This window comes from Psittacula echo, assembly GCF_963264785.1.
Source record: "Psittacula echo genome assembly, chromosome: 6".
NCBI classification, from domain to species: domain Eukaryota; kingdom Metazoa; phylum Chordata; class Aves; order Psittaciformes; family Psittacidae; genus Psittacula; species Psittacula echo.
The window spans coordinates 19,219,814-19,363,992 of record NC_137743.1 but is presented as its reverse complement, the minus strand read 5'-3'; the positions used below and the strand labels follow the sequence as shown (position 1 = coordinate 19,363,992).

General features: G+C 39.4%; 3 protein-coding genes across 8 annotated transcripts in view; 1 reads left to right on the top strand and 2 right to left on the bottom strand.

Moving 5' to 3' along the window:
- The window catches only part of SLC16A12 (solute carrier family 16 member 12), a gene marked incomplete at its 3' end in the record, with an annotated part of 9,869 nt that extends 6,320 nt beyond the window's left edge, over positions 1-3,549 (bottom strand). The window contains exons 1-2 of the mRNA XM_080621522.1: positions 3,025-3,549; positions 836-939 (exon numbers count right to left, since the gene is read on the bottom strand). Of these exons, the coding sequence (XP_080477648.1) occupies positions 836-939; positions 3,025-3,134 (214 nt within the window). The 5' untranslated portion in view covers positions 3,135-3,549. The remainder of the gene's footprint in view (positions 1-835; positions 940-3,024) is intronic.
- Positions 3,550-37,617: 34,068 nt separating this feature from the next.
- PANK1 (pantothenate kinase 1) lies at positions 37,618-84,714 on the bottom strand. 6 transcript variants are annotated; one of them, XM_080620466.1, is made up of 11 exons: positions 84,445-84,714; positions 83,368-83,464; positions 82,407-82,554; positions 75,852-75,947; positions 70,781-70,893; positions 56,327-56,679; positions 47,543-47,796; positions 45,203-45,379; positions 44,672-44,795; positions 39,623-39,748; positions 37,618-38,299 (listed from the first exon to the last, which is right to left on the bottom strand). In XM_080620466.1, exons 6-11 carry the CDS (start codon positions 56,660-56,662, stop codon positions 38,240-38,242), a joined length of 1,077 nt encoding a protein of 358 aa, XP_080476592.1. In that variant the 5' UTR covers positions 56,663-56,679; positions 70,781-70,893; positions 75,852-75,947; positions 82,407-82,554; positions 83,368-83,464; positions 84,445-84,714; the 3' UTR covers positions 37,618-38,239. The 6 variants fall into 6 exon arrangements, with proteins under 6 accessions (XP_080476592.1, XP_080476593.1, XP_080476590.1 ...); XM_080620467.1 differs by having other exon boundaries at positions 82,407-82,546; XM_080620464.1 differs by lacking the exon at positions 82,407-82,554.
- Positions 84,715-87,190: 2,476 nt separating this feature from the next.
- KIF20B (kinesin family member 20B) lies at positions 87,191-125,672 on the top strand (the record flags this gene model as incomplete). The annotated part of the gene is made up of 32 exons (XM_080620321.1): positions 87,191-87,346; positions 87,860-87,946; positions 88,062-88,178; positions 88,373-88,511; positions 89,958-90,142; positions 92,212-92,260; positions 92,820-93,014; positions 93,131-93,242; positions 93,679-93,750; positions 94,186-94,332; positions 95,604-95,766; positions 96,582-96,821; positions 97,558-97,697; positions 98,264-98,408; positions 99,642-99,909; positions 100,627-100,688; positions 100,831-100,950; positions 102,555-102,717; positions 106,577-107,777; positions 109,112-109,250; positions 110,121-110,243; positions 110,653-110,713; positions 111,541-111,666; positions 111,931-112,067; positions 113,092-113,247; positions 114,190-114,369; positions 114,936-115,100; positions 117,662-117,865; positions 120,138-120,215; positions 120,945-121,089; positions 122,647-122,789; positions 123,826-125,672. The coding sequence occupies 32 exons, from the start codon at positions 87,191-87,193 to the stop codon at positions 123,901-123,903; spliced, it is 5,496 nt and encodes a 1,831-aa protein (XP_080476447.1). The 3' UTR covers positions 123,904-125,672.
- Between the last annotated feature and the right edge of the window lie 18,507 nt (positions 125,673-144,179).

Here is a 144,179-nt window from a genome sequence, read left to right as displayed (position 1 = left end):
CAGGTGTCCTTACTTGCTCCTCCCTGGCCTTGTGGGCTCTGCACCAGACCCAAACAAGAGAGGTCTCACACATTTTGGATCATCTCCAAGGCTTCTACCTGTCTTTTGCACTTCTTCAATGTTGATGGCTCCCAGATCACCATGCCCGTACCATGGGGTATCATCACTGGCCCTCTCCCTCTCTCCTACCTGTAATGCCAGGGTGAGGCATTTATTTCTCTAACTAAAGATATAACCTGGCTGACACAGGAGAGTTGCTATGTCTCATTTCAGCTGTGTCCTTGTGCCTTTGTAGCAATTCTCATGGATTAACCCTCTTACACAGGATGAGAAATTGGGTATAACTATTGTGTTGATACGTGTCATTTTTAGTAACACTGAATTTTCTTTTAAGGGAAAAGACTGCTTGTAAACATACAAGTTTGCTAAAAAGAGGAAGACTGTGACTTGATCTGAAGGCAAGATGTATATCCTGTACTAAGTCTCAAGTATGGTTCCAATCAGAAGGTAAGAGAAACAACTGCTCAGTTAGTAGATCTCGAACATGACTTGTCCCACTAGACCTCAACAAAAGTACATTTCTGAAAACTTAGATCATTTGGCAAAACAAAGTTCTACTTCTTTTCTGTAGCATTTTTCTGCAGCATTTTCCTGCAATATGAAGACACTCCCTTCCTGCAAAGCTATGCTGGAGGAAGCAGCTTGGATATACCAGACCCCAGAGAGCCCACAGTATCTATGTCTCCCAGCTGACTCCACCAACTTGTGAACATGCTAAAACCAGATGGAGCTGAAGAAAAAGCAGCCATACTAGTCTTAAAAGTGTAATACACACCACAGAGCATCGTAGCACAGTCTACAATGGAGTGGATCCAAGCTGTTCTGGCATAGTCTTGCCCAAAGTATGTCTGGAACTCCACAAAAAAAATGGAGATGCACCTGGGAAAGAAAACATGAACTTGTTGAACATAGGATATTTGCCTCACAGAAAACACCAGTCTCACTCTTCAGGTGTAAAGAGTACCCACTAGAAGGTCCTCTCCAGCTCCCAGGAAAATCAAAACTATGGTTTGTCTAAATCTCAAAGAGATGGAGACATTTTTAAACAGTTTCTAAGGGATATTGTAAATGAAGGGCTACAGTGAAGGGCTACCTTAATGCATAAGAGGCAAGACGTGAGTTGATGTGTGCAAGCTGAATAATTCCAACAGTACTCTGTGTAAGGCACCTAGACTAGGGTGATTCAACTTGAGAAGAATTCTTACTTTGCACTGGCAACAACTGAGTCACAAATTGCTGTCCAATTATTACCCCAATCCAGTGAGATTAGACAATAAGGCCAAATTACAACCTAATTCAGACAGATAACTACTCCAGAGAGATTCTGAACATTATAATACCACGTTTCTTACTGTGGTATCTGATGTTAGATTTTTTTATGACTCGTATTATTTTTTTAATTAAAATGAGATTGAAGTTGCAATTATCACCAGCAATTTGCAGCCCACATCATGATGTTGTTTCCCTTGTACACAAAGCCCCAGCTCCCCACTGTTTCACTGACCTGGTTGCTTGCTAGTGGTGGCATTCACATCTGCACCAACTGGCAGGGCAGGGCCAGCATAGTAGGCCTATAGAGCCAACATCCCTATAGCTATGTGTTCATGGATGCACAAGTGCAAAGTAAAAGCAACTCCTCATGAACAGAGAATCAAAACACAGCTGGAGCCCACGGACCTTCCAACAGTTTATTAATGCTTCCAGGAGAGATTACTTTGCTTTGCCTAATGAGTCTTACTTTCTACCTGTCTCTGCAGGGGAACAGATTAAAAAGCTGTATAGTTTTATTCTGGTTTCTGGGTCAGCAAGAGATCCCTTTTCCCCCGGCAATGAATGGCCACTCTCTTCAGCCTTTTTCTTTCACATTCTTCATTCTTGTAGATATTCTAGACATGTGCCAGCCATTAGATGACTTCTTGGATGTAAAACATTTCACACATGAAAAAGGAATTAAATCTGCTAGGAAATCTCTAGTGTTATTATGGTATTAGTACCTTTGCATACATAAACTAACACTGTGAACGTTTCCATTTTCCTTTTATGCTGTTGACTCCGAGACCCCAGACCTTAGATCCCTAAACATGGCAGCTTTATTTTAAGAGGAATTTAAAATGTAGGCAGAAAACACTGTATTTACATTATACTGACTGTCCAACAAGACACTGTCTCAGTGTTTCTCACTTACCAGGGTGCTTCTCTCTCTGCTCAATATAGCTTAAATGTCCATGTTCACACACACCAGGCTTCTCTGTCTCCAGCCGACATCAAAGTCACTGTGGAAGCCATCTCACCCCAGATGTATACATTCTGTTTATGCAGGGCAGCAGTCTATTCCTGTTCTTTCTATTTTTAAGAAGTATTTTCGAGAAAATGTTTTCCTGCATATTTCAGATACCAGAGGGGTACAGAAAGGGGCCCCCTCTCTAGGGCATGGACCTTCTCAGGCAGGACAGTAGCTGAAATGCTTGCAGTAGAAGTGGGTATTTACAGGCTTCTCGGACTCAGGAGCCAAGGAAATACACTGAGACTAGTAAAAATGAGCATGGCTTTGGGGTCAGAGGGATGCAGCGGACTCAAAGAGACCCTACATGATTTCTCCCTCCCTGACCAAACCACCAGAGCCTGAAATAACGCTGCCTGCCCCAGGCTTTGATTCTGTAAGAAGTCAAGGAGATGGTGCTGAGCAGCTGTCAGAGGAGATGAGACTAAAACCAGAAGGCTCATAATCTCTCAGCCTCCCCCACAACCTTGGGGATTTCAGGAAGCTTTTGAAAACGTAGCAAGAGAGAGGTTTGTACCTAGCCAGAATAACATTAACCCCTGCAGCTGTGGGACATCAGGAGAGATCCCAAATCCTCCTCCTAAACAAAAACCACCAAAAATAAATGAAAAAAAAAGAAAAAAGGAAAAAAGAAAAATGCAATGCTACAAACAGATCAGAAAGACAAGAAGCAGCCCCTTTACCTCGTCACAGCCCTGGTACAGATAGTGACAAGGAAGCAGCCGGCAACGATCATCCATCCCCAGCCTCCATCGGGGGGGCCGGCGTGCTGGGCTGACCGCGGCGAGGCCATGGCACAGGATGGGGTGATTCCTCCCTCCTCCCTGCCTTAGTGGCAGGGACTGATTAGGGCCTGCACGCCGAGCACAGGCCCTGGCTGTCCGGCATATGGATTACTGGCCATCTGATGAGAGAAAACAAAGAGCGCATCAGGGTAACCTGCACAGCTGGGCTAGGACATACTGCTTTAGTGCATAAAGGTGAGGGCTTTCTTTCAAACGAAGCTTACAAAATTTGTTGGAAGCAAAAGTGCTGTTAGAATTTGGTCCTCTGTCCGGTATCATTTATTTCAGGGTAATTTGCCCAGCAGTTACATCCTAATAAATGGCAAAGAGAACCTTTCACAACCTCACAACAAAATGTGTGCTTGTCAAAGCTTTTGAGCAGTGATTTAAGGTAACCAGGGTTGAAACAATGTCCTTGAAAAATATCAGCGAATAAAAATATCCACGAAAGATGGCAAAACTATATTATACTGCTGTCCAGTTACAGAAGCTAAAAAAAGCTACCATTAACTATCTGTTCCAGGTCTTTACGTATTCCTCAAGTATCATTTATTTTTGCCTCTGTGCTAGTCAACACATTTTACTTTAGGCCAAAAATGCTGTATACTCTTTGGAAATAAAATTTACTGTTCTATTTTCTCTCTTATTTTAATAGGCTTTGCTATGATTTATATGTAAGTAAATATTTGTATAAAGCTCTCTAATAAATCAGAGCCCAAAGCAATGCCCACGACAAGCATTAGAACATGTACTAATGCTGTCTTTATTATTCTTTTTCCACCCTTGTCATAAACCTCTGTTTCACTGTAAGTTGAATTGCATCATAAAGCCTTCCAAAGTCTGTGTTATTCTCTGTGTTCATATGGAGTCTAGCACAATAAGGATCTTCGCTGCAGCATGAAGTGTTATTACAATATAACCTGCACTAATGAACTAGAACAGAGCTCAGGTATGATAAAAATCTCTACCTGTGGCTCTTTGGAGAGATACACAGTGCACTGCTCTGCCTGATAATGTAAATGCTTCACTCTCTGTATAAAGGATAGGTCACATCTTAAATGGGACAGCTGATACAGCTCCAGTTTATATTGAGTAGCAATGGTCAAAGCAGCTCATAAAGATCAAACATGAATTCACAGCTGGGATTACAAGAGGTTTTGTAAGCAGTCACCAAATCTGGCGCAGCAGCTCCTTAAGTGAGTTTAAAGGGTCCCAGCTGGATGCAGTTGTTACAAGTCCATTCCTATAGCTGATTGGAAAAACCACACAAAGCAAATGAGGTCCAAATGAGTTTATAATTTCAAACCTCATCTTTGAAGTACTCAATTGCTAGGATGTACATACATAAAAGATCAATGAAAGCTCTAGAATGGAGACCAGGACAGTTTGCCTTTTCTGACACAACTTTCTAATACACAGCAAAAAATGCCTCTGCAGCTGAGAGAGCTTTCTGAGCAGCCTCTGTAGGTACTCACATGACCCTGAAGACATCCCTGGCCTCTTCACAAGCCTTGTGATGTTTTGCTTGAAGCGTAAAGTCCATTTTCTGACCTTACCCATTTGCTTCAGGACAGATACACAGCAGTGCCAGTGTATACCCAAACCCTCTTTGTCTCCCTTCTGTGGTCTGAAACAAACTCCCTGACACAAACACAGACAAACTGAGGTAAAAAGGAACAACAGCCTGGCTGATGCAGTAAAAGAAGAAAGCACATGTTGTGTAGGCAAGCATAACAAAATCTGTGAGGGAGGCTGAAAATGTTTGCATTCAAGTTAGTTAGAAGGTGACAGGAACGTGATACAGAAGATACATCCATGAACTTGCCATTTGACATGCACATTCTGTATTTTCATTCCAGCATGTGCTGCTAATTTGTGAGCAGACCATGTATCTCATGTATTGATGTCACCCAGGCAACTAATAATTTTGTGGGGTTTATGTTACATTTTGAGTCAGCTGACATGAACTAATGACTTAATTTTTATTTTTAAGTAATAGGATCAATTATATCTCCCTTTCTGCATAGCTTCAAGCAACAACTGTCTTATTAGATATGTGCAAATATTGGATCAACAAGTTATCTGATGGTTAAGGCAGCGATCACATGATTCTTCATGTTGGATCAGTGAGTGTCCACATTATCAAGCAATACAATTTGATACAAACCACCACCACATCCCTGTCTACTTACATGGAAAATAAAATTCAATACTTTTTTGGGTGTCTGCGTTTGACCTAGCCACAAAAAAGCTGATATCCAGTCTAGCATGGAGCCAGAGAGGCTCAAATAGGTTAAATCCTGATTTGGCAATCAAGTCTTGCATTATATTATCCTGCCAAATTCACTTGAACAAGTAGAGCAAGTACCAGTGCTTTGCATCATGTGGCCACTACATTTTGCATCTAACACTAAGGACCTCAGAAGTGGATTTATTGTATTATTGCAAGTTAAATATGTTATATTCAAATGCCTGAATGATTGAATAGCCCATAAGAATCCAGCACAGCCACATGAATTTACAGGACCCTGAAAAAGTACAAATTACTTTGCTGAAGGTTTCCTAGCAATCACAAATAAAGCAGTTAGTTAGGTGGAGTTTGCATAAGCAGATGATATATAAGAGGGATCCTGAGCAATTCAGACATATATCTGCAGCACATTTGTGTAGTCTTGGCAAGGCAGGGTTTCTTATTTTAGATCTGAGCAGTACCTTTCGCTGCCCCTTCTGGAGGGATGAAGAATTCATTTTAAATTCTGATTATTAAGGTTGGAGGAGGAAGTTCCAAGAATGCCAGAAGGAATAACAATAACCCTTCCATAAGCAGAAAGGTACACAAAATTTTTCAGAGGAGTCAACAACCTCCACATACAGAGCCCTAACTAATTTTAATGCAGAAACAGCAATAGCTGGGTGCCATGACCTCAGCGTAGATCTCTGGCCCCGCTTTGAGGCAAGCTTCAGATTGGCCCTGAGGGCCTAGTTCACATTTAACTGTACGTTAACGTACTTGGGAAATATTTGATGACATACCAGGCTAAGCAAACATAGATTAGGTATTTGGTTACATGATTACTTGCTGTTATTTTCTCAGAACCCTGCCTGCCAACATACACATGAACAGGAGATGTTTAATGAGGCTACAAGCAACTGAAAAAAACCATATTATAAGAAATGTCCAACCAACACAGAAATAGGCCACTCAGCCTCTCCTTAGCAGGACCAGTACAAACCTCATCTTGACTTCACACTCACTTCAAGGAGTACTGTGCCTGTCATAGTCACTGAAGTGATAGGCAAGTTAAATAATTACCTTTCTTGTTGCTGCACGTATCTAATAAACACTTATTACATCAATCTGGCAATTTTATTCTGAGGTTAGAAAACTTGATTTACTTAAACCCTGGTGCTGTTTTCTAATTAAGCGTATAATGGATAGCTCAGATTGTAGACTCTGCAAATGAAGTCAAAGAGACAGAAAGCGCATACTTTGAGCAACTGTGACCTCCCCTTCCCAACGCTACCTTGGCTTACTCTCACGCTGTATCTTTTTCTTAACCTTTCTGGTGCAGGATAAGCCTCTAACTGCGTATCTGTTCCACTTTTAGCACTGTATGGTCTGATGCCCACTGGCAGCACTAGTGGTTATTATAACACACCTCAGATGTGCACATAAGTTCCTGCTGCTTGAGATGACTAAAGGAAAGCAAGGCTAAAAGAAAAGCTCATAAAAGAGCTCTTACACTTTGCAACCTCTGCTAGATAATTTTAACTCAAGCATTAAGTAAATGTGCTTTGCCACGAGTTTAAAGAAGATGTAAGTGGGCTGAAGGTGGCAACAAATTCTGCTGATCCCCAAGAAAGCCTTAGTTACCCAACATGCCCTGACAGCTCACTAAAGAGTGACTCTGTTCCCCAAGTTAATACATTAGGTTTAATCTAGTAGGATAAATAACCTGTCAGTTAGGTTATCTAAAGAAAAAACAGCATCTCCCTTACTCAGTCTGTTCAGCCAGCAGAAAGGAGTGGGTGAGGTTACTAAAAAGGCACTACTATAACCTTGCACCACATCACGAGGTCCTTTTTGCTGGGGAAAGGAGCACAGAAATCCATGGCAGCCTAGCAACTGGTCAGCACAGCGACAAGAGCCACTGACCTTTTAGAACATGGCATGCAGCCAGCAAAGCACTCCATGCCCCCTCCACCTGCCCCTCCTTCTACTGTAAAGATTTTCTTCTTTAAACAAATTGATTTAATAATGATATCATAACAGTGTGAAGATGTAAAACATCTGTGTGACGAAGGACAGAGGAACAGCAGGGACAGTCATGCTGGCCTGCCTGGAAGGTTGCTTTTGTCCTCCCTTGTTCAGCTGCTTCATTTGCAGCATTGATGTATCTGGGCAGCTCAAGATATGCCACCTCACCTGCCAAACCGTTTGGATGCTCAATTTGTAGAAGGATATGGCTTCAGATAGAAGGTGAGACATTTGAACAGGTTGCCCAGAGAAGTTGTGGATACCCCGTTCCTGACAGTGTTTAAGGCAGGGTTGGATGAGGCTCTGAGCAACCTGATCTAGTGAAAGGTGTCCCTGCCCATGGCAAGGGGATCGGAACTGGATGATCTTTAAGGTTCCTTCCAATCCAAACTATTCTATGATTCCATGATAGAACCACCAGCACAAGGTCACGTTTGTACCACAGCTGCCTCATGGCAGGAGCACTCATCCCTCAGACCATACTGTGAGTTTCACTCTGCTGCTTTCTGCTTCTTTGTACTATCCTGGCTACACAAAATTAAAATGCCTTTGTAATTTCTGTCAGAACTACGAGGAAGTATTTTATGCAGTTTATCCCAAAGAAGTTGGCCTAAATATGTATACCAGCATAAATAAGCACAGAATCCAGTACTTACTTTTTACTTGTTTGATAATACAGAGATGCACGAGAAAAGAATGGCGAGCCTTGCCGACAATTTTCTTTCAGTGCAAGATACATACATAAACATAAACTGTACGTACCATTTGCTACCTTCACAGAGGTGTTGGGTTGGGAGAGGCCTGAGAAATCTGTGACAGTCTCTATGTCCAAAATATCAGAACACACTCCCAAGAATGGGTTCATCCTCACCATCTATCAACTGGCACTTTTTCAGCCTTCTTTTGCTTCTCCCTGCTTCCACCACATCAATTGCATACCATCTAGGTACTGCGGTGAGCATTCTGGCAAGACAGCTAAACTCCAAGCTGTTCTTAAATACACAGAAACTAGACTCTCTAATTCTGTACAGCTCTTGTGGTTCAAAGGCTATTTCTAATCTATTTTCTTCAATGCAGAGCTGTCTCATTCTGCGAACTGTGTTAGCTATTTAACTGAAAATGGACAGCTTGGTTTGATTTCAGCAGAAGCTATTTATCAAGAATTGTATCATCATGACTTTAACTTGCTTAAAAACAACCCAAGAGATCCTTTCCAATCCTTTGTTCCTAAATAAAAACAACTCTACTGAGCATCTTAAAGCTGCTACTGTATACTCTCAGCTCTCTTCTCCGCTTAAAGATGTCTCTGTCTAGCCTCTAGATAAAACCAAAGCTTTTCTAAAAAGACTGGCAGATGGGTCCACACAAATTTCCCTTGTGCAAACCAATAATCTTGAGGATTATGTGTACCTATATAAGAAGGGTACACATTCAGCTTCTCAAACATCTACAAATTCAGTAGCTCTCCAGCCCTATTACAAATGGTTAGCAACAAGAACCACTTCCGTGGAAGTCCGTTTAGGAAATTGTACCAGAACCAAAGTAAAAAACAATTTAAAATCCCAAACAAACAACCCCCCCCTTGGCTTTCAATTGCTGTCACAGCACTAACACAGGAATCACATTACAACAGATTGCAATAACTTTTTCCATTTTTTAATCTATAATATACCTGCATAAATCTGGATGGCTTACTCAGCAAATCATTAACCTCTTTTATACTTTTAAGGAGGGGCTTAACCTATGATACCAAACAAAAGAAACATTAATGACCTATTTGTATTTTTGCAGTATTTTGGGGCTTCTAATCAAAGAGTGGATGTCACAGTGCTAGGCATCATATAAATATCTAATAAAACTTGCCTGTCAGCCAAAACATATCAAGATAGGGAAGATGAATCATATAAGAACCCATCTTATTGACTTTCATCGCTATGCTGAGCAGAAAATGTTCATTTGCTTCAGTTTATGTGTATGAGGGAAGGACATGGCTGCCGAAGAGAATGGACTGAACAGAGCACAGACGTGGAGAAGCAGCATGGAAACCAAGGGATCTTAAACAGCTAGTAGAGAAGAGAACTGCCAGAGAGGGGCACAGGTGAGTGGGGTGGTGCAAAAGAGGGGCAGGAGTTGAGGAAACTCCTTTTAATTCAAGAGAGAAAATACTCAGAGAAGACACATGAAAAAGATGGTAAAAAGTAAAGGCCATAGAACAGCACAACATCCATTAGTCACTCCCCTATCAAGAAGCACGTTACTAGGAAAGGAAGAGCAGCAGTGGCCTTCCATAATGATCACTTTGCAACGCTGGCTCCTTAATTTGTCAAATTTGTCAGAAATTGCTAAAGCAAATAGCATGGGCAGAGCCCTAGTAGAAATAGTTACTGTCTGCTGAGTCAGTACCACTCAGGTAAGAAATGTAATGTGAACTTTCTTTTTCTCTGGAAACCACTGTATGGGGCTAACAGAAAAACAATGGCCTGGCAGAAGGAGTCTACAAGATACAACGTAAACTCTTTGACCCTTTAACATAGTTTCTGGCTAGGTTAGTCCTTGAATAATCCAGGTTAATTATAGCAGGTAAATAAAACAATGCAAAGGAATAATTTTGTAGGAAAACCCCTTTGTGCAGAAAGCTTGACTTCAGCCTACCTAAGGCCACCTGGAAACATGCCTTTCTGATCCACATTGTGAAAAGTTTTTAAACTAACAAGTGCAGTGCTCACCGTTTCGCTTTTCACTGTGATGAAAACAACAGAGGCTCAACTGCTTTCCTTGAGTCCACAGCTATTACTGAAATCCGAGCTGAGCCCATCAGAGTGCACAGCCTCAGCAAGGTTATGGTCCAGCATATCCCATCAAACATGTACTTTCTCCCTGAAAGAAAAACACTAAGTATTACCTAACGGACAGCCAATAGCAGTGCTGCTGTGAGTGGGACATGGTACTGTCTCTGTCTCCATTTTAACATGTTTCTTCTGCCTTCTTGCAAGTAGGTGAGAATAGCCAAAAACTGTTACAAAAAGTATCAGGAAACCTTTGGTGAGGAAAGGATCTGACTCTGCTGTCCAATAACTGCAATCATACACAAGACTTCTAAAACAATGTTTGGGAATTGCTGGTGTTAAGAGATTGCTGATGACATATCAGTGTGTATTCAGAGCATAAGATAGTTTCACAACTGCCTGATGCTTATTGTTTTTCTAATATCTCTACATTTTTAAGTATTTCTACATTTTCCTAATATCTCTAATATTTATTTCTAATAATTGTTTTTTTCACATGATAGCATAGCTATACACATAATTATTTTTATCATGCTGTAAGCAACAGTTGTGGAAGGCTTTTTTTTTATTTGTTTACAGAGATACCTATACGCTTATTGACTCATAATTACATTTATCTGTTACTTTTGAGATATATGACAGATCACTAATGATGACTAAACAATTTGAAAAGCAATTCTCATTTATGGCTAAACGTAAGTATGCGATAGTCCAATCATTTTCTGAATCATCAAGCACTTATTAATATCCCATCATATCCTTAAAGAAATGCTAACATACCACCATAATTGTTTGGAAATGCTGAAAGAGGATTTTATTCAAAGTGCTCTTCAGCCAACACTTTTCCTACATCTGGTATATTAATTTTCCATCTTCAGGAAAACCTTGCCCTGAGAAAGAATACCACTGCAAAGCTACTGTGGAACATGTAGGAATAGGACATTTTTTCTCAGACCACTAGGCAGTCAGCCTGTGGAAATCACTGTTATTCCCTTCTTTTACAGATTCTGCACCCCAGATTCTTCTTTGGTGATAAGGATCCAAAAATCAACCTCTCATAGGTTGGCTGGAGATGACCTGGCAAAGGAGTTACCAAGAAGATGCTTTCCTGATCCCTCCAGAGAAAATCAGGATGTTATCAGGCACCCCAGGAGGTCTCAGGCACCAACAGTTCAGCTGTATCTAGATAAAATTCAGGGGCTGAAGACTATGGAGACATATCTTCCTGCATACACCTGGAAGTACCAAAGGCCACCCAAAAGCTGTGGTTGCTGCCAGCTTTTATACCCTGTCTCTGATAAGAAATCAGTGCAGATGAATACCAGCTCCAGCGCACATCCCTGGTGTGGGTCACAGCCTGGGGAAGTGCTGACAGCTGTTCTGTGGTGTCCTGGGAGAGCTGCCACCCAGCGCTTAGACAATCCTTGGCAGAGGGGAAGCCAAGCAAGCAGGAGGGAGGACCATGGGAAACTATAGTATGCCCTCACCTAGAAATCTCAGCGATGTACTTACAGAAAACATACTTGCACTTTGAACTCTTTCACAGTTGTCATCTTTTCAGCTGTTTCATTTATGGAAGGGCTTGATTCATGTTATGCAAAACTAATTTGTTTTATAATGTTTTTTAGGTTCCTGATTGAGTTTTAGTAAAATAAGGAACTGCATTTAAACAAAGACATCTTTTCCCCCTATTCTTGAAGTGCTCAGAGCCTCAATAGCAAAGCACTGAATAGCATTGTCAGGTTTTTAACAATTCACATGGAAAAATATTTTTCACTAATAATTTTCAAGATGAGAATCTTAGACAGGGAAAGGAGATTACTCTTTTAGAAATAAATCATCTTACAGAGCAAGCTATCCAGAAGATTGTCTATTTATCAGATGTTCTAGGGCTGCTGTTACAGTCAATTCATCATCTTCACCTTCAATATGCAAGATGCGTTTGCAAAAACTAATAAGGCATGAAAAGGCAAGGCAGGTTATTTCCTTTTGTTCACACAAGCTTATGTTCTGAAACAAATCTATTAGGACACTTAATGCCAAACGTGCTCTTCTAATGGACAATTTGCACCATATGACAGCAAATTGTCACCATGACCATTATTTTTCTTGGGAGGTTTTTGTCTGAAAGCTTGAACTCTAAAATTTAGATAGCCCTGCCATAATATCAAAGCCACTATTAATTTTTCTTTTAATAATGATACCATATAATCATTGTATATACAATGGTACACTAATATAATCTCCAGCAGGAAGGGAAGCCTCTAAATACTGAAAAGACAACAGTTTCAGACAAAAAAATACATCTACTGTTTGCTGAAACAGGCTTCCACCAGCAAGTACTAATGAATGTTGTTTTACAGGGCTAGGTATTTCTGAGAAGTCATTACTCAGATGACATTTAATCCATTAAAAAAAAAGCATAATATAATATACTATATATATTTTATATGTATTATAAATAAATAATATAGTTGTAGCCACATACTAGTGAACACGTCTCAGTACAGGAAGGCTTATATGTGTGTCACTGCACACAAACTTCAGAAAATGACAGGGAAGCTACTAAGCTTCCCTGGAAAGAAACATCAAATACTAAAATGAAAGACAAGGAAATAGATGGAGGCCAAGAGGAAAGACTCATAGCATGTCATAAAAAACCCCAATAAATCTCTGACTGGGAAAAACATATTTGACAGCATGCGTATTGTGAAAACATGCATCTACTCACAAGTAACAGTTTATCTTAGTGAAATCGCACACTGAACGTTAACAACCAACCAACACGTCTTGGGCAGATCAGCACATTCTTCATGCTCAGTCTTCCATTCAGCCTCACCAAGCCACCCATATTTCAACTAGATCCTTGCTTAACAGCTTATTTTAGCTTTAAGGGAGTCTTTAAAGCTTTGAGAAAAGTGCCTCAAGTTCCCTCTGCTGAGTGAACTCTGGTGCAGCTGCTTGATTACATTGTTTGTAGGAATGATCAGCGGGAACTTTCCATGCTACTTAAGGGTGTACTTCTGCTAATTAATATTGCAGCCCAGAAATACAGTTTCTCATTTTTTGGTTAAAGAATATTTCTCTCCATAGAGAGAAATGGTGAGTGAAACATGAAAAAAATCTACCTGTGCTATTAAGTGTTTTACCTTTGATCTCCAGATTTCTGGCTATTTTAATTCTTTAAAAGTTAATTTTCTTTGATGTTCTCATACAGCTCCTCAGCTTGTATCCTCTTGGCTCCATAGACAGAACTGTCAGCAAGCCGAATACTAAAGAGTTCAAATGTGCCTATGTTCACATTTAAGGAATAGAGGTGTAGCTGGAGAGAATGCTTGAAAAAATAGCTGATCACAAGCAGCATGGGATTAGCTTAACTCATAAAAAGCACAAGACCAAGGACTCTGCAGCAAAGGACCCAAGAGCACCTCTGGCAGGAAAACTAACCTGTAAGTAAGGAGGACAGAAATTCTACAGGAGAGAGTTTGAGTTACATTAGGAGCACTAAGACAGTACATAGAAAAACAGGAAACCACTTTACCCAGATTCTATATGTTTGCCTTTTCAACAGCTACACTGAAAAGGCAGGTAGATATAAAAGACAGAGTAAAAGAGCCCATATAGGGCATCAAGAAAAGATGCTAGGGAGTCATCTCATTAAATGGTAGACAGCAATGACGAGAGGGCCCATAAAAAGTGACATTTTAAAGGACTTGAAAAGAGAAAAAAGAGAGAAAGAGACTGATGCTATCTAAGAAAAACAACCCAGAAATCTATGTCATAAAAGACTTTATAAAACTGCTCCATCTCTTCTTCCTATTAGACCCAGTCTCAACTACAGCAGCTGAGAGCAGCAGAGCATTTACAATCACAGAACCAGCCCAGCCTGCCAAACCTCCTGTAAAACATCCAAACCCTTCTATCAGCAAACTCTCAAATGGAAACACTTCAGAAGGAATCTGTGCAGGCTCTGCTGCTTCATGTGATCCTACAGACCAACTGCAGGCCGTTTATCACAGCATCTTGGACCACTGCATTAGAAAGTTTGTAACAACAAACATTGAAAGAAATTCAGGAAAAGACTGTGGAAGTAAATATAGCTTTCAACCTGATACCGTGCTCCCACAGGAGTTATGAGAAAGTTAAAAAACCAAAAAGTAGTCCTGACTCCTCTATCTCAGCTTCCTTATTGTTGTTACTGGTTAAGGAGCCAACGTGAAGAAATGCATTTGCCACCTGTTCAGATTAGACAGTCGTACAAGTATCATTTGGTCAAAGACTCACCACATGTCAACTTGGGAAACAAAGAACAAGAGACTTTAAAGGAGGACCCAACAGTCACCCTTTTATCCTGTTATTCCAGCCCACTATTCCTTAACTAGATCCCATTACCAATAATCCTTTTAGTGGGATCAGTTTCACTTTAAAGAGCTTATTACATGGATGACAAAAGAAGCTGAAACAACTCAAGAAGGACCAGACAACAAAAAATATGCTTAAACTCAATGTTTATATCTTGATACACTGAGGATGATATTCCTTAAGATCTTCTCTAGGTTAAATGAAGTTTTTTCTGTGAAAGAGAAGAGACCCTAGTGATTTTTTTTTTTTTTTTTCAAAAACATCTTCTATTTCCAATGGAATTCACTCTGTCTAAGGAATAAACTATGTCTATTATGACTGTAGTATTTAAATTTCATCTTCTGAATCACCTGAAAGAGTAACCTGGAGTATCCCAAAGAGCAGTTGCTACAGGGAGCCGCTGGTTCACCCACAAGCTCATCAAGACCCTAGTAACAAAAGGATAATCTTTTTTACACTCTTATTGATCTCACAACAAAGCTGACAAAGGAAAATTAAGGTCAAAGTAAATTCATATCTATTTCTCAGCCAAGAGGTCTCTCACTGAGCTAAGCTTCCATTTCTGGTTAAGTAACACCTGTGGATGTTGACGGCCTGAAAAACACCTGAAAGGTGTTGCTAGCAATGTCTGCCTATGAACTTTCCTGTATACAGCTCTGTTCAGTGCTTTAATCCTGCATTGTTTTTCCTCTTGAGCAGGCATTTCACATCAGGGCAGGTTGCATTTAATATACTTTAAATTATTACAGACTTCCAAATCCACCTGAAAGTAAAAAAAATCCCAACTCTCAATTAGTCCTCAAGTGTAGATGATTTCCTTTTCCTCCTCCGCAGCCACCCTAAGACACACTCCACTTGTTTCGTGCATTATCCTGCCTGTCACCACCCACCTTCACATCCTCTGAGGTTTTTTCCATTTTTCCCTCACCCAGTTCTTATTTAGTGTTTCTGTGCCAACTGCATAGTCCTTCCCTGACAGGAGGCACTGATACACTGAGAACACCATTTACATGCCTGCTATATTCTCTAGGAGCAATAAAACTAACTTGTTTAATTTTCATGGCTTTGCCCAAGGAGCAGCTTCATGTACCAGGTTTCACAACTGTCTCCCAAGATTTAATTTCTCATTTGGATAAAAGTGAAAGAGTAAAGTTGTCTGATAAAGGAGTCCTGCAAAATACCTCACCAATATGCCTCAGGTACCCATACAAGAGCTTTTACTTGAAGTAATTTGTTATCCCTTATTTTCTAGCAAACAAGCAGAACTTGGAAACTCTTGACAAATGCCATTTTACCATCAGCTATGTGGGGCTGTTTCTATGTAGCATGCACCATAAGCAAAAGGCAGAATTATGTCACAGAATCCCAAGGGTTGGAAGAGACCTCAAAAGATCATCTAGTCCAATCCCCCTGCAAGAGCAGGGTAACCTAGAGTACATCACACAGGAACTTGTCCAGCCGGGCCTTGAATATCTCCAACGTAGGAGACTCCACAACCCCCCTGGGCAACCTGTTCCAGTGCTCTGTCACTCTCACGGTAAAGAAGTTTTTCCTCATGTTCACATGGAACCTCTTATGCTCCAGTTTATACCCATTACCCCTTGTCCTATCACTGGACATCACTGAGAAAAGCCTAGCTCCATCATCCTGACACTCACCCTTTACATATTTGTAAACATTGATGAGGTCACCCCTCAGTCTCCTCTTCTCCAAGCTAAAGAGACCCAGCTCCCTCAGCCTCTCCTCATAAGGGAGATGCTCCACTCCCTTAATCATCTTTGTGGCTCTGCGCTGGACTCTTTCAAGCAATTCCCTGTCCTTCTTGAACTGAGGGGCCCAGAACTGGACACAATATTCCAGATGCGGCCTCACCAAGGCAAAGTAGACGGGGAGGAGAACCTCTCTTGACCTACTAACCACACCCTTTTTAATACACCCCAGGATGCCATTGGCCTTCTTGGCCAAAAGGGCACATTGCTGGCTCATGGTCATCCTCCTATCCACCAGGACCCCCAGGTCCCTTTCCCCTTCACTACTTTCCAGCAGGTCAACCCCCAACCTGTACTGGTACATGGGGTTGTTCCTCCCCAGATGCAAGACTCTACACTTGCCCTTGTTGAATTTCATCAAGTTTCTCCCCGCCCAACTCTCCAGCCTGTCCAGGTCTCGCTGAATGGCAACACAGCCTTCTGGTGTGTCAGCCACTCCTCCCAGTTTAGTGTCATCAGCGAACTTGCTGAGGGTACACTCAGTTCCCTCATCCAGGTCATTGATGAAAATATTGAACAGCACTGGTTCCAGCACCGACCCCTGAGGGACTCCACTAGTCACAGACCTCCAGCTTAGATTCTGCCCCATTGACCACAACTCTCTGCCTTCTTCCTTTCAACCAGTTCTTGATCCACCTCACTACCTGATCATCAAGCCCACACTTGCTTAGCTTATCTGTGAGGATGCTGTGGGAGACAGTATCAAATGCCTTACTGAAATCAAGAAAAATCACATCTACCGCTCTACCATCATCCATCCACCTAGTTACTTCCTCATAGAAGGCTATAAGGTTGGTCAAACATGACTTCCCCTTGGTAAAACCATGTTGGCTACTCTTAATGACCCCCTCATCCTTGATATGTCTAGAGATGGTGTCAAGAATAAGTTGTTCCATCCCCTTTCCAGGGATGGAGTTAAGGCTGACCGGTCTATAATTACCCGAGTCCTCCTTCTTGCCCTTCTTATAGACTGGCATGACATTTGCCATCCTCCAATCCTCAGGCACCTCTCCTGTTTCCCACGACTTACCAAAGATGATGGAGAGTGGCCTAGCAATGACCTCCGCCAGCTCCCTCAGCACCCGTGGGTGTATTCCATCCGGACCCATCGATTTATAGATGTCCAGATTGCTTAACTGATCCCTAACCCAATCCTCATCTACCAAAGCAAACTCCTCCTTTATCCTGACTCCTTCTGGGGCCCCCGGGGAGAGTCTGCAGGAGTAAAGACAGAGGCAAAGAAGGCATTCAGCACCTCTGCCTTTATATCCTCTGTCTCCAGGGCACCCACCTCGTTCAGCAGTGGGCCTATATTGCTTCTTGTGTTAGTTTTATCCGCTATGTCATGTGGGTTGTAACTCCACAGAGATTACTCTCCACTCCATGAACTTCATTAAGAATAAACTGGTTGTGTGAGATAATTTACTCTTTCCAACTTGCTACTCCATCAGGCTAAATTAAATGGACACTGATAGAATGAATTCTGTTCACAAATGAGAAGGAGATGAAACACTGGCTCATGCTGCCTTGCTCTACTGCCCTCCATACTCTGTATCATGATCCCTAAGCAAACCAAAATGGTAACTGTTCAAAGGCTGGGTACCAATGAGCTAAAGAACAGGGTGTAGAAATAAGAGTGTTTGCTTCTGTAGGAAGCCAGCTCTGGCTGGGATGCACAAAGATGTCTCTGCTACAAAGCTTTTCTTTTCTTTCCTTTTTCCCCAATTTGAATTGCAGCTACATGTCATTCTGCAAAAATGAAAATGAAATTTGACCAATTTAATTGTTCTTCAACTACATCCTGTTTTGACTGCTGAAATTTTCACATATTTAGGGTGGAAGCCAGGTCCCTCAATACATAATGACACAAATTGCTTATTTTTACTGAGAGTTTGAGGGCCCTTTGTGATCAGCTGTGCTGCTGCATTCAGTACATTCTTCACCCAATGCAAATTTCTCTGCTGTCATCAAGTTGTATTTTATAGCAGCTGCATTTCCTAAATCAAATATTTGGACCACTTTAATACAAAATATCAGCTGCAAAGAGAAATAGTCTGAACTGTTTGAGATAAGGAAACAGAAAATATTAAACAGAAAATGTTAATTCTATACTTAATATTGAAAAGCTTTTGTACAAAAAGCCACAGATGCTACTGGAGCACAGCACTAATATCACTCAAGTGGAGAAACTACCTGGTCTTTGTAGTAACTCAGTCCCTTCACAAGAGGAAGTGCTGCTCCTCTCAGCTGGCTCTTCTTGCTCTGCTGGTTTCCATTCCCATATTCTCTCTATCCACACAAAGACATTTTTCAGCCCCTTCAAAAAAGACACTTTTGCTGGCTACTGCTAGTATCATGCTATAGCTGTCCCAAGGACCATCCAGATTAATTAAATAAACTCTGTGACAGAAGTTTAGCAAAAGAGAGAAAAAAGGACTCAGCAGGCAGAGAGCACTTTATGAAGAAGCTTCCCAAATGCCTATTGCTTTTAGCCAAAACAAGTAGTATTGGCTTGTTAGATTAAGCAGGTTAGACAGATAGTATAACTTTCAAGCTTTTATAGAAGAAAGTGTAGTCTAAGGGGATATTGGCATGAAAGCAGCGTGGCCAACAGATACAGCCAATAGGGAGAGAACTCTCCAGGAACATATTGCAGCACACAACATGATCATAGTGAGAAGAGGTGGGCAGCAGTTCATTATCGAAACTGATGTGAGCTCATCTGGAAGGCTGCAGTGCTTAAAAAAAGAACGTGAAATACCAGAAATGCGAGGAGTTTTCTATAAAAACATGAAAAGCTGCTTCTAATGAGAAGTGTAGCAACATCAGCACATTCAAACGGGAATATTACATCAGATCGACTCCTTAAGTGCCAACTCAGAACACTAGGTTACAAACTCAAAAGGTAACCCATAGGATGAAAAAAGGCAGCCCCTATGCTCTCACTAAGTTCAGCGCTGCAACATGTTTTAAAACCTCCTATGGGTATTTATTGAACAGTGACGCTGAGCAGTGCCTGTATAGGCAAGGCTGAGTGTGGTGCCCCTGGCCCAGGAAATTTCAGCCTCAACAGCTGAGAAACTGGGTGCAGCATTTCAGTGACAAAGGTGAAGCTGGCACATGCCTTGAAAGTGGAACCATGTCTGGTTTTGACCCTTCGTATTTCAGCTCTTCTTTTCCCTGTTCTTTTAGTGGCTTTTATGGGGAAATAAAGGTGATGAACTTGAAGGGCTCATTATAGGCACAATCAAAGGAGAGGAACAAATACAAAGCCAAGAAATTACCAACAAAATACCCCGGTACCTTGGGGAAAGCGTATGAGTAATGCATAAGATTTCATGTGGAATCACATAGTCCATCGCAGTATCAGCAAATGAAGACAGAGCAGAGAAGGACCACAAAGAAGCAGTGCACAGTCCTGTACTACTGGCTTCTCAACTGCACACTAGCCAGCTCCAAACACTCTGTAGAAAGAGCTTGATGTTGTCAAACATGACAATTTGATGAGGTTGAGTCCTAAAATGGACAGGAGAAGAAGGTACTTGCTTAGGTCAATGGACTAAATTAACAAGTTTTGTACAGTCTTCAAGAAGCTCTCAAAGCCAACAAAGTATTAGATGTGTGAATTGCAATGAACACTCTAAGGCATGACTTACTAAGTTCTGTAACAGTGCCAAAAACACTGTGGCCAGAAGGAAAACCATTTGAATCAGGAGAGACACATTAAGAAATTCAACAGCACCACAGACTGAGAAACCCCTGGAGAGGCAGGGGAAATATTCCACTTCCCACATTCACATTTCACATCTGAGAACTGTGAGTCATCACATCCACATTGGGAGAAATCCAGAAATGCAGGAAGGAGGGAAGGAAGCTTTGAATTTAAAAAAAAGTGAAAGCCAGGAGACTGTTTCCATCCCGAACAAAGGGAGAGAAAGTGGTCAGCACTGTCCTGCTGAGGACTGAGGATGAGGAGTTAAATTCCCAACTTCAAAGTTCCTTTTAGGTCCTATTCAGAAAAAGGGATGCAGGAGTTTGGTGATTGTTAGCTAAAACATCTTGGGTTTTGTACTCAAAACTTCCCTCTAGGATCTTGTGAAACAGCTGGGAAACACCTTTTATTTTTTAAATATCTGAAGACAGTGTTTTCTTCTTCTATTTGTCTCCTGTCTGGAACTTTACAACCAGGAACTGAAGTTTCTGTTACCATCTTTTCATTTGCCCTCTTACCTAATGCTTAAAAAGAATTCAAGAGAAGCTTCCAAACATGAGGTACACTGTTATCCTGGAAAAGATTGACTATAAATGCTGTGTGTAGGCAAGAACACCGGCAAACTGAGGCAGCTGAGGAATCCCAGAGGTCTGGTCACATCTCTTGGAAAGCTGTGGATATCATTTTGGTGGTATCACCAAGTGTCAGGACCAGAAGACACATTTCTCTTGACAGGCACAGGCCAGCTCTCATCTAGAAGAAGGAATATTTACAATTCCCAGTCCCTCCCAGATTGCACAAGAAATAAAAGGGTGACAAATTACTTCTCCATAAATAACCTACCAGTCAGTTAAAAGAACAATAATGTACACTGTAACTAAATACCCACATATGGCCTAAGGTTGCACATTCCCATTATTTCTGGACACTGTTATGACAACCCTTTGGCAGCAACTAATGTACTTACCATTCAAAAAGCATTCAAGGACAATATTCCCCAGAAAGTGAATAGATTCTTGTGACAACCAGAACAGTTAAAGAAAATAATACTTTATAGAAAAAGGAGCCCAGTTTCTTTCATATATATTGTTTTCACATTAATTTTAACTCTATTCACTTAAATAGTATTACCCAGCTTACACTTTCCATCAGCTTGCAAACCTGTTTCCTGGTGCATTCAAGTATGGAGCCACATCCACAACATAGACCGGAAATATAACACATATAAAAAAGACAGTTGTTTCATTCTTCTCTGTTATTTACTTAACACCCTGAAACAACATCCCCATCAAAGCCCAGAAGATCATCTTACAATAAAACACCAGAAAAGGAGGGAAAAAAAGAGACCAACAGTCTTCAGTGGAAAGAGGTAACATTGTCTTAAAAGCAAATACTAGAGACCACTTCATTTACTGCCTTCTCACTTCATTATCCCATCAAATGAAACAAGCAGAAACCAATAAATATGACACATAAAACAAACAACAACAAAAATTGCTGCATCATTTAAGCCCCACAGGAAAACAGCAGTAAGATCCTGTTTTGTGGATAACCTGCAGTTGTCCAACACTGAACTGCAGCTGAGAAACCAACTATTCAATAACTTTTGTATCATATACAAAGTAACTGATAGAGTTTTACTAACAAAGACTAAACACATCCCAACTCACTAATGAAATACATTGCCTCATTCCTTCAAGCCAGTTCCATAATTCCTAACTGCCACAGGCTCTGGGGAAGAAGGCTGCCACAAATTGCTGGCTAATCTTACCACCGAGTAAGTTATCTTGCCACTAAAGTGATAATCTTCTGCCTCAGGGGCCTGCACAGTTTAAAATGCTGCTGAGACAGAAGTGATGGATTTTTGCCTTTACAGTGAAAGGAAAGATACTGTACATGCATCCTGGCTATACCCTGATCTGTACTACCATGGTGTCTATGCCCTCATTTGAGCAGGAGGGCACTCAGCATCAATGTGCCCACCAGTACCAAAACCAGAGAATGCTTCTTCCAAAAGCAGAAGGATGAGAGACCTTAGCTCCAAAGATTTTGTACTCAGAAGGTCATAGTTTGCCCTGCATGTCGTTATCTCCAGCATCATACAACCCTAAGAGAGACAATGAGACAATCCAGAAAAAGGCAGTCTCCATCTAGGTATTTTCATTCAGAGCAGCTGAATTCATATGTAGTCCTATTGGCAACAGCTCTTCCACTTCCCACATCATAACAAGTACAGACAGCTAACAGAGGAGAGAACAAAACTATCTTTGCAATCCAGTAGGCTGAAAAGAAAACACTTTCATTTTCAGTGAAGAAAAATTGAGTGATTAGCTTGGACATCTTGTTTATGCTTAAAGAATTTCACCTTTCCAAATTTCTCCATACCACAGATGAGGAGTCAACCTACTGCAGGGAAGTTGTAGTTTGTAGAAGCAGTTGTAGTTTTGCTGCTCGCAGACCACATCGATAGGTGTCAGACAACAATATAGCTCATGAAAGATGTACTTGGCTCTCATATGGCTGCTGGCAAGAAGTCCTTTTCCTGTTTGAAAGGATGGATAAAATGAGATTTCTTCTATTTAATCTGCTTGACACTCTAAGAAGATAATCCAAACTGCAGTTGTAGTGACCCACCAGAGGACAAACAATAAAGGTAATATTGTTCTTAAATCTAATATAGTTTATTTTTCTTCTAACCTAAAAGTCTGGGATTTTTTTTTTTTTTTTTGTTGAATAAAGACTGTAATTGCAAGTAATTACTCCTTCAAGTTCTGTGAACAAGAAAGGGTACCATCATTCTCTAAATATGCAGACATACTACACATTAATTTATGTGCTGTAAGTGTTTTCTTGCTGGCTACAAAAGGATCATGACAGAGAAATAAGGTGTCTGAAGTAAGATTAAGAACAAGTCCTAAAGCAATGCACAAAAGCATCAGTGCTTTCCAGACTGAAAGAAGTGGTAGAGATTATAGAAAGTAAACACTCCACAGATTTTCAGTTCCACTGTACCAATTAAAATGGTGCTACATGCCTGATCACTTCCACCATTCAGAATTTAACAGTAGGTCTACATTACATTCAAAAGGATATGTAACATTATGCGTACATGTAAAAGTGTAAATTGCATGCAGGTGACAATTATGTTCTCCAGGATTAGAAGCACCCTCTTAGAAGTGGTTTAATCTTCCCTTTCAGAACTTTAGGCATACACCTATCCAGCTGAACATAATCTGATTAATAAAACCCATGTGCTTACAATGTCAAAACCTACTTCTCAGGAAAATGGTCTTTTGAAATGCCCATACTGCAAGAGAGAATAGTACAGGAAATGCATCCTGAAGTTACACAAACACACAGCTATAAGTCACGAAAGTAAAATCATTAGGTGAAAAATCAGAATTACAACAGAAATACATAATCAGTTCTCTGTATATGCAGCTAACTGCACGTGCACACAATTGCAGTAAGGTATCTGAGCATTCAGCTACGTTTTTAAAGTAATGGCCATAGCCACATGCCATCTGATCACAGTCAGATAAGCAATTACTTCTTTCAGCAGCAGCAATGCCAGCAGAAACAGCCCTTACCTCCTGCTCCCTGCTACACATCCCCTCCTCCCAGGCCGCCTTTTCAGCCCTGACACAGCAGCCACAGGTCAGGCAGATCAGTTAAAAGTAATCAATAACCAAAGAAGAAAAGGCACTTTTGAACCCGTGGCTGTTCCTCGATGCAGTCCACCACCAGCCCCACAAACGGTTGTACTAGTACAGCTCAGAGGGTGGTGGGGGGCTGCTTACGCAAGCACGGTTCTCTAAGGAAACAAATGCCAAATTTCTCTCTGAGGAAGCAATTGTGTTTGCATCAAAACATCTGAAAAATCTTCCCCCCTGTGTCCAGTCCGTAGGATCTTGGCCTGGGAATACAGATCCGGAAAGGATCCCTGGGGGTCTCCTAGTCCCTGTCCTCGCTGTCATGGGCAAGAACTAACTCAGCAAAACCAATCAGTCAGGAGATCTATTGCAGCGAGCCACTTGTTAGGTAAGCAAAATACAGCTTGAAGCTGAAGTGAATGTGCAAGCTGGAGGAAAAGAAGGTTCCTGAGGTTCCCCCTTTTACATAGCAATTAAGTCAATTCTGATAAAGCTTTGTAAATCAAGTTGCACACTGTGCTAGCCTGTCCTTCACTGTCACTTTCTAGCTTGGGTTTAAGGCAAAAGTTAATGATTGAATTTTAAAGGCACTAGAGTGAAAACCCCTAAGGGTAGCCCAGAGACACCCTCTATCAAAGTTCAGCTTCTGTTACATTGTTGCAAAATATAAAAAGGTAAAAATTAAATACAATGTAACTGAAAAAAAAACAGAACACAAGAAACACATAATGAGTTACATATAACTAAGAAAATAAATGCGAAAAGACCGTAACTGCTAATGATTTGAAGTGAGTAATAGTACAGCTCTAACTGAGGCATAATAGAACCACTCTGAGCAAAATGCAATCCTGTTTCACTTCATTAAGTTTGATGTTATCCTCCAATTTCCCAGCGCTAACGGAAACGTTTCCTCTTTGCCACCGCAGGAGAGGACTTGCAACAACAGAGGGACTCGGCTACCCCAACCAGCTTGTTAACCTAATGAAATCAATTCAGTCAGAAGGCTACTACACAAACCCAAATTCATCCCAAATACCTATTTAACGACTTATCTCTAGACATGTGAAACAGAACAAGTCAATTAAAGAGTGGCAAGTTATCAGAACGTTTAAAATAAGAATACTACTCATTGTACCTTTTGGCATGTTTTTTTTCCACTGAACAATTTCCTGACCTTGCTCAGCCTGTCTGTGAGCACAGGATTTCCTGTAAGACATATGCATACAATATCACCTGGTTTAAGTATATTATTGCTCATCAGGTTAAGTCCTGCAATGGGTCCTGGAAATGAATTGTTAAATTCAGATCAATCACCGCGATTAGCCACTTTCACAGCCAGCTCTGTCTGCAGAGCACCACGGACCAGCTCTCCCAGCCCATCACTGAGCAGTCTGCACCTCAGTTTTCCGTGCAATTTTGGGGGCCACTTCCACATGCATGTGAGTGAGCCTAGGTGACGCCCAGGAGGGGCCGTATGCACATGGAGGAGGCACACACAGCAGAGCCTCGCTCTGCACCTCCGACAGCCGCCGGCCTCTGAACAGGTAATATTTCTCCTTATACAACAGAGAAAAACGTAATCAAGTTTTCTTCATACCATCTAGGAACTTGAAACGCTGTTTATTCTTTCACTGACTAGCATTCTACCTAACCAACATCTTATGTATCTGTAAGCACATATATACTGGTTTTTAATATAATGATGGGGGTTACGTTTACTTTTCATTTATTTATTAACGTTTCTGCTCCACGGTTTGTTCTATGCTCTGTGGTGCCTCAGGGCACTAAAGCTACCCATCCGAACCCCCTTCGGGTCACTGCGCACCGCCGCCAAAGAGCACCGCGGTGCCCGCCCCGCTCCGCTCCGCACCCCGGCCCCGCACAGCCCGCAGCTCCCAGCGATGCCCACACCGTTGGACGCCCCCCAGCCCCATCGCTCCCCCAGCGAGCTCGCACCCTCCGAGCTCCGCGCAGCCCCTACCTGCAGGCGGCGGCCCCCGGCCCTCCCGGAGCGGCGCGGCGGCGGGACGCGAGGATCGCGACCCCCTGCGGAGGTGGCTGCCGGGGGCGTGGGCCGGGGGCCGGGGCACAGCCCGCCCCGAGCAGGACTTCACCCCGCGGAGCCCCCCGCTCGCGGCAGGAAGGCAGCTTGGGTTCATCGCCGCCCGGGCCCCCTTCGCCGCCTGCGTCCCGCTCCCGCTGCCTCCCCGGTGGGCTCACCATGGCTCCGGCTCCGTCAGATTGTCAGCAGAGGGACCAGGTACCTTCACCAACACGAAAAGGGCGTCCTAACAGTGGCACAGGTACTTTCATCACATTGAGAGGGCTCCCCCCTCCCCGCCCCCAACAAGGCAAAGCTTGAACTGCGATTTCTGGATCAGTGCTCTCTGGCGTTTCAGAAGGTATTTTTAAACTGTTCCCAACTCAGGAAACACTGAAGAGTGGGAGTAACACCAAAACTTGTGCACACGGCTGGCCCTCTGTCACACACACCAGCCCTGCGTGCCCTATACACCATTAGAAGTCCTGCTGCCATCGCTTGCTAGTCTAAATTTTCAACCTCAATTCAAAACCCCAGAGCAGGGGAAGGACTACACAGATTTCAGCAGGCTTTGGACCCTAGACTTTTGGAACAAGTTTCAAATTCCAGCAGCCTTTTGTTTATCCAAGGAAGATAAACTAAGTGGCCTGCTGAATACTGCATGGGTTTTCAGACAAGATCTGGAAAACAGCAGGTCTTTGCTCAAAAGGGACATTAAACATCCTGTGACACTTTCCATGAGAACAAATGAAACAAATCAGACCTTTTCTTACCCTTTCCAAACACTGTCGCCAGGCAAGGACTGGTTGGTTCCTGTCTTTCACCCAGGACCTTGTTGCCTTTCAGTGCTGTTGTAAAGAGCAAGTGCAAAGCTCCCAGGAATACAAAAGCAGCGGGTGGCAGGGAGGTGTTTGCAATACTGCTGTCACAGGCGAAGTTCAAAACCCTTCAACATAAAGAAGTACGCACAATTTGGATAAGCATGGCAGCTCCAGGGTGGATTATTAATTGGAAAAGACTCTCCTGACCAGGTGACAGAGCTACTCTGTACACAACAGTGGCATGAGGTAGCTGTGAGAGACTGGCCTGAAGCGTTTTACCTTTCTTCTGCATGCTCTGGGATGAAGCTGCAGACTGGGGAGCCCACATCACCTGCATACATCTTCCCCAGAGCAAGCACTCCCCTTCCTGCAGTGGCAGCTCACAGCAGCCGTAAAGGGGGTAGGTTTTCCCCACCGTGTAGGTAACAAAAACTTGTTCATGAATGAGAAAAAAATGTAGCTCTTATTTCCGTTGAATCATAGATTTGTTTGGTTTGGAAGGGACCCTAAAAATAATCTAATTGCATGCCCCCTGCCAGACACCTTCCACTAGACCAGGCTTCTCAAAGCCCCATCCAACTTGGCCTTGAACACTGTGCCAGGGATGGGGCAGCCACAGCTTCTCTGGGCAACCTGTGCCAGCACCTCGCCACTCTTATTGTGAAGAATTTCTTCCTCATACTTTCCTGATGAGTTTTTGACTTTTTCCTCTTTTTACAGTTCTGTTATAGTTTGGAAAGGTCTTTAACCTTAGCTGGATTAAACTGTGCTTCATGTTGAAAGATTTTCCTTGCAAAAATACACTGCTAACGCAATTGCAAGAGAGTTTATTTGTACAGTTTAATGCTTCAAGGGTAATAGACAGCTCTGAATAAGATGGCCTATGCATTAAGCTACCACTTAAGAAACAGAGAGTCTCAGCATGGCAGCAGACTTCCTCTGCAAGTCTGGTTGGCAGCATTTCAATGACAACTCCCATCAGCAGTGGGACTCACAAAGGTTATCTATGCTGGCTGCTGACATTTTGGTGTCAGGTAATGCTTTCTTCTCTGTGGTGTGGAAAGGATATTGTCAGAGCACCACAGAACCACATCGTGCATTGCACATGCCAGCAATACACAGAGAGGCAGTAACATTGCTCTTATGCTGTTGATCTGGCCATTGGCACCACAATGGCTTTAAAATACTTTTGTGCTATTTGATCTTTATATAAATTCATTTTAAGCACTGAAACATCACAAAGTAGGGGTCACCAAAACAGTATCTGTGACTTCATTTGGATCTCTGGAGCAATGCTGTAACCATAATAGAAATACAAGGGTTTGGTTTACATTCATGACAGGCTTCCTCTTGTTACTGCCAAAACAGATTTTCTCATGCACGTTTCAACTACTGATACCAGATAAATGGTCGCTGCACTGCTCCGTCTAGCAGTTTGACAAGCAACATATTATTACTTACCCGTAATGATCTAATGACCTTAATCCTTCCAGGGCTGCAGGTCTATGCATGTTGCTCCTCTAGAACTGCTATAACCAAGATACAAAAGGAATACATTCACTCACCTGGAGTGCCTGACCAGGTAAAGGACAACACAGCCGGCAAGTGGATTGTTTTGGTTTGGTCCCTATGCAAACAAGAATATACCTTTGCTCTCTCTTACACTTTCCAAGCCACAGAAATAATCAGGAGCAGTAACACTACAGAACTTAACAGGTAAAATAAAGGCTTTGACAGTTTGGAGGGTGGTTAGGTGCCATGATACGTGAATAGCTTTCCTATGAATGTATGTATGTTCTTTAAAGGAACCTTTACATACTGAAAAACCCCACTATCCTCCTTCCTCTGCCCTCTTCTCTCCCCTTGCTTTTACAGCCAGCTAACTTCATTGGGATACGCTGTAACAGCATGCTCAGAGTATCATTTTCAGATTTGGTCACTACCATGTGGATCTACAACCTTTGGCATCCTATAGCCAAGGGAACACCCTGACACCTGGAAATTCAGCCAAAGGCATCACAGGCTGGAGAAACTGTAGTCGCTATGGTTCCCAGAGTTCCCCCGCACTGCAGCATATCTTGCCAACTCCAAAGCAAGAAGGTGAAGTACTCACCAATTGTGAGCAGAGGCTCCTTTCCAAAGATGAAGGAAAGCTGTTTCTTACCAACATAGAGGGCTTCAGCAGAAGATCAAAAGACTGCAGTGAATTCCTCAAAAGAAACATATGTATAAGTCCTATATGGAACCTGGGTTAGAAAAGAGAGAATACATGTTATTCCATGGCCTCCTTCTTTTTACATGGATAATAGCAGTTCTTGGAATGTAAGACTACATGCAGGTATGTCTTGCAACCTATTTTGCCTGAGTGTTTCATCTTCCAGAATCTTTGGAAATTTTGGCAGAAATATCCTCTCTTTCTTGATAGAAAGTAAGTATAGGCAGATCAATACTTACTATTAGTTGAACAAGAGAATGGTTACAAGCTTCCACATTTCAAACCTCCTGCTGTAGCAGGATGCTGTACTACTGCTGCCATTTCTCTGGGGTATCCCTTCTGGTTTGTCGTTGAAAACCTTGCTCCAAGCACACACTGTAAGCTTTTTGGACACATTTTGATGCACATGTTTTACAAAGAACAGCACTCCAGCTAGCCAATGCAACAATTCTACAGTGCAACAACTTTTCACTACAAAATACAGATAACATCAAAAAAAAGTCCTATGGTTCTAACAAACTTTTGGCTGTACAAAGGCAGGAGCTTTAAAATAAACCCTTATCTGTGAAATGATTGTTTTGGCAGCCTGCTAGACTTCTTGCTAGCAGGATTTTTGGGTGGAAAAAAGGGAAATTTCAAAATGTCAAAATTTCATTTCACATCAGAAGAAAAACTTAATTGGATGTTGGATTTTTTTCACAGCATGAGAATAATGAATTTGAATTAGTTGTACTTGGAAGCAAGCCTTTGCACAGTCATTCCAGTCTCTCTTCCATATCCCCTTGACTGTGGACAAGAGGGCTGGGCTATTTCGATCCATACAGGAATCCAGCACCAAATATAGACTGTAATGCTGCTCTAGTCTGAGGAAAGCTAACCACCTCCACAGCTTTGCAACCTTTCCTGGCACTGTGTTTTTGTTCTTCCTGCTGGATAATGAGTATGGCTTGCTGCGCTCTTCTGCAGAGATGGTGTTAGCAGTTTTTCCTGCTCATCACCAGCACCCTCACCTGTTCCACCTCTTGGGGAAAAGCACAAGCCAAAGAAGGCTGAACTGGGGTTCGAAGCCAGAAGGCAGAGCAGATCACCTTTATCCTATTCCCCCAATCATCACACAATGCCAAGTAGAAGACGGTGAGCTAACTCTGGTTCTCCACACCTCCACAGCACAGAAAACCACTCACTTGTCAAGGTTTGGCAGTACCTCCCACTAAACTCCAGCTGGCGTTTGCTGACTGATGGGGCTCTCAGGGAGAGCTCCTCACTGAACCCAGGGTTTGCTGTGCCTCTGGATGCAGTTGTGTTCCAGCTCACCTGTAAAACACACACCGTAACAGCTAGGAATACTTGCAATTCTGATTTTATACCTAATGGTTGCATTTGTTTTGTTCACTGGTTGGGGAAAGAGTTTCTTTGCTTTAAGCTTTAATACACTCTTTTAAATAAAATGTGCCCATTGATAATATCTTCAGCAAACATTTACAGAATTAAACACACAAACTATTGTCGTTCCACTCAGAGACAGTTACAAGCATCACAGATTCCTTTTGTATTTGGAGATGTACCAGATTATTTCCAGGGCACTTATGCAACACAAAACCTTACAGATAACTTTATTTTTCCTTTTACTTTGTGTGTGTGGAAGGGTTTCCCCCCCCTGCCATTTGTTTGCTTTTTTCCTTTCCAAGTTAAGCATGTGCGGACAGAGACCTAAACCAGAGCTAGCTAAAAGCACATCAGAAAGTATCAGCTCTGTGCAGCAAGATATTTTGGTAAATACCATGACATTGATTGTCCACAGCCTTGCATTTCAGCACCAGCCATGTAGCTGCAAGGCCAAACTGCTGCCATTTCAACACTGTGAGGGTTTGGTTTCCCCTGGCCCCACAGCAGTGGCTAAGCAAAGGTGCCTCATGGGTTTTCAGCAGTCTTTTTAGCATGGAAACTCAGCAGCCCCTTGAAATGAGAAATGCCTTTGTCAGACAGGCGTCCCTCAGAGCTGTGGGGTGCCCAGAGGTGGTCAGAGGGGCACAGGTGCAGGCTGACTTGTGGTGGTGCTCACCTGCATGGGTACTGCTTTCAGGTAGCTGCAGAGAGTGGTCAGGTCCCCCGAGACTCCTCCAGACTAAACAACCCCAGTTCCCTCAGCCGCTCCTTATCAGACGTGTGCTCCAGGCCCTTCACCAGCTCCACTGCCCTTCTCTGGACCTGCTGCAGCACCTCAATGTCTCTTGCAGTGAGGGGCACAGAACTGAACACAGGATTTGAGATGTGCCCTCACCAGTGCCAAGTACAGGGTGGTTATTACTTCGCTAGTCCTGCTGGCCATAGATTTCTGATTCAAGCCTGAGTAATATTTTACTAATTGAAGAGTTTTGCTGTTTGTCTTTGAAAGCAGTTCTCTGATGTTTGTGCAATCAGCCTTCTTTTTTGGGTGGCCAGACGTTCCGTCATCAAGTTGCCAGTCATGTACCATCACTTTCCTAGTATATCAGGGAAAGTGGAAAAGTCAGGGACTGAAAGGGAACTGACTCTTAAATTATCTTCTTTCCTCCAACAGGTCTGCAAGGCAAATAGACTAGAACAGGAAAAGCCAGTTCTTCTCTTATTCTTGTGAATAAAGAGATTTCAGTTGCCAAGCCTAACAATCTCCATGCATAGGAAAGACAGATTTCTACAGTGTCTTGATACCAGTAGTCAATGGACTCCACAGTAACAGATCTTTTGCTCCTATACTGACGAAGGTACTTAAAATTTCAGGGTTGGTATTCAAGAGCTTTATAGTAATGCGTGCAAAACAAAACTCAAAAATCCCATCAGGCTGTGAAGCAGATGTTCATAGAAATCTGATGAAACATTTTAGAAGCCTTACAGGTAAGAGAGCCAGAACAAGGAGAGTTGTGGGATGGCAGGTTAAAAACAAGCTCCTAATAATAGTGGAGAAAAAGATACAAGTTGAAAAAGGGAAGTGCTCCTGGCAAAAACTAAGCTGCCCTTGATGATTCTTCCCATCAATAAAAGGTGAATTCATCTGCAGGGGTTGGTGATCTTATTATTTTTTTAAATGAAATTTCTCATGTGATGAGAGCATGGAGTAGATGGGAGAGAAAACCCTTGTGAAAGTTCAGTTCCTGAATATTTTCTGCCCTACGTGTAAAAAACCAGCTGTAGTATGAGATGGGTTATGGGTCAGTTTGCAGCCATCATCAGAGAGCAGCTTTAGCTTTCCTTGCAGTGCTCTTTCCTTTCAGAGAACAGGCAGGGAGTTGCCACACTCCAGACAAATCTGCTTGACTTCAAACCTCTTCTATTTGAAGAGAAGAGAGAACTTAATTTCTAAGCTGAAAAATAAATGACTAAAACAATGGGAAATTTGGGAGTGTTTTGGCTTATCTTGTAAATATTTCTGGATATTTTCATGCACAGCCTTTTGTAGCCAAGTGCAATATGCTGGATGCTAGCTGGGTAACAGCATGCTCCATGCTCAGGACATAGGAACAGCACGTATTTGTTTACTTATTCAAATAACACTGGGGTGAGGTTGCTCAAAAAACAAAACAAGGAACTAAAATTTCTTTTAAGTACATTCAGCATTTTGCAACCCATTTAACCAGCCAGCTTTGAAAACAGAAAATTCATTTTAGTCTTTTGAATACGCATTATTTTACAGTTAAATTTTTAAAATATAAAAATAGTAAGAATAATTTTCAAGTACCAGATAGCATTCTCACTGTTCAAATCAGTTCCAATAATAATTTATTTCAAACTCCAGGTGAAGCCTATCGACCTCCTCAGGGGAGAAGGAAGCTTCTCACAGCTTCAGTTGCCTTGCCCACATTATACTACTAGATTTCACAAGACAGATGTTCACAGACCACATTTACTGTGCTGCCTCCATTGCATGCTGGGCTAATGTTATGCTTCCAATCAGAATATTGGTGGGGTAATGCCAGTGGGAGGATAGAGGGGGCAGATTCAGCAAAGTAGGTACAAAATGTGAAGATCTTAACATGGTATTACATCTGCCAGTTGGTAATGATTTACTGACTTACACAAGAATACTTCGATTGCAGTCTCAACTGATGCAATTGTTACAAAAACTGCTATGAAGCATGTAGGAAAGAACATTTTCATCAGCACATCTTTGCTATGAGCTTGAGGCATTAATTTCCTCATCCTTACTGGCACACACATATTCCCTATTCCACTCAGCCAAGCATTTGCATTAGGAACTCCTATAAGCTGAGAGCAGCTATTTTATTTTTGTGCAATTGGCTAACACATGAATGCAAACTAAAATCCCAAACAACCCCCATGGTGGAGTTAAAACATACCAATGGCTATAACATCTTGCTGCTTGAAGCACAGATGTCTCTGTTGCTATAATCTTCTGCATTATCAAACCAGTAGCTGTTCTTAAGGCTCTGTCTTGCTCTAAGCATTGTTCCTCAATGCTTTCAATGCAGCAGACAATATGTATTCCCTCAGAAAGGAAAGTTCCTCTCACAAAAGAACTTAAACCAGAAAGTATGCCAGTTGCAAAAAATAATTCTAAATATATTACGTGAGAAAGTGGCAACAAGGTTAGCCAAGGCCACATCTGCATGGATGGGTATAAACGGAGATCCCTGTGACGGGGGTAAACTCAACTCTGCACACATCACCAAAGCTTCTTTGGTATATCATAGCATTTGTTAGAGGGTACCTTCTGCTGCTTTCTAGATACGGTGTTCAGATTTGCTCAGACTTAAGTTTGCAACGAGACTGGATGGGTCATCCAGACAAAAAGCTGGAAAACAGTGAAGTTGTCAGCTTGGAAAAATACTTTTTAAGCTGGAAGTGCTTCAGTGATCATCACAACAAAATAAGCAAACCCAATTAAGAACAGGGAGTGACACACTGCTGTTTTAAGTACATGATGCTGTTTCAGGCTGCTTGCCCTCCTTCATTGCCTTAAATCATACCTTTAACTTAGCGTTTCATAGTTGCACCTCCAGTGTTTAGGAATCCAGCAGGCAGGACCAAGGTGCTGTGCTGGGGGTCTCTGCTGCCTGCACCACCCTGCCATGGGGAAGCAGCCTGGGGGGAAGCTGCAGGAGGCTGCTGACCCCTTGCTGCAACCAGCTGCACACAACAGACCGAGCTGCTGAAGGCAAGCAGAAATGAGCTGCGTCTCTGCCAATACAATAAAGATGGTTCTGATGGAAAAAAATAATTAAAATCATTTGGAGGCCAGTACATCCCTCACTGTGTGTCTCACGTACTGAGACAAGCAATGATTGAGACCAGGCTATTTCCCCACACTTGAGAACACATCTGCATCTAGAGACCTAACACTTCAGCACAAGTCTCTCGGTATTTTACACAGGATGCTCGATCCAAGTAGTAGCCATTAACTGCTGAATTAGGACAACGCCTGCTATTCTGTCAAACAACCTAGCCTTCCCATCTCTGCCACCCATCTCGTGCACCCATCTCTTGCTGGCTGCACTAACAAAGAACTAGTGCATTGTTTACCCTGCAGTGCCCTTCTCACCTTGTTCACATCACCCCCAGAAACCTCTAGAGGTGATGCTGCCATGTCCCTTTCCTAGGCACAGCAGCTTCCCCTCTTTTGTGAGCCTCGACTATTCTCACTCATTTCTCTTCCATCTCCCCAAGTACCAGTACCCCCTCTTGCCTGAGGTGAATTTCAGCTCCCAAGGCAGTTGGCAGGTTCTCCCACTTTTACAATTAGAACCACAATTTTTATTTGCTGCTTGGGATTTTTGGGGTAGATGGTAGGGGGAGGTTTGAAGAACAGACTCTTACTGCATGGCCTCTACATTTCTTTTTCTCCAATCACACCAGTAATTATGCAGCCAGTAAGTTCCCGTCAGCATCAGAATACTGAATCAGAAACTTCATTCATTTTTTAGGCTTAAACAACCACTTCTTTTTCAGGACATCCTAGAGATGAGATGTCCTCTTCCTCCCAGGTACTGGGAGGTAGCAAGACACAAGACAGACTGTGGTCTTTCTCATAGCCTGTACTTAATCCCAAATTCAAAGATACCTTGTACTTGAAAAACAGATCCCAGTAGAACTCATCCGACTGGAAACAATCATGTATGTTTATTTTGGAGTCGGTTCAACCCCATATGGTTTCCCATCTCTAAAATTCTGCTGTGTCCTGCCAAAAATCACTTACAAGTATCTTGTGATGGTCTTAAGCGCTGATAACAGCGAAACACCAGGACAGCTTTGCTGAGGTTGGAATGCACTGCAAACACCCCACTTGTCCTAGAAGTTAGATTCTCTGCATTGTCCTGATGCACCCCATGCTGGTCTTCTTTATCAAATCTGATCAAGAAAATACTTTATCTTAGTCATCTCTCACTCCTCAGCCAGCATTAGCAACTTTTCTCAAATAATTTGGTCCCCAAATTTCCTTTAAAACATAGAATTTCTTCCTACAGGATGTAATTAGGCTTTTTGTCAAAACCATTAAAAATCAGGATTTCTTGGCAGGGGTAAGAGAATGAGGAGAGCAGCATGTGTTTCAAGAAAAACAAATGTTCCAAGTCCAAAAGAAGCAAGACCTTGGCACAAGAGAGAGCAAGGAATCTCACTCATTCTGTTCCAACTTACCTTGCTTCAGAAGAGAAGCCAGATTAACATGGCCTAACTTCTTAAGATACCTCATCAATTTATACTGAAACAAGTGCTTTGAATACACAGTAAATCTGCAAACTCACTGATCTTCCTTAGGGAGGTCTACTCCTTCACCCTCACCATTCCCAAGGATCTGGATATTTCTAGATTCTCAATACAACCCTTCAATAGTGGTACCAGAGCAAGCTTTGCCTGCTCAAATGATGGTGCTGGTGGGGAAGGAGGAAAAAAAAGTCAACTGTAGATTACAAGGTAACAAAGAAATACTGTTGCAGTGGGCTTTTCTCCTTTGGGAAAGGAAGAATTTAACTTAAAATGGGTTTTGTTTGTTTGAGGGGTTTTTTTTGACTAATTTCTCCTACTTAGTGAATTCTCAAAACTCTTCATCCTGGTAGTCTGCTAATATTGTCCCCAAACACATGAAATCATTTGTGCATTTTAAAGTATTTTCCCAGCCCTTTAACTACAGCAACTTGCCTATTGAGCATTTTAAATTTCCAATCAGCATTTTGCAGTTAAAGTTTTATTTTGTGTTTCTCTTAGGGCTGCTGTCATCAACTTACCTGACAGCCCCTGGAATCTTACGGCTAATGTGAGGGCTACCAGCATTGTACTTTCCTTCTTCAACCACACTTCCTCAGTTTGTGCATCTTGCACAGTCCATATCTATTTTCCTGAATGACTTGCTAGGGTTTCCAAATTATTTTTGAGGACTAGAGGATCTTAAAAAGAAGTGCTATTTCATATTTGAGTACTTAACATTATATTTTCCCTTCATGTAACTACAAAAACTAAAAATGCAAGAACGCCTCAGTGACAAATATTCCCATATCAAATTCTCTTCAAAAATTGACCATGGAGAAAAAGATGGAATCTTTCTCTGAAACAAACCAGCCAACCCCACAGACTGCCCCGACTTCCGCTGCTTTAGCAAAGCATATTTACATTGTCGATGTTATGCTTCCCTCTACTGTTTATCTTAAGAAATGCAGTTACCTCTTAACATTCTGAAGTCTTCCTTAAAAAGCTCCAACATATAAACCAATCAGTTGCAGGCAAGACTCACCAAGTAAGCTTAATGGAAGTTTCATTTTTAACACGAGATAAAGGAGGCACTGGGCAGAACTATCTCCACTTACCTCAAGCTCAATGTTGGATGAAATATCAACTACAACGTGCTATTAGTCTCATGTTGTAGTTTACAGTCTATGAAAGAGTCAACTTCAAGCAGGCAAAAAGCTTCATAGACCAAAGCAATGTAACGAAGAGTAAAAAAAAGTCAAGAACCAAAGCAGTATTATGGAAATAACTAGTTATGTGACAAAACAGTGTTATGTATTTCACACCACTGATTTCAAGAAATGAATACCACAGAAACACTAAACCAGTCAAAACAGTAGTGGTCTTTATTTCCATCAGACATGTTAACACTTTTGTCAATATTAATTTATTTCAGCATTTGGGAGAAATTAATGACTATCAAAAAAAGCGAAATAAACTCTCTTCCAAAAATATACTGGCTAACACGTGTCTGAATTTTATACTGTTCCTCTGATGAGCCCTTTACATTATGTGATATCACATACAGTTTTTGCAAGTTTTTCAGCTTCTGATTTGTGAGCCCTCATGGTGTCCAAGAACAGCAAGTTTATACATGCTATGCAGCAACCTAATGACATAGGTTTCAAAAGGTACTCAATTTAACTGGGGGAAAAAAAAAAATAATCCAGAGAAGTCCACAAATCAAAAAGGTAGAAAATACTGTACTGGAAAACCCACTCAAGTCTTAGTGCCCTGGAGAGAAAGTTAACCTCAGCTTAAAAACAGAAAATACATTAGTCAGTATTTTGCTAATTTTAGCAACTGGGCCTTGAATAATGCAATTATCAGTTGTTTTTTATTAAGAACAAGTTTAAAATTACAGACTACAGAAAATTCTTCAAATAAATGAAAACAAACTCCTCCCTTTGTCATCTAACACCAAGTATGTACCATATAAATAACATCTGTACTATAGTACTCCTTGTATAAATCAGAGATTTTCAACAGGAACAGGATTTCATTTTAGTGTCAAGCAAATAATTGTGATTTTAGTTCACATCTTGTTTAAAGTTTTTAACATAGGAGAGAATTAGTCCTGCAAAACCAGTTAGCACTCTGTTCCTGCTGCAAGTCATGACCACTGAAAACATTATAATCTTAAACCCCCTGCCCCACCAAGTTTTCTCACAGTCTTGACAAGAAACCCATGTAGCCACAGAAAGTTTGTAAATTTATTTTTTGGGGGGGGGGGGGGGGGGGAGCAGGGAAAATGTTAAATAAGAAAGTGTCTCATCTAATAAGGAAAGGAAAGGCAAACAAAATCAATGACTAGCTTTCACAGTAAAATGCATCAGCTTTGTAGTTTCATTTGAAACCAAGAACAAATCATGAAACGTCATGAAAATAAGATAAAAAAATCTCCTAGAGTGATTACTAAATGAAGTCATAATTACCACACTAATCAGTAAACCCCAGAAGAAAAGCAGATGCCTCCTATCATAGGTTCTATATTAAACAGTATCTGCTTTTTAAAATAAATCCATAAAATCTGCATGTTTGGCCGCTTTGCACATTTTTCCCCTAAAAAATACAGTGTACAGAAAAAAATTCTCATTATTCCCAGTATGAATTCTTAAGTATAAGCTCAAAACCCAGAAGTTAAAGATCAGCTAAAAGAATTTTAAATTATTTACAAATCCAGCAGGTAGAACTACCATAATGGCTTCATTTCCATCCTTGTAGTGGCTTTCACTCTCATCCAGCAGCATCTGCAGTAGGAATCTCCTTCAGACAGCTTTCATCATTGATCATCTGTCATTTTAAGCAATTCTAGAAGAGCCCCAACAGCTCCAAAATAACCCTTTAAACAAGGCAAAGGCAAAACAAAACCAATCAAATCCCAAAATAAGACATAAGCATGAGCATGTAAAGTCTTTAGTTCTGTTAAGGCAATTTAAAGATCTTTCTTATAATACTGCTGTGCCAAGTATTTACTTTAGTATGATCTTGTCCAACAAAAGGCCTTATACCATGAAACATCTCACACAGTTGTCCAAAATGGTCAAAAAAGAAAGAACTACAGAACCCCTATAATGATGCTGGATTGAAATAGGGCAATTTCCATTATGAACATATCCATCTGATATTCATCTCAAAATTATGCTTAAAACATAGAATCATAGAATAGTTAGGGTTGGAAAGGACCTTAAGATCATCTAGTTCCAACCCCCCTGCCATGGGCAGGGACACCCCACACTAAACCATGTCACCCAAGGCCTCATCCAACCTGGCCTTGAACACCGCCAAGGATGGAGCACTCACAACCTCCCTGGGCAACCCATTCCAGTGCCTCACCACCCTTACAGTAAAGAATTTCTTCCTTAGATCCAATCTAAACTTCCCTTGTTTAAGTCTGAACCCGTTACCCCTTGTCCTGTCACTACAGTCCCTAGTGAATAGTCCCGCCCCAGCATCCTTGTAGGCCCCCTTCAGATACTGGAAGGCTGCTATGAGGTCTCCACGCAGCCTTCTCTTCTCCAGGTTGAACAGCCCCAACTTTCTCAGCCTCTCTTCATACGGGAGGTGCTCCAGTCCCCTGATCATCCTCGTGGCCCTCCTCTGCACTTGTTCCAACAGTTCCATGTCCTTTTTATGTTGAGGACACCAGAACTGCACACAAGACTCCAAGTGAGGTCCCACGAGAGCAGAGTAGAGGGGCAGGATCACCTCCTTCGACCTGCTGGTCACACTCCTTTTGATGCAGCCCAGGATATGGTTGGCTTTCTGGGCTGCAAGTGCACACTGAAGCCGGCTCATGTTCATTTTTTCATCGACCAACACCCCCAAGTCCTTCTTTGCAGGGCTGCTCTGAATCTCTTCTCTGCCCAACATTAGTTCTAGTTCAGATTTATATACCAGACCATACCAAAGAACACTGCTGGTAACTAGGGTCAGAGAGCAAAAATAAAGAGATGTGCAATGTTTAGCAACAAATACCACAAGATTAGCGATCAAGCCAGGGAGTTAAGGGATATTTTCAAATGAATTTGTAATTATATTGATGCTGAATTTAAGTTTGTGCATTCACTTCAAAGCAACAGCATTGAAACTCTCCTCCTTAACTTCACCAAGAACCACAAGATTTTTTGAGTTACAAAGGAAAGTTTGACATGTATTTCCTTACCTCATGTTCCAAAAACAGAGCTTTCAGCTGTCCCTTGGACCAATAATCCATTGCATATGCTAGCACCTTCATAGAAATCATATTAATTCTGAGAAAGTTGCCAACAAAAACCACCTTGTCGATGTTCTGTAAAATTGAAAAGTAGACCAGAAAAATCATATTCAGCTACATTATTTGACTCAGCCAACATGTACTTCTACCTTCACTATGAAGTTAAATGGGAATTTTAGGTAACATTTAAATTCTCCAGACTGAAAATTAATTACAGCTAAGTAGAGATTTTGCAAGCGAAAAAAAATAAGAGTTTTATCCAAAGAAAGTGAGAGGCTGGTATCACAGATGGTGCATATGGTGAATATTTGCTTAAAAGCTCATGGCCATCCCAACATGAACAGGGCTATGAGTGTCTTGTATTTTGGGGGGTTGAGGGGTTGTGGTTGGTTGGGGTTTTTTTGGGTATGTGTGGGGGGGTGTGTATAGGAGGGGTATTTTTAAATCATATATGACTATGACATGGCTGCACTGAAGACATCTTTCCCCCATTTGTTAAATGAGGCAACTTTTCAGTGATGACTATGATTATTAAATCCAGATGGACAACCTCTGAAGGATATCCAAGAAGGATTACATTACACATGGGAAGAAGCATCTTTCATTATCTATTATCTGGACTGTGGTTCCATTTTCAAAAAGCAAGTGAAACATGGCCAACATGATATTTGAATATATTGCATTCCTTTGTTTCAAAGCTCACTTGTACTCAGTTTTCATACACAAGCTTAAGATTTTAGAACAATCAGCACTACACTGTCAGTAAGAAAGCCACACACTATCATTACCTGTACGCACATCAGCGCATGTAAGCAACAGTTCTGGTGCTTAAACAATGCCCATAACTATCTTCTCAAGCCCACTTTTGTCTGCTATACACAAAACCATACTTGCATTCTGAATAGGTGTACCATATGATGTTCACCATACAATAAAATCTGTCTAGAAGACTCAGTAGGAGGCCATAAGGCCATCCTGGAGACCAGCTTTTACAGGAGTCCTGAAGGAGCTCTACAAATGTGTCTTCAAGAGTCCTCTGCTGAAAATTACCATCAAAAATCTGCACAGGCTAGAATTACCAACTGTTGCTTCTCTATGTTCATTCAGCTCTATAAAGCCTAACACTTGGCTCTGCAGCAATCACTTTCCCTGCAGACCACAGTTTTGTCATGTCCGGTACTGTGCATGTGACACCACAGAGAACATCCTCACTTGAATATTCAGTATTGGAGAGTGTTAATAGCCAGATGTAATCATTCATTCATCCAGTCTCTGATGACTGAGTTACATGTCTGATTGTCCTCAAACCAAACATCAACACAAACTTTAAATAATTCAGGTTTAGAGTCATCTATCCCCATAGACTCTGCAGCCACACAGAACACATTCATACTTCTTCATAGGACCTTTACGACTGAAAATAAGAACTTCTCAATTTTCAATAGGCTGCTATTAAACAGGGCCGAGAGCACTTTGCATCCTCTGACAAGGCAGTTTTGTCTCTGAAGTAATTTCTGACAAAGGAGAGACATGTAACTAATTAATTGCCTATAATGCAATGCCATCAAATTTATTAGAGTCTACATTTGGATTTCATTTTCATGAATTTGTATTTTTTGCTGAATGCACACAAGCTACTGTTACCAAAAATCCAACACTGAATACCTAACACTGCATACAGAAATCACCGAAAATTTTCAATGTAAAAATACTAGTCATACCTACTAGAATAGCAGAGTATATATCAACATGCAAATTTTGTATCAATTTTATTTTCCAACATTGCTTGACTTCACTAGGTTAAAAATTATGTTGAAAGTTTTCTAGGGTTTTGAACTGAACTAAAACCAGCTTTGGCATATTTCAGGAGTCAAAAAATGAAGAAATGCTACTTTCATCTCTTAAGGGAGTCTTGCCAATTTACTTTTAAATTGTTCACTGCTGAAACATTCAAAGCTGAAAGAAAGAAGTCTTAAACTGATGAACTGATAGTGACAGAATGACTAAGCTGACCAAATTACAACGTCATGGAAAACACTCTTTCACTTTGTAGGGTCTTGCTAACTTGTTCAACTACTCTGCAGAAGAAAGCTATAATACAGCTTCAATATAGTATACACATGTATTTCCAATATAATTGAATAGGGGAATCTGTATCAAAGATGCAATAAAAAATACCCTCCTGCACGTGTTTTTGCAAGAAGCCTCATTCAGATGCAACTTACATGTTTTGCTAGTAAGAAAAGTATAAACCAGGGAGATTGGTTTCCTTTATGCAGTTCTGCTGTGCCTAAGATAGACTGCTTCAAATGATGTGCAGCCATGGAATTTTTCTACCCCACTGCCAACTTTGTGCAAGCAAACTTTGCTTTGAAGTTCTGCAGGCGAAGTATTTCATCTATTCCCCAGCCTCATTTTTTTCTGCACATATGCAAGTAATTTTCAACACAATATTAAAGCTGCAAGCATTGAAAAGAAAAAACCCAAAACCAAAACACACACCCAAAAAACCCCCATCCAACAAAAAAAACCCAATCCCCCCCCCCAAACCAAAAACAAAATAAAAAAAATCAACCCCCAACGAACAAACTAAAACCAACTTATCAAAACTCATGCTTCAGGGCATAAATTGATTTTGACAACTTAAAAGTGAGCTTTACCATAACCCTAATCTAATACAGAAAAACTCCACAAAAGAATATATCATATTCAACTGCTTTTTTAATCTCTTATTTAGTCATTTCATTCATCAAGCTTGGTGAGAGTAAGAGCCATAGAACCCAAAAGCAATTCTGGTGTCTAGATTATTTAGAAAACAATAGCATTACTTCCCCCCGCCCCTGGGAGCAAGCTCTCTGGAAATCAGCTTACTTGCAATGATGAACCATGTCTGAATTTGTTAATAGTATGTAAAGCTACTAAATGAAGGTTTCATTTTCTAAAGCTACAAAATAACTTATAATTCATGTGTTGGAGAAATTACACTTTGACATTGTCTGCAAAATGAAGAATACTTTACATATCAATCTACATTCCTCCACAAAGTTCTGTGGATTATGTTCAGTTTTTAAGTAAGCCCGCCCACAAAACAAAGATGTTAGGAACTTTTTCACAGTGACTCAGAAGCATTAGTTTCATTAGTAGCCCATTTCCTCCTCTGAAAGCATCACATGTAGTTCCCTGCTGCAACTCTCCATGCTTTGATAGCCCTGTACAATGCTGCTTGAACTCCATGCCACAAGGCAACACTGTAAAGAAGCTGAAAGCAAAGAGAACACTGAAAGAGAATCATCCTGACTGAAAGAGTCAAATTGCCAAAAAAAATAATGTCTGTAGCCACTCTTCACGAAGAAGGGATGTTATCAGTGGCATTTGATAGAGGCAGACACTAAGATTTATCCTATTCAATATATTTTAAAATTGCTCTACAGAGGAATATCAGCAACAAACATAACAAGTATTGGCATACAAAGATATTCAGGAGAGTCAGGATAAAAAATTAACAGCACAGCAATGCTGAAGAGACACACAGTGGGCAAGGAATAAAATAACAGATGAAGTTTAAGTTAAAAAAATGTGAAATGACACAAATGGAAGGGGGAAGAGAGAGGCTTCAGGATTCAGACACAATGATGGGCTCCAAATCAGCTACCCCTAGTCAAGACTGTGGAGGGACTGTGGATGGTTTCCTGAAAGTGATATTCATGGTCACAAAAATCAACTATTAAAGAACCGTTAGTAAAGGAACTCAGAACACTGAATTTACTAGTATGTCATCACACAAATTCATTGTGCAACCACACTCCAAATACTTCGTGAAGGTCTGATCATTCGATCTCCAAATCAGAACCATAAAATATTAAAAAGACAAAACAGCAGGTGGAAAGGCTTAGAGAGAGATGTGGTAAAGGTTTATTGAAAAACAAAACCAAACCCCATCAAAAGCAACATTTGCTATTTCTCATAAAACAAAAAGCTAGATAAAGTAATTAGATGGCAGTTTGGTGAGTCTCTTGGGTTTGTTTTATTGGGGTTTTGGAGGGCTGTGTAGGTGTATTTTTGATTAAAAAAAAACAAACTAGAAGAACTTTCTTCTAAACACAGAATGCTGTGGAGCTCAAGATACTAAGTATTAAAAAAAGACTTGATAAATTAATTGAGAGCAGATAAAAATAATTACCACATAATAGTAAAGGATGCAATTTGCAGCTGAAAGCAAGTGCTTTAGGCACTTGGGGCTTTTTTTGTTTGGTTTGGTGGGGTTTTTTTGGTTGGTTGGTTGTGTTTTTTTGGGTTTGGCTTGGGTGTTTGTTTTTTTTTTGAGTTTGGTTTGGTTTGAATTTTTTCTGGGGGTGTTATTTTTCTGGTTTTTGGTTTTGGTGGGGTTTTTTTGGGGGGATAAACTGGTAGAAGCTGGAAAGGTGTATGAATGGAACAATCCATCTCTAGCTATCATTCTAAAGACAATAATGTAATAGCATTTGATAGGAGTTTGAGGCAGGATAATGAATTATATTTTTGTTCTTTCTGACCCAATACAATGGATCTCATATCTAAACATTTAAAACAATATGCAATTTAAACCCATCATGCTATGGAAAGAAGCCAAACAAAATACTATTTAAAAAAATAAGTATCTGTCATGGGTAAGACTGTTAATAACTACAAAGTAATTGGGAGTATTATTTTTGATTACAAAGGTGTTAATACACTACGTATTACATACAGCTTGAGAGCAACTGAACAGCTCAATGGTTCAAGGAAATCTTTACACTCAACCTTTCTCCTTTTCTCCCTAACTTTGAAGCTCAAAGTACCTTGCACTTTGCATCAAAGCATACACATAACACAAAGAGTTAGGACACCACGTTAAACATATGCATATTTCCCAAGGCCAGCTACACACCTGCTATATCACCAATTTGCATTTTTGTATTCTGATAATCTTACTATGTTGTTTGTAACGGTTTTAAGCTCATAGTAAATATGCTATCTTACCTCATTCAATGCGCACATGCGAGCAATAGAACCTATGTTGTTGGTGATGGTGACCAAGGTAGCTCTAGCCAAGTCCTCTTTACTGATGGAATCTCTCTTTTCTTTACTCATCATATGACCAAAGCTGTGTAAGGAAGATTATTCCTTTTAATATGAGTTATTCAGGAGTGCTAAAAGCCCTTGGAAATTTCATCATTTACTAAGCTTTGCTTGGATGTGATATCCATTGATTTGAGACAGATCTGAAATGTGAAAATGGATCTCATTGGAAAGGCACAACAATGAGGAAAGACACGTCTAAAATAACTGTAATTTAAATTGAAGCAAACTACACCAAGCACTGCTTACACCTGTTTAAAAAAAAAAAAAGAAAAAAAGAAGTAGGTGAGAGATCTAAGGGCAAACAACATGATACATTCAGAGTGACATTTCCACATGGACCTAGTACATAGTTCAGGGATTATGCACTCAGCTCAGCATGCACAGTAAGTTTCCCAAGGAACTCCTAAAACCAGGTCAATTAACACATACCTTGAGGCTACAGCAGATCCTTGAAGGCCAAACCGCTCATAGTCTCCTCCGTAAATATCCTTCACCAGCTTATCCACATTGGTGCTGTCTCCTTTCGCAGCCATTTCTAGTGCTTCTTCAAATGTTTCACAGCCAGTCAGCAGACAGCACAGGCCCAGGAACGTTCCTCCTCCAAGACTAAAAAAGCACAGTTCCTTCAGACCAGCAGCTTGAACCAACTTTTACCACAGCTCTTCAGACTCCTGTTTGCAACATGGTCTACATAGCTACCAACTGTATCTTGTAACTCCTCCTTCAGAGCAGTGAAGACAGACACCCTCAATTAAGTTTCTATTTAACACAAATGTCATCCAGCATGGTTTTAACTGAACTGCTCTTAAATCCTTAATATTTAAATCAGAGAAATGATACTAAATAAAGGGTTAGCTGAGAATAAAGTCCAATCCAACACTGCAGACGTCAGCTTGCTATTTGTAGCACTCTTAGCAAGTTGCCCTTGTGCAAGAATAATCGGCCAGCAGATCACTTAAGACAGTGATGAAAGAATAAACAGAGATCAAAGCTAAATATCTACACAGGGGTAGGCAGCCAGGACAGATCTTGTCCCCCTAGCCAGTGGCAGGAAGCAGTCTGGTTGGCTCCTGTTCAGAGTAAGGCTAGCATCAGCTGATAACATTTCAGCCCTCTGAAGAGCTCTTCTTCGAGAAGAAATCAGTCACTTTAATACCTTGCACAGGCTCAAGTACAGTATTTACTGACTACATAAATATAGCAGATTGGTAACTCATTCATAAAAATTCTACTTTGGACTCTCTAGTCTAAACAGACATGAACTTCAACTTACTATCCTCTACATCCTTCCTCATTCTTTCTTAACCCTTGAGAAAGCTAGCTTATTTGCACTGATCGCAGTCACACCAACTGTAGCCACTTCAAAAGAGAGGATCAGTGAGACACACGCTTGCACTTCACAAGAAAGTATGGGTGGTCAGATAGGAACACCATTTAGTCACAACATATCTAGCAGCACTGTAATATATTCAGTATCTGAACAGTAGCAAGCTCTGTACACCAGCCACAAGACAGTACTTATTTCATCATCTATAGTGAGTCAGCAACCTACTGCAGTCATGTTTTTCCTTTTGTAGTAGAAAGGTGGAAAGCACATCTACAGATACCAAAAGTGCTATGCTTGAAAAACAATCAGAATTGCAAGAAAACCAATGCCTCTTCCATTCAACTTGTGCTCATCTGTATCGTAAACAGAAAAACAGCTTATGGCTACCATGGCGGTAAAGATATGCCCTAGATGAGCCAAAAGAAGACACATAAGCAGTCGTGCACTGTATAGGAAAAGCTTTATTATACATACCATACACTGAAGAACAGAATGCAGTTTGGAAGGGACTACAGCAAATTCAAAAAGATTCTTTGGTGGTTGTTTTGGAATGGGATTTTTATTTTTTATTTAGGTTTCTGTTTGGGTAGTTTGCTTTTAGGATTACAAGATTACTAAAAATGAAGCGTATCAATTTAGTTTGCATGTATGAAAAAAATAGGGTTAGATTTATAGATATTTTTACTACTAGTCTGGACATATTTGTAACCAAGTGGTTTCCTATAAGTAAGCATGGTTGCCACCTCTATAGCGTGAACTTAAACATGCCTAAGGCTGGTTTTCGGCCGTGAGAACAAAATTCTGCATCTACACTACTGAAATCCTGAATTCCTAAACAGAGCAGTCACATCTAAATTTATTACTGAATATAGCCCAGAGACAATTTCAACTCAGCTGTACCTTACAAATCATTTCAGAGAGCACTAGCTAAGGCCGGCTAAAACCACGCTAAGGACAAAGTAAGAATACAGACAATCAGGTTCTAGTCTTTACATGCTGGCATTTCTTAATTTACCAGCATGGTCCAAAGACTAGTGCAATTGGTAAGAAAACAAGAGATCCAGTGAGATCACTCCACCAAAATCCAGTAGTACCGGGTAATTCTACGAAGTTTTCCTATATCCTGGATTCATCCTAACTACTAAGCAAGAGGTTATTGTTTAACCCTCGAATTTTAATTTCACTGCTCTGGCTGTTCTGAGGGATCAAAGCAGGGGAAAGATTCATTTACCGGGACAGCTTTATTTTGGTAACTCACAGCAAGAGATAGAATGTAGGTAACAACACCAAGAAGAGACTAAGACAGCTCTAAAGTTGAATGGACCAATGATTTCCCTGATGTAGACTCCCCCCACAAAGGAATCCTAGGATGTTTCCAGCATTGGTACTGGTGTTCAATTAGTAGAGAAAACAGAATTAAAAGAACATTGAATTAAATTTACCTGGATCCTGTGACTCTCTTATAGCTGTCCTTAGAGTAAACAGCTAGGATGCTGACCCCTGAGCCTATGTTAACCAGCAGCATAGGATATGGATTATCAAGGCAGTAAGGTTTTTTCTGGCACTGGTCAGGATCTGTAGGATTTTCAAAATAATAGCACTCCGGTTGGCCATTGAAACCAACAGAATCAACATAAAGGAGGCCCTGGATCAAACAGTCCAATTCATCCAGTTTATGAAGCTGTAGATCAGCAATCTGGAAAACAGCAACAGGAAATTAATGAACAAACACTTCCTAGTATGATACAACACTAAGAAGGACAAAAGGCTCTGCTGAAGCACTTTGATCACTTTAATAGTAACACATTATGCTATTTGAACAGTACAAAGATCTGTGTCAGCATGAAGTCCAAAATAAGAAGTTTGTTATCCACCCAACAATGGGCACCTCCCAAAACAATGACATGCTGCACAGTAACATCACTTAGTTCCTTTGCCTTTGAGACATTCCTTGCTCTGCAAGCAAGAAACATTCCTCATCATCCTCCTCCCCACCCCCCCCCCCCCCCGTATTCTGAAGCAATAAATTTCTTTCCCCTTATCCCATGCCAAGGGGAGCTATGTTCTGCAGCTTTTGGACAGGATGCACAGTGCTATAACTTATCATCCAACTACATTTCCCAGCAATTCAATGAAATTTTCAATAGGAACTTTAAGAGCAAGAAACTCCAGTTAAAGAAGATAATTCAAGCCTTACGAAGTGCACATGTTTATGTTAATATGCATTAAATATGCAGTGGGTTATGCTTATATGATCTGATGTTTTCCAAGTATGCATCACCAGTAATCTAAGAGAGCTATTTGTATTAATTATGATAAGCATTATAAGATGCCTCATTAAAAAAAAAAAAAGGATTCCCCATGTTTGGTGAAAAACAAAGTAAAAAAACCCACAACCAACCAAAAATACTGTAAGATCCATGCCCCCAGCAAAATGTTTGCAGAAATATAACTGTGACAGAAAGCAGAAAAACAATTATAAGAGCTTCAAAGGACATTCCCTCTGAGATCTCACAGGTCATCTGTGATTGTATTTAAGCAGACGTGCCTACTTGCCACAGCATTCTATTTACTAGAATTAGAAATCGCATCCCTTTCTTGAAATAGGATACAGTGACAATCTGTTTAGAAAGTCTCCTTTCCAGATGACATTGAGGTTTGACTTGTGTTAGGGAGAGGAGAGGGAGGGAGAAAAAAAATAAAATTGTAGCTGCCCATCCAAACCCTGCGGTCATTTGCATCCCCAAAAGCAGGTCTTACCCAACTCCACTGTCTAGTAGAAAAAGCTACAGGGTATTAGGAACAAAAGGAAGTTGTAAGTAGAAAGCTGTTCTCAAACATTTGCATATATCACGATGGTTTTGTAACAGCTAATGGAGGAGATTTACAAGGCTAACTACCTCCTATTTTTAATTCTGGAAGCTATATTAAGTCACTATAAAGAAGCAAGATATTCTGTGGAACGGGCATGGCCAACAGGTTACATTCTTTTGAGCTATTTAAATCTCTCCCCCTAAGTTTTTTCTCTACTTGAACATAGCTCTAACTTGCCTTAACTGAAAGCCATTCTATTCTTTGCATCTGCCTTTTTGTTACACTTGCTAGCCTTCAAACCCTGGAGCCACAGAAAAAAAGTAAGACCAAAAAACCCCAAACCAGCAGTCTCAAAGACCTCAATATAGATCCAGGTATTCATAGGACAACGGAGAAAGGTGGAGATAATGTCTTTTTAAGTATCTCCTCCTGCAACTTTTAAAATCCATTTGTATTATTTTTTGAAATAATTTTCATTTATTATAAAATAATTTTCATTTATTACCACATGGCTACACAAATTACAAGCACAAAAGTGCAGTATAAAAGACTTAAACCATTTAGCCAACAAATAAAAAGAATAAACATAAATCAGGAGAAAAGGTTTTTAAAGAAACATCACAAAAATCTTTACGCTGCTTCGCAAATATCGTGTATTTCAGCAATTTCTTGCTATTAGACTGATAGGACAAGGGGTAATGGGTACAAACTGGAACATAAGAGGTTCCACTTAAACTTGAGAAGAAACTTCTTCTCAGTGAGGGTGATGGAACACTGGAACAGGCTGCCCAAGGGGGTTGTGGAGTCCCCTTCTCTGGAGACATTCAAAACCCGCCTGGACACATTCCTGTGTAACCTCATCTAGGTGTTCCTGCTACGGCAGGGAGATTGGACTAGATGATCTTTTGAGGTCCCTTCCAATCTCTAGCATACTGTGATACTGTGAAAAGCTCCAATTAAGAGATACACAATACAAGGCATTAGCATAATAAATGCTTCATGCACTATCTTTCACAGTGGACATTGTGAGCCCAAATGAGTCATCACTTGTTAGAGGATTTGTTTTATTAAAACCCAACTAACATTGCACAAAGCTAGTAAAAATAAGGAAAGATTCTATACTAATCAGGATCTCTCTCTAGGTTACGTGCTGTATATTCGATTTCCTCATCTTACTGTGTAAGCTAGATGCAGCATGACCAAACATGACCTAAAACAGATACAGCATGCATAAACATGCTATGAACCAGAATCCTGCTATATAAAGACAAGTCATTAGTAGATTTACAGGCCCTACTGTCAAAATCTCCATTCTCCCATAAGCCAAACACACAGCCACAAACTGCTTTTGTCTCATCCATGTTGTACCTTTACAAATAGGTAAGCATCAATGAGAGACCCTGCAAGACACGAGCCAGCAACACGAATCTAAGAGGAAAACACTTCTGGTGTCAGTGCAAAAACACAAACAAAGTCCTGGTTTCTACAAAGCCTCCACTAAGCCGACCAATCCTGTAAGGACAGAACAAAAAACCCTAATCAAAGGTTCTTTCTCAAGCACTAAGCATAGCAGTTTTATTAGGTCCAGACCTCCATGTAAAAAAAGACATACTAGAATCTGTTCTGCTTTTTATAGCTCTGTGCTATATTTAACAGCTGATATACTGTAAGCAGAAAAGCCTTGTGATTGCTTTCTTTCATGTATGATATCCATAGCAGACAGAAAAACTATTTCCCTGCATTGTTGCAGCAGTCTGGTTTTCATTTTTGGGAGGAGCAAGACTGGCATCAGTATTCCATGTCAACCCACCTTCATTCAGAGAACCATGAAGCCTGCAGCCACTAGACCTCTGAGGCTCCAAACAGCCCAGTGAGCTACGACTGCTCTTGTTTCTAAACACAAATGAGGGCATAGTTGCAAGAAATGCAGTAACCCCGTCTTGCACAAGAAGTCATGATAAAACAAAGGTCACAATTCCCAAGACTTTTCCCTGTACATATAACTGCCTTTTCTTTATTTGTGTCTTTGCTCAAGCAGCAAAACTGTATCACAAAATAGATGTGCCTGTAAACATGGTGACCCATGTGTGACTAGGCAAATGGTTAGAGTGTTTTCTGGTGCCATGACCTGACCTACCACACTCTACTAGTCCTCATCTTTCAGTTGTTCAAACTGCTGCTTCTGGCAGGAACAAAAGTTTAGGTGCAAAAATGCAAAACAAAAACAGAAGCTGTGTGTCGAAGCATGTTTTAATGTTACGGGTTTTTTGTTTTTCCTACAACTTTTTACAAAATGCATTTGCAGATAGCTTCCAGCCCTTTACAAGCTGTAATGTGAGGGCAGAGAGCATGATGGTCAATTCATCCTACTCTGTACTCCTGTAACTATGTGCCTCTCCAGAAAAGATTTATGTCAGAAAGTTGTGCGATGCAAGAAAGAGCTGAAGAACAAAGCAGCATACAAGACCCTGGAGGAAAAATTTACGATGGTTACAGGGAAACCATATGTACATTTCTTATAAGATCAATTTTTCTGTGCTGCAGAAATTCCTCTTTATTTTAGACTGTTTTTTAAATACTGAAGGAGGGGAAAGAACAAAACACTTTTGACCTCTCACCAAACTCTTCAGCAAATCAAAAGGAGGGACTTGGGACTTCAACCATGCTTACAAGCAGGTGCAACGCAGCAAGGAAGCAGTGGATACATCTATGCACCCTAACAGATCAACACTGGTGTACAGACATCTTTTTCAATGAAATTCTAGCCCGAGATTTCACTCAGTTTGAATTTTCAGGTATCAAGTTCTGATGAGCACAGAAATGTCCAAACCTAGATGCAGTGACGAGTTCATCTGTCTCTTGGACTTCCAATCAGACACATTTTTTTTTTTCCTGTAAGAAACTGTTAGGAACTAACATCTTGCAAGTTTTTAAACTATCAATTACAACAGCCTCATTTAGTATACCACTGGGGCTTTTATATGCCTTCTGGGCACTGTGCCAGTTTTTATTTCTTGTAACAGCTTACAGCCTAGCTTTTCCTTCCATCTCCCTCCCATTATGGATCCTCCACTTTCATAAAGACGTACTTTTCTTTCTTTAGATTTTTATTGTCTTTACCTCAGCCACTAAACCTGCTTCTTTTTGAGCTCAAATGAGGTACTCCCCCAGCTGATCCCGCACCCTAAGGCTGGGAAAATAGCCACTCACGTTCAAACAAGACAAAGTCTAATGCAAATAAAGGGTAAGCCCAACATTTGCTGAGGCATAAAAAAAAAAAAAGCACTAGTCTGGGATCTTCTGCAGAGAATCTGCCCCCTTGCCCAGCTAGGTGTAAGAATCATTCCCCTCTCTTGGCAGGTAAGAGATGCACATTGCTTCTCCCCACTCCTACTGAAGAGTTTTCCAGCAATTGGTGGGAATTCCAGTGGTGGTAACAGAAGGTATCACGCTTATTTCACCCATTCTCCAGATGCAGCTTTCAACTCCAGCCCAGCCTACACACTGCAAGCCAGCATCTATGGCCTGAGCAGCAGCACCCAGCCTCCTCCAAGCAACAAGACTTTTGAGAGTGACTTATACTAACCTAGAGTTACACAGCTTACTCATCCTACAACACAGGACAGTAAAATTTCTATAGGTGTCTGTTCAGGAAAGGATTACAAAGACCCCACTGCAATAGAGAGGAATTTTGCAAGAGAGCAGGTTTAGGCGAAAGTCTGATTAGTCCATTCTTCCCTCATCCCCCAGGTATCCTTGACATTGAGCTGCTTTAAAAAACTGAGTGACAGCTTAATAATTTTATTCCTCATTACATTAACAGCATACTTTCGCACAAGTAATGTGACAGAGGAGTCACAAAGTATAAAGAGATTTTTATTACAGGTATGTAAGCATACATATTCCTTATTTTTACAGAATTGATGTTACTTAAGCATTTACAGAATATGTAAGGTAACAGTATGTAACTGGTAAGATTATCAGAATTAGATGACATATCAACATATTCATCTATGTTTTAACACCACTGTTACCTGAAAGTAAAGTCAGCCAGACATAAACACCAGTTATTCAGAAAGGAAGGAAGAAAAAACAAACAAAACCCGACAACAATCAAACCAAATAAAAACAAAAACCTACTCTAAGCTGGAAACAGTCCTCCAGTGCATTACTTACTGATGTTGTTCAATGAGTATAACCACACGGTTGGTAAAAATTATTTCTGTGGTCCAGTTTAATGAATAGAGTGTTTTCCTACTTCTGCAGGAAGCATTCAGATCTTAAGAATGAATTACATGATTTGCCAGGCTACTGATTGCTATTGCTGGCATTACCATGCAGTTCATGGAGACTTCTCCAGCTCTCCTACTATCCAACACTGTGGATCACATAAGAGGGAGGTCAGATAGCTAAACCTAGCTATCTTTGTAGATTTAGTTGCCGTTCTATGGCACGTATTAAGGTAAACAGAAAACGCCTCCCTATTTTATTTTGTAATACACAAGAGAGATGTCTAGACCAAACCTATTTAACTCATTTAGTGATTTGAAATTAGACACTGGAACAGGTGAGTAAAAACAGGGTGCTTGCTTGTTCGTCTATTTTAAGGAAAAAAGTTGCTGTTATTTTAGAAGGATTCCTTATTTGGGATTTGAATGCTGTTTTGCAATATGTTGGATGATTTGTCCTAAACCTATGCAATCCTGAAAGTCCCATAAAGCATTTAAAAATACTAGAAAAGACAAATAACTTAAAAGCATGTACATGGAGAAATCAAGAGCCAGAACAAAAGCATGTGATTTATATCAGTTTCATGAGTTTCATAACATTTAGTCAAAATTTTTCACTAAATTACCAACATTCACAAATGTACTTTAGTTTTTCCACATTACTTCCAAGTAACAGAAACAGGAATATTTAAAGTCTCTTTCATATAAGGCATTATACAATATTGAATCCTGCAACAGAAGGACTTGGCACATACCCTCCACTTAAGCAGGTGCATTAGAGTGACCAAATATTTGAAACAGACATTTCAATGCTTTGAAAGAGCAATCCTGAAGCTGTTGTCCAATGTCAATTTACAGTCAGCAGAACACACCAAGATAGCCAGGTGCTGTTACAATAGCTAATGAAGTGTGACAATTTAAGTGCTAGTACCCAGGACAATCAGCCCTTTGAGAGAGATTAAGCAAGCAAGCCTTCATGTAATGGATAGTATTATGCTTCTGTAATACTCTATGGGTATTACAGTGAGCCAACAAATACTTCCTATAAAGGAAGGTGTGAAGGTGGGTAGCTGTAATAAGAGATGTCCAAAGCACTCACTTAGTTGTGAGTGCACTTCACTGACTGCTACAAAACATCTCAGCCAGCTTTTATGGTGTTTTTCTTAAACTACCTCTAAAGTGTTGCAGCACACAGAATGCTAACCAACACTGCAATGATGTGCAATTCATGCTTAAGTCCACCAGTAATTTGCTGCATGACCTCATATCTTTGTACAATAGCTAGCAAAACAGCCCCAACTTCAATTATGGCTTCCAGTGCTACATTAATTATATTGCAACAGAGATTACAGAGGGTTGTCCCTCACTGTAAGCTGCATATTTATACCAGATAAAGTCAAAGCTATGGAGAGAAATGCCAAGCTGTGATAGCCACCAGATAACTTCCAGTTCAATTCTACTGCTGGGGGAGCAAGGGACATGAACTTCCTTGTCAGGCAAGCAACTCTAGCTCCTAGTACAATATACAGGAGAGAAGAATTTGGGAAGACTGACCATTCCAAAGGGATAGTCAGCCTCTTCAGAAAGTCTCAAAGTGACCCCATTGTTACTAGAGAACATGACCTGAATCCTTCCCCAGACACATGGAAGGATGCTTGGAAACCTGAACTGATACCACGCTGACTAGCACTAGAATTAACCTCCTTAATGTGGTGTCAACATCCTTACACATTGTGAGACAAACTAAAACTTCGGAGGACTCATCATCAGCAGACCCTAACATGAGGGACTTGCAATCAGCCTAAAGGACAAGAAATTTGTGACTAGCAGTGGACTACTACAGCAATTCAGAAACTTGCTAGTACTTCATTAGACTAACTGCTTCCATGTCAAAAATTTACTGAAGATGATTATACAACACTATAACAGCTGGGATTCATGCTGATCTTCAGCATTCTCTCTCTCCCTTAGGATCCTGGTAATTTATTAGGCGAGGGGTACTGACAAAGAAAAAACCTCTTGCACTGCAGGAATAAATGCTTGGAGTTAAATAGGAAGCACACAAAGCCAAGGACTGCACTCAATTGCAGTTTCTGGATCAGTATGATAGCTCCCTAGATTGAAGCAGAGAGAGAAAAAGAACTGATGTAACCTGTCATCCTCAGCAGCCATCTCTCACCCTCAAGATCAGGTCAAAAGTTAGGGACATAAATATCAGACCTGTCTGTCAAGTAAATCATTCACATTAATCTTAGTGAGATTGCTCTGGTGCAGGCAGATTAGTCATTCTTTTACAGAAAATAAATGGAGATATGCTCCAGTTGAGACACATACACAACAGGCAACTGTCTTTACAGTTTGTACAACGGCTCTCTATGCCTCTGTCACCACAATCAATTTCTGCAGTGCACTCAAGTGAAGTCATCTGGGAGCTAGGACTACTGCTGAAGTTTATACGAACAGCAGCATCCCAATACATCAGTTTTACATCACCTTCTGGAGTGCCTACAGAGGTTATTTTTAACTTCTGGGACATTTGGGACCCAGTCACCTCACGAACTGCTTTTCTTCATAATGTATTCCCATAACTGAAATCAAAAGCTAGCTGCTACTGACTGCTAAGTAAGCATGGTTTTCTGTTTAAGTTTGGTTTCAGGTTTGGCCAAGTTTCTGTTCAATGTTTGGCTTCATGTTTTCTGTTTTTTGGAAACAGAACCATTTTTTGGACCATGCTTGGTCTTCCAGGTTCTTGACTTATGTCTGCTTGAAGATCAGTACAAGGGGAAGGGAACCTCAACCTAATCTCCAGCCTGCATGGTTTCATTTCTGGTTTTCCGATAGATATCCAGTTTGAAAAGAGCACCCGTAGTCTCAGCTTCTAGGTTGTCGTAACACACTCTCAGTTGATTATGAAGCATCTGATCATCACAGCTATACCCTAAAAAAAACCCCCACCCCATTTACTAAAGATATCTTGCACAGTTAATACTTAGTAGAATACCCTCTACTGTCCCCTCCATGATCTCAGCAATTCCACTAATTAACAAACGTGAATTAATTCTGTTAGTCTTAAACCAGTTAGGAAGGACTTACAAAACAAGTTTTCTCTGCAAATTTTTATAAGACTCCTACAATTTTTTTCCCAAAGTACTTCCCACTGAACCATATGAGCCATTTACGTACCGTTCTAAAGTCTTCCTCAAACTTGTAAGCTCCACCTCCTGTGGCACAGAGCGTAGTGTGTAAACTGGAGAAATTCTTTTCACTACCCATCTGTATGAACCTGTGCATGGCACAGCTGGGAAAGCGGATGAAGTGCAGGTTTCCTTTCCGTCCACACATAGTCAAATTTTTCAGTTCAAGATGGACATCACGAATGCCAGTTTTACCATACGCTGTATTGGAGGTCAAGTATTTCCTAATGCTTTTCAGATTTTCTACTTCTTCCTGCTCCTCTTCTGCAGTAATGTCCTTAGGTTCAAAGTAGACCAGTTTAACCAATGTTCCACCGATATCCATTCCAAACCATGGAAATGCTAAGGATGAGGGGAGAGAGAAAGAGAAAGTCACTATAAATATAGAGGTTACCCATACCTCTTAAAGCATTTGCTGAATGACAATTTAGTGCAGTCACAATGACCTCAGTTAAGAAAAAAAATAAAGAAAATCTCAAGATACTCTTCTCTGGAGAAGTGAGTTTTAATAAAATGAAAACATATTTCCCAGGAAAACATTTATTCCTCAGACAGCACCTCATGACAGAGCACATTTATTGCATTTCACCTGATTGACTCCCGGCACCAATTGTTAGAATAGGCTAAGGAGGGGAGGAGAAAGAAACAACCAAACAGGAGAACAAGTCACACTGCCACTGCATAACATCTACAATTGCCCTTCTAAGGCCAAATGGAATTTCCACTGTCACAAGGCTCTGTCTGAGCAGCAATACTCCCATTATCCTGAGAGTTTCCAGACTTCAACCCACCAGAACTAGCAGCTCTGTTGGAACTACACCACTTGTATATATCAGCAGAAAGAGAATAAGATATTTTAAGTTCTATATTTACCACTGACAATTGTTTTGAGAAAATACGATACATACCCTTTGCTGTATGTGTTAGCCTATCATACAACTATACAAGAAATGCCACTATTTGCTTCTCAGCATATATGCATTTGCCACAGCCAGCCTAGATCAACCAAAGCCTTTGTTCTGCTAATAGCAAGAGAAAATGAGCATGGAGAACATGCAGGCATAAGATACTAACTCAACTAGATTGGTCTACCTGCTCTGCTTGTATATACAAGCACACATTTCAAATTGTAGGCCAAGTAACTTTATAAAGCAGTAAGAGGTGAGAATATAAAATCTACATACAGGTACTGCAAAAGGACACAGCTAGTAATGTTTCTACAGAAATGAAATTAAAAGTATTGAGTATGTGGCTTAACATCTAAGATATATTTCTAAAATAGGAGTCACATAGTCTGGGCAAAGATTTTAACTAGCATAGGAGGTAACGATTACACAGTTTTCCTCACATAATCACAGATTACTATTAGGTTACTCAACATCATGCTGAAAGAAGCTTAGAGTCTTTTACTTTTTACAAAGGTCTCAGCATCACTCTTGTCTGGCTGGCTAATTCAAACTTCAATTTCACAATTGCCAATACATTCTCCACCCCCTAAACCCATCCTTAAATGTCAGATGTTTAAAAAGATTATTTTACTCCTTTGCTGTATGCCGAATAATTGAATCATCAGTTTCTCCCCCTTTCCCTAAGGACAAGGCAGACAAAACGCATAAACTCCCCTGAAGTAGCTTGCTTACTGTTCAGTTTTTCTAAAAGCACCTACTCTTATCTGTTTTAACATCTAATTTCTTTTTCCATATCCTGCAAGCTGCAAGACACAAAGACACTGAAGTGAAGTCTAATTTGATGTTCGGCAAGATACATACTATTTGGGAAGATAGATACTACGCAGATGCACAAGAGCTCCCTGAAATAGGAAAAACGCAAACCAGGTGTTTTAAAAATAGGTGGGTTTTTTTTTGTTTTTTTTTGTTTTTTTTTTGGGGGGGGGAAGGGAGGAGGGGAATTATCATGCAGTATCCTGTAACTCAAACACTTTTGGAAGTACAAGGTAAACATTTAAGCAAGAGTGGTCTGGTCCACACTACCAATACTCTAATGCAGCAGAGCTCAGGATGCCAATTGCATTAGTGATTTTCACAAATCTTTATTTAAGCTGCTGAGAACTTTAATTACTTGTCCCCCTAGTACAGTAAGTCTCCTCCTCAGATGTATCTTAACTATGCAGGCAGGAAGTTTAATTTTAAAAGCAGCATGGCTGGAATGAGTGATACAGAACCACCCTGCAGCTAAATGTAAGCCAACTTCCAATATTCTACATCATGGGCATAAAATCTGCTACAATCTACCTGTACCAACAGTTGCTTTAAAGCTACAGTGTAGATTTACTCTTTAAGAGAGAGAGAAGAAGCATTCCAGCCTCCTATCAAACACATATGCAACAATAAAAGCATTAAGTACTAACAGCTGAGAGCCCATAAATGACTGCCAAGACATTTATTTTATATCTTAACATTTTGAGGAGTCATAACTAAATCATTAACAAAGAATATGTGCTGTAGAAAACAGCTCTTGACCAAGGTACAGATAATGCTCACATTTAAAAAGCAAGCAGAAATATCAAACCACTTTTTTTTGTTGTTGCTGATTCTTCTGTCTGTGAATCTAAGCTCCCTCATTTTATTGCAAGCCAAACAGAGCTGCAGAAAGAAAAGAACTTTGCTCTTAGAACAGCCATTTTCTTCAGCACAAATAAAGAGCACAAGATCACTCCACGACAATCAGTATTTTGGTTACACAGAACAACAACTTAATTTTCTTGATAGTTTTTCACACCAGCTGTCTGTTGAACCCACTTGCAACAAAGACAACTATTTTGACTGGTTGACCAGTTAGGACAAAGCCCAAGACTCAAAGCTCCTGACAAGTCCCACTGTAATCCATATAACTTCCATAAAACTGGAGTGACAGTATAAACACTTCCGTATTCCAATTATTAATTTTAAGATTTTTTTTCATTGTACCTTCTGTTACTATTGTCACATTCCAAAATGAAATGCACCACTGAAGTTCCGTCAGCTCTTTTCAGTATATTTAGATACCCCACCTTAGCCGGTACACACACACTTCAACTTCCCTGACACCACTGAATGCGGCGGTAATGGAAGCATACATGCAGGCTGCAAGGTGTTCCTGAGTTCTGCTGCTTCCCTGAACACAGGCAGTAAGACCATATAGAGGCCAGCAAAATTATTAGGGCCCTCACTACTACAAACTGGGGATATGAAGAAAGAAAGGTATTTGTGTTGACACAGCCTCCATAGACTTGAGGGAAAATTGTGGAGGTTTTTTTTTTGGGTTGTTCAGATTTTGGTTGTTTTAAACTGGAAATTCAGCATTTGATTGATAACCAGAAAAAACATTGAATAAAACAACATTTGTTGAGTTCTTAAAAGCTAGAAAAGCAAGGAGGGTGAAATCCATCACATCCACATCTTGGGCTGATAACAGTTATCCAAAATTGTGTGATTTACCATGAAGACTGAAGACACAGGGTATATTGCAAGATGCTTTCACAGTGTAAAAAATGCACTTAACTAAAATTGTCTGGCAAGACTGTTACAGGCCAATTTCTCTCTTCTCAGCCATCAGTACTGGATCAATGAAATCTATTATTGAGGTGAAACCAGACCTATTCTACTGTATTGCTACACAGCAGTAGGTCATAAGAAGTAACAACACTATAAAATCTAGGTCTCATGGAACTGATACAGAAAGTGTCAAGATGAATTATGCATTCTTAAAAGCCTAGCATAAATCAAAGACTTTACTTACCTTAAAAAAATTAATTCTCTTTATGCTAATAAGCTGCACCAACTACTTACTGGTTTGTTATCTTGAGATAAAGATCTCCATTACTCCAAAATTTGCTGCACAAACATGTGACAATGCAAACAGAAGGTATCAACAGCATTGCATAATTAGGTAATCTGATGCACACCAACAGCTGCACTATCTGGGGGAAAGGTTCACTCATGAGAAATTCCATGACACATTTTACCTAGTTTCTGCACGAACTTTGAAGGGTATGACACTAGAGAGCTATTCCAATAAGGCATTGTTACATTCACAATAATTTTTAAAAGCCCTGTCTTTAACACACAATGTAAGGAGGGGGGTGAGGGGTAAATACCAAATCACAACCTGCTCCACATGGACAACAGCTCAGGGGAAGCAAGAATGAAGAGGAACTCCTGAGTCCCTAATTTACATCTCTCCTCCATTAAACAAGATAACCAAGAGTAATCCTTTTCATATGTTCTTCCTGGACACACACATTATGAAATCCTATTACTCCATTTACATTTCATTTGCATTGCTTGACAGTTTGATGATCTAAGAACTTCCCATTTTAATTGGAAGAGGCGAGAAAACACCAAAAATAGTGACAGGGCGAAGGGATATCAAAACAAGAGACACACATAAGATGAGACAGCATTCTCACAGCTTGTTAGCTGCTTTTTATTAAAAAAGCCGATAATAGCCTACATTTTTTTCAGTCACTCCTTCCTATTTTACACAGCTATTTTGAGCAATCCAAATACATTATAAAATGGAAGCATTTGTTTTCTTTGACCAAAAATAGAGTATGTATCTTAAAAATTAATTATATCTGCTTGGTAATGGAAGTTTCTTCAAGACTTATAAAGCTAGAGCTAAATAAATCATGCACATATATGAGGTGATGCTTTCCAGTTCATTTTCAGCAGCAAGGTCTTATGGAATGTCTACCTCCTCATCAGAAAAGGAAAGAAAGAAACAAAAAAAACCCACATAAAAACAAACCCCAAAAAATGACAGAGAGCTGTTTGTTAAACAAGTGTGACTATGACACGCAAGTAGTCATATTATCACAAATTGATTTCTGAAGATAGCACTAAGAGACTAGGTCAATACCTAGCCTGTATAGCTTCTTCAGAAAACTCTGAAAAATAAAAACCCAACTTGCAAAGCTACAAGAAGCAATGATTAGCTAAGGAGAATCTCATTCTTTAATCTAATAGCACCTAACCCAATGTAAGTGCTAAGTTTAATTCTCCCATTCCTGTTGGAAATGCATTATCTAGTTGATAAATTGGATATGCAGTTTTAACTCATGGGATGTTGGACCACAACACACCAACTAGTTCAGTTTGTTACAACCAGTCCTATTCCTTCAGCAACCCTCACTTCCAACTACATTAAAAGCAGCTGGAGACTAACTTTAAGAATTCCTTCAGGTCACATACTTCTTAGGATTAAAAAGACTGGGGGATATTCCAATGCCTTTGACAAAATTTCAGTAACTGATAACACTGTATTTATTCACCACATCAAAAAGTAGCAAGACCAAAACCATTTTCCCACCTGAAGCCTTCACTAAAGCAGACTAGATAATCATAGCAATCCATATGTAACATCAACACAGGTCAAAAAAAGCCTAGGTTTTCTTTCTTTTCTACCTGGCCTTAAGTGGTGCTACACAAGCATGCTGCAGCCAAACATCACACTAACAACCTCAATATTTGCCAAAAGCCTTCTTTACCGTGAAGCTACAACTCTAAGTGTCCAGAAATTATCCACGACAACTATAATTCATAATAGCTGGAAACAGTCACACTACCTCAAAACACACGTTCTTTGACCCCTAACAGCTACCACCTGACTTGGGGTGAGATAAGATACTGATTGGAATTGACCCCAAAGCTTTATACTAATTTAAGAAAATCAATAGCATTAAGATGCCCACCTGGCTTCTTCTCTATGTCTGATGTAGAATAACACTGTGAAGCACCAGTTTAGTTAACTGCTGCTCTGAAATCTTTGTCCTCACTTGGCTACAGTGAAGTTTCAATAGGGATCAATGAAAGCACTTCATGGCTCTTTTTTTTTTTTTTTTTTTTCTTCTGTTCAAAGATCACATTTAAACTGAACAACATGATGTTTAGGAGGCTTTTGAGAGTTTTTTTTGCAGAGTTCACACTTTTACTATCTTCTGGAGCACTTCACAATGCAAGGCATCATAACAGGTATTTTTCTCCATTCATTATGCTGTGCTGCAAAAAGGTAATGCAGATCTTAGTCTCACAAAGGTTCTGCACTAGTAATTTGAACCAGAAAACTGAAATAAGCCTAATATCCCTGATAACTCACCTAGCTCAGCTAAAGAAAACACAAAGACAAGCTTCTCTGCAGAAGGCAAGTCAAAAAGAACATAAACTGGTCCTCAGATCCATTCCCACCGTACTCTAATCAGCAAAGCACACTGGTTTCATAGGGAATCTTCCTTTCTCAGAGGGAAAACAGACCTAGGAATATAGAACCCTACCTCATGCTGGCAGAAAGTAAAAGTGGTCAAGAAAACATATAAGGATTTAAAGGAATAATTGTTGCAGAAAGATAGGCTTCATTTGTTGAAATATTGGGAAATGCTAATTACCTCATTATCTTTTCCACAGCACAAAGCAAACTCCACAATCAATACTGAAGTCTTACATGCCATGTGGCAACTGCTTTTCATTTTGCAATGTACCCTTAAACACAGAACAAATATCTGCAAAGGTCGGGATTAACTACAAAACCCAGTAAAACGGGACTGTGTCGTATTCACTGGAGATGGATAGAGAGGAGAAGTCGAATATAAGTTAATTATTTTTTTAAGCTGGTGACAGTCTGTTATCATATTTTCCTGCAAGACTAATAACTGCAAATTAGTTTTTTACAAAAATCAATCATATAAATTATAAAGTACAATAGCAGCAACAATTCATGTCATTTATTTAGCGAAGAAAATGCCTACAAAAATGTTCTACAAAGCACTTCCCTCATCTGCTGTTTTCACTAAAGCCTCATTTCATTAAAACCCCACAATGAAGACCTGGTAGTCACACATCTTGGGCAATACAGTCATTGATGCTCTTCACTCTGATGGGCTCTTTTACCCCTTTCAAGATGGGAAGGAAATTCCAAACTCCAGATTTTTTTTACTCAAGTGATTCCATGAATCCTAAAAGCCTTAAGCTTTCACTTCAAAGTATTTTTTACTGTTATGAAAAGTTTGATATGCAAGTGCTGACTCTTTCTAGCTACATCAAATCAAAATGTGAGTTAGTCCAAATTCTGCAGTTTTTTCTTGCTGAATGAAAGTGTGAAACTGGACAAAGGCTAACCCAGTTTGTGACAGAGAATGATTTGGTCATCAACATGTTAAATTTGGTAAATTAACTTCCAACAGGTACACTGAATGATTAATCAACACAGAGAACATTCTAAGGGAAACTGGTACGTGTAGCTCAGCAAAAACATTTAAAAAGCTGAACAAGGTACTGGCTATTAAGTAGCCCTGTGAAAGCTGCAGCTCTCCAAGGCTCTTTCTAACTATTTTGCTCTGCTTATACAGAAAAGTTTTTAAAGTATTCAGTTCAAAAGAAAAAAAGAAAGATTCAGACCAGCTGAATGCACAATACTTCCTATTGAGTAGAAACATCTTTAAGTTTTGGCAGCGGGTAGCTGTGATCCTGACTATTGCTGATTACCCCTTCAGAACATGCTGAACTTTTAACAAAGAAGCAAACATTTGTTGGCTTTATTGGAAGGGCTAGTGAAGTGGGAGTGCAAAGAAACAGAGTGCTTTCTCCATTGGATTGTTTTACTTGTAGAGCTTACCATCAAACTATCCAATGGCTCCATACCTACACAGAAGTTAGCTATGATCAAGAAAGTAAAAGATATCATTAATCAACAAACTTTATACAGTTAAGTACATTACAAATATGGATGCTTGAGACCTGCATCCTGAAAAAACATGGAAGGCAATTCACTAACACCTCTCAAATCAACTAACCAAAAGCCACAGGCGATGCTCAAAAGGAGCATATTACAATTTTACCCTGTTGGCAATACACTTTTCCCCTCCCCTCCCTGTCAGAAAAACTCGCACTCAGCTCCCAAGTCTTCTTTTCTCTTAATTCTAACAGCGTGTGGGGAAGACGAAGGAACATGAAGACCGCAGAGCCTTCCCACCACCCAAGACACAGCAGCACTCATGCCGACCCGCCCCGAGCATTACTTACAGCGCTGCTTGGGCACTATGAGCTTCATGGGCGCGTCCGGGAGGCGGCAGCGACCGGCAGGACCCTGGGCACCACCCGACGCGATGCTCGGCGCTAGCACGAAGCTGCTGCCGTCCGCCCGCCCCTTTCGTGTCGGGCCGCCGCTCCCCGCCCGCCGCCGCCCCATTGGCGCAGGGCGGGCCCGGCCCACGCGGCAGCGGGGCCGTGCCCGGCAGCCGCCGTCGCATTGGCCGGCACCGGGGACCCTCGCTCCGCCCGCCCGGCCCGTGGAGGAGGGAGGAGAAACGCCTGCGGCGCCACAACCGGGTGGCTGCCAGCCCCGGCCGGGCAGCGCTCTGGGCGGAGACAGGCCGGGGGGGTAGGGGGAGAGCCGCAGGACCCGCGACCGCCTGACACAGGGCCGGAACAGGGGCCCGCCGGGCCGGTATGCGGCAGCGCCGCAAGGAGGGGGCCGGGCCGCCGTGCTCGTCACTTACGTGGTCTGTGCCGGCGTCCCGAATCCATCCTCCTGCGTAGCCTGCATTTCTTGGCCGGGGAGCCGTGGCTGAGCGGCGGTAACTCCGGCCGCAGCAGCAGCGTGTGCGGCGCCTCTCCACAGCCGCCGTTGCTCAGGGACTGGCTCGAGGGGTGGAAGCCGTTCTGCAGCAGCCCGCCGAGCAGCGAGCAGGAGGAGGCGGCGGGGGGTGGCGGTCCCGCCGGGGCGGCGGGCTGTGAGCGGAGCTGCTCTCCCATGGCGGCAGCCTCTCCCCTTTGTCTCCCGGCTCAGCTCCGGCTGGGCGCGGCAGAGCCTCTGCTCATGCCGGCGCCAGTGCCCGCAACTCCGTGCGCTGGGATGCAGCGCCAGGCCCCCCCGCCGGCGGCGGCGCACGGCGCAGGCGTCCTGCCCGCAGCGCGCTGCAGAGGGGCGGCCACCGCCCTCCGTCGGGGACGCGGCGACCCCCGCCACCCGATAGCCCGTGTAACGTGCGCGCTCCCGGCCGCCGCGCCCGGCACCTGCAGGGCAACGCGCAGGCCAGGAGGGCGCCGGGACGAGCGGGAGGCTCGGGGTGGTACCCGTTCGCACGGTGCGGGCTGGCACGGGCAGCGGTACGGTTGCAGTGTGCCCTCCCTCCCTCGGCCCGGCTCAGTGCGGCACACCGAGCAGGCCTGCCCCTGTCATTTTCTGTTCAAGGTGTCCACAGGGTCGGTCAGGTGACTCGGGTATCTGCATCTCGGGGGCCTGCGACCCCAGGTGTTCCCCGTACCTCTCACACACATACTCGGGCATCAGCGTTCACGTTTTTGTATACATCATCACGTGTTTCCTGCACAGCGTAGAGTGACGAGTGTGACCTTGAGGGTGTTTGACCTCATGCTATTTTAGTGTCTTGGTTTTCCCTGCCCAGCGCTGGTAACCCTGTGACTGTGATTTACTCCCTGACCACTAAGACCTCCAAGTGTAAAAACACATTTTCTGAATGAAATGTATTAAATATCTAGTGGACATAAAACAGGGGTGAACCGTGCTGCAGTGTGTCATGTATGTAGCTGAAACACTAACTGAATTTTGCCCTGCACATGAAGGTCATTCCTATAGACATACTGCCAGTCACAGATGATTGTCCTTAAAGCAAAAACAGGTCACATAATGGCTCCTTCCTACACCTAAAATTAGTACAGGACACAGGCCCTTCACTGTGCAACACCTACAGAGAATGAAGAGCTACTCTAACTGCCTCCAGAAAGGGATACTGTGTTAAGAAATTGCTTCATGAGATGTAACATGACATTCTCTCTCCTTTTTGGCTGGGACCAAAACATTATGTTAAGATATCCAGGAGCAAGCCACAGGAAAACATGCACATGAAGTTGGGGAAATGAAGAAAGAGTGTTTGAGAGCAATGAACAAGTAAAATTTTCTTCCTAAAAACCAGCTACCAATGTTCCAAAGGTGATCAAAACACTTTAAGTTTTCCTCATATCCTAAAGCATAAACAACTGCTGTAATTGCCAGCCCAAAAGCAACTGCCCTGAAGAGGGCAGGAAGGAATGCAGGCTACATACATTTACGGCTAGAACTGTAGTGCTTCCAAAATTGAAATTCTTCAAGACCCCCTAACTTACTGAATTATGTTTAACCTAAAACCCAGAAGGCTGCTGCATGGATTTGCAGGGACCTTCACAACACTTGTTGGCAGTTCTATGCAGCTGGCTGCTTTATGAAATTCCCTTGTTAATTTATACCTCTCTCGGCATGAGGAATCCTTACTGCTATTGTCCCCAGGTGGCAATGGTTGTCCCTCGCTCCAGCCCTGACACAGAAACTGACTGCACATCCAACTAGCACAATGTAGAACGGGATCAGTCCTACGAACCTGTTTTTCTCTGCAATTGCAGCGTAACTGGGAGCAGACACATGGGCAGTATGGTGTCTCAGCTTAAGGGTGGCAACTTTTTACATGACTCCAACAAAAGCAAGACCACCTTTAACTGCATGCTTTCATTACCTTTTGGTAGGATAGCCATCCTACCACTGACTCTCCAATGGAATGCTGTTGTTTCAAGTATTGTGCACAATTTTAGGCACTAAACTTCTGTAATAATTAACACAGTATTAAATGAAAACATCAAGTTTTAGTGTAGAAAATTAAAGACTTGAAGTGATACTCAATTCTGGAACAGGTAACAGCAAAGGAAATATATCACAGTTGCTGAGAAACCAGAAAGGATTTATAATCAAAACTGCAGTAAGGGAAATTCACTTTAGACTTGAGATGGACATTTCCTAGGATGAAGTTAGACAAACATCAGGCTGCACTGTCAGACTCAGTTGTCTATTGCTGCAAGCTTTTGGGAAAAGTTAAGTATCTGTGAGGAACAGTCTCAGTAGAGCTGATTCTGACTTAGAGTAAGAACAAGGCATGGCCTGGACACCTTTCTGAAGTTCTTTCCAATATTTTATTTCTAATTAAATATTTCCCTAATATTTCACTGTAAATACTGTACAATTATGCCCAGGGTAGAAGTGGATTAGACTGTGCTGAATAGAAGAAGTAGGTCAGGAAAATACTGTTGGGATATGATCCAAATCACTGACAAGTCAGGGGCAGTGTAGACCAATAGCATATAACAACAACAAATGTCATCTCAAATAATGCTGGAGAAAATATAAAAATGGAGAAATGTTAAAGACTGTCCAAATCCATTGACAGGGTTTATGTAGAGGGACGGATTCACTTCTACGTGTGCAAGTTTCCCTGATTTTGTAAGCTGTCCAGCGGAAATGGATGAAAACACTTTCCAAACTTTACTTGTTTAAAGGTTTAGTTTCAAGCTAATATCCTGCTTTATCAAACCCATTTCAGACTTTTGTACTGGTGAATCTCACATGAGCTGACTTCTGCTCTGCAAAATACCACCTTTTTCATATTATTTTTGTTTACACTTAATTTTGGAATGAGCTTTTCAAAAAGTTTTACATACCCTCTTTAGTTTTGATTTCGGAATTCTCCAGCTCTTCTACAATGTAAACTTAGAAAAAGGGAATAAAATAAGAGTATGTGTGATGTATTATGTGATCACTCGTAAGTGTTTAAAATGAAGACATCTCATGTCCTCTGGTGCATATAGCATGGCTTATCTTGGGCAGTGCAACCATTTGGCATTCAGGGAAAAAGACCTGAGCCTTTTGCATTAATCAAGTTGAAACTGGGAGCAGATGAACCATTTATCCTGTTCTGCATCAGCTGTGAGCCACAGGTAGAAAATCTGTGAGCCACAGGTAGAAATCTGGTAGCACCAGATTTCACAAACTCATTGCCTGATACAGTGATGCAGACAGCCCGTGCTCTTCTAATATTCAGCACAGGGGCTAAACTGGTGACCTGATGGTCTTGCATTATACTCAGTATTTCAAAATCTGGATTGTCTTAAAAAACATGATGCAGATGAAGTATGACAGAAGTGATAATGTCACCTCCTTAAAACAGGACAAAAAGTAAAAATAAACTGCCCTGCTACTCTCACAGTTGAGCAGCTGGCTCAAGACCTTCTGTCTGCTGTTTTTTCTTAATCCATACTATTTATGAGACAATGCATCACAGCACAACTGGCTGAAAGCAGGTATTGTTTTTAATGGGTATTGTACTCTTTTGCCTTCACACCATATGTATACACACCCAGTATGGTACTGCATACTCTACATCCCTTTATATTAATTTCTGTTTATTTTATATATATTTAAGTTGTTGCAAATGAAGACTAGGTAGAACATAAATCAGTGAAGTAATGGCATGTATTGCAGGTTCAGTTTCTAACACTTTGGTGCAACCAAACTCAACTTTTCCTCTTCCTTTTACTCTAAATTCCTAAACAAACCCTGTGAGTCAGTTCAGTTTTCAGTCTTAGCTTGCAAGACAACAATCCAGGTAGAGATGCAGTACTGACAAAATCAAGAATGCTTGAATGCTTCCAGTTCTTTCAGTATTAATTTACTCAGTATTTCTGTCTTCCTTTCTGAACAGGATATACTTCACTGTAAAATACTTCACTGTAAAACAGAAATCTGCTGGGAAAAGGACTACAAACACATAGCATATTGAAGAATCCAGGACACGAATGGACTCAGAACAGTGAACAAGTCTGCTATACTGACTCACTGCACATCGCACATTTGCATGGCAAACACTTCATGGATTATTCGATACCTGCCTACACTTCAGACACCAAGCTTTCTACTACCTCTATTTATTTCTTTAGAAAACACAGAGAGCCAGGCTGCAATTTTCTATGAGTCAGCTTCAACAAACTAACAATTACCTTGTGATTAAGACACTATGGCACAAGATCAAAAGTGCTGTGCTCCAGCCCTTACTGTTTCAAAACCAATGGCACTGGAAAACAAAGAAAAACCAACCCAAAACAAAACACCCCACCCTTTCAGGTATGTTATAATCAGGCAACCTGGCCTGAAACTTTTAGGAACATATGAGGATTAGCTCTTCCTCCCTCATTCTGTGGGGCTCACATATTCCTGGTCTGAGGACAAGCTAAAAAAAAACCATCAAACAGGTGCAGTCCACATGTACCTCTATCACCCGAGAACCAAACAGATATTACAGACTACCAGCGGTGTTACTCTAATTCAAAGCCAGCCAGCTACAAAGCTTTGGTCACATTTTGGAGACAAGTGGTAATGAGGAGCATCTACACATCTTCTCGAATTATATAAACTGTATTACGCAGTGCAAAAGTGTAATGAAACAGACTTCTGGCACAGCTGCCTGCAGACTTATGTTCAAGGGGTTGCTGGCACTCAGCCATTCCTGTTTATATTTCCATTCAGGTTACTTCTACGGTTACCCTGTTTCTATAGCACAGGACAGTCACACTAGATCTTATTCAAATTTTTCCATTTAAAAATAAAGCAAATAAAGTATAGCTTAATAAATTAACAAAAATATTAAGAACATTCCTTGCAAAAAAATAATATCCTGTTGATTTGGTTTAGGTATATTCACATTTTACACATATTAAAAAGAAAGTCCCAACTCCAGAAGTCCAGTATTTCTTCCCAATTTCTTTTCAGGACGGGGAAAAACCCCACACATTTTTGGTCTCTGCAGGTCTCTTCAGTAGACGCATGTTTAAAATATACTTTAATGCTCTTTTCCCCTTACTTTAAATTGCAGGGCTAGAACACCAACGGTCAAACATAAGTATATAATAACAAATTATAGATGTATAAATCAAATGGGACAAAACAGCTCTAGAACTGTGTAGAATTCTTATCTGGAAAATGCAATGACAGAGTATTTAAAAAAGGACCCAGAGGGCTCTGGTATTGTCAGTGTGATCACAGGAAAATTCAGCCTTGCTATGACAACAGCTAACTAGCATGAAAATTCTGTTTTCCCTGAACACTAACACTTCTGAGAGAGGGGGCTTAACTGCAGATGACAGAGAAAGTGAAGGGCATAAATATAGTCATACACCTAAATCTTTACCAGATGGAAGCCAAGAAAGATTATATTGAAACCATCAGTTCCTTCCCTCCTCACCCACCTCCTGGTGCAGTTATGCTTTCTGTGACACTTAAACAAAACCTGTTGATTTAATGAAGGAAAAGTCCTGCTCCCCTGCAAAGACTTCAGGCTATCTCCCTTTCACTTTCATCAAGGGACTAAAAGATGGAGAAAGACACTCTGCCTAAATAGGAACTTAGCTTTGGCAGTCTGAATGACCCTCAGGAGGAACGTTCTTTCACTTCATTGTTGACAAATGGGGCATAGATAGATCTGGTGCCAGGGCTAAGATGAGTGTCCAGGCAAGGCGGTAAGAATGCTATTTGGATAAAGTTGTCTGGACTAGGACATGACTTATATATCTACACAATAGCCAGGACTAGGGAATAACAGTCAGAAGATGACATCGGTGTAGTCTGGTCTTACCAGCCTGCCAATCCCTGTGGCCAGATTTTGCGGTGGCCCAAGTGGTTTCTGCAGTTATCCTAGGGCAGTTCTGAGATGAGGTTAGAGATTGCGGTCGCTGTCTTTCATTCCAACTGAAAAAAAGCACACAGCAGTCACAAAACAGTGAGAATATTTTCCTTCTAAATCTTTCTGTGCCAGTACTTTTGTTTCTCTGTGTTCAACTAGACAATTAAAAAAAAATTGCAGGCGCATTTACTCTCCACAACTTTAACTGAACCCTGGCAGAGCTGTTGGTGCCCTTCTTTTATAGGGGACAAAAGCCTTCAGTGCCTTCAGTTCAGTTTTAAATCTAGTCCTTAATTATTGCTTAGGAGTACAACCCAGTGAAGATAAAGTAGGTGTTGGAGGTGAATCATCTTTTTTTTCATTTCTATTTCAGTTTCTATTCTAAAGCGATTTTGTGAAAAAGAAAAGGCCAGATAATGGATTTAAACTATTAGGTATGTAAAAAACCTAATTTTTCAATTATAGTCTCCTTTGACCCTATCCACTGTATCTCATACCTTAGTATTTGGCTTATTTGGTATTGCTGCTTATCTTTATCAAACTTAAATATACAACATGTAATTGGAAAACATGAAAGCTCACAACCCACAGATGATTGAGAAATACTGTTCATCATCATAAAAAAATATAATTGCAACAAGTGGCAGAGTATTTGGTAGAGAAAATAATGGCCTTTGCTCCTGACTGATCCCCCATAGACAATTACCCTCATGTATGTTTACATACTGGTTTTGCTTGGCTGTCTTCACTTTTTTTCAACTTGGCATTTTATATGGTCTTACATAATGCCAAACAGGAGGGAAGTGACAGTTTCAAAACCAGCACTTTGAAAGACAATAACAAAGGCTGACAATTACAAAATAATCTCTTCCTCATTCATCACTGCTACATCTGAACAGGAAAAACAGGTTCTCCTATCAATACTCAGCTGTATGGTGATTTTTCACTTGCCTTTGTCTGTATTCCCAGATTTTACATGCTGACATGAAATCCTTATGGATATTAATGATTATGAACCAGGTAACAACAGGGAACCAGACTTTCTACACTTGTATGGGGAAGGGATAAAAAAAGGCTTCTCTCTGAACTGTTTTAGCTAAACACATATATCTCCAAAGCAGACAAACCTTGCTTACTCCTCTAGTGCAGAAGGAAACACAGTGTCCATCAGAGGGTAGAGAGGACACAGAACTTCTATGTTCCTTCTTCCAAACCAGTCCACAGATGGGAATCAGTGTAAAACAGAAACAGACCACACCTTTGGTATTTCTCCTCGATCACCTTCAGTAGCAGGAGAATGTACGTCTGAATGAGCATTTAAACATAGGGTTAAGTCTAACCACCACAACTAATCTGGAGTTAAAATATGATTTTGCTTTTGGATAGATAAGCCAAAGATTTGTTTAGGTTTTTGATGCTGAGAAGAACATTTAATATGTCCTTGTGAGACTAAGCTGAAACCACAGACAATAAAACTCAAATGCTAATCTTATTTTTAAAAATATCTTTTGATCCACGTTTGCAAAGAATGAGAGTCTTGTGTGGGAAGGGGCTGTGCTATAAATGACAAATTGGTTCCTAAAGGCTTCAACTACCTAGTAACAAAGAAGGGAAACAACCAAACATTATACTAACATTGGGTTGGTTTGCCATAGTTACATTCTCTGATATTTCTGGGACTGGTGACCTTTCAGAGTAAATACTACAGTGACTAGTCTGTTCTTTGCAATACATTTAGTTTTGTTCAAGAGGCCAGTTTATAGAGATTTCAGATCTTCACAAGGTCAACACAAACTATGTACACACAAACCAAAAGAAAAACAGAACTAAAATCATAGACTTCTATTTTCTCATTACACACATTGAAGAAAAAAACCCAAAACAAAAGAAAACCAATAGAAACTAAGTTCCAGGGTCTCTCCTGCACAGAAAGCAACCTGCATTTCACTGCAGGAATCTTAGTGTCACCAAAATACTTGTTTTCTTGTAATAAAACATAACTAATACAAAAACACACTTGGTCTAATGGGAATTTAAGATGCAAATAGACCACCTGGGTCACAAAACAAGTTCCTTGAATCAATGATTAACCTGGAAGGATCTAAAAAACATGTATGTCAAGTACCATGCAGCACAAAATTTTGTATTATTTTGTAACATATGACTGGACACCTCAGGACCAAAACATTATTTTGACACTCACATATAAAGTCCTAACTATCCACATTTATTGTTGTTTTTAACCCAGAATGGCAAATCAGATTCGTTGGTCTCATGAACAGTGCTAACCTGATTTGTTGTATTTGTCCTTGATTTTGACATGGAAGTCAGATAAAGGAGCTACAGTTACTTTTGGTGCCAGTAATTTCACATATGGGAAGAGAAACCAAAAGCATTGTGCATCTCCTGTAAAACAGGAGACAAAGATACCTTTTTTTGTTTAAAAAACTTCTGTTTATCCACTGAAAAAAACAACTGATATGGCTAAGACAGGGACTTTTTGCCTGACTGCTCTAGAAGTAGCAAGAACCAATTTATTTGCTTTTCTTCCATTTATAAAATTTACTTAAAATATCAAAGGAGACATGTATCTTATCTTCATTCCACTTCCTCTTAGAAGAAAGGAAAATTAAAAAAGAAAAGGAAAAGCTCACAAGCCAGAGAGGTACAGCTACTCCATCATATGCAGGTATGAGGAAAACACTGCCACAGTAGTTCTGAGACATGCAAATAGGAGAATCCCCATATGATCTAGTCTCCATTCACAGGCACAACTGTAACCTAGTATAAACTGGAATTGATATGTCTGACCTAAAATCCTAACCCAAGAAAAGTTGTCTAATTTATGACCTCCTTACTATTGCCAGTTTCCATACCTTATATCCTCCCAGAACATATAAACAATACATACATAAACCAAGTCATTTTTAGAGCAGATTAATTCCCGCATTCTGAGGCAAACAGCACTGGATTGACACATCATGACTGTTTTCATTGCATTAATAAAGACTGCATAATCAATGAAAACACTAAAAAATAAAGATCCCTTTCCTGCAGAGAGATATGAGGCTGCAACCCCAGTTTCAGTGAACTAGAAAGCCTGTGGTTAAAAAAAAAAAAAAGCAAACAAAAAGAACCCAAACCACTACTTTTCCCCTATTCACCAACCAAGTTTAAGTTTGATTATAAGCAGATTGATTTCAATCACACCACAGACTGGCATAAGGAAAATGGAAGAAGACATAGTTCTGAATTTAAATACTTTGCACTTCTCTGTAGCCACAGATCTTCAGACATTTTGCAAACTGTGAATCACTGCTCTTCTCACCTCCCATCTAAAGAAACAAAAGCAACAATGCTAAACCAAAAAGTAGTGAGCCAGCTGAGAAAGGACTTGCAGACAGGTCTCACCTCCAAAATGAAATCTGTATTTGGATCAGTTTGACCCAAAATGGTAATTACAATACCCATGCCCCTCAACTGGAAAATTTAGTTGCAGTATTCTAGTAATTTTCAGATTTTTAAACTCATTTGTCTAGGCAGGGTCAGCGCTGAAATGGAAATCTGAGATTTCTGTCAGAAAAAAATTGGAATATCTTGATTTTTTAAAAAGAATTCCTGTTTTTCTCAGCCAGTCATAGACCCAAGAAACAGCTTCAGATCCTCACAAATTGTATTCTCAACAAAATCAGCTATTAACCTAGCAAGTAGCAGTCAAACTTACATTTCACCAGATAGAATATGCTGTCTTCCATTTGATGTGTCAGGGCCCTGGAAAGACTCCTCCTTCATGCTGCTTATTATAATCAGGATCCATTTAGGTTTAAAAAACAAACAAACAAACAAACCCCTTGCCTGCAGTTTCAGCAAATTAACTCATCAGTATTAGCTTCCTTTGCTGAAGCTCCTTGAGCCTCTTAGAAACACACATTTTCATTTCACTGTCATTTTGCTGTTCTGCTTGTAAAACTCAGTGAAAAGCTATTTATCTTTGCAGGTACATCCAAATAAGTTGTGTCATTTGGCTTTTACCACCGTGATCAAGGTTCTAGGCACACAGGGTATTGACCTCAAAACATGCTGTTTGAAGACCTTGTCTGACATAATTTGTGGCTTAAACCATGACAGTGTTATTCTCTATGTCAACAGTAGTTTCATCTGTTGTCTACTATATTTACAGCTGAACAAAATAAAGAAAATAGAAACTACTATTCAATGCAGTTTTCTTAAGACATTCTCCTGTCACAGTACTGGAACTAATTTCAGCTATACTAGTAAGTGGCCTACTTTTTAAGGATAAGGATGTTGAGGTATGTGCAATGAAAAATAAATAATTTCTAATGTTACTTCAACTCCCAATTTAAGAATCATATTTAAGAAACATGAACATCTCACTTAAATGTGCCAGACTTTTCCTTACTTCAACTGAAAATCATTCAGAACTATTACAATAAAATTGTATTGCATATTTTCATTGCATGATGAATGTTCAACATGGAGGTAATATCTGACTTCCTCAGGAAAGAGTGTATGTATAGCCAGATGAAACTACATTCCCAGCAACCAGTGACACTGAACTTTCACATGAGTTAATGATACAGAGGAAGCAACAAGGCAAACTAGAGGGGGAAGGGGAAGATGAGCAACAAACTTGCCTGGTAAGAGGCTAGAAATCCCAAGTTTGTGGTCTGGGTTCTCTTCCCATCATAGGCAGGCATTGGCACTAGTTGTGGTTTCATCAGATCAACCCTACATTATGATACTACCTTGCAAACTGCAGCCAAGGAGGAGGGGGGAGGGCACAGAGAGAAAGAGAAACACAACAGAGAGGGTTGAAGCCAACAATACTATATCCACTCCAAGTAAAGATGACACAGATCTGCATATCATCCCTCTATCAATGTTCTCAACAATATACATCAAACAATTTACTAAGAATTCTGAGATGGAAAGTTTATTCATACGATGTTCCTGTGATGAGGCTTTAATAAATCACAGTTCCTGGATGGAAAGAAATACATACCATATTAAATATTCCTTGTCTAAGTTCACTGTGGAGATTCTTGGTGACCATGGCTGCTTTAGATGCCCAGTACCTAGCTACACCATCCACCTAAAACTGGAACAAAAGAGTCAGATAAAAAAAATTGACATGTATAAGACATCCTCAAGAAGAACTCTGGAGTAATTTGCAGGGTATAGCAACATTTGTTATACATAAAATCAAGCCTCATGTTTATGTGTAACAGCAATAGCCATCTGATTAAAACAATAATAAAACTATAGCATCTACTTCTGAGTCATTTATCTTGGATAATTAATTTGCCAAGAGCATGAGTCACTCAGAAATGAGTTAGAGAATGACTCATTTTAACTTTTACTAACATTATCCTTAAAATAAAAGGATTCCTTCCTTACCCTTAAATTGTTGCACATTTTGGTTCTTTTCACTATGCCAAAATCTGCTTTATTTAGAATAGCTGGATTAATTGTTGGAATAATTATCTTCTTTTTATTATGCCATTCACCCAGAGATCTTATGGTGCATTATAAATGTATGTGTGTGTATTCTTTAGAGCACCCACATTTACGATGAAGCATAGTAGTATGACAGTACCTGGCACCACCACACAAAAGCACCTGACTGGAACTGCAGTTAGAACCTATTATCTGTTGAAATAGCAAAGGGAAATTCAGATGCACAGAACTGAATTACAAACAATGGAATTTTGCTGTTTACATCTCAGTTTTTGCACAGTAGGGTTTATTTTGACTACAGAAGGTCAGATCAGACAGTGCTTGCTAACTCACTTCAGTGGAAACCTTTCTATTTCTTCAGATATCAGCTGTGAGCAAACTTTCATTAAGGAAGCCTGGCCTGTTTCAAAACGTGCTTTTCCTTGGCTGCAGCATGTTGTGACATCAGGCAAGGCAGCATAAAATTGAGAACTGTATGTGGAACTATGTTTGGAAATACTCTAACTTTACAAGTCTGGATATGCCCAAAGGCTGCAGTCCATCCAGCTGCCTGCAATTTAACTCCTTGCTGAAGAATTCCCAAAGGTGCAACTTCACAAGCAATTTAGACAATCTAAGACTGCCTAACAGAAGAGAAGCAGCCCTGCCCTTCTGTCCCACCAGCATTTCCACCTGTTCTTCTGCTGTTCCAGCACCTGTTTGGCCACATAGGTCTACTTGCTGATTTGGCTGAAACTATTGGTATAAAGTGTGATTAAAAAATTAGCTGCTCATTAATCCACTCTTTAGAAGCAACTGAGAGTACGAGTTTTCATCATCTTTCATCTGCTGCTCCACTTTCAAGGAAGAAGACTGTATTTCTCTTCAAGGACTGCAAAGAGCAGTGTAGTCTGACTGCATGGCACAAATACAGGCTCTTCTTTTCAGGAGTATGACTTCATTCTGTGCAGGGCAGATGTCTAGTGTGTATTAAGCTCTCTGCCTTCTGTTTTTCCTATAGGTTGGGCAATGCCAAGACTGAAATGCTAATAAAATACAAGCTTAAAAAAAGAAAGATGTTAATTCCTTGCTCTTTTATCATTCTGTAGGATAACTGTGTTACCCAATATTAGACATGCATTTTGATAGCTAAACTAATAGGCTAGTGAAGAAAGCTAAGGATTCATTCCTGACTTCCTCCAGAGGGTAGTTCAGTTACAGTTCTGTTGCTTATCTGTACCATGTAGCATAACTGCACTTTCAGAACAAGAATTTAACTTAGGCCTGAAACTATTCTGAGCATTTCTCGCCACTGGCTCTACAGGAAGCCTAAGGTAAAAAAATCTGAAGGTCAGTGGTATGACTGTCCCACTTCAAGCACATCCTCACATGAGTTCAAGAAGCTCCAAGTGTCCAAAGCCATGATGACATTCCAAGGAACGGTACATAATGTCAGTGAACAGCACTAGTTTCTGAGGTCAAGGCAGACAGTTGACACTTGCCAAGAACAAAAGATCAGTCTTGGGTGTCAAAGCCAGAAAGATGAGTAATACTACACTGAAATACTGTAATGGCTGCACTGTAATGTATCCTGCTTCTTGGATTCAGCCCATGTTAAATGAGCAGCAAGCTTCTTGCTCTTGAACTACATCTTTTTCAGGTACCTTGTATTTCTGACATACAGAACTGTCCAGTCTTCTGGCTTCTACACAGAACTTATGTTTGTGTATCTATATATATGTGCATACACACCCCCCCTTTAGTGTAAATCTTTCAGTTTCTTCACCTATTAGCTATATATCTCATACCTATTAGATAGATCTTGGTATCTTGTCTAGTTTTCCTATTTCAGACTTTCTAGATACTTACTGACTTCACGTTCCAATTTATTTATCTTGTTTTTAGTAAGATGACACAGCAAAAGTTGAGAATGCAATGATCAACAGAATGTCTTGGTAAAATTTTCTGGAGCTGTTCTGAGGGTTCTGGGACCATTAGACAGCTGTTTACAACCCATATTTTACATAACACTACAAAACAAGAAACAGTGTTCTCAAAACAAATTAATCCTAAGAATTAAAGTTTGAATTTCTTATGCCATGGAAAATTTCCATAAGCAGCCTGGAAACTGAAGTAAAACATCTAAAACCTAAGCGGAAATAAAACTGAAACACACGTTTCATTTTAGGAAAGTCTACCCTGAGATTTTACCTTTAAATCATGGTTACCCATCTTGGTATTTATATAGCTCTGAGGATGATTGAAAAGGAATCAGCAACACATGGAGAGAAATAAAGTTTTACTAGTAAGATCTGGAATACACCCCCAGCCCTTAACCTAGAGGTTACAAGCTAACATGCTCTGCAAAGAAAATAATTAACATCATGTATGGCAAAAAGTGGCAATAGGTCTAGACCTAGAGTTGGAGCTAAAAAGACATCATGCAAATATTTGTGGAAATTAAGCACCGGTTTAGGAAACAAAACAAAATTTGGATACATACTTCCAACACACTTCATGAAATACAAGTAACAAAAAAAAAAAACAAACACATTTTCTGAAGTAGTCAATGTTTCTGGACTGAATGTATCCTTCTGTATCAACAATACTTCTCCATTTTTATGTCCAAAGGATACAAAGACTTGAAATCCATAGGAAAACTGAGATGTAAGACTCTGGCTGTATGTAATCAGTGACAAAACTCACACTGACTTATCTAAATACAGGATTCAATTTAGTATTCCAGCTGTAGAGCCATTTCTAACAGTATGTCCTGAGACATCAGTATAATATTGACTAGGAGGGAAGAATATTACACACCTTGTCAAAACCAACCATCAGTCTTCCTGCTTGTGGATTTTCTGTTAAGGTTTCCAGTTACGCGATTATCAGTAGATCAAAAATGCCTGGTTTACATGATTTAGCATGATCACAAACCAAAGTGAGACAGAGTACTGGGTCTGGTTATAATGGAGTTAACTTTCTGGGGCACATCATAAATGCCCCAGAAACTACATTTAGCAATCAGTTGTATGTAAAAGTAATCTGTTTCAGAGTGGTTTTAAAAAATAAGACAGCACAAAATTTAAAAGAAATCATCTATTCCCATATAAATATGCTTTCACAAAAGAATCCTTTGACTGTATATTTTTAAACAATAGTTATACTATTCATAACACATATCTTAAACACCTGATAACTAACTACAGTATTTGCTACATGACTATGAATCAGACAGATAGCTGATACATTTATAAGACAAATGCTTGTGCCACAACCTGAAAACAGTTCTCACCATTTTCTCCAACAGAGGCCACTTTTGCTGTTACATTGACTAACATGATATTGTGTTGTTTAGCCTGATCAGCTGACTCATGTTTTAATGCTTCAGCACCTTTCAGCAACAAAGAAACAAAATACTTAGCCATCACTAGTGGTCTTATAGCATTGGTTGCCAGAGTTACAGAAAGACCCTAGAAAAGGCTGAAAAAAAGAAGTAATTTTTTTTCCCCCTCCAGTTAGTAAAGCTTCAGTTTCCTTTGGAATAAAACACACAAAATCATACATATATACACACACATACCCAAAAGATTTCTCAATTATTAATCTTGACAGTCTAATAAGTTTTACTCCAAATTGACAGGTCAAATGAGCAGGGTGTATCACAGAAACATTTAAGAAACATATTTTATCATCATTTATGCTGTGATCATGGTTAAAACCCCCTGAGGTTAAGAATCCCACTATATTAGGAAAACATGAGTACAGCTGCTGTAATGAAAGGTCCTAGTGATTCTGTCTTGAAAAGTTTCCTGTTGATAATAACAAAGGATTTAAATATGGGTGGGTGGAAAAATATACAACACTAATACTGAAAAAAACCCCTTACTGCATTACTAATTCCTTGGAATATCAAAGCCATTTACTTGCTTTAGTCACCAGAGCCAGTATAAAACACTATCACTAAGACACACGCTTATTAAAGAGCTGTTCAAGTTCAAATAATCTGAAAACCTAAGTACACTCATACACTTGGTAAGCATAATGATTCAAGACACATGATTATGTCTATAGGTATGTTTTAAACCTGTTGATGAGAGGTAGAAAGTTCTGATTTCAAAATGCTAGATCTCACTTTTGAAACTGTTTTTTGATTTTGAAATTTTGAAATTTATATTACTGCATTACAGACAGTAATTAATTTTGAAAATTTTTTGTTTAATTCCAAGATTAAAAGTTTGGTTACAGCTGAAATGTTCTCTTTAGCCTATCAGAGAATTATTCAATAATTAAAAGAGGAACAGAAAGAATAACCAGAAGGTTGAAGGAAAATCCAGACGAAACAGCAATAACTTTGTCTCATTTGTACTCTCTCCAAAGACTAAGCCTTGAGTTATGCAAACTGAACAAAATACAACTCAGTAAATTTATTTCAGATCTTCCCTGCATAAGACAATATAGCTCCTGCTCAATACTATATGAGTAATACTATGCTTGCCATGCACAGGTTTTCAAATAAAAACAATATGCTGGGCACATGAAACACATTTTCATTACACAAAACACTGGCAAGGGACCAGGAGGCCTCACAGCATCTACAAGAAGCACACATGTGGCAATACCTAAACAAGCCTTCTTAACACAACCACGTCTCCAGCTGTGAGCTCCCTGTCTTCTCTCATCAGTGAATGACTTTTTAAACAACCATAACCTTACTTTTTGAAGCAACCAGCCCTGGTCCTGGGAAGCAACCAGAGGCCAGGAATCAAGCCCCAGGTCCAGCATCAGACACTCCAGCTTGCCTCCAGCTTGCTCATCAGCAATCCCCTCCTTCCTCCCTAGGCTTCTACCTGCATATCCCACACTGGATTGTGCTCCTCAAGCCAGTGGGTCTATGATTCCTCATCAAACCTTTTTGTCAATGGGTCTATGATTCATTTTTCAAAGTGTATTTTGTGCTCCCAGATGGCCTCACAACCATCCACAAGCCCCTTCCAGTAAAGATCTCCTCCCACCCCACCCAAAATCCCACAATTACTCAGTTAACCAAATCAGACACGAAACAGCTGAAGCATTTGTCGCTGGCAGAAGGCCCCTGCCCTCCTACTGGGGAAAGCTGCCTTTCACCACCCAGCCCCACTGCCATCCTCCAGCCCTGTTGCCATCATCCGCCCCGGGGCGAAATCTCCCAAGCCAGGGAACACCCTGGAAGCTCCCGGTTCCCCTAGGCTAGACTGGGAGTCTTCTACTGGGGGTTGGCCTGAGAACCCACCAGGGTCAGGGTGGTGGAAGGCAAGCTGTGGTCTCAGTTCCAGCCAAGGAGGCTTCCCCAGTGCAGTGTAGTGAGCAGGGCTGGAAGGACCTTTGTGGTGGGGCCAAGGCAGTAACCCTGGACACTGCTGCAAGCCTCACACTCAGGGCCATGCCACCTCATCTCCTATAATCAATCTGATGTGTGTTCATATCTGTTTGAAGCAAGAAACGCTGTGCTATTCAACTTGCACAGGATGGCAACGTGAACATTTGTTTGCTTTCAGGTGGACTGCCTCTGTGCACATGGTTCAAGGAGAAGCTTGTACATATGCAACACTAAAGCACGCTAAGTTAGACTGACAAACCTAAGCCATTTCTCTTAAGTTTGTGACCTTAAAACTAGTCTTGCTGTTTCAGATAACATAATACCAACTTTTACAGAAAACCAAAAGAAGATGTTTTAGGAGGCATAACCAGGAAACAAACAAATAGGTAAAGATTCAAAAGTCAATCATAGAAAACCAATATCGGACAAACTGGGAAATGTGAGACTGAAAAGTAGCTCATTGCTAAAAACAGATGATAAAACAAAACATGTCCGTATTACCAAAGAAAAATAAGCAAATGAACAGCCTACAAAGTCATGAGTTCATAAAACCAGTTGTTTATGCATCAGAATTAATGGCACATGAAAGCAGCTGATAGGAGCGGGACAGTGAGGGTACCACTATACCTGTTCAAATTGCAGGGAAGTGTGAAATGCATCCACAGGACTGCAAGCAACAAGATAAATTACAAGCATTGCCCTGAAAGATAGGGGTGAAAAAGGGCTGATGTGGCAAATTCCCAAGAAGATAACACAACACACCATTTTCCTCCAAGACACCTTGGGGACAAGGAATGTGGGTTTTCTTTACAGTCGGCTGCAAATCCTGCAGAACCAGGATGGGAAGGCAGCACAGTCCGAGCATGGAGAAGCACAGCAGAAACAGGAGGGCTGAGGAGAAACTGAAGTACTTTGTTAATTCCCTGGAGAAGGTGAGTTGAGCACAGAGAAGCTGAAGCTAGTCCTGGTTTGGCTGCTGCTCAGATGTGCTGAAGGATGTTGGGCCAAGTCCCAGGAGTGTTGGCTGTGTCTCTAATTACTTCTGACAGCAATTTAAAAGCTAGCTGAGATATGCTATCTCATAGGGCATCATCTCTTCATTCAGACGAGTAGACTATCCACAACTTTGGAATCCTGTCCCAAATACTAGGAGCATAAGATTCTAAGGGTAATGGTGAGAGTTCTAGCAAGTAATTTATAAAATATCTTTTCCGCTTTGGGCAGTGGCAGCCTTGCTCCACAAGTTATACAGAATTTGGAATGAAACAATCAAATTTCAGGGGCGAAGGAGTTAACAGTTTTGGCAGGAAATATTTTTGTTGCAACTGGCTGTGCTTGCACAAACCACTTTAACGAGATGATACTGGTGGAAAGCCATAAAGGTTATTTAAAAGATGGAGTTTCATCATTTCCCACTCCAAAGCAGGCTGGATTGTTTATGCTAATCTAATGCTTTCTTTATCATGGCTTGTGTGAAGCTAGGAACACATGTTAGGTTGTGTTTTACTTTGCTCTTTCAGTATGCTGCTGGTAGTCCTTTGAGATACTGGTTTAAAGAGATACTAGTTTAAATTATGCAGCATGTGCAATATTATAAAAAGTTTCAGAAATCTAATATTCAAACAAAGCCAAAATATTGCTTGTACCATGAGCTTTATTATGCTCCAACTTAGCAAGAACGAAGTTCTGCAGGAAATAGATCCCAGCCTTTTCAGGAATATACCTTGTAAAATACTCCAACAAGTTGAAGAAAACAACTTTCAGGTTCACTCCTAGGAGCTATTTTTTCCATTTCCTTGACAGCCATTCTCAGTCCCCTCCTGGTATAAGAAAGGTATTTTGGCATTAGCTTAGTTCAACAGTTGGTATTTACTGTTCTGTTCAGGTTAGAAACCAAGATACTTTTGATTTAAAAAGCCTAAGTCTTAAAGCATGTCTACAAGAGCTTGTCAGTTTTCTTTGGCAACAATTTCAAATCCAATGTTGCATTATATTCTGCTGTTAGAACAGACCCACTCTTGCAACATAGCCTGCACCCAAACTGAAATTAAGTACACATCTTTTTGGATATGACATAGCCTCTGTTTAAAGAAAGAAAGATGGGATTTAATATTAAAAAACAACCTCATCAAAGCAGCTGATACAAGATCTGTATAGAATTATTCTTTTTATAGGATTGCTTGCACTGGCTGGCATTCTTTTCATCAAATGAAAGACAAATATTTGGTTTTGGTAGTTACTGGCTACATTCAAGTTACTTTTCCTTTAATTTCAAATTAAAGCAGGCAGACAGTCCTTATTAAAGTTCAAAGAATTCCTCTCTGAATTCTCTAAAGAGAAACTTGCGATGATTTTCATTACCAAACCCTGTATATTTCCATACCTTGCCATTCTAAGAAAGGATGATCTGTTTAGCATTATGATACTATTTTGAAAATAAAGCCAAATGATTTCTCTCATCCTTGTTTAAGAAATTAAATCCCGATCTTGCAAAGCAGGTGTTGTCCACCTGGGGATGGTTTTAAGCAAAAGCACCTTACTAAGCATTTTCCACAGCTGTCACTCTGTCAGTATTGTAAACCAAGGTAAGGAAAAAGCACAGCCTGAACTCAAAACCGGAGTTTCCCAATTTTGCTGATCCTTCCTCTGATATAAGCCACTTGCAGCTTGAGCAGGTGATCTGGCCTGTTCTCTTTTACCTATTGCAAACAGTGATTATCCTGCTTGATACACAAACTGAAAATGCCTGTGGAAATAGCATCCCTGCAATCACCCACAGAATCGACAAGCTTGAACTTACATATATCCTTCTGCCACGCCTGAGGGAGGCACAGCCCAGGCTTTGCAAACGCCGAGGAGAGCAGGTAAAGGTAGGCCCGGCGAGGCTAAGGCGCCTTCCCGTGGCAGCCCAGCTCCTGCTGCTGCGGAGGAGGCAGGCCCCAATGGCTCTGGCTGCGGACAGAGCTGAAGCCCAGTAAACACCCCCTCATAGCCCACTACTATAGCAAAGCCCAACCGCACTCTCAGCACAAATAACACTACACCGCTACCCGGGTGAGGCCAATACCCCCCACGACTACATTTCCCGCCGACCCTTTCTTCCAGTCACGCCTGCTCCCAGCAGGCGGCGCGGCGCCGTGCACTGCCATTGGTGGGATTTGAAAAGAAGCCGCGGCCGTGGCGGTAGCGTGGTACCGGTGGTAACGGCAAGTGGTTCAGTAGAACGGAGCGCTGAGCTGCCTTCCTGTGCCTGGAGCTGGCAGCTACGCCCGCCCGTTGTAGCTTCGGCTCTCAGGTAGGTCGTACGGGTGGTGGGGCTGCTGAGCTTTCCTTTGAGGAGAAAAGGAGGCAGTGGTCTCGGCCCGCGGATGGCGGAGCTGGGAAGCAGCAGTGTGGGTGGTCGTCCTAGAGGGCGGTGCTGGCGCCTCTTTTGCTCATCGTGGCTGGCGCCTGCGGGTGGGAATGGTGTGTGGGAAGTTTTAGGGTGGGGGGAGCCTGAAAGCTCGATACGGCTCCTGGACTTGAAAGCCGCGGGTAATGCTTGGCCCAGGGCCGTGACGCTGACAAGGCAATGTGTCAGTGTCCCAGAAAACCGGAAAAATAGTGCAAAGCCTTGAACTGAAAGGTTGATATTTGAGGAGGGAAAATGTTTTTGTTTTTTTTCTTTTCCCTCTGTTTCATGTAATATCTGATGTCAAGCTGCTAGTCTGCGTGGAGCCTTTTCTACCCTTTCTTGTGCTGCTTAACAGAACTACACAGCCTGTGCGTGTACTGTGACTGCAGTTTGCTGTGTGTGCCTTTCTGGATTCCTTTCTGCTAGGGTCCCTGCAGCTCTAAACTTAACTGTCACTATAAGCAGAGTTACAATAACATATCCCAGTATGTAAGCACCCTTTGGTGCCTACAGCCAGGTAGTATACCTGCTTACATAAGAATACCTATGGTAATTGCAGTGCTGTATGACACGCTGTGGAGATGGCCAGTCTGCAGCTTGTGTTTTCCATGTTATCTGGCTGAACTTTACTGCTTTGGGTGCTGAGCTCATATGAGCACTTGGAGTTCCAGCTTTGCAAACATAGCTTAATGTTTTTTGAATTGTGTAAAAAGGTACAGAATAAGAGCATAATCTTCACAAATCATATTTTAAGTTTATATTTAAAGCAACTAAGGTGTCAATTATTTAACAAATGTTTTTCCTGTCAAGTCCTGATAAGAGTTTTACTTTCTGTATGTGGTCAGTAAGACTTCTAGATGGTGATAGCATAGGTATGTTTGTTTCCTCTAATAGCTTAGTTACAGGTCAGTGTTTGTTCAAGCTGTGACAGCATTTCAGGCCAAATTTTCCTCTCTTTCATACCAGGCCTGACAAAATGAAACTTTATATTAGAAGAAACAAAGTAAATGTTGCTGCTTAGTTTACCTAAAACTCTAGCTCCTTTGTAGCTTGGTGATGTTTGCCTAGCTTAATGAAGTTCTGTGTCTGCCTTTTACAGGCTGGGTAGGAAGACTAAGCTTTAAAGTGTTTTGGCTCTGAAGTGCAGACCTGTTTCAGGTCTTATGCTGGGGGGAGCAAAAAAATTACAACTGCTTTATAGGCACGACTCTTCCTGAGCAAAGGGGCTTTGAACCAGCTCTGATCTGTCCATTGCTTTAATGAACTCTGTATTTCATTTCAGAACTAGGTCATGTAGTAGGTGTCCAATTGCTACAATGCTTGCTGCCATCCTCTATGAGCAATTGTCCAATGAATTAGTTATTTTAAATTCAATCCATAATTAAAGCTGCGAAGTCACATCTGTAACTCCACAGGAAAAAGCAGTAAAATGCAAACAAAATATACTAATATTTTTAAATGCACTTTTTAAAAGTTATTTTGAAATTTACCTGTCTACTCACATTGAATTAATTTATTTCATTTTCTATAGCAAATTTTCACTTTGCAGGTTCTGAGATGGACAAAAGTCTTTAAATTATGGATTTATAAATGAATTGCTGATACGTAAAATGATTGAAAAATACTAAAAGGCAATACTTTAACTCATACTGTGACATGAGGTCTTCTAATTTTCTAGTGTCCCCTTAATAGCTAAAGGTATTTTTTAGTCTTTGGAATTTATCAGGTCCTGCAGAGATATCCGTGAATTTTGGGTTACTCATGCAATGAGTATTCAAGATGGATGCTATAATGGGATGATGGACAAGTGGATGTGGAGCTATATAATTGGGTTTGGTGGGGTTTTTTTTATTCTATCTTCCTTGTCAGACATGTTTTTTTAGCGAAGTTGTATATGTGTGAGGCTTTTCCTGGTAAGCAGTTGCTTTCCATTAAAAGAAGAATGGCTGCTCTTGTTCATCGTGATGCTAACCCCTCTGCAGACCCTCTCCCCAGCTATCAGAAACTAGCTATGTAAATTATATATAGAATAAAGAAAACTTTCTCCTTGGAGAAATTGAACCTATTGGTTTCAAATTGTATTCTAAGGGACTTCACGAGCTCTACATTGTATGATTAGAGAGCAAGAAATAGTTTTGTTTTATCTTGCAGGATGGAACCAATGCTGGATAATGAAGGATTTTTCAGACGCTCCTATATTAGTAGTATTGAGCCACCTCAAAGAACAGGACCAGTAAATGTGGAAGATATTAAAGCAGATCTCTCTACTGAATTTTCTTTGGTTTCTCTAAGTTCAGATACAAGCCAGGTAAGAAAACTTTGATGCTTGCGTTGTTTGGATATCTTTTTAAAGGAGTTTAGACCTTTCATTGATAACAATAATCAGAACTTTACATAGAGATGAAAAGCATTTTTAGTGTGTCTTTAATTTGGACAAGATGCATAGGATTAGACTAAGTAGTGTGGCACTGCGCTGGTACCTTGCAGGGTGCATCAGTCTTCTATGAATGAGGCTAATTCCCTGTTTAGAGCAGCTTAATAATTGAATGTTTTTGTGGGTTTCACTCTTGATATCTAGTTGGCCTGTATGTAGTGTATATACACGTGCTGCTAGATTAATAACTAAGTTATGGCAGTGATATTCTGCAGGGGCCTAGGCACTTGTAAAAACTGATGTAATGAATTACTTTTGCTTCCCATGTCATCAAATAAGTCTGTTGAAAATAAAATTGCCTTAACATGCTACTTGTCAAAGAGTCTTGACAAATTTCTAACTTAATTTTTTTATTTTATTCTTTTTTTTTTTTTTTTTTTACTTAAGAGGAGCAGTTTGGAGTCTAAGGGACACATACAAGTTTGTCTGCGTGTTAGGCCATTTACGTCATTGGAAAGAGAGAATGAATTCCAGGTGTGAAACTTAATTAGTTTAAAAATACCTTAAACATATAGGGGTGTTTTTTTCCCATGTAAGTTGAGCTCTCTATACTCTTTTCATGCCTGCATTGATTGTTTCCTTTTAATAGGACTGTGTTTCACTTGAAGACTCAACAAGCATCATACTGAAGGCCCCCAAAAACTCTTTGAGTCGACCAAGTGAAAAGAATGCTGGACAGATGATACAGAAGTTCACTTTTTCAAGAGTAAATTAATTGTTTATTAAATGTTTTTAATTTATTCATGGAAAAACTTGATTCAACTTATTTAATACTAAGCAAACTAGGTTTTTAAACTGTCAATAGTCTTTAAGTTTATAAATATATAATATTTAAAAGATTCTTTAGAAGCCTCTAATGATTGCCTTACCAAGAGATATCTTTATTTTGTTTATGCTCAGGTGTTTGGACCTGAAACAACTCAAGAAGAAGTCTTTGAAGGTGCCATGAGGCAACCAGTGCAGGATTTCTTAGATGGATATAATCGCCTTATTTTTACATATGGCGTTACAAATGCTGGGAAAACCTACACATTCCGAGGTATAAGCAGAAATGGGTTCTTCTTGAATGAAATTTCTTTTTTGAGTGCTCATTGCTTCTAGCAGAAATATTATAACTTTTTCCTTTATTTAAAGTGTAGGTCCTAGACATTGGCTTATCTTCAATATTAATAAATAGCCTTTGCAAGTCCCCTTCCATAACAAATATTACTAAGCTGCCAACAGATGGAGTCCCTCCCAGATTTAAAGTAAACATATAGTGATAGTTATTTGTAAGGCTACAATAATTTCAATCAGCTCTTTGATTTTTCTTTTCCCCTTGAAGTATCTAGAATGTCAGGGAGGAGAGGGAGTTAGGAAAACATACCTTCTATGTACCAGGATATGAAAGGTGTGTAAGTCACTCTACATTAGACTAGCATTTGGGGTTTTGTGTTCTTTTTTTTTTTTTTTTTTTTTTTTTTTAAGACTGTTGTTTGCCGGTGAGTGTTACTTTGTTCATGTTAAGTTGACTAACAAATGACATCGCAATAAACAAGAAATGACTGGAGAAGAGAGACAATGATGAGAAATAAACATAAGGCAACAGTACTTTAATTTCCTATGTTATTTAGTTTCTGGCTTGGTTTTTTTAAGTGCTACCTAGATTTTAAGTAAGTTCTGATTTATATGGTGCAACTAGTGCTGTAACTCTTAGAAGCCCATCTGTCTCAAGAGTAGCAGAAACTGTCAGAGGCTGGAAGATAACGCTGTCAGAGTCTGAGACAGAACAGTAGTTTCTCTTCTAGTCTATCACATTCTCTCTGGTTTAGAAATCAGCTAAAGTGAACCCTTCTTAAACTTTCATCTGGATTCAGAAAAATCGAGTGTGTGCAAAATCTTTTATTTGACTCCTTTTTGCCTTTCAGGAGCAAAAGTAGTATGCTCTGAGAAAAGGGTCTAGGATAGGGAAAGGTGTGTCTTTTCACAGGGCTTCTAGTACTTCTTTTGTAGGGTTTGTAGAATTAGTACAGGACAACAGCTGAAAGATCAGTAATGACTTGTATTTCAAGATTACTTCCTTGAGTGAATGAAGGCAGCTTGTGAAATGTGATTTCAAAAACTGCAGTTGTCTAAGTGGTTGTAATATTAATAAGTTGGTTGTAGTATTTTTGTTTGGGTTGTTGTTTTTTTTTTTTCCTTTAAGGCTAAGCTTATGAGAATACCCCAGCAGTTTTTTGTTGTATGTTTTACCCCTTATTGTCAGAAGAGTAGGAGCAGTTGCTGAAAGCCAAATACTTTCCAAAACATTAATGATGTTTCTGTTATATTGAGAAAACAAACAAACAACCAACAATGACAAAAAAACCAGAACCCTACTGCTTGATGCTGTGAGTGGCCTCCAAATTCCTCATGTATGCCTTGAGATAAAGATTGCTTATTTTTGTCTTCATTTATCTGTTTACCCAGTAATAATTAGGATCTTTTTTTTATACGTTGCCTTCAGGGACAGAAGATGATGTTGGTATTCTGCCAAGGACTATGGATATGTTGTTTAAAAGCATTCAAGGAAAGTTATACACAGCAATGGATCTCAAACCCCATCGATGTAGAGATTATATAAAGCTGACTAAAGACCAAGTGAGAGAAGAAATTGCTATTAAAAGTTCAATACTTCGCCTAACAAAAGAGGTAGAGAATCACTTCTTCCTATACTGATGAATATGTGCATCTTTAGATAGCTCAATGTTACCCTGTTCATTTCTCAATAGAGAGACTCTGTATTTAAGCATGGACATGTCTATTTGCTGTCAGCCAGCTATTCAGATGAGCAGTAAAGTGGGCAGTAGAGCTGATAAACCCTGTTCTTCTGTGGATTTCTGTCTTGTAGCTGAATACTTGATAGGATGTAAACTTAAGGGTGTGTTTTTCTGTCGCTTGGGCACCTGACAATTTATCCTCTAGGGCTGCTGGTGCTTAAAAAGGACTGTACACTAATAGTATCCCCATCGTGGAGATGCTACTAGGTCTGCTCTTTTAAAGAATTACTGTCTTTCAGGATACTTGACTGAAATTAATGATTTTGAGGTTGTTCCCCTCTTTCTGTTTGGCAAGTATCCTCAAAAGAAGCAATTTTGATTTAATTTTTTTTTTTTTTTTTTTTTTTTAAACAGCGGAGCTATAAAGCCAGTGGACTTATAAAGATTTGAATTAAAATGGGTTTTTGCTGGGCTTCCTTCTTAAACAGATCACTGTTGAGTAGTCCAGAAATACACTTCAGTTTCATGAGCTGCCTGGAGTTCTGAAGCTGTTTAGTCCAATTACAATTATAGGAGATTTGTATTTCATATAAGGATACCTTTCGTTATGTTTTTAATTCTGAAATGAATGGAATAAGAAATCTGAGTGTATGCTAGCAATTTGAGATAGGAAGGGATTATTGTGGTGGTTTTTTTTTTTTTTTTCTTTAATGAAAATGCTTAATTTATCTTCCTAGTGATATGCTAGGTTATAATGAAGTATTCTGGCTGTTGTGTCTTGGAATATATGTGACTTTTTTTTTTTTTTTTTTGAATCTGCATTAACTGGACTTCTCCAGTGTGTAAGGCAGGTGGCAGCAAAATTCTTCAGAACTTCACTTCAAAAGTCCAGGCTCATGTTAAATCTTGCATTAACAGTCTTTAAGAATTTCAGAAAAGCCTGTTATATGTGCATTGAATGCACATGTATGTTCCCTCTAGCTTCTGAAACTGTGCTTAAAAGAACAATACTTCAGCTTAAAAATTTGGTGGCAAAGTTTGTATCTATATTAAGAGACAGATTTTGATGGGTGTTTTTTTATGTATAAAGCTCAAACCTAAAAGTTTTGATTACCTAGCTATTTAACTATTTCAGGAATATCTTTATAGAATTCCAGCTTTAGATAAATATAACCTTGAGAAAGCATTAAAAAAAAAAAAACCCAAACAAACCAACCAAACAAAAACCAAATGCCCAAATAAACCATACTGACCTAAACCATGCCTGTTTCCTTCTTTTTTAGGCAGTTCTGTTTCTAAACAGAAATCGTTTAACCAAAACTAAAACTGGGAATGGAGTACATGTGTATGAACCTCATAAGCTCTGATTTGTTCTTTGATCTTTTCTAGATTTGTGGTTTTCTTTTATTGATGAGCACAGCAGAAGAATTTTATTCTCTTCCTAAGACCTAGACTTTATTACAGGCTGTAGAAACCTGACACAGTTGAATCATGAAGCAATAAATTGCTCACTTAATTTCTTAAGTGAACATTTGTTCTATACTTACCTGTTTCTGAGAGTTGATGTAATAAGCTGCAAGATAAGGAATCCTGGATTAGCAAAATGCCAATAATAAAAAAATAAAAATCAGGACTCTACATTTGCCATGATAAGAGTAATGCAACTGGACTCCTGCAAATCATCCTGTTTAAATAATCCTGTTTCTGTGTGGGCTCTCACTTCTGTCTTTTTGTGTGGCTCACTTTCTTCTGGTTCAGCAAGCTGAAGTGCTGTATGCTGTGATAAGGCCTGACATAAGGGAAGTGTCAGGAACGAGTATTAAAGAACAATCCTTTCAACAGGAGTCTACTGGTGTGCTAGGCATAATATGTAGCCAGGGTCTTTGTATTGGCATATTACAACTATGCTGCATTCCTATCTAGTAGGATAATAGAGCTACTACAGGAGTAACTGGTGGTGTACAGTCAACAATATATCTTCAAGTCTGTTCTCTTTTATAGGTAGACCATCAAAATAGCACAACCAACAAAGCACCGGTTGATTCTAATGGTATGTTTAATATTAAGGAATTGTAATTAAAGCTGACAAAGAAATTTTCTTCAGGTCAATAACTGACTTATGGCCTATGTTAATAATAAAATGACTACTTGGCATTTTTATATGCCTATGAATTGGGTAGTAAGCAAGTTAGCTGTGCAGAAAACAGTACTACTTATTCTGTGGGCCCTAGTGGTGTCCTGACAGGCTTTTAGAGTACCTGTATGTAATCTAATTCTCACACTTAGAAACTATCTAGGTTTGCTTTAAAAAGTCAGAATGAAGTGTACTTGTTGATTTAATTCAATCTGCTAAAGATATTGAGGGGAGTTGAATAATTCTAACCAAGCTGTGTGTGTTTGATAGAATTTGCAAGTGGAAAAGGAAGTGGTAGAGTGTCTCTTGCAATTATGTAGGGTAAGCATGTGATGCTTAATAAAGGGGGAGGGGATCTCAATTGGTTTTGTCTATGACAAGTGTTCTAGAAGGCTCAGTTTTCACTCACTAATTTTTTAAAATGAAATTCACTGTACTAGGCCTAAATTGACTTGTAATACTTTGTTCTTGGCAGATTTGGAACAGCTCTTAAAAGACTCGGAACAGTCTAGCCCAACTGTGAAAAATTATGTAAAGTTTTCTGTTTGGGTTTCATTTTTTGAGATTTACAATGAATGTTTTTATGATCTCCTGATTCCTATATCAAATGACAAGAAAAGAAGAACATTACGCCTTGCTCAAGACATCAAGGGATGTTCGTATGTAAAAGGTGATTGAATACATTACAAATTGCCAAATAGTATTACTCCTGGTGTGCATATGTTATCTCTGAAGCCCTTCTTTTTGATGATATTTATAAGTTTATCATGTTTGTTCTTCCTAAAGGTCTGCAGTGGGTACAGATTTCTGATTCTAAAGAAGCTTTTCGACTTCTAAAACTGGGGTTGAAACAGCAGAGTATTGCAAGTACGAAATTAAATGCTTACTCCAGCAGGAGGTGAGAAACATGTTGAATAACACTGGGCATAGGATGGTGTGTGGGACAGAGCATGCAACAAAAATACGGCTTGAAGGTCTAGGGAAGAAGCTTTAAGAAGGTCTAGATATCTAGGCTTGGCAAGAAGGTCTCTAGATATCTAGGTTTAGGGTTTGGCATCCTTTAGGAGTGCTTTAAGCCAAAAGGATTCAATCCTTCAATAAGATGAAATGTACTAAACCTAACAGTGTTTTATCAAAGTCTCCTTCAGGCAAAAGCACTTGGCTCTTATTCTATCTGTCTGAGGAAAAAGCAAAATAAGTGCTACCTAAGTATCTATTCAAAAGTTTGTATCTGATAGGGTATATGCTTAAATATGTTGGCAGATTCAGCACTGTTTTAAACAGATGTGGTGGAGGCTAAAAATATTTTCTCTACTGATTTAAACTTCTTTTAGTCACAGCATATTCACAGTTAAGGTATTGAAAATTGAAGATTCAGGAGCACCGCAAGTGATTCGAGTCAATGAGTAAGTTCAGAGCTGAGTCTCCCTCTTCTTTTATGATATTGTCAGTTATCTTGCATGTTGATGTACTGGTACTGCACTATACACCCAGAACTCCCTGGTACAGCCTCATGCACATAGAGAGTTTTCCCCACTTTCTAAATTCATATGGTACTTGGTCCTCTACCTCAAGCCATCAGGTGGCAATGCTGTTCTGTATCTTGTCCCCTCTGTTCAACGCAGGGTTCAGTTAGCCTGCTGTACTCCTGAACTCATTAAGTCCTCAGAAGGAACTGGGGGTGAATGGGAAAGCTGTTGGGAAAGAGTTTGGCAGGCAGTAGTGTGAAACTTATTTAGGGAAGCAGCAAGAAATTCTTTCTCTAAGAAAAGTGTTTTTAAAAGCAAGTAATTTCTTCATGTTCAAAGGTAGATAAAGTGAATTTCTTTATCTGCTTTCAGGTTGTCATTATGTGATCTTGCTGGTTCAGAAAGATGTACAAAGACCCGTAATGAAGGTGATAGATTGAAAGAGAGTGGAAATATAAACACCTCCCTCCTGATTCTAGGCAAGTGTATTAACGCACTCAAGAACTGTCAACAGTCAAAGTAAGTCCTCTTATGAATTGCAAACTGGTTGTGGATTTAAAATATTGCCTAGAACATTTAAAATCCATTGTTTAAGACAGACAATGCTCTCACTAAGGTTTTGGTAGAAAAGATATATAGACTTTATGATGAAAGCATGACAGGTTCATCAATAGGAGCCTGATTCTGTTTGTGTGCCCACCCACCATTGGAGATACCAACCTACCACAAACACAGCAATAACAGGCTATCTGTTTTTGCTGTTTATAGGGACAGGTCTTGAGGACTTCCTGAATGATTCAAAATTACAGCTAAGTATTTTAAACTCTCAGTGGAACAAGGTGAAAGTGCTACATATTCAAACTAAAGCATAAAGATAAAAATAATTTAAGAGTTAACAATCATACTTCCTCCCCTACATTCCAGTCAAAATAGTTTTTAGGTTGCACTTTTTAACATCACTCCAAAAACCAATTATAGCCTTTCCCCATTAAACATAAAACCAGCAACAAAACAGACAGAGCCTGTTAAGCTTTGGATTGGAAGCAGCAACTTTCTTAAAGGAGTTTTGTTTCAGTCCTGCAGCAAAGCTACTTATGAGCTGTACATGTTGGCAGGAGTGTTACTATCTTGAGTTCTGCATTACTGTTCATATAACTGAATAGCTGTTATGTGTCCAAAATGCAGGCAACTTATTCAGTAGCAAGTGTGTCTTTAGTTATATCTTAGGAATTCTCATAAAAATTCTTACTATAAAAAAACTACATTACCAGCTGTTATGTTCAGGGTCACAGCTTTTGATTTTGGAAATGCTAAACTGCTGGGGATTAGGAAAAGTTCTGAAAAGTATCTCCATGTGTTTGTATACTTGTTTTCTTGCAATTGTCTGTTTTCAAAGACAGGATACTGAGTAAGAGGTCTCTGGTAGTGTTTGGTACTGCATGCCTAGAACTAAGTATATGCTTTCCATGAATGGGGAAAGGAAAAGAGGTGGGCTATAGCTTGAGGTAGCATGAGGTCATGTGACCTACCTTATGCTGTATGTTGAGCATGGTGTTGGTTTCAGTGTTCCCTTCAAATGTATCGCTATAGCTGATCTGAGACAATGGCTAAAGCAGCAGTTCACATCAGCCACACAATCTTTTCACAAATAGCTATATCTAGTCCAAAACAACTTTAATTGATCTAAAGACTACTTTTATAAATATTTAAGTGCTTGGGTTGCACTGCATAGCTCTGACACTAACTGGAAATTGTTAATTTTCTGGTCATCTATTCTTTTGTCTTCAAAGGTTACAGCAGCACATACCCTTTCGGGAAAGTAAGTTAACTCACTACTTCCAAGGGTTCTTCAGTGGAAAGGGGAAGATCTATATGATAGTAAATATAAGCCAGTGTGCGTCAGCATATGATGAAACACTGAACGTGCTGAAGTTCTCAGCCATTGCACAAAAAGTAAGTGTGTAGTATTTCATCTTGTGATAGGTACTTCTGATTTGCATTTAAAGAGCAGGTATTCTCACTTGTAAGAATCAACTTAGTTACTGGATTTTTGTCTCATTGCAATTATATTTTCTAATTACTCCTAGTCAGGCTTTACTACTTTGCTGCAAATCTAATTCCTACAAAATACCCAGCCTAACAAGACCCTTGCTGTATTTGGAAGAAATTCCCTGAGAGCTAGGTAAACTTTTTTCTGTGGTCATGATATGCTCCCACCTAGGAGCAATTCTAGCTCCCATGTACTACTGCCATCTTAATTTGAATATTGCTCACCTGCAATACTGATAAGATAGGTTGAGCACCAGAGTTTGAAAGGTCATCTTTATGTCCATAGAGGTTTCAGTGGAAAGGTGGAGGGAGGTCCAGGCCTTTAGCACATGGGCTTGTCTAAGCAGGTTAAGTACAACACCAAAAGTAGCAGACTGCAGGGGTGATACAGCTATTTAAAAAATAGAATTTGTAGGATGACATTTATGTAATGCAACTAGAAACTCTAAGTATAGGAAAAATAGAAATATGTTGGTGTGTGGGGTGGCAACCCTCTTGTAGGTTGTTTAGCTTGTGAAACTTGATGTTCCTGCGATCAAAAGGAGGGTTAGATTATAAAGTGACTCCTTGGTACCCTAGCTGGGAACTGATCCAAGTAGTGACTCTGAACAGAGGATAGTCTCAGGAGACCTATAGGAAAATTCCAACAGCTGTTTCCTGGAAATGCCAGTAGAGGTTTAAAAAATTACTGGTGGCTTTCTTCTTTATTTTTTGGGTAGGTCTTTGTTATGGATGCATCTATTCTTCCTCAAGTTCAGTCATTTGGCCAGAAATCAGCAAAAGAATCATCACTACTTGACACTAAAATGCTAATCTCAAGGAGAAAAACTACTATGCTATGGGATAGAAGCTTAGAAGATGTGATTGAAGATGATGATGAGGAACAGCACATATCAAGAGAAGAAGCAGTGCAGCAACATGAAGCAAATCAAGTTTGTATGGGAAAAGAAGACTATATGGTATGTGCTAAGGCTTGTTTAAGAGTTAGTGTAGAATGGAGTCTTGAAACAGAGTGGTATTCTCATTTTCCCATCTCATGGTTTTTTGGTTTGGTTTTTTTTTTTTTCTTTCCTGATCACCATTATTCTACTTGAATATGGTCTTCAGATCTGAAAGTGGGATTACTCATGACTTAGTGCCTATTGTGGGAAAACTTTGTACAGACCGAGAAGTAAGAGTTGCAGATTTCTATTTCTCTCCTTTTGGTAACCCATGGCCAATGCACAGCGAGTAGTTTTACCTGTTTTCTAGCAATACAGAAGACTGTTCCTTTGTGTTCTATGTACAGGAAAAATCTGAAAACTGTTCTTTAAGGAACAGCAATTTTGGTCAATTCTAGGGAAGACAAGGGTGAGGGAAGAGGGGACTTGAGGCTTTCGTGGAGTTTTCATTAATATTGCCCCAAAATGAGAATCTGGAAAACAAGAACCAAATCCTGTGGCGCTTAAGCCTGTATTTTTAAGACACCTTACAAAATTCTTGTAATAAGCTTGTTGTTTGCTGGTGCCTACTCTGTGTGAATTTATAAATTGCTGATAGTTCAATCTACTCATGAATCCTCCTGTTGTATGAATGAGCTAGTAAAAGAACTGTAAGAGCTTTTGCTAGTTAAAAGTGTTGTAATGGTTCAGGAAAGGGGAAAAAATGTCACTCCTGGGAAACTATTTCTTTATTGAAAACTTATGGTAATTCTAGACACTGCTGAATCTCATAGAAGATTTGAAGAAGAAACTTATTGCTGAAAAGAATAACAAGCTGCTGCTGGAACTAAAAATTCGTGAAGAAGTGACGCAAGAATTTACACAGTTTTTTGCTAAACGAGAAAGAGATTTCAAGTAAGAGAGCTTTAAGCGGTTTTTAAATTACTGATTTTAAAAAAAAAGTAAAATTTACTTGTTCCTTAACCTGTCTCTCGGCCAAAAGAAACCATCCACACTCTTCTGATAGACTTGCTGCATCTGTTAATACATCAGTTTCTATTTGGACTATGAGTTCAGGAAAAATGCCTAATCTGTAAGTGGTGTTTGTTCCCTTAGAGCTTTCCCTACAAGAAAGGCTTTTTTCATAGGATTTCCATTTTTTCATAGGATTACTATTAAAAAGAGGGACACTTGCGTGTTCTTTAGTTACTGCAGTCTTGGGGATACTCTAGACAGATAGTTTGACTCGAGAATCTTACTGAAAAGGTTTAAGTGCTATCCATAATCTTTGAATATATTAGTCTCCCCTCATTCTTTTGGGGGTGTGTGGCATGGGAAATGTATTTTGGTGTAGCAGCACTGTTTTGTGTATTGTTCTATTGTGCTAAAATAAATAACTGTTTATAAGCAGCTGTACTAATAACTTCTTAGCATCTCATACTGGCTAGCTTTTATCTGACTATATTTTTCCTACTATATAGAGAATGCCTTTCTCAGGAACGAGAACGACTTGAAGAGAATACTGAAAGACGCCTGGAAATCTTCAAGGAACTTGTAAATGGTTATACTAAAAACACAGATGAAGGAAATAAAGACAGGCCTAGCAGTGGGCAAGCTGGACCTCCGGTACTTTTACCTTTGCACACCCCCTAACCCATGCCCCAACATCTCTTTTACTAACTATCCATTATGGCTATTATGTCTTGGGGATTAGAAGAGTGGTTTCAAAGATTATGTGCCCCAACATCTCTTTTACTAACTATCCATTATGGCTATTATGTCTTGGGGATTAGAAGAGTGGTTTCAAAGATTATGTGCTGTGTAATTGTATCCTCAGCAAGATATATTTATCCAATTTAATCGTAGTTGTTGAGCCTTGGGTGGGTGTGCATTGAGGCATGTTTGGGGTTTTCTGCATTCCTGCCACACAAAGTAAAAGTTACTGTGTTTGAAGAAATTGGTGTGAAAATTAAGATATTAAATCTATTGTTTTAAGTGCTTATTTAAAGTATTTGAAGCTGACTTCTTAGGTCCCATATAGAGACTGTAATGGCGTGCTCCCAGAGACTTTTAGACTTTTTTTTTTTTTTTTTCCCCTCTTAAGGCTATTGTAGCTACAACTGAGGCAATAAGAATTGCATATACACTGAGGTGATAGCTAGACTCTCAACTTGAGAGTGGTTCTTGTTTGGAACCCTTTGTGTTAAAAAACAAAACAAAAATGAAGCAAACAAACAAAAAAACAACCCAAACCAAACCCCCTCTAGAAAACCAAACAGAAACACCCCTGAAAAAGAAACCCAAATCAAACCACAAAAAGACAAACAAACAAGAAAACAACCACTACCAAGAAAAGTCCAAACTATCAAAAAAAAAACCCCAAAAGCCGTGAAGAGGAAAGATATAAAGTCAATGTTTTGAGCACAGCTTAATTTGACAAGTCAGTACAAACTTATTCAACTGCACAAACTTTTACTGATATATGAAAAATTCAGATGTATTTCTTCTAAAACTGTTCTCTTGCTGTATTTAGTCAGTGTTCTCAGGTAAAAAAAATATTAGCTTTTACACTAAGTTTGGAGGGGATGCTTTTGTGATGATATGAAAGAGTATGTGATGGGTCATTAGATGCTTTTTAAAAAAAAAAAGAAAAATAGCTATGACTTGATACTGGAAGGTTGTGTGTAAAGGTAGACAAAAACTAGCAATCAAAATAGATGAACTCACAAGATGGTTCCGAACCCAGAATTAATTGTACTTATATGTTGGAATTTGTAATGGTCTTCCAATTTTTCTGAAGAAATAATGACTATTGTGTAATTATTTGCAGTTTCTAAATGGGTATAAATTATCTTTCAGGATGAAGAACATAGCATTGGGCCAGGTACCTACACTGATCTTGAGGGCGTTATTGCTTCTCTGCAAGATGATATTGCAGATATCAAAAAGCAAGCAGAAGAAGCACACAAATATATTGGGAACCTAGAGGACCCACAGAAAGCTATAGCTTGGCTTAAAAAAGAACTGGGAAAAACTGCCACTGAGCTAACTAAGACCAAAGAAGAGCTGACAATGAAAACCAAGGAACTAATCAAAGCTGAAGGAGAGCTGGCGAAGAAAAGCAAGGGTGAGCTGGGTGTAACTGTGATGTGAAAGGCAGAAAAAATAAAGGACTGACTATGCTCCATTCCTGGCGGTGTTCATGGCCAGTTTGGACAGAGCCTTGGGTAACATGGTTTAGCGGGAGGTGTCCCTGCCCATGGCAGGGGGGTTGGAACTAGATGATCTTAAGGTCCTTTCCAACCCTAACTATTCTATGATTCTAAGTAGAAAAAATGATCCAAGCAGGATTTTGGAACCAAATCATAGGTATCAAGGTGGTAACCAATTGTTTTATGTATGTTCAGGTTGAACAATTTCACAGGTCTTGGTTATTCCATTTTTAAGATGACTTAATTTTATCAATTGCAGGCTTCTGAATCATGGGGTAAAATATAAAATTGAATCTTGATTTCATGATATTGTAGTCCCAGCACTTTACATTTTGCTGATGCAGTGTTTTTGAGTACCCTGTGGAACGTTCATAGAGGAAAAAGTAACAATACCTTACAATACAATTTCACCAGAAGTCTCTTGGCATGATCTATATTTTATATGGATTGCAAGGCTCAATTCTGTTTAAAAAAACCTAAGCAACTTCTGAAATGTCCCATGAGTAGATGTCAACGTGGAAATAAATTAATCTATTCCAAAGCTACTGAGTTACCAGAAGACCTGGAAAAAACAGACTAATAAGTAAATTACATATTGGCTGCTTATTTGATACAGTCTTTTGTTGTTACAGACATTGAAACACAGATGATAAAATTAGCTGAGTCGTCTGAGCAACTTAAAGAAGCAGCTGAGGTAACTTTCTTAAGGAAAAACTTGTGCAAAATGATGTTTTAATACAGAATTCAAGTAGCTTAAAACTTCATTATAACTGATATTGCTTCCAAGTAGTTGAATGATTTAACACTGACTGAACCACTGCTCTTTCATTTCCAAGAAAATGAATACACAGAATAAAAGGATTCAAGAACTAATGGACATTGTGGAGCAAAAAGATGATGTTATTATGAGACTACAAGATTTGATATCCCTTTTAGAAGAAACCATAAAAGACTATGTAAGTCTTGGGCATCTCAATTTTCCTTATACAAAGATCTAAATCTATCTTAAAATTGGCTTAACTATTTCAGGAAATTGAGTTTTTCTGTAAGGAATTGCTGCTTGCTTAAATGGTAGCACGTGAGATGGCACTGAAAGTAAAGTTACAGTGAAATGTGTGCAGGGGTGGGGGGTGTGGAGAAATGGAACTTTCAGAAGCAGTGATCTTAAGTTATTGGGCAACTGGAGATGAGACTTTGAAAAGCCACCCTAAAGAAGGGGGGGTGGGGAAACAAAACTCAAAGTGGGAGGACTTAAACAGTAGGAATAGAGGGATTATGTCACTGTCCTTTCTTTTGCCTGAATGGAAGAAGAAGAAAAGGAAGTTTTGCTGCAGTAGAAAGTCAAATTTTATTTAAGTCAAAAAGTTAATAATGTGAGAAGGATAGTGATTGCATAAATTAGTAAGAAAAATCAGTGTGTTTCTCCCACCTCCACCATGCACACACACTTTTAAAGGGAGGCCATTGAATATATTGAGCAGAGTTTTAACTGGGAGTGGTTGGCCAGGGTATCTCTGCTTCTGATGTGATTAATAAAGCTTGCAGCTTTTTAGTCTACTTACCACCTGCTGAATATCAAAAGACTAGCTCAGCTAAATGTATACCCGTTTAAAAAAACTCCCAACATCAAAATCTGCATTTCAGGTTTGGTGGTTTTTTTCTTTTTTCTTTTTTTTTTTTTTTTTTTAAGCCTGATGTCCGGTAACCTGAAGTAGTTCTGAGAACCCTTCAAATTAAACTTTACCAGGACTCTGACCTATTTCTCTCTTCCACTGTAAACTAAGGCTTTGATATACTTAATCTTCTGCTCCCTTTTCTGCCTCACAGCAACTTAGCTTTTCAAAAGTGTGAATGTTCTGAGTGTAAGAGTTTTGATGACTCCAATCTGTCCAGTGTTTCTAGAGAGTGTGTGGCACGAAACTTAAAACATGGCCACAAACCTCACACCTGAATAGATCTCCTTTTTTTTTTTTATTATTATTTTTATTTTTTTTTCTTGGAAGTACTGTAAGATGAATAATTGGTCTTTGGCAACCAGCATGGCTTGTTACTTCTGTTATGTTGAAAGTAAAACTTCATTCTTAATCAAACGTACAGTCTAACTGGGCTTTTAAGTTGCAGCAGATCTGTCATGATAAATAAGAAATGTTCTGTGGCTTTGCTGAAAGCTGTTAAAACTTCCAAATATCAAGTATGACAAGGAAGTGATGAACTTACAGAGATGACTGTTTGCTGTTTGCACAAATTAGGAATTTCCTCAACTCTTTTGACACTGGACACTGCTTTAGATGAGAAGCAAACTCCTCTTACATGCAAGTCTTGCATTTTGTAGTTTCCTAGTTTCTTGCTATGCTTCTGTACTTCAGATAAGCACAATACTTTGCACTGTATCTGAAAGCATATCTGCTTTTGATTTAAGTAACTGATCTATAACTGATTTGTTCCTCTCACAACCCCTAAACATTAGATAATTTTGTAAAAATACTTGGTTATAAAAGATTAAGCTTTTTAAGTGCTCACTTTGTGAAACTCAAAAGTAATTGATTTTATTTTAACACAGGACAGCACTGTAACTAGCCTTAAAAGAATGGCAGAAAAGAACTCTAACCAAGTGCTTGAAAGCAGCCAGTTCAAGGATTGTGAAGATACTGTATTGGAAGTGAGAAGAAAACGCTGCTTTGAAAATAAGCCTACTGTGGAAGAAGAGCCACCTACAAAGAAAGGTACAATTTCTACTATCACTCAAGAGGGGGCCTCCCTAAAAAACTCGATTAGTATTCCAGAACAGAAACTAAAAGTTGTGAAGCATAAACATTGCCTTATGAAGAAAAAATCTACTATATTAAACTGTAAATGGAAGTGATGTGTAAATTTCATCTGTCTTGCAGCAGGTCCTATACTGTGCACTCCTAAATTTTTAAAATAAAAGTTAGTTTTTAGACTTCTGCTTTTCCTCATCTGTTTATGGACTTGCACACTCAGCTGCAGTTCTTAAGAAATTTCTTAACAGCTTTTTTTGTACAGAACTTGCTGTTGATGGACTTCTGGGAAAGTAGCAGCTCCCACTCAAGTTTTGTTTTCTTTTTAAATATTCTAAGCAGTCATCAAAAGGGTCTGTCAATGACTGTTTTCAGTCATACAGCATGTGCTGTTAAACTTTATTTTGTTCTGAATGCATGTTGTCAACACACCAGCTTTTGTCACTGTGACAGTGCTGGCGAAGGAGAGAAACTTTCCTTAAATGGAAATAAAATTATTTCAAGTCCACAGGTAGCATATTTTGTGTCGCTCACATGTTTGCACTTAAATCTTTTCGCTTTCCTTCCTTCATCTATGAGCTTACTGGTTCTCTTAGAATGAGGTAAATAAAGTAGCTACAGTGGAAGACCTTCAAGGGTAAGGGTGAAACTTAAAAGGACACTGCACTTAGATTATCTATTTCATTAAGGTCTATTAATCAGTGACTTTTGAGCTATGGGACAGATCTTGTACAAATGGTATATGTAAGATCTGCCTGCATCTAAGTGACTTGGTGACACAGCTGGCCTTCAGTTTTTCAGAATTATGGAAAAGTACATACAAAAAAATCATGGAAAAGTACATACAAAAGCAGAATGAAGTGTCTTTCCTTGGTGTCCCTTACTTTCTTGCCTTCCTCCTGCAGAATAGATGCAAGCAAGAAAATGTTCCAGGGGAGGATAGGATAGAAAAATAAGATTTAAAAAAATGAGAAGCAGAAAACATTCATGTCCATAAAGAGGAGACAAAACGTGTTAAAAGGAGACTTGTTAAATTCACATGCTCACAGAAAACTGTGGATACAGATAGTGAGTAAACTGAATGCTGGGTTATTTATCACACCCTGCAGTGAAAGAACAAGGGAACACTAGATCGAGTAGAAGATCAGTTTAAGTTTATGGAAAAAAGCATTTCATGCAGTGGGTAATGAACTTCTAGTATTTCCTGCCCTAGAAGGTAGGAGAGGCAGATGATTCTCAGGTTCCAGGAATGATTAGACAAGTTAACAGCCAATAGGTCCACACACACATACTGAAATGGTTAAACAGAGTTATACTGTCCCATATTCTTCCAACACTCCCAATTGTTCTGTGTCAGGGAAGGTCTGTAGGAAGTGGCTGTACCTACCAACAGTAGAAAAAGGTGTCAAAATATTAGGCTATGTCAACTGATGGTGTGTGATGCAGTAGGGCATTTGTCGTTTGAAGTCTCTTTTATTTGAAGTTGTATAAATGTCACACTTACAAAAAGCTTCTGTCTCTGTACCAAATGCATGTCTCATTCATCTCTGCTATCTTTGATTAGGATGAATATTAGATCATAGCATGGCCATTTGATGGTGCCATCTATGTAAGTGTTACAAGAAGGGGGTGGGAAATGAAGCTCATCTAGACTTATTGATATACTAGATAGTAGTAGGCTTGTTATCTCATGACTGAAGCTCATCTAAACAAACAAAAATAGAAAAGGGGTAGTACTCAAACAAGAAATCGGCTATCAGTGCCAATTAATACAAGCACTGAGATTTTTCTGTTGGGAAGAACAGGCTATTCAGTCATGTTAAATATGTTTCTGTTGTGGGTGTTGAGAGTAGAAGGCATCTGATTTTAAAACTGAGTTGTTTGAAGCTCCAAAATTATGACATTGGTTAAATGTAAGCATATATTAATATTTCTTGTTAAATGTACAATAGAACCATTTCTGCAGCTACACTGTGATAATTTTCTCATAGTATTTAGATATGCTAATGGCATAAGACTGAAGTTTACATTGGGAGAAGATAAGTTTTATCTTGTCTTGAACTTTTTGGTTTTGTACTCTTCTTTAAAACTTGCCTTCCATATTTTGGGATGGGGCTCTTTCTTTTTAAGTACTTCCTACATAAAAACCTTCTGGACTAAATATCGTGTTTTCTTGCACTAGTAATTTACTTTGCTGCATGATTGTAATTGGCAGTACCATGCATCTAAATCATCTCTAAATCCTATTATGAATGATCATACCCTACTCACTGTAGGTGTTGGGCTATGGTCTGCCACTTTTTCATCTTGCCACCTTACATCACAAAATGTATCTTAAGGTACCTTAGCACCTTTCCCTTTTAGTGTGAACTACGTAAAACTCATGTCTAATGTGAAAGTATGTAGTATTTGGATAGGGAGAAAATTATTTCCCTGCCCAGAATTTTTCATCTTGTCAGATTCAAAAGCATGGCTTTACAAGCCAAAGTAAAGCTGCTGTTTTGTCTGACCTACCAGGAGCACTTGATGTCTAACTGGAACAGAAAAGAAAAAGTACAGAAAAGCAGGAAGGAAAAAGTGTCCTGTGGCATTTGATCACTCTAAAAATAATAATAAAATAAATAAAAAAAAAACAAAACCAAAAACAAAACCAAACTGAAATCAGAACCTCATTTGAGATGGAAAACACTGTTGCTAATGCTTCAGTATGACTTTTTGTTACTAACTCTATAAAACTTGTTGGATCTGTTTTGAGGACGCTTCTGTGTGGTGCCCATTTACTTAATGCTTCCAAAGTAAGATGACAGCCAAATTCCACCTTGCTGTAGTTACAGTACTTGCAAGAATTCCCTGTCAGGCTTGATTTTAATACTAAAACATACAAAGTATGCTACTAATTGGACACTGCTGGATTTTAAAATGCTTGTGTGAAGTGTAGCTGGAGTCAATTTTGAAGGTGGTGAAATGTGTGTTTAGTTAGAATTGCTCATTACTTAGGGGGAAAAAACCTGGCTTAGAGCTAATAAAATATTTATGAGAACTTGGGGTTGGGGTGGAACATTTCACCCATCTTTCTGGGAGAAATTTACATGCAGCATATTAAGTGCATGCATAAATAGTTATCCTTATATGTTGTTTAGAAACAAATTGAAAAGAGAGGAAGGTTCCAACACTAAGCAAAAAAACCTCCTGCTCGATTTTTAGCTTAACTTTTAAAGTTAAGGGGATAGCAAGTATGAATGAAACTTCTCAGAAATGTGTATGACATAGCTCTTCTAAACATGGTATGAGTGGTTGCTGGTTGTATTAAAGACATTGTTGAACTGGTGAAGGTGGAAACTAGATATAACTGTGTATGGTATCTAGCTCACAGGTATCACTACATATTAGTAAAACTAGAAGGGCCTTTCTACTAGTGGTGCAGAGTATGAGGCTGGAATAGAGCCATGGAAAAGTATTAAGATTTCTCCTGCTGCAAACTTTTTAGAAGCCTAACAGACACCTATTGCATTTTAAATTATTCAGAGGGCTTTAACTACTTAAAGACCAAAATGTCCAATGATATGGGTAAATGCTCCATCCTTGGCAATGTTCAAAGCCAGGTTGGACAGTCTAGAGTGACATGGTTTAGGGTGAGGCATCCCTGCCCATGTCAGGGGGGTTGGAATTAGATGATCTTAAGGTCCTTTCCAACCTTAACCCTTCTATGAGGGTGTGGCTTTCAGATGGTTACTGCTTTCTGTATAGTAATTGCCATCAGGTATTGCTAGTGATTTGTACTATCTGTTTTGACCGACCTGACCTGTATGTTTTTCTTGTTTAGGAGATACAAAGGAGAGTTTGGAACATGGCACTCTAGAGCAAAAGAGAGCTGAATATGTGAAAACAAATACTTCTGAGAACCTTGCAGAAATACTAGCGCTGAGGGAAAGAACTGAAACCTTGGAAGGTCAGCTAGCTGTACTTGAAGAAAAGAATAAAAAAGAGTTTAGTGAGCAGATAACAAACTTGCATCTCAAGCTTTCTGCTTCTGAAGAAAGGGCTTCTGGCTTAAGCAAAGAACTTCAGCAGTGTCAAGCTGATTATCAGGAGATTGCTTTTGAATTGGACAAACAGAAAACTATCAATAGGAAACAAGAAGAAAAGATTATTCAGCTAAATAATGAAGTAGAAGGTGCAAAACAAAAGTTAATTGATAAATTGTCACAAATTAAAGCAATGCTGTCCAAAGTAGATGAGTTATACAAATGTCATTCACTAGCTGAGTCTTATGCTATGGATATTGATTTTGTTAATCTAAAAGCTTCATTAAACTTTCAAAAAGACGAACCAGAGAGACCTCAAGTGAGTTCTGTATGCATGCAGTCCCAAACTGCTTCTACAGAAGATCAGAGATGGGAGGGCTCCTTTCACAGCAGTGTTGAAAGCATTTGGGAAGAATGCAAAAATATTATAAGGGTTTCTTCACAAAAAAGTCAGCGGATTCAAGAACTACTTCGACAAGTTGAAGACTTAAAGAAAGGACTTGATGACTCTGAGAATTGTAATAATCAACTGAAAATAAAATTAAATGAAATTGCAAATCAAGATCATCAGTCCTTAAAGGAAAAAGAACTTATGAGTCAGTTAAAAGAACAAATTCAGAAGAAAACACAGGATTTTGAAAAACTGGCTGCAGAAGATCGCAGAGTAATTGCCAAGTTTGAGGAGGAAGCTACCACCTGCAAGGAAAAAATAAGAGAGCTTGAATGCCTATTGGAGGCTTTTAAAGCTAAAGATGACAGCATAGAAAAGTTAGAAGAAGTACTCAAAGAAAAAGAATCTGTTATTTTAAATCTAGAATCTAATACAGTAGCCCTGCAAGAGAAATGTGCCAATTCAGACCTAACCATTAAAGAACTAAATGACAAAGAAGTAAATCTGAAGGAGGAAATTGTGCAGTTGATGAACAGTTTGGAGAATATGAAATGCTGTCTTCAGGAGAAAGAGAAAAATGAGGATGAGCAAATACAATCTATAGAATTGTAAGTAAATACTGATAACTTCTAGACCTTTGAGGGTAGACTCAAAACTACTTTCTGTGAACATCAGTTTATTTTGACATAACACTTGCATATTTATCAACCTTTTTACCCAAACTGCTTAAAAAGTTTGAATACACTACTTGAATTTTACAGTTGCATATTCTGCTGCCTATGTTTTCCTCACCTGTTTGTATATTGTTTCATAAATATGCATCTAAATAATGTGGAACTACTGTAGGGGGAAACAGGAGAATGCAAGGAAATAAAGAATTCTTTGGGGATCTCTAATATTGGTATTTTGCATACCTTTTCTGGAGGAAATAACGTAGTTTAATATTATATCCTGTAACTTGTCTAAAAGCAGGTAATGTTTTCTTTGGAAAGCACTGAATGTTAAACAGGAAAAGAAGAAAGTTTAAAAAAAAAAAAAAAAAAAGAGTTTAGGGAGTAAACAGCTGGTTTTGGTTATAGCTATTCTAGGTGAACAGAGTCTACTATAAAAACTTGAAGGAATAACAGGTTTTGAAGGATAGAACTTTCTCCAGCCCCTTCTTTTTAAATCTTTAAGAAATAAGAGATTAAATGTATCTGGCAGACTATATTTGCTATATGCTAAGGCAATTGCAAGACAAAAATAGCTTCAAGATGCTATGTAGCCCTTCTCCTTACTAGAGGTTCTTTGGTGCCATATTTGTAGGTACCTGCATATACTCTGATGCACAACTTAACATGAAGGTCTGGGGATCCCCCACCTTGAGAGGTGTTCCTCCTGTTGTATAGCCTTGTTCTGTATTGTCAGTTATAGAATCTAAAAAACCTTCTGTTAGTTTTAAAGTAAAAATCCAAGATGTCTTATTGTAAACTTTTAAAAATAAATATGATGGTTTAAAAATGAACTCATCAAACTTCTAAATTATTTTGTAGCCTTTGTAATAGCAGTACTTGTTGCAATGTTATTGGTTTTTCTGTTTTCTTATTTTTACATATTTTGATCCTTACAAGGTCTGGGGTGTAGGTATCAAGTTTAAACTTACTTTATATTAACCTTGTTCCTTTTCTTACTTTGTAAGGACACCTAATGATAAAAATGGTTGCTCTGGTCTGCTTTAAAATAAATTGCAGTGTTCAGAAGTGAATCTGATCAGTTTATTATTTCAGGATCATATAATAAGCTGAAATTCAAATATAAAGTTATAAAGCTTGGCATCAATCTGATAAATCTAAGATTCTTTTAGTGAATAAGAACAGCATAGAGCCTGAGTTAATGTGGAAAAGCTGTTTCTCTGAGATATGTTATACTAATGTCATTTATATCTCTTAATTTTTAACACAAGGCTACGTAAAGATCTTTCTGAGAGTTCTGCCCTTGTACGGAGTTTGAAAGAAGACTTGCAGAGGAAAAAGGAAGAATATACAGATTTGAAAGAGAAATTTTCTGACGCCAAGAAGCAAATTCAGCAAGTACAAGAGGAGGTTGGTAATATAGGCCAAATGTTTCTTCAAGTTTGTTTATGATTCTGTTATTAAAACCTGTTTTCACAAATTTCAAGCTATGAATGTTGCGTGATTAACAATAAAGCTGTTTCAAATGATGCATTTAGCATAATTTAAATTAAATTGCTGTTAAAGTTGTAAGCTAAAGATAATACTGGATGTCAACAGAGATTAATACAGATACTGAAGGGGGGATATAAATTTTGTTAATGTCTTTGAAAAAGATTTGTAAAAACTATGGCTAATCTGGTTATGGAGAAGTAGTTTATGATCTTTATGACAACAGTAGCTTTATGTTATTTGCGCTGACTTCAAAGACTGATGTTTCAGGGGGAAAACACTGATATCTGGAAGGAGGAGATGGATTATTCAGAAAAAGAAACTTTTAAAAATTTGAGTTACGTTTCCTCTTAAGGTGTGGAGAAGAAATGAAAACATGGGATCTCTTTAATGTTAATTGTTAGTATTTGCTTATCAAGCAGCAGGATTTCTTAGAACCCCATGGGATATTACAAGAACTTAAAATCCAAAAGACTATTGCAAGCGTTTGGCTTGAAAATTAAGACTTGAAGTATTAATGTCTTCCCCAGCAGCCTATAATTTGAGGACCTATTCCTATTCAACTTTCAGTGTATAATCCCTTGTTTGAGAAATAGCAAGGAAATGAATTTGTAGCTTGATTAGGTTATTTCCTGGTAGGTCTTTTTTGTTTTTGTTTTTAACTCCCTGCCTCTGAAATTTAGCTGCTTGCAGATACCTAAATAACTAATTATTTTAATTAAGATTTAAGTAACTTACAAAGGTTGTAAAAGGCGTTATACAAAATGCTAGTGTTCCTTGATGTTACAGGTGGGTACAATGAGATCTGAGGAGAAATCATTGAGGAACAAGGTTAATGAACTTCAGAAAATTAAAAACCAGCTTAGTGAAGAATTAGAGATCAAACAGCGCACAATTCTGCGACTTAAAAAGGTTGGTTTTTTTGGATAGTGTTTTGGTTTTTTTTGGTGTTTTTTTTTTTTTTTCTCTTGGTTTGTTTGTTTTGGTTTTTTTTTTTTTGATGAATCCATAAATGGGGCAAGCAACAGGAGAAAGCTTGCAGAAACTGAGGTAAAGATAAGAGTAGCCAGTTTGAAATTAATTTTAATAGGTGGATAAAAGATGTTTAAAGAATTTCTCACTGCATGATACTGTCAAATTTTTTTTTAAATAATCTGCATAATGAATACATACTTAATACCTGCAGATATTCGGATTAGTGACACATAGATATGTTAGTAGTAATGTTTTTCTCCAAACTTTTTTGGGTTTTAGTCAACTTGAATGCTCCTAACCACCACATAAAAAATTTATGTCAGACTGTTTTTCTTAAATGCTTTAGGAGCAGTTGAATAATGAGAAGCTGGAAGAAATCTCCAAAGAGTATGAGAAAACATGTAAAGGTCAGAAAAAGCCGGTTTTATTACTTCCCCCCTTTGGTGTGGAATGGCACCATAATGAGTTGTCATATTGTTAATGAACTTGGAACAGTTTTGTATACTTAAAAAAAAACCTTATGATTTTAATGCCCTGTTTGAATTTTCTACAGTCAAGAACTAAACTTTATTAAGGCATTTGCAGGTACATTTGAAAGCAGTCAGGCTCAGATTAAGAAATATGAGCTCAGAGACAGTGTGAATTTGCTGATATCAGTGTCAGGTTATTAAATGTTGGTATTTATTAGTCATTTTAACAAACTGGAACACTGAAACACTAAGTAGCACAGTAACAGTTTCTGCAGGCTTGACAAACATTTCTAGCAGTTGAACAATTATTAGTTTCCCATATAATACAAGCCACAATCTGATGTTAAACTGAAATGCTGCCTAAATCAAGTTCATGTGAATCACTTAAGAATTTTGGTTTCAAATAGTTCAGTATAGTTGTGCTGTTTCTAATAGAGCTTTTGATCTTGGGGAATGGGGAAATGACTTCTAATAAAGGCCCTTTGGGAGAGAATGGTGGGAACAAGGTGAGGACTTGTCCTGGTTTTCTGCTGGGATAGAATTAATTTTCTTCGTAGTAGCTGGTACAGTGCTGTGTTTTGGCTTTAGTATGAGATTAATGTTGAAAGCAACATTTAAAACATCGGTGTGTTAAGTAGTGTTTTCTCATGCTTAGTCAGTGATGAGGAGCACAAGAAGCTGGGAGGGAGCACAGCCAGGACAGCTGACCTGAACTAGGTTAAAACATGATAGGGCTCATCTGTAAATATTTTTCAAATCTTCAGATCTTTGTGCAAAGGAAAAAATAATTGAAGATATGCGGATGACATTAGAAGAACAAGAACAGACACAGATTGAACAAGAAGAAGTGATTGAAGCCAAACTAGAGGAGACCAACAGATTAGTTTTGGGTAATCTATGGAAAGGGAGCAGAGAGGCAAAATTATATTGGATCTATTGTGATTAAATGCTTTAAATTTATGGTTTTATTTGTTGACTGCTAATTAGGCATTAATTTTATGTAGTACATAACAAAATTTCTAACAGTTAAAGGCTCTATTATCCCTTTGCAGTCACAGCTGATAAATCTGAGTAACTTTAGAATAAGGACGTGAATGTGCTCAAATACGCATTTAAACTATATATTATATAACCTCATTTTGTGTACTGACTAGAACTGGAAGTATGGAAGCAGAAATGTAGAGAGCTGAATAACCAGAGCGATAGTGACTGGCAGCAAAGGATGAACAAAAATGAGGAGAAAAACAGAAGTGAAAATGAGGAAATAATAAAGCTGCAAAAAGAACTGAAGGTAAAATACGGTGACGTAATTCATACTTAGTTTTAAAGCCATAACTTTCATTTAGGAATCTACTTTTTTTTTTCCTGTGTCACTGTCTTCAAGAGCTAAGGCATCATATGGCAAGCTGTTACACTAGTAAAGGAAACCTCCTCTAAGCTGTTGTGCACCCGTACAGCAAAGTCTGGATGCAATATCTTTGTAACGTATGGCATCACTGGTGTCCCGTAATGAACTGCACTCTTCCCTATATTATGCTACTTGTCCTTCTATAGCTAGGCTTCTCTTAAAGTTGTCTTAGCTAATCTAACTTCTGATAGCTATTCCAAACCTATTTCCTGTTAGTTGTTTTGGCAACTAAACTAAACTCTTTCAAGATCTTGCGCTCGCTGTATGACCTGTAACCCCTTCTTGTTAGGCTGAGGATTTAACCTTAGTTCTCATTGGATTAGAGAGGAGATTTCCCCCTTCTCCCCACAAACGGCTGTTTGAGTGCCTTCTGTTTTATGTGGGTGAATGTCTGACAAGAGCTTTGGTTGTGATAGGAAAGGAGGCAAAGTTGCTGTGGATTGAAGTGATGTTCTTTGGTATGCCCTATCTCTGCCTACCATTCAAACTGTACTGTGTTCTTTGCCTTTCAGTCTTGAAATAGAAGTAAGTCTTCTAACATGTCCTGCAAGGCAGGGTAAAAAATTGGGAATTTGGAAGTTAAAAGTTACACCAGAAATAAGCACACTCTTTTACAGTGTGCTCACTCAGCACATTTTTAGATGAGGGAAAAAAAAAAATTCCATGAAGATGTGTCAGTCTGAATAAAACATGCTGAAAATTGCCTTTTTTTTTTTTTTTCCCCCCAGTATGGGGGAATGTATGAGAATGTAATACTGTAGTACTTGCACTTGAGAATATGCTGGAGTAAAACTGTGTTAGTATTTTTATCTTTTGAAAAATCCGTTTAATGGTAATCTGGATTTTGAGATTTATTTTTTTTTCTTAATCTTTACCTATGGTTTTATTTCTGGTTTAATTAAAATAGGAAAATGAGGCAAAGTATCAAACTGATAGAAAGAAGTGGCTGGAGGAAAAAATGACACTCATACATCAAGTAAAAGAAGCTGAGATCCTTCACAACAGAGAAATGAGAAAATTTGAGGAGGAAAGAGAACACCATGTAAAGCAACAAGCAGAAATTGTAGGTTACGAGGTATTAGTGTATTGAATCCTCTAGTGTCTTTAGTACAGAGCAAATCTCATGTGAAGTATTAACAGTGTGGATGCTTGAGGGTAGCTGAGCTTTGTCAAAATTCCCTCACTTTATCACATGGTGAAGCCTAGATGAGACCATCTTATTAAGAAAAGGGGAGAATAAGAGGGTTACAAAATGAAAAATCTTAATATGTAATGGAAGTTAACACACCTGTTCCTTTCTATCCTATCACCACCTCACTGAATTCTTCAAGCTTTATTTTGTGTGTAAAACACCTATCAGTAACCTACACTTACATGAATTGCTGCTTAATTGAAGCTAAGAAAACATACTTTGAAAAACAGTATTGTTTGTTTTGCTATTTCCTAAAAGCAGACGTTAACAAAAAAATCTTCTTTTGAGATTTAGAGTAAAAATACTTGGTTAAAATGGTAGTGGTTTTGCTCCTGTATCGCTTTCAACTGATAGTTAATAAGGTAAATACCTTGCCTGTTCACCAGACTGCATCATGGTTGTATTTCTTGAGTATATAAAATTATTAAATGAATCTGACCAATCTAAAACTGTATTTACATCCAAATATAGTTGGCAATGACTTTCTGGACCTGCAATCAGTACAGGAGGATATTAGGAGCTTAAGATTACCGTAACATTATCTGTGACTTTGCTTGCCTGAGAATTGCTCACTCTGATTTTATTGCTAACAAAGAGTATAAATATAGATGCAGATTTTCTAATTGAAGCATAATTTGCTTTTGTATATTTGTTGTAAGAATAGTTCTGTGCAAGCTTTGTAAGATCAATATAGGCTTTCAAGTTTACTCAGGCCATAAAATAGTAATACTATATGAAACCAAACTATCAGAACAGTTCAGATAGTGTGTAGAACCAGTGTTCAATTGTAATCTATTTTTTTTCCGTATTTAGGAAAGACTTGCTGCTGCACAGCTGGTAGAAAAGGACAACAATCTTCAAAAGTGGCGTGAAGAAAGAGATAAATTAGTAGAAGCTTTGGAAGTACAGCTCAAGAGTTTAGCTTCTAACTCCACACAAAAAGATAAGGAAATAGCAGAACTGAAACAGGCTGCAGTAAAGGATTTGGGAAAGGTTCTCTCTCTCTCTTGTTCTTGTGGAATTTTTTTTCTTTTTTACTTTGTTTGTTATTCATTAATTCTGCAGAACAGAATACTTTTTGCGTTTTGGCTCTATTTTTAATTCTTACTGTCATATTGAAGCCATTAGCAGCTCATTAAAAATAGAAGCTTTGTTTGAAACTGAATTTGTAACAGTAACCAAAGTTTCAAAACATTTAGTGGTTTATTTAAAGTCTCTTTGATCCTTTGATTGCAAAGTTGGACTGGAGATCTGAAACAATTATCATAGCTGCTGCTTTTTTCACAGCCCCAGGGACTTAATGAGCAAATGGGAGGTGAACTATTTATAACTCCACATAAGTAGAGTAAAATAAAAATTTGCATTACATCTTCCCTGGGTGTTACATGACTTCACTTCAAATAGTGACCAGTCATACATGAAATTGTTGGCTTTCTTTTGGATAGCTGACTGGTTTAGCTTGCAGTTCTGAAACTGATGCTTCCAAGTAATTATGCTCGTGTATGTATTTTCTTTTGCCAGTCCTGCAATTTGTGGCATTTTTTTGCTATGTTTTTTAGGATAAGGAAACTGATATAGAAAAACTAAGGAAACAGCTGGCTGAGAAAGATGACTTTATAAAGGAACTGAAACAGCAGGTTGACCATGAAAGTCTTCAGTCTATGGCAAAAGTACCTTTACCTGAAGACAGACAAGATGAAATAGATCAGTCTGTAAACAAAGAGGTATGGTTTGTTATGGAAAGTATGTAGTAATTATAAGTTTTTTATAACTTTTGTTGTTTTCTCAGTATATATTTCAGCAACATTGGGAATCTGACAACTTATTGCTCATAGTTCTGAGTTCTTGTTCATTCTTTCTCTCACCCACTTTTGCTATCAGAAATAGGGTACTTACGTTAATAGAATACCATCTCTCGATATGTTATAGAACTTACATACCTGAGGAGAAAACTAGTTAACTAATCCAGGTTCTAGAGATTTGAAGACATTGTAGTGCCATTTCAGTTTGATTATGCCAAGGGAATTTCAGCTCAAAACCTTTGTGATATTGCCTATAGTGTGGTAATAGAAATGTTTCTGTAATTGGAGATTCCAACCTATATGGGGTTTCAGAAGAACAAAACAATATCATGCATCCCAAGCAAAACCAAAACAATATTTGAAGTTTACACAAAGAAAATATCAACTTTGCATATTTCCTGAAGGAAAAATTGAAAGGCTTGCAACTATACTGAGATTTCCAATTCTGACTGAACCCTTGTGTGTTAACTTGAACAGTATTTAATGATATAGTTCTTCTGCTAAACTGAATTAATGCTGTGTGGCTCTATTGCTAATTAATAATGAACAGGGCTGAAAGGGGATTTCCTAGCAATCCCTCCCCTGGCTGCTAGAACATGCATTTCTCCTCTTGCTACAGAACTGGACTGAATGACAAATGCATCTCTTCATCTCTTTCCTGTCTACTGCCAAATAAGGCTATCTGACTAGTTTCTTGCTACTTCATCAGTTCAGCTAGTTCCATATAGATAAAGCTTGTGATGAATGAGGGAGGACAGAGTAGCTCTCAGAAGGGTTACTACTTTACACAGCTTTGTAATAGCAGGTAAGAGAACACCATAAATATTTGTTTATTTTTTGCTATTAAAATAGTTATTGAAGAATTGTTGTGAACAGTTGGTGCTGACATATTTACCTCAAGGAAGTAAAGACGATACTTGTTGCTATGGGTAAGCGGAGGTGTCTAGGAGGATTATCATGTGAGAAACTTTTGTTGGTGTTGAAGTGAATGGGGTAAAGTTTTGGGGGAGAAATCAAATAATTCCTGGGAAACACATTGTGACGATAAAGAAGAAAAACTAAAGCGTTCAAGGGGATGTGTCTCCTGCCATTTAAGAAGAGGCTAAGAAGATGGCGCTCTGATTAGGAGAGGTTAAGGCTACTGGAGAGTTATGGAGCTGAGGTTTACGAAATCATGGTTGTGGTGGGTAAACAAAAGCCAGAACTGTTTTTCCTAAAACCCTGCAAGAACTGGGCAGCTCTTGATGAAACTAATAAGAGATTATTTAAACAATTAAAATAAAACAACTTATTCCTATCTGAAGCCACTAATGATCTTCTGGAAACAGGTACTATCAGCAGGGAATAGAAAAACTTGTATTTGAAATCCATAAATATATTCACAAATGAGGATTAGGCAGAGGTATATCCTTTGACCCCTCTAAAGCAACAACTGAGAGTGCTGGGAGAGTATGGAGAGAACAGATGACAAGGTGCCCAGAATCACACATCTTATCTCTCAATAACAGCATCTCCCTTTGCCACTACCAGAGACAGAATATTGAACTAGATAGACTGCTGGTGAGACCCAGCAGGGCATTTCTTATAATCTCTTAGTGTGAATAGATTTTACTGATTCAAAATGTCCTGTTTCCTGTTGGCCGAACAATTCTAAAAGGTTTTGGGGTTGTTTTTTTTCATGGGGTGTTTTGTTGTTGGGGTGGTTTGTTTTTTTTTTTGGGGGGAGGGGTTTTTTTTGTTTGTTTTGTTTTTTTCTTTTTGGGGTTTTTTTGGGTGTTTGTTTTGTTTTTTTCTGTGAATCTTTCTTGATGATCAGATCACCTAGTTTTGTTGCTCTTGGTAGCAATAAAAGCTGTATGACATAATCATGTGAATATATCTGACTTGAACCATGTGTTTTTGAAAACTTGCCTATCGCTGAGGCTTATAAAGTGGCTGATTATTAAACAGAGTGAGGAAGTCCTCAGTTGAATTTGGCTTGAACCAGTTAAACCTTGTTACTTACACAATTAACTGCTCTAAGTGTAAAAGGGGAAGGGAAAGCTCCCTGAAAACAAGCTAGAGAAAGGCTATACTTTTCTCTCAAGCTGCTATTACTACCCAGTTCCTAAGGAGCAGCAAAGTTAACATGAGTAAAATCATGTCAATGCTACTACTGCTAGCTATGAAAACTGTGACTAGCTGTCTCTGCCCTTGAGGAAAATGACTTGCAAACAAAGTATCATGCTGAGTTCAGCAAGGAAGACTTTAAGTTCTATGATCATATATGGAAGTGTTAAGTTTTAAAAACTTAACAAAAAATAAGAGTTAAATTCTGCTGTAGTTGAAGTAGATTTCTTCACTTTTATTAGAAGTGCTTCAAAAACTGACCGCTAGAAAAAAGTATACTTGCTTTGCAATCCACTGGAGAAAGATATGTATTATAGCATTTAAGTCATAGTTATTTTAAAGCTTATTTTCTTAAAATGTTCCTATGCTTGCAGGACCATTCTGAAATTGTCCTTGACTCATCTGAAGTGTCTACAGAAAATGGAAAAACTAGTCGGTTCCCAAAACCAGAGATGGAAATCCAGTTCACACCTTTGCAACCCAGTAAGATGGAGGTGAAGCACCAGGGCAGCACCATACCAGTTACAGTTAAAATGCTCAAGCCAAGAAAGAAAAGAAAAAGTGAAGAGATGGATGAGGTATGACCTAGACCAACCAACATATTATGTTGTGCAGCTTTTCTCTATTACTCTGATCATTTGTTAAAATCCTATCCTCCTGATTCTCACTGAGACCCAAAAGATATATGTAGGGTATATTTAAGCTTCTTCAAACATCATCCTGTCCTCCCCCCTGCCAAGTGAATGAATCTTTGGCCTGTGATGAATAAGGTGATAGACTTCAATTTATCCAGACTCTGGCCCCTTGTCTCTGATTTGCACTTTCTCTTCGCCTTTTACACTTCTCTGTCTCTACAAGCACTGTTTGCTACTGCTTCCAGCTCTGATATATGTGGGATTGCAGATCAGTTCTATAGAATTTTTTCTTTTGGTTTAGACAATCATTGATGTCAATTATAAACCCCTCTAATGGGCAATTACAAGTTAAGTCTATGAGCTTAATCAATGCATTTCAAAGTTTCAAGACCACTTCTTTCCACTTTTTTTCCAGCTTGTGTTCTCTTTGATCTTTTTGTACTTGAAGGTATTATGTACAAGCACCTGAACCTCCCTATTTTCTGTAGGCCTTAATACCTCTTTAATTTCTTCAGTTGTACTAGATTAGGTACTCCAGCCCTCTTAATGTTCTGTGGTGTTTACATGTGGGACTAAGGCTCCACAGCAGTCCAAGATGGTAAAAATCTTCACTTCTCCTACCTGAACTGTGTGTTCCATCCCTCTGCCTTCTATCAGTGCCAACACAGCTTTCTCTAAGACACTTAAGAAGGCCTTGAAACCATAAGACCACATTGTGGTGGTACTTGTAATCATACTTGTGGGGCTTATGAATCTCTATGCTTTTAAGGACTTTTGAAGCTGACAGGTGACTATGAGATTATGTATGACTTGTCTAGGTAGTAAGTGATGTTTTAGCCAGTGAACTTGTCTCAGCTGAAGAGTGAAGTGTCTGATGCTTTTCTAGCATTTCTTGCTCAATCATTCCTCAGTGATATGTTTTTTAATCTCTTAATAAAATAGTTAAGATAAATAATCACTTCTATGATTACTGTGCAACAGGACTTCAATAAACTCATTTTGTTAAACCTGTTAAAAGCTGTGTAAGTTAGTTCACCTGGAATTCAGCTCTTCATTCTAGAAGCGTGTCCAGAGCTGATTTAAATTTCTTGTGTCTTGAACCATTTTCTTTTGAGAGTAGTATTTTTTCAGCTTGCTGGCAAAGTAGGTGTAAAAATAACCACCATTCTGAAGGCACTGAAAAAGTACCAAACTTTTTCTGCAGATATTTAATCTAATGTGGTTATAGAATCATAGAATAGTTAGGGTTGGAAAGGACCTCCATGTTTTTAGAGAAGATTGTTTTGCCTATTTGTTTTAAATCCTTTCAGTCTAGTTTGTGTTCATACCCTTATAGGAGAACATTTAGCTAAGTAACTTTTCAGTAACATGAAACTAAATTTAAAAGTATCTTATTGCTGTTCTGTTCACCCAAATATGACTCTTAAATATAATTTGTTATGCTAAATAGATTATAAAAGGATTCCACAACTTTAACTGTCACAAGTCTACTGAAGACATAATTTGTTTTTTAAATTGTCTGAAACAGAATAGCATGATGTCAGCAGTAAAACTAAGGGCTGGTGGGAAACCTATGGTGCTCAACCACATACTGCTCATCTCCCCCATATTTATTTATTTATTTATAAGAAGTGGTGTAGTTTGGGGTTGGGATTTTTGGGGGTTTGGGCTTGGTTTTTAAAAACAAACCCACATCTTCTGCTGAGACTCTCTTATAATTAGGCAAAGCACAAAATCTGCTTTCTCTTCTGACACTGTTAACAGTTGGTATGGCTATTGGTTACCTGAAATCTCTTGGCACTAATTAATGAGATAAAAGTCATCTTTTAATGACAGCTTAACACTATCATGTTAAGCTGTCTATGTCACTGACATATTTTTATAATTGTCACTGTAAATCTGATTTTTCATTTAGATTTATTGAGTTAACTTAAATTTATGTGTTTGCTTCTCAAATGTCCTAAAGCCAGAAGTATTGGGAACAGTGGAAGGAAGAAAATAATAAATGTCTGAATGGTTTGACCACAGGTATTTCTACTTCCCTTCCACAAGTCTGTTTAGCATTTATTTCACATTTGAATAATTACTTCTATTCAGTGTTAGCCAATGGCCCTCTACTGTTAGTCACAGCATTTAAACAGTGACTGATTCTGTAACATAAATAATTGTTTTTTCCAGAAGAATCCTAGGTAAAATTTGTCATTTATTTTCTTAGGATTTTGTGAAAAGTGAGAACAAAAAAAATGCAAAACCTGCTATGACAAATTCGCCTTCTACAAGCAACAAGAAAATGGTTTGATTTTATTCTATTTTTGAAGTTAGTTTGGCCTTTTCTGTAAAGGTAGACTTATGAAAGGAGCAGACATATGCAGCAGTATCTTTATCTATGTACTTGAATAGGATTCTAAACATGTTGTCTTCCTAAACTCGATACACTAACCAAAAAGAGTAAGTCTGTATTTGCCAAGAATGTGTACTAGCTGCACTGTACAATCGTTCATAGGGAATGACCTTTCATATTGAATATTGAACATACTATTAATATACATGATGTTATAGGCAATACCTTTTGAAGTAAAAGCAAGGTTTATTTCATCTATATGCATGAAAATTATAAAGATTATTTTAGGCATTAGTAGTAAACTAGGTGGGTTCAGAGGATGGGTAGTAGATTCATTTTCCCCACCAGTTTTTTCTTGTTTTAGTTATAACTAGAACAGCTGATCTAATGAAATTGCCTACAACTTTGAATCAATTTTCTTTCTTTAAGACACTGTGTTCTATATTTCTCATGCCTTTAAACATATTTTGTGAAACTTTGAGAATGTTTTTTAATTCTGAGTATAAAATAAGGCTGTTTATGTTTTTTGCTGTGGTAGTGTCATTAGTACAGTGAACAGAGGTGTCAGTAAGAAAGCTCAAAATGTCAGCTTGAAAATAACATTAAGGTAAAATAAAATGGAATTAAACTTTAAGATAAGTCAATTTGCAACTTAAGCAATGCTCTTGTATTTTTGTACAGATGTCTACTATACAGCTTAGAAAACCATACCCCTTAAGAAAGCAAGAATCTACTTCAATTAAAAACTCTACTAAAAAGAAAGACGGAACACTACAAAAAATTGGAGATTTCTTCCAAAGTTCTCCTACTATTATTCAGTCTAAAGGTTTGTACAGAACAAATAAGTCTCATTGCATATTCTCTGGGCATTGCAGAATAGCTTTTTTCTACTGTAACCTATTAATACATATACTGTTAGATGATAAGTTGCTTCATTAAGATGCTGTTTTGTTTATGAAATAAAGGAGTCTGAACTGGGGCCTGCTATATTAAATCTTGCAGAGCAGAAAAGGCTGTCTTGATTGCAAAGACCACAGTTTAAGTTGTGAAAGGTAAACTGGATGGAATGAAAGGATGCAGTGTGGAATATACGCATATAAATTTATCATAAAAGACACAACTGTTAAGCTCAACATGTTGGAGTTCCTTTGGTTTTGCTTACAGTAAAAAAATTAAGGGCACTTTCAGGAGCTTGCCCTGCTGCTCTAAAGAAAAAAAATAAAGAGCTGAATCCAGATTCTAAATCTTACCTTGTTCTATAAGTGATTCCTCCTCACCCACACCCCACCTCCCCACCACTTTGTTTCTGTGGAAACTGTATTAATGCTTTTTTTTTTTTTTTTATGCACATATGTGGGAGAAAAATTAGTTCTACAGAACCTAAAAGCTGGTGTCTTACGAAAATATTTGGAAGACTTCAATAAGTTGGCTATGAAGTGATTAATGAATTTCACTAAGTTTAAGCATAGCCTTGGGAAGATTAACTGCTGGGACTTTCTAGTAAAGAACATATTGTTATTCTTTCCTATATTAAAACATGACTTCTGAGTTGCTGTGTTTAAAACAAAAATAAAATTAGCAATGGGCTCAAGGAATTGCCCGTGTTAAATTCTAGAAGACGCAATTGTTTGGTTAAAACAAGATCAGTCATTATTCAGTGTGGGTGGTTAAAATTAAGATCTCTATACCAACTGAAAAACTTGACTTGCTACAGAGTACATCCTACCTGCTGTAAGACAACCTAGATGATGATAATGGGATTTCTAAAACTTTCCAGGCTTGTCAGATTTGGCTCCATGAGGACAACATTGTTATCAATGTAAGCCAAATTCAGGTTACTCAAAATTTCACCCTGAAAATACTTAATTTGGGCAAATGTGGTCTAGTTTGTAACCTTTATTATGATGTCCTGTATTTTTTCTCTTTTACGTAACTTCCTATTGTTCAGGATGTCTTCTTTCTTTTCCAGCTCATAATATGCATACAGTCATCTCTTTATAGAGCCTAGTCCTACCATGGTAAAACTACAGAAATATATAGAGAAAATTGACTCTACCCTGTGCTCCTGTCAGCCCAAAGAAGTGTTAAGCCTGTCGTTCAACTTCTTTTGAAGTGTTTATTTTCCAGTGAAATCTGAATCCTAACTGATTTTAAAGGACACCTTTAAATAGCACATTAAAGCTTTTGCACCTGAAGCTATGGAAAACTTTTTCGAGCCATAGAAAACTGTGATAGTCAAATACCACATCTGAATTTTTGTATTTAAACTTCAGACAATATCTTTCATCTTTAAATTGTTTTTAGTAAAGCTTGCTTTATTCATTAGTTTTGATGTTTACAAACACAGTAAGACATTGATTTATGATAAAATATTTTCATCTAGCAAAGAAGCTGATTGCAACAATAAGCTCTCCTAATTCTGCAGAACCAGAAAGCATCAAAGAAAATGAGCTGAAGCCAAAACGAGCTAAGAGAAAGCTGTATTCAACTGACATTTCTTGCCCTCTAGATATCCCTGCTTCTTCGGTAAGTGATTACAGGTTACTGTTCTGTCCACTGTGATCTACTTCTGTAACTGTGATTTGAAATACACTATTAGGGGGACAGAACAAATCTGAAGGTCTAATCAAGCTGCAGAAGAAGTTTGAAAATACTGATTTATTTCTTGATTCTATCTAGCCATTGCTTTTGGCCTCTTCTTTCTGCTGTTTTACTTTCTCTGTTTTCTCACCTGTCCATAGATTTGGAATAGCATAATTGAAACACTAAAGCTATAAAAGTCTGCAAGTACAATTAACTTTGCAGGGCAAGTGAGCACCAAAGGTAACTTGCAATTCAATTTATGCCCAGCTGATATTTAGGTTACTGTAGGATGATGGTGCATCCATGCTTTCCAAAGCACAGTTTAGATAGCCTTCTGTGTGTGTTTAAATTGTGTTGCCCTGTCGAAGCCAGCCTAGAACAAGTCTTCTAGGCCAGGGCTTGATTTATGACTTCTGAAATCCATGTAGGTGATTTTCACAGTAACTATGGTTGCCCATAGTGAGATATGCTATTGAATTTTCTGTAAATTGTATGAATGGATACAGCAGAAACTAAAATGTTTTTCACAGGAGGGTGAAGAAAATGACAGAAATGCAGAGCAGAAGAAGATAAGAAGCTTTGAAGTAAAAGGAAAAGTGACAGACCAAATCCCAGGAAAGCAGAGATAGCTAAAGGAAATTAAGACAAAAATATGTTTACTGAACACTTCCTGTTTCACAAAATGAGTATTAGAGTTTAGAAGTGAGAGCTACTTTCAGATCACATATTGTTTTGGACTTTGGTATTTGTTTCAGAAAAAAAAAAAAAGTGATTTTGTATGTCCCTGGTATTTGTCTCTTATTCTGATGCAATAAAAGAGTTTTTCTGTACCGAGGACCTCTGGCTAAAAGTTAACAGGGAATTTTCATTCTGAAAACTTCTGGGGAAAAAACAGGTTGTTGATTACTTGGGTCTAGAAGTGCGTGTAATTTGTCTCTGCAGAAATGCTGAGTAACCCTTGAAATATAATCTCTTTCAGATCCTTATAGAACAAAAAGAGAAGGAAAGCGATCATCTAATCATCAAGCGACGGCTTCGATCAAAACAAGCTAAATAATCTTGCAACAGCATGTTTATATTTCCTTGTTTAGGTCACATTTCCGTTGTATTATTTCAGTTGATTGTACATAGGAAGTAATTGATACTTCATTATGCTCTGAAGTGTGTATATAGATGTATAGAATTGTTCTGATGTTATTAATTTTTGACTTCATTAAAACTGAAATGCTGTTCAAGAAAGTTTGTGTCTGAGGCCATTTTTTTAATTATTTTTTTTTTTTAGGGGTGGTGTCTTTGGAAGTGTTCATAATTTACCCATTGTGCAGGAAGTACTGTGCCTGTGCGAAATGGTTGCTTTTTCAGGTGGCCAGTGTATCTCCGATTGGAAAAAATTGACTACACATCAGAACTTGTGTATGTTTTCTTTACTCTTCTCCAGTAGATTGTCTGAGCATGAAATGTCTCATTGTAAGGATAATGTGTAGTTCAGTTCTGTAAATCCTGATTTGCAAGATCAGATTCTCATACTAAGTTGCTTCTCCAGTTTCTTGACTGTGAAATGGAGTTGTACCCTTACACTCTTCCATGTCTTGTCCTTAAAGAAAGATTGATGGTTTGGGTTTTTTTCTAACTTGACAGTGACAAAGTGAGCCTGATTCACAAATCTTTCACCTCTTCCATTTCTTCAACTTTCTGTTTCATCTTCTGTTTGTGTGAGTGTGAACTCAGATTCCCTTTTCGTTAGCTGATGTTTGGTATTGTCATTTTCTTTCTTCCCTCTTTTCATTCTAATAGAAAAATGTAAAACCAGGTATGGTCAGATAATTTTAAATAAAAATAAATGCACTGTCAATATCTCTTCACAGGTAGGATTTTATACTTTCAATACTTCGTCTTTCTCCAGATCTCCTGTCTTCTGTTATCTGTAGTCCAGATACCTGGACTGATCTCTTTCAGGGCTCCAGAACACACCTGTGAAGATTGTTACCTGATATAGATGCAAGTTGTTCATTTTACAGAAGTCTTTATAGCTGGAGGCAGGAGATGTGCAAGGTGAAGGTGACCCTGGCCATTGCAGGATTGGAGCTAGCTGATCTTTAAGATCCCTTCCAACCCGAACCATCCTGTGCTTCTATGATAAAACGGTTTTAAACAATGAGACAGTACTTGGGATATTTATTCTTTGCTTTAACATTTTGTCTGTTTTGTTTGGTTGTTTTGTGGTTTGTTTTTTTTTTTTTTTCACATTTTTAGCAGATGTTCTTTTTCCATCAGCTTCTGTCTTGACCCTTAACTTATTTTTCTGAATAGTTTTGGTTAATTTTAGAACCCATCAGCATGTGCCTGTTTAGTTGGATTGATCCTTCCATTGTGTACAGCCTTGCACTTGCCTGCAGTGAAATTCATATGCTATTGTGTTGCCTTGAATGACAGGTTGATTGCTTATCGTTATATCATCAAATGGCCTTACAGCTCTTATTTAACAAGAAAACAGGCAAGGTAAATGGAGGATTAGAAGAGCACTGCATTACTTGATTGTTGCTTGTATGATTTCTTTATTGATCTAAATATGTGGAAAGTAATAGAAATATCTTCAGCTATTTGATGTAACTGAAATTGCTGATAGTGTTTATTCTCATTATCAAATATAAAATTTCATAGTTTCAAATAATATGTGCTTCTTCCTGATTTCATGGTTAACTAAGTGACAAAATTACTTCGATTACTCTGATAAATTGCAATTTATCTGTGCAGCTAACTAGGAAGTAGAATCTCTCAGTACAGTCAAGCCACTGACATATAGAAATGCTACTACACTTAAGCTATATTGCCAATTTTTCTAAGCTCTTATATTTACTAAAATTTCGTCAGTGTTGCTGAGCTATCTAAAGGCTATATGAAAACTGTTTTTTCTGGAAGCCATTTCAATGGGTGTCTTCATTATAACCTGAGCACGAGAGTAGCTATGTATACATGTACGAAATTTAACTTGTTCTGGTTTTTGTCCTTAAATTAGCCTTTGCGTTTTGAAGAGCCATACTGAATTAACTTCCTTCGTAGGTGTAGGCTTGGTTATCAAACTCCATGGTTACAAATTTTAAATACAGAAATAAAGCATATTCCCTTTTGTTTTGATCAAGGGACTGTGATTTCTGTACTTCCTACAGTTGTTGAAGTTTGAGCCTATATATGCTGGTAGCCTAGAGAATGGGTCACACTTTATGTATCTCCTTTCTCCATGTCAGGATTTCCAGTTATTTCATAGAATCGTAGAATAGTTAGGGTTGGAAAGGACCTTAAGATCATCTAGTTCCAACCCCCCTGCTATGAGCAGGGACACCTCACACTAAACTTTCTCAGCCTATCTTCATATGGAAGGTGCTCCAGTCCCCTGATCATCCTCATGGCCCTCCTCTGCACTTGTTCCAACAGTTCCATGTCCTTTTTATGTTGAGGACACCAGAACTGCACACAAGACTCCAAGTGAGGTCTCACGAGAGCAGAGTAGAGGGGCAGGATTACCTCCTTTGACCTGCTGGTCACACTCCTTTTGATGCAGCCCAGGATACGGTTGGCTTTCTGGGCCGTGAGCGCACACTGCAGCCGGCTCATGTTCATTTTCTCATCAACCAACACCCCAAGTCCTTCTTTGCAGGGCTGCTCTGAATCTCTTCTCTGCCCAACCTGTAGCTGTGCCTGGGATTGCTCCAACCCAGCTGTAGGACCTTGCACTTGGCATGGTTAAACTTCATAAGATTGGCCTCAGCCCACCTCACAAGCGTGTCAAGGTCCCTCTGGATGGCATCCCTTCCCTCCAGCTTGTCAACTGAACCACACAGCTTGGTGTCATCGGCAAGCTTGCTGAGGGCGCACTCAATCCCACTGTCCATGTCACTGTCAAAGATGTTGAACAAGATCGGTCCCAACACCGATCCCTGAGGGACACCACTCATTACCGGCCTCCAGCCGGACATCGAGCCGTTGACCACAACTCTTTGCGTGCAGCCATCCAGCCAGTTCTTTATCCACCGAGTGGTCCACCCATCAAATCGACGTCTCTCCAATTTAGAGACAAGGATGTCATGTGAGACAGTGTCGAATGCTTTACACAAGTCCAGGTAGATGACGTCAACTGCTCTGCCCCTGTCCATCAGTTCTGTAGCCCCATCATAGAAGGCCACCAAATTGGTCAGGCAGGATTTCCCCTTAGTGAAGCCATGCTGGCTGTCACCAACCACCTCCTTGTTTTTCATGTGCCTTAGCATGGCTTCCAGGAGAATCTGCTCCAAGATTTTGCCAGGCACAGAGGTGAGACTGACTGGTCTGTAATTCCCTGGGTCATCCATTTTCCCCTTCTTGAAAATGGGGGTTATATTTCTCTTTTTCCAGTTGTCGGGAACTTCACCTGACAGCCATGATTTTTCAAATATGATGTCCGGTGGCTTAGCAACTTCATTCACCAGCTCCTTCAGGACCCGCAGATGGATTTCGTCAGGTCCCATGGACTTGTGTACATTTAGGTTTTTAAGATGGTCTCAACCCAGGTTCTGTCCTACAGTGGGCCTAGGGTCTTCATTCTCACAGTCCCTGCGTCTTGCCTTCCAAGACTTGGGTGTTGTGGTCAGAGCTTTTGCCAGTGAATGCCGAGGCAAAGAAGTCATTAAGAACCTCAGCCTTCTCCAAATCCAGGGTAGCCAGTTCTACCAATAGCTTCCGGAGGGGGCCTATGTTGTCCCTAGTCTGTCTTTTATTTGCTACGTACCTATAGAATTCCTTCCTGTTATCCTTAACATCCCTAGCCAAGTTTAATTCTAACTGGGCCTTAGCCTTCCTAACCTGGTCCCTAGCTTCCTGGACAACATCCCTGTATTCTTCCCAGGCCGCCTGTCCTTGCTTCCACCTTTTTTTTTTTTTTTTTGCCTCTTTTTTCCTTTGAATATTCCTGAGCAGCTCCTTATCCATCCAAGGAGGTCTCCTGGCCCTCCTGCTGCACTTCCTGCTAGTTGGGATGCAACACTCCTGAGCTTGTGGCAGGTGATCCTTGAATATTAACCAACAGTCTTGGGCCCCCCTGCCCTCTAGGGCTGTATCCCATGGAACCTTACTAAGCAGGTTCCTGAAGAGGCCAAAGTCTGCTCTCTTGAAGTCCAGGGCAGTGAGCTTGCTGCACGCTCTTCTCACTGTCCTGAGGAGCTCGAATTCGACCATCTCGTGATCGCTGCAACCAAGGCTGCCCTGGAGTGTCAGATTTCCAACCAGCTCTTCCCTGTTGGTGAGCACGAGGTCAAGCATAGCACTTGGCCTTGTTGGCTCCTCTGTTACTTGCAGAAGGAAGTTGTCTTCCACACAATCGAGGAACCTCCTGGATTGCTTGTGCCGGGCCGTACCTTCACTCCAACAGATGTCAGGGTGGTTGAAGTCCCACATGAGAACAAGGGCCTGTGAGCGTGGGGCTTTTCCTATCTGTCTGTAGAGCACTTCATCCACAGATTCCTCTTGATCAGGTGGTCTGTAACAGATCCCCACAGTAATGTCTCCCATCGCTGTTCTCCCTTTAACCCTGACCCACAAACTCTCTGTTGACTGCTCACCCGTCCCCAGACAGAGTTCCATACTCTCCAGCCTATTCCTAACACAAATAGCAACTCCCCTTCCCTGCCTGCCAGACCTGTCTTTTCTAAAGAGCCTTTAACCTTCTATTCCAACACTCCAGTCGTAGGAGCCATCCCACCATGTTTCTGTGATACCTATTATATCATATCCCCATAGATGTGCACACATCTCTAATTCCTCTTGTTTGTTCCCCATGCTATGAGCATTTGTACAGAGGCATCTGAGCCGAGCTCCAAATGAAGCCGGCTCATTGGCTGGAGCAGCTGGAATATCTCTACATTGCCGCAGGCATTTATTATAGGTGCTGGCAACTGACTGTGTTGGGATGGAATGATGCCCCCCTCCCCCAACACATCTAGTTTAAAACAACCTTGACCAGTCTGGCAAGCCTCCTACCAAAACTGCTCTTTGCCTTCCTTATCAGAGCAGCTCCACCAGCCCCCAGTAGACCTGGCCTACAAACTTGGGTCCCGTGTTCATGACACCCAAACCCCTGACTATGGGCCACCCTTTTAACCATTTATTAACCTGGCCAATCCTCCTAGCCTTTTTAGGGTCCTCCCCTGTATCCTGGAGAATTGAGAAGAAGACAATCTGAGCTCCAGAGCCCCTAACCACCTCTCCCAGGCCTCTGTAGTCCTTCTTCATGTTCTCCAGGCTACTGCTATCTATATCACTAGCACCCACATGGATCACCAGAAGTGGGTAATAGTCTGTGGGACTTACTAGAGCAGGCAGCCTCTCTGCAACATCCTGATCCGTGCCCCTGGTAGGCAACACACCTCCCTCGAGACTGAGTCAGGCCAACAGATGAGTGCTTCTGTCCATTTCAAGGTAGAGTCCCCTACCACTATGACTCCCCGCTTTTTCCTTACAGCACCAGTAGAGATCTTCTTTACCAGTTCATCAGTTGGTTGTTTCTGGTGCAAGTGCGTTTCCTTGTTAGCCCCCTGCAGGACAGCAAAGCGGTTCTGGTTGGGGACAACAGGTTTAGGAGGAAGCCCCCTGCTTTTAATTGTCCTCTTCCTCCTTTTTTTGTTGTTTTTGGTTTTCTTTGCTACTGTTTCCCAGCTTCCTGGGTTAACGGCTTCCTTCTTTCCTCCTTGAGCTACAGGGGACGCTTGAGGCCCCTGCACAGTTTGGGCCTGGAGGAGGCAGTCCTGCTTCCTGTCAGCTTCCCTGACATCTTGCAGCCTATTCACAGCACACCGCAGCTCAGCCACCTGCTGCAGGAGGACCTCCACCAAGCAGAAAGGGAATAAAAAAATAATCCAAGAAAGAGCATATTCATTTTCACTTCTTCAGAAAGAATGGAGTAATGGGAATATTTTTTCGTCCTCCTAGTTAAGGCTGGGGCTAGCTCTATCTTGTTCTTTTATCAGCTTCTCTGGAGAACAAAGCAAAAAGATATTTTAGGACCTCATGTCCTTTTGCCTTCTGATTCTTCCTGATAAGTACCATAGTTAACTCAAATCTGAGCATGTCTCCTATTTATTTTACCTTATGCTTTAGTGTAAAGTTCATCAACTAACTTGCAGAGCAGAGAATATTTTTTGTATGTTAATGGAGATGTCAATTCTTTACCTAGCAAAGACTAATATAAGCACCATTTAATGGAAATTTGGTCTATATTTTGACATGAAGGTATCTCGTAATACTGAAATTGTCCGTGTTCTCTTCAGAACTTACTTGGCTGTAGGAAGGTGTGATGCATGTATTGTTGTGCATCACTGGCTGAAGGGGGTAAGAGTTTCTATATATAAAATTAGGTCATGCAGTACTGATATCCTGAGACACTCAGATCTCACAAAGGAAAATTTCTTGGGGGATAGGCACAGTGACTTCCACTGTTTTGTGCTCCAGTCCTCCCTCCAGCCCCCAAATTTGAATAAATCTAGTTTCTGAAATAGATTCAGGAAAAGGGCAACCTTACTCAGTATCAGTCTATTCTATGCATTGAAAATTTCTGATACTTAAAATGAAGCTTCCTTTTCACCAAGAGCTTAGATCCTTATAGCTTTAATAACAGACTTTTAAGACATGGCCTCCTTTCTTTTGAGATACGGCCTCACTTCTCTGGTGTGTTTTCCTGCACAAGGAAGGAGACTTTTCTGTAATATGAAACAGTTCTATTTTTGGTGTAACACCTGAATCCTGCAAACTGCCTTGTAGAGCAACACCATTGTCTTTGAATAGTTCCTTTTGAATGGGTCATGCTGCGAGGCATAATTCTTGGAAAATAGTCTGTGTTGTACTTGTGTCAAGCTAACCCAACTTTTCCAATGGTTAACACTCCTCTTGAAAAGATTATTCCTTCCTCAACTTCAGGTCATTTGGGGTGAACACTTTCTTTCATCACCCTCATGACACCCCAACTACAGCCCTAATGAAGGCTTCTGGAAGGAAAATATGAGGGTGTTGATTCATATAGGTCAAACTTTTCTCTTTGGCAAAACTAAACAAAGAGGAAGAGTGGCACTATTTGATCAGATAGCTCATGAATTGAGGGTAACTCAGGAGTTGAAGTGAGAAAAAGGAGCAGAATATTTTGGGGGTGATTTTTCCGTAAATGACACAAGTACTTGAACGTTCTTGAAACTTGATTAGTGCTGTGAGAGAAGAAAAATAAAAGTACTTTAATGAAACATGCTTGCTTTGGTCTCTACAAAGCCAGTTAAGGTGTGTCGCTAGCGCCAGCGAAACTCCCAGGAGATTGCGCAGGAACACTGCCCAAGACTGCGAGTCTTGTCACTGGGAACTTCAGCTGCTAGGCTTGGAGGGACAGAAGTGTTTTACTTTGATTTAAACTAATCCACTTTCCATCCTATTTAGCCAAGCTTCATAAAAAAATCAGAACGGAGCATTGCTGGACTATTCTCTTGGAAAAATCCTAGTTCTCCAGATCTTTTTTCCTGCTACAATGATGTTACCCATGCACAGGGGTAATCAGCATATATCCCTGTCACAGATGATTTTGTTTCTCAGATTAGGATTCTGAGAAGTAGTATTGGTTTATATGCACTGATGTCTACTATAAACTGTACATAAATTTCTGCACGTTAACATTTCACAAGAGTGTGTTTTTCTTTTCTAACAAAGATAAAAGGATACTCGCATTGAAAAATTTACTAGGTAGAGCTGGGGTTCCTCCAAGACTTAGGAGTATGAAATCAGATTTGTGAAGGATGAGTTTGTTTCCAGGAGCTGTTTCCAAAGTTTCCAAATATTTATAGCTCTTTGCACTGATGGATAAAATTGGACTTCTCCATCCTTCCCTCACCTCACTCCCAAGATGTTAAACAAAACCACTATTCTGCCATGGGGACTTAGAATGCGTTTTGCTGTAAGTGCTATAGCATTGTTTTATTTTTGGATAATTTATGAGAATAATGAATATTCTACGAAGCAAGCTGTGGCTTACTTTACAACATGAAAATGCCAAATTGTACCTTTCCTGCTGTGCACTGAAGCCTCCATGCACTCTTGGGTTGCTGCTGAAAGATGAATTCTGAAACTCTGCTCTGGGAACAAAGACAGGTTTTTTTAGTTGAACTGAAAGACCAGCTTTTCTAGCTCATTAAATAATCAGAAGATTTAGGCAAAATGAGCTTGCACCTCTTTCAGTTCATTTTCAACTGTTTGAAGTGTGCTTTGCTCTTAAAAAGGAGTCCTTTTAATCATAGAGAAGTTGCTAATTTGGTGCATCATTGCTGTTTTGTGTCAGATAGGAGAAAGTAGAAAATTCTGACTTTAAAAAAAAGAAAGGCAGCATTTGTAGAAAAAATCAGTATATTAAACAGCATATGCATTTTAGATCTCCTTAATGTACCTTACCTCATAGGCAGGTATACTTTATCTTGGAGGCCTCACATAAAGTTGGTAGTTCTGATTGTACATGCTTGGAGAAAGCTATCTGGCTAATTTTGTGTGCATTGTTAATCAAGGAAGATTTAGATGTCATCTGTCATCAATAACCCTTAAATAGCATTTCTGTTTTGACATGTGTTAATGCTTCAAAGCAACACCAGAAATCATTGCACAGGCTCTGTGCAAAACCCCAAATATTAATTCTCCCCTCAGTGGCCTTTAAAACTCCAGGTGTAGCAAGACAAGCTAGTTGAAAGGTTCTTGGCTGGCAGCATGTCCCTGTGCAATCTCCTATTGATTTGATTGCTCAAAAGATAGAAGCATGGAAGGAAGCTGGCATGAGTGTGTGACTGTTTGACAGGAGTGAATTACCTCAAAAACAGTTGACAATACATCTGAATAGAATTTGGCTTCATTTTCTGAAGTCAGAATTACAGTATTTGTTGCTGTACAAATAAGCTTTTTTTCCTTGCTTGTAGGCTTATGATATCCAGGTTTGTGCTCTGGAGAAAATGATTGGTGAAAAAAATCACAGAAATTATGCATTTATATTCCATTACCTCATTAAAAACTTGAAATTTGGAAGTTTAACTGCTTAGTGACAGCCAGATACATCTGCATGTAGACACCAACGTGGAGGTTGGTACTGATCTTGAGAGGAATCGACATACATGACTCCCAGAAGAGACTGGCAGCTACTGCACAAGTATTTAAACAAGGAATTTATGGAAGCAGATGTATTTGAAATCATTGTCCTTACCAGTTCTCAGTTGTTCCACATATGACAGTTACAAGATAATACTGTTTGAACTTTGGCAGAAAACGGTTTTCAAAATTTTATTTTACTTTAAAGGGATGCGTGTAACGTCTTGCTCTGCAGGGTAATGTGTGTACTATATTTATCCTATATTACTTATTTTGGTTTCAGTTTGTAATTTTGTAATTTTGTAATACATGGGAAAGGAGAAAAATATGAACATGGAAGGTAAAAGTACCTAGGCAACATTAATCCAATCAGATAAAAATTGCTATCTCCTTCCACTGTTAAGGAGACCTGGGCAAATGCTTTCAGTCAACAGCCGGACTGTTCAGGACCACGCTGTAAAATGAAGCACTATTGCTTGAAATTATCTGTGAGGCCTTTAAAATTGATGCTGGTGAATGGCAATATGCAAATTACTTGAGCAAATGTTTGCATTCCAGAAATGTGTAGGTTATTGACCATGTGGCATTAGAGGCAAAGACAAGTAGGGATAAATAGGAAATGAGAGCCTTCATCTGTATGAAATACCTTATAAGGCACAATTACATTACAGAAGCACTGGGGGTTTTTTTAAACAGCATTTTTATTATGACAACGATTGTCTAATTGCCAGCTTTCACTGTACAAAAAAAAAAAAGTATATTATACTGCTTTTTACTCTAATGATATATTTACTACGCTGATCTTGTGCTTTCCTGCTCCGAAATTGACCTTTTATAAAATGTCACAGCGTTTGGTGAGTCTCAGACTTATTTGTGTGAGTTTTCATAATGCACAGCAGGCAGGGACAATAAGTTGCTTCCACTAAAAATAAATAATTGAAGCATTTAGCATAGCAGTTTTATCACTTTGACAACTCTGCCATTTAGCCACTGGGAATTAATAGGGTATCTTACAAAGCTATTAAAATTTTTAAAACACCATATTGTTGGTGGTTTCTATATGAGACGAGGCTTTGTGGGGTGATGAGGGCAAGAGAGACATTATTACTACACAATTTCCTTCCAGTACTGCTCTCTTCCTACTAGACATTCCTAGCAAGCTAGAAAATGCTGTCTCTTCTCTCTCTGGGATGCTACATCATTGTGCCTATGGCTGGGCTCTGGATGACCATATAGCAACAAGCTAAGGAGCTTAGCCACTAGCTGGCATGTCACTTCTGCAAATCTCTGAGCTCCCTATTGTCCGGTGATAATGGAATGAAATTACCTGCATTCACTGCTAGTTACACTTGCCTCTCAGCATTTAACATGGCGTTACATTTCACGTTTTTGATGAATTATTTATACCATGTCATTGATTTCAGTGACTTGAAAAGAATTTTTTAAAAAAATTGGAAAATTTGAAAATCAAAACTGTGATTTGATTTCTAAATGTGGGAGGTGTTTGAAGGTCTCAGACTTTGCTCCACGCACAACAAGTCACAAATTCCTCTGTTGAAACATTTATTATGGTCATGATCTGAGTACTTCCTTATTGGAAGGTTTTGTGATCATCTGTCGGAACTGATAGGTTTCAGTGGCAGCTGAGATGCTGCTGCACAGGTTGATATCCTCCCTTTCACACTAAACTCCAGCTTGGTGACCCATGACCATTTGGAGAGATTTTATCTGTATCTTTGGGTCTGAGATTTAAGATGTTGATAAAGAAGAGGCCTTTAGTTCCCACAGAAACAGCCTGCTGCTTCTGTAACAGGAAACCATTGGAAAAGTGGCTTTGGAGCAATCTTGTGTCTTTGAGCATTAAAAGCATGGTGTTGAAATGAAGGCTATGATGGAATTACTAAAGAAAGTGGTTTTACAGATACACTTCTGTGTTCATAAAAATTTGGAAAAGTCACTTATTCCTCTCCTGGCAGGGAGGAATGTCACTAGCTCTGATCTGATGTCATTGACTGTGAGGCTTGTGCAGGTATGCAAGTAAGATGCATTCCTTCTATGAAAATACACAACAGGAAAGTTCCAGGAAATGCTTCACTTGAACACATTCTGGCCTTTCTATCTTTAAAGTCTATCTTTCCTTGTCTGTGATGGGAGGTCAGGAGAAAGTCTACTTTTCAATGTGTGAAATGCCACGTGGCATTGATTTCCTCCAGCATTTATTAATAATGTTAAGATAATAAGGTAGATGCTCTCGTTACTAATATTGACTGCTAAACTTCTTATGTAAGACAGGCCTGGTGAAGTGCTTACTTCTGCAGATGCTGCTTAAACCAAGCTGGAACTCTGAGTTCCCAGCAGGAAATCTCTTGGACAATCTCACATGAATGCAAGTTTTTCCTTCCTTGTAAATTAAACTTCATAAATATAGTCAGACTTTAGTAATGCAAATGAGTAATAAAAAAAATGAAGTAGCAAGTACAGTCAGTCTCTTCGACTCTCTCATGACAGCTTTTCAAAGAAAAACCCTGAAGGTGAATTTCATTTAAGGAGTGACTCCTAATTGCTAATGAAATAAACATAACTGATGAAAGAGGATATTTCTGTTATACAGATATTGCCAAAATACTAAGTGCTTCATAACTTAAACATTTCAGTGTTGTGGGAGGGAGAAATCTATGTTCCAGTAGAAGATATATATGCTTTATATAAGCCATATATTTACTTATAATTTGTGATTTGCTGAAATGAAATGTTCTGCTTGATTCAAACACATTTATAATATGCAACATCTCAAAGATGTTGAAATTTCATTTTTACTTGGGAAAAAATTTCAAAAACCTCATGAAATTACCTTCCTCATCCTTGCATTGCTTTAATGTTAAAGCCACTGTGAAAATACGTTGTTTGTAGGTCAATGCTCTACAGGTAAAAAGTAAGATGGACACTAACTGATATGGTTATGGACTCCCTAACCTCTCCAGTGAACAGATGAAGTTAGAGGAAACCCAGGGCTCTTCAGTCTAGCCAAGAATGTTCTAATAAAGTTTATATTTTGCATTAAATATTATCTCTTTTGAAAACCTTTTAAAAGTATTGCTATCTACTCTGTCTCACTGCTTTTCATTCTTCTGGCTTCTGTTTTGCTTCTTATGTCATTTTTACAGTTAACTTTTAAGTCTTGATGTTTATATATTTTTCTAATGCCCATCACTCCATTTGTTGTCCCTTTCCTAGAGATTAAAAGTGGTATGCTATTTTATTCAGGCTGACTCTCATTCTTCCTCATACTCTAAACCAGCTGAGCAACTTGTCTGTAGACTTCAAGGATGCAGTGCCTGACCTAGTCACAAGCATGACAATACCTTGTAGTGTTTTATAGCTTGATAGGATTGTGCAACTACTTCTGAATTTGATTATATTAATAGCTCTTGAGTTTGTGTTGGGAGTTGTGCTTCTAGCTGTAGGAACCTGAGGTCTGTTTGCCAGTCTTTGATGTGGGGAGCAGAAGCTGGATCTTCAGATAGCTTCTCTTATTGAATGTTACTTAGTGCTGACAGTAAAGGCCTGTTTCTTGCACTAAGATTTTAAAGACATGAGTGGTAGTGGTTTTATATTTACAGAAATTCATAAAGCAAGTATTTTCAAATAGCTGATGGAACAGCATTAAGGAATCTGTTTCAGCATGTGGGGAGATTTGCCTGTCAGCATTGCTGAATCCACTGTCTGCAAATTGTTCATCTGAACTAGTCTTAGATTTAGAACTGGTACCAGGTTTTTGCTGGTTGAAGCAACAGTCTCTTGTTGTGCTAGGGGAGGATTAGGTTGTTCACCAAAAGAGTTGTCAAGCATTGGAACAGGCTGTCCAGGGAAGTGTGGAGTCACCATCCCTAGAGCTATCTAAAAGACATATAGATGTGGAATTTAAGGACATAGTTTAGTGGTGGACTTGACAGAGGCGGGTTTTCAGTTGGACTCAATCTTAAAGATCTTTTCCAACATATATGATTCTATGATTTTCTTGACAGAAAATTTTTCAGATGTTTTAAATTCTATTCATTAACAAAATCTTACTGTTTAAATAATAAACCAGATTCCAGATGCTGTGAGTCACTAAAAGGTTTCTTTTTTTTTTTTTAACATCTACATTTAAATGACTGAAAAGGAATTAATGTATTACCAGAGGGACAAAGGTGAATTAAATTAGTGATGGGCAGAGAACTTCAAAACTAGCTTTTACTTTATCTTTCTTTCGACATGTTTTTCTCTTGCTTGCTGTCAGTTTTTCTTGCATTAACTAAAGGCAGTTGAAACATGAGTATATGTGATAGTGAGGTGAATTACAGATGATTTGGAACTGCTCATGACAGATGCAGTGTTGGACAAAACCCCCAAACCACATTCAGAACTGAGACATTGCAGAACATCTGGTATCACAGTATCACAGTATCACAGTGTTAGAGATTGGAAGGGACCTCAAAAGATCATCTAGTCCAATCCCCCTGCCGGAGCAGGAACACCTAGATAAGGTTACATAGGAATGTGTCCAGGCGGGTTTTGAATGTCTCCAGAGAAGGAGACTCCACAACCTCCCTGGGCAGCCTGTTCCAGTGTTCCGTCACCCTCACTGAGAAGAAGTTTCTTCTCAAGTTTAAGTGGAACCTCTTGTGTTCCAGTTTATACCCATTACCCCTTGTCCTATCATTGTTTGCCACTGAGAAGAGCCTGGCTCCATCCTCATGACACTCCCCCTTTATATATTTATATACACTAATAAGGTCCCCCCGCAGTCTCCTCTTCTCCAAACTATAGAGACCCAGCTCCCTCAGCCTTTCCTCATAAGGGAGATGCTCCACTCCCTGAATCATCTTTGTCACCCTGCGCTGGACTCTCTCCAGCAGGTCCCTGTCCTTCTTGAACTGAGGGGCCCAGAACTGAACACAATATTCCAGATGTGGTCTCACCAGGGCAGAGTAGAGGGGGAGCAGAACCTCTCTCGACCTACTGACCACCCCCCTTCTAATACACCCCAGGATGCCATTGGCCTTCTTGGCCACAAGGGCACAGTGTTGGCTCATGGTCATCCTGCTGTCCACTAGGGCCCCCAGGTCCCTCTCCCCTACACTACTCTCTAACAGGTCGTTCCCCAACCTATACTGGAACCTGGGGTTGTTCCTGCCCAGATGCAGGACTCTACACTTTCCCTTGTTATATTTCATCAAGTTTCTCCCTGCCCAACTCTCCAGCCTGTCCAGGTCCTGCTGGATGGCAGCACAGCCTTCTGGCGTGTCAGCCACTCCTCCCAGCTTAGTGTCATCAGCAAACTTGCTGACAGTACACTCAATTCCCTCATCTAAATCATTGATGAATATATTAAATAATACTGGTCCCAATACTGACCCTTGAGGCACTCCACTAGATACAGGCCTCCAACTAGACTCCGCCCCATAGACTACAACTCTCTGGCTTCTGTCCTTCAGCCAGTTCGCAGTCCATCTCACTACCTGATCATCCAGGCCACACTTCCTCAGTTTAGCTATGAGGATGCTGTGGGAGACTGTGTCAAATGCTTTGCTGAAGTCAAGGTAGACCACATCCACCGCTCTGCCATCATCCATCGACAATGTTATTTCCTCATAAAAGGCTATGAGGTTGGTCAAGCATGACTTCCCCTTGGTAAAGCCATGTTGACTGCCCTTCATAACCCTCTTATCCTTGACATGCCTTAAGATGGCATCAACGATAAGGTGTTCCATCACTTTCCCAGGGATGGAGGTGAGGCTGACCGGTCTATAGTTACCCGGGTCCTCCTTCTTGCCCTTTTTGAAGACTGGAGTGACATTTGCTTTCCTCCAGTCCTCAGGCACCTCTCCCGTTTCCCAAGACTTGGTAAAGATGATGGAGAGTGGTCTAGCAATGACTTCTGCCAGTTCCCTCAGCACCCGCGGGTGCATCCCATCTGGACCCATGGATTTATGGATGTCCAGATTGCTCAACTGGTCCCTAACCCATTCCTCGTCGACTAAGGCAAATTATATGGATATAAGATTGGCACACTGGATTTGCAGAGAACACTGATATGAGAATGTATCAATTTTAAGATTTTAGATAGTGGAATAATTTTTTTCATACCTCACAGCTTTGCTTTCCAATGCTGCAATTCAAAGATATATGCTAAGGATTAAAGCGGAAAGAGAAGACTACATCGTTATACATACCTTTTTGTCAGTGCCCTATCCCAGCTTGGAAGGTGATTTAATTTGTAAATTGAATTGGAACAAATTGCTTGTGTGATAAATGAAATGTCTGTATTAGCTGCTGTATTATTCAAGCTGCCCTGCAGGCTGTTTTGGCCATGTGCTTGGGTGGTGCAGTCAGAGCCTTTGCCAGTGAAGACCGAGGCAAAGAAGTCATTAAGAACCTCAGCCTTCTCCAAATCCAGGGTAGAATCTTTCATACTATGTCATGGCATGGAGATACATATATATATATATGTATATATATCCATATGCAAAAAAATATATTTCACGTATACCACCCAAGACATAACATACAAGATTTGTGGGAGCCATGGTGGTCTGAGGTAATTGTCCTTATTGGACCAAGAAAGGCTTAGATGTCTAAAGGCAGTCTAATTCTTCCCTTTGTACAGGTTAGTCCAATAAGTGACATCTCTTCTGTTTGTAAACCTTGTTCTGCATTCAAATGTAGAGCTTTTGTGCCTGATTGTGACCACTTCATAAATTTATCAGATCCATGGCTGCAGAATGGCTTCTTGTTATTCAGTTACAAGAGAATTACTCTTAGCTCAGGCAAAGTTAAGGTAAAATGTGAAAACTCCAACCAAAACAGAAAAGACAGGCCTGATCCACTCATCTTGTGATAAGGTCGGAAGTTGCTGAATCTCCATTATTCAGGAACTGGTAGTAGGTTTTTCCCTCATATGGGAATCAGTGCCTCTGACACTTTCTCAGAAATGGAAAGGTCTCTTCACTGGCCAGGTGTCTTCTCTCATTCCTGAAAGGCTGAATAAGTCCTTGGGTAAGAAAGGCGTACAACTTCTCTGCTGAAGCTGCGATGCACACTTCTCAGTCGCACTATGTCAGAGCTCAGGATTCAGTGGTGAAGATGAGTTCATCTAGTGGCCTGTTGCTGTCAGACACACAAGTTCTATGCCCCCACCATTCCTTTTCTTGTTCCCGTTTCTAGTACTGATACCAGCACCCAACAGACAGTTTGGGGTGCCACAGAAAACTGTCCCAGGAACAAAGCAAATGGATCTTTCTGTGGGTTGAGGAGGGGGAATTAGCTTGGCAAGAGTGCAGACAACTACCATAGCTGCAGAAGGAGCACACAGGAGCTGGAGAATGTGGCTGGATGTGGAGACAATGTGGGATGCGAGTAGTGGTCCATGGGGCCTTCAGCCTGTCCATCAGCTCAGCTCTGTTGATGAACAGTAGTTAATCTGTTCTCTTTTTCAACCTGAACTTCAGCAAAAGTAGCTGACATAAATATTTAATGGCGATAGCTGTTAGCAGCTTGTTACTGGCACTTGCTAATTGATTTAGAGGTGACTGCCAGCATCTTTCTTTACAGGGTACTGTAATCCCTTACCTGACACTGTGGGCTATAGAGTGTGGGTAGGGGCAGGGTCTTACCTTCGAGGTGATGTCTTACCCTGTGGTGCATCAGGGGCTCTGGCCAAACTCAGAGGGCGTGGGAAGCATTGGCCAATTCACAGGGGAGTTGGGATGGACATAGATGTCATTTTTGGATGTGGTAGAATAGCTTCTTGCTTTAGTGAAGCTTTTGTAGTCTCAAAGGAAGTTTAAATGTGTTTTCTCTAGAGACAAATATTTGCTACATGGAATGAGATTTATGTGCTTGCAAGGAAAAAGCTAAGAAAGTAATATTCATCTGTTTTTAGCAATAAGATTCTAGGCTCTAGAGGGATACATAACAGTAAATAAAATCTATAAATGAACATAATTCTTTTGATCAAGAGGTGAATTTTTCTTTGTGTAAACCAGAGAATAATTTTACTCTGTAGAGAGAATAAAAAAGAATTGTTACAAGATGTGTTCCAGCCGTAGTTTTCCAATATAAACTATATAATATAAGCAAGATAAAACTGAAGGATTTTTTTTCATTAATAAAGATCAATTCTCAGCACATGCTGTCTCCAGACTCTTCTAGGACAGAGAAAGGTTATTCTATTAATTGTAGTTCTGGTCACTTGTCTTACAAATGTCAAAGTCTTGGTCCACAAGATTCCACTTCAATGAACAGCTTCAGCTGAAGATGAGTGATGGGAGAGCATTACAAACTTCCCATCTCTGCTTTCAAACAGGACATACAGTGGGCTATGGATGTTTCTGGGCAGCTGTAGTGTGCTCCTGTAAAGCGAATCTTGGATTTGTCACGCCTGAGATTCAAGATGCTTTGGCTAATAGTCTGCTGTGGGCACTGTTACTTGGCTTTCTGCTGATTTAGTGGGCAGGATCAGCTGGTGACAGGGCCCCACACGTGATATAAGAGAACAGAGAGGCTTAGCCAGAAGCAGAGGGGAAGAAGGTTGAGATTTTTTCCTGTTTATTAGTACTGAGCACTGCTTCTGAACTACAGCTGCAGTTTCAGAAAGCTATTACAGTCAGCAGCAGAGGCACATCTAGCCACACTTATCCAGTCTGGTGAGGGAGCAAATGACTTCAAATCTAAAGAGGATGAAAGAGCCAGAGGGGAGGAAGAACGTGGGGATTACCCTATACTAGCCATGTTTGTTGTGAAAACTAATACTCTCTGCAGTGTTAGTAGCCTCCTCTTAGCATGGATCAGGTATATTGAAGATAGTGGAAAAAGCATTACCCTGGACAGTTATTATATGATCTGCCTGTGCCCTTTTCCCACCTGCCAGGCTGAGCTTAATTTTCATCTCTGTGTTTATTTTCCTGTCTCTGTGTCTCTTTCTGGATATCTGAGTTGACTCACACAAGAATTTCAGTAAGTTTCATGTAAAAACTGAAACATTTTTGTAAAATTTTCACTTTTAATTTCTGGCTGGTGGGTGACAGGTTTTGCCTTTGGTGTCTCAGCAGTTATGGATAGAGGGTTGGAATTACGGGCAACACTTCTAACTGCATGACAAAAGAGTACTCAGTGCTGATATGGTTAATAAAGTTAATGTTTCTGACAGCTAATGTGCTCCTGGCTTGCTCGGAACTGCTGATACTCTCTAACTGTTTCTGAGGTGGAGGAAGACAACAGCATCTCCTCTTACATTCTTCAGGTAAGCAGTGGTGTATTCATAAGTCCACAGAAACGCTATATACATAGAAATGTAATTACGAACAGGTGGGAACTGTAGATTTGTGGTAAAGGAGATATTCTTCAGGCACTTTATTGTAAAACTGCAGTGTTTGTACTGCCCTTTATAACTCTGTTTTGGGGAGAAGTCTCCCAGAATTCTTAAACTTGTGGCTTGCTCGTTCCCTGCAGCATGTTGAAATCCCAGATTTTATATAGTTTAAGCTTGTGTCCCTCTTGGACCCTTAGTCTGTACAGTTCTGTGGAAACACAGCAAGCAGTCAGCAGCTGATAGCCTCTCAATATTTATCAGTGCTGAAGGCTCTTTCTTGTCACTACAGCAAGTGAGAACTGCTAATTTTCTAGTGTTTAGCAAACTCTTTAGGGGATCACAGACAAATTAGTTTGTATGCAGCTCTTAAGTGGCCCCTTTGATTTATACTGACCATAAATCAAGAGCTGTCTCCTGAGCTACCTTATCCACAACAATACAGAAGGAGGCAGAAATTGCACTAAACTCTGCAAAGAAAAGCCTTTCCTTCAAATGCAGTTTTTGCTTTAGTTGAGGTATTTGAAAGCGTAAACGAAGCAAGGAAGCTGCTGCTGACACTGCCTGATAACAGTGGGCTGAGAAGTTGTTCTATTACAGTGTTTGGAGATGAACAGATATACTCCTTTTTCTACCTGTTTTCAGGTTTTGCTTCTCCTTGGTTGTACCAACAGGTAGCTGGAGCAGTAGAAAGGACAGCTGAACTGTCTTACTATGGCCTTACTCTGAGGTTAAGCAAGGACTGCCTATTCTACCTGGATGCTGGTTTATTGGTTTGCTTCAGTTAAGGTCTTAAAAGGCAAATATATTAACACCCAAGGAGCAATGCTAAATTGAAGGCTCACATGGGTCAAACAACTGTCCCTAATGTGGACCTCGGTCGCTTATTTTAACTCTGCAAGCAGAAGTACTCCAGAAAAGATCATACACTCTACCTCCATCTCAGTCCATTTGATCTCTCTTTTAGAAGCTGGCATTAGGTGATACACAAATAAAACTATGGTGCAAAGTCCTGCACTGGTGAAGAGTTTGAAGCTTATTTTATCTCTGTCTTCACACAGTTTATATCCCAAGCATTTTTTTGGCCTGAATTTCATGCAATCTGATGTATGCTAAGGTGTGCACCTTGGTAAATATCTTCCTCTTAGAAAACTTACCAAAAAAAAAAAAAATAGGAGAAACTCTATCTTTGAGTCAAAAATTGATTAAAAGTGTGGTGTAATATAGCACCATTTGTTATCCTTGTAGTATCTGGATTTATTTTAATTAAAACTCCTATAGGAGCCATATGAGGTTATTTTTGAAAAATCTAGGAGAATCCCAACCCTAAGCCAAACTTTCTCCTTCACAGAGTTGAGAGTCCTGATTTCCATTAGTGACTGGAAGAAAGGATTCTTGTAAAATACTGATGTGTCAAAAGAAGTTAACCTGAGGCAGTTTATGAATATGTTTATTGGAATTTTCTTTAAATTCAGATTTTATGAAACTTATTTTTACCTTTCAGAATGTTTCAGCATTAAAAAAGAGGTAAACTTAAATGTACATGTGTGTGCATTCAGGGAAGAAAAAGACTTAAACTCCAAATCCTATTACAGTAGCCAAATCTTTGCTCTGGCTGGTTTGTTAGCATAATTTTACAGCTGTTCTCAGTTAAGCCAGTTGCTCACAAATCTTTTAAACAATCCAGAGCACAGATGAAGCTTCATCTTAGTTAGAGCTGCTGCACTGTATAGAATAATTGGATCTTCAGGAGTATTTCCCTCTGTGTCATGGAGGACAGGAACAAGCAGCCTGAACTCAAAGTCAGACGCAAATGATTAGGAAGGGGCTGTAACTGCATGACTGTGTGTTATAATTTA

Bases quoted from the DNA above. Each gene is read 5' to 3' on its own strand.
- PANK1 (XM_080620466.1), bottom strand. From the start codon at position 56,662: ATGGATATCGGTGGAACATTGGTTAAACTGGTCTACTTTGAACCTAAG. The intron at 44,796-45,202 runs GTATGTGTTAAT...TTCCTTACACAG, and splicing joins GGATCTGCTGTAGCCTCAAG to CTTTGGTCATATGATGAGTA. The intron at 39,749-44,671 runs GTAAGATAGCAT...TCAATTTTACAG, and splicing joins GCATGTGCGCATTGAATGAG to AACATCGACAAGGTGGTTTT.